Source organism: Chelonoidis abingdonii, chromosome 1 (genome assembly GCF_003597395.2).
Source record: "Chelonoidis abingdonii isolate Lonesome George chromosome 1, CheloAbing_2.0, whole genome shotgun sequence".
In the NCBI taxonomy this organism is placed as follows: Eukaryota; Metazoa; Chordata; order Testudines; family Testudinidae; genus Chelonoidis; species Chelonoidis abingdonii.
Window position 1 is genome coordinate 89,368,284 of NC_133769.1, and position 103,861 is coordinate 89,472,144.

Consider the following 103,861-nt stretch of genomic DNA (forward strand, 5'->3'; position numbering starts at 1 on the left):
AGAGTGAATAAATGCAGACTCAGCACAGCACTTCTGACAGATTGCCGATCCCTGATCTATACCTATCAATAACTGCTACAGGGAGCACTTTTCTACCGATAGCAACTTCACATATATCAAAGTGCAAGAAAGTGCTACCTGTAGGCACTTGCTACATCCGGTATAAGTTTACTAGCATAGCAGTTTCTTACAATCTATACGTATCAGTAACTGCTACAGGTAGCACACTACCACGCGGAGCAGTTTGCTACACTGCATCCCGCCAGGCGCCGCCCCGCTGCCGGAGCGCTCAGGGGAGGCGAACGCACTCTACTCCTTTTGCCCTCTCTGGGCCGCCGTACACGGAATCGGCGGGGGGGGAGGAGCCTCGCGGTGGCTGTTGGGACGGGCTGTTAAGTTGCAAGAGGCGCGGAAACTCCGCTGTCGCCGTTCCGCACCTGGGGAAAAGGGGTGGCTGGGTGGCCGCCTGCAAGTAAGTGTCTCGCGGGGCCCGGTGCCGCTAGCAACGCTCATTGGCTGGAACCATTGGTCGGACCCTGTAGAGGACTCCGAGTTGGGGTGCCCCAGCCAATCGGAGAGGGCCGCGGGGCGGGATCTGAGCGCTGTCGGGCCAGGTGCCTGTTACCTGGGCAGCGGCTCCCTCCCCTCTGCGGTCCGCAGCGGCCATCGGTTCGCCGGCAGGTGAAAGCCCCAGGGGGCGGGGGAGCACGAACGAAGTTCCCGGTAGCCCGGGGGCCGCCCCATGTGGAGCCGGGGGGAGCAGCTGGGGCGAGGGGGCTGCAGTCTTGTTTAACCCTGACCCCCCTTCCCCCCCGGTCGCAGAGCGGCGTGGTCCGGGTGACCTCACCCGGGGCGTGCTAGAAACCAGCCCCAGGCCCGGCGAAGGGGCGAGAGTTGCACGCAGGGGGCGTCGCTGAAATGTCACCGGGGGGGCGGAGTTTGCAGCGTTTGAAGACCGGCACCGTTCAGCATTAACTCGGCTTAACATTGTGTAAAGCTGGTGAAAGGCCACAGCCAACTGGGTTGAGATTTAGGCCTGATCTACAGCTAAAATTTATGTCAACCTACTTACATCACTGAGGCTGTGAAAAATGTCAGACCTAATTTCTGATGTAGATAGACTCAGCTAGGTTAATGGAAGAATTCTTCCATGGACCTAGCGACTGCTGCGCTGAGGGAGAAATCTTCCCCGGGATGTAGGAAGGATCTACGCCACTATGGTCCTACAGCTGCTGTGGTGCTTTAGCATTGACCTACCCTTAGATTGTGAGAGTTTGGTTCTGGTGTTCCAGGTGGGCGCATCGCTAGTAAACATTAGAAGAGGAACTTGATCTAATCGGTAACACTCGAGGGAATATTGCCGTGGCAGGGATAACTGAAGGAAAGCGCATACTGGTTATCAAATTGTGGAAGTATTGTTCCATTTACAACAAAAAGCGTTGAGATCTCCGTTGACTGACAGGAATAATAAGTTGCTTTTATAGCATCTTCCATCTAGAAAGACCAAATGGCAGTTTGCACACTTAACAGATATACACAATTTCAAGTATTAAAAAGACCACCACTCTCCCTCTCTTATGATGAAGCGCAGCCCCCTATTGGGTGAAATCCAGCAGCTGTTAAACAATACACAGCAACACTCCATTACACATATACAAGTTTAGGCTAATCGGGGAAAGGATATGAAACTCAGTTAAAACTAAAGGGAAAATTTTAAGTTGGCAGAGTACGTCTGTTGCCAGTTTCTTGTGCCATAGACTCGTAAATGAATACAAGTGTCATAGGCCTTGAGTCTTATGTCTAACTTTTTTATTTTTCCCTTATTTTGCACGTGTGAATTTTCTTACTTTAACTTGATTCAAATTATTTTATCAGTTTGTTTAGGCACAACAGCCAAAGATCATATGGAAATATTTCTATAAAAAATCACAAAAGGAAATGCTATTGCATAAGTTGCTGAAAAGGAAACTGATTATAAACAAAAGTGAAACCAAGTAGTCTGTTTTTATTGGGGAAGTTGAATGTAGTACAAACCAAACAGCATTGGTAGTGACAGTAAATTAGAAACTTCAAATTCTTTTGAATGATCTGTGTCATTAAAACCACAGATTAAGATTTTCCCCCGTATCTTTATATGATCTGGGATGGGGAAGGCACTGGAGTGCTTACAGTTCAAACTTCTAATCCTTGCTGGAACAATTAATTTATTTTAGCCTGAATAGCTCCATCTGCTGTTTCTCAAAACAGGTTTCTGAATAATCATGGTTCAGAATGAAGCTGTTATGAACTCAAAGAATTAAGCATTTAAAAGAGGATGGGTGGGTGGCAATGGGGGGTGGTAGTGGTGGCAACTCTTTGACTGTTTGTGTAATGTCAGCTTGATCCTTTAATTTGTCATTTTATCAAGGAAATCTTGTAAGTAACAGTGGATGGAATTCTTCCCTTTAATTTACAAGGTGAACTGGAGCTGACTTTTTTTCCCCTCCCCATGCGTTTTTTAGGCCTATAGGTGCAGCCATGCAGGAAAGCATCCGTTTTGCTTCTTCAGGAGATGATATTAAAATATGGGACTCCTCATCTATAACAGTGGTGGAACAGTTCAACCCACATACTTCGCATTCAGTTAACTCACTATGTTGGGGCAATAATAATATCCTTTACTGTGTCTGTGTCTGCATTTCTGCAAAACTCGATTGAACTTCTGGATTAAAGTACATGTAAATATCCGTTTTAATTTAGTCTTGATTTGAAGAACTGTTTTTTTAGTTTTAGGCAAAGGTTTTGTACACTGATGCAGAAAATATTTAGAGTTGAGTAATAAAATATGAGATTACATGGGAGACTAAGCTGTTTAAATCAATGATACTCAGACTGAGGTTTGTGAGCCACAAATGGCTCTTCAATGTGTGTCCTGTGGCTCTTTGCAGCACATGATATTAAAACACAGTGTGATTTTAATTATTAACCAATCAGGATGCTTTTATTATGTTAACTAATTGTAGTTGATAAAATAATGGTCAGTTATTTTGCTGTGAGAATAATATATACGCATATTTAATAAAAAAATATTTCCCGTCATACTGTTTAAATATGAATATACAGTACTATAGTAAATGAAACAATGAATTCACACTACTGTGGTTCCTTTGGGTCCTGAACCTCTGAGATTTGAACTGTGCGTAAGAGAGAGATGAGGCAAAGGTTACAGTAACAAAGATGTGGATGAGGATTTTAGTAGTGGAGATTGAGGAAAAGACTGACTAAAATAGTCTAAAATAGTGCAAATACTAACTCAGAGCTCTGAAGGGATAGAGTCAACTTGAATTCTAGACAGTTTAAAACAAAACTAAAGTATTCTAAAAGCAGCAGAGTCCTGTGGCACCTTATAGACTAACAAATGTATTGGAGCATGAGCTTTCATGGGTGAATACCTGCTTCATCGGCTCCAATACGTTTGTTAGTCTATAAGGTGCCACAGAACTCTTAGTCGGGATCTGTAAAAGCAGCAAACACAGCTACCCTTTTGATACTAAAGTATTTAGTTACTACACTTGCCTCTGAATCCCTCTTCCAATCTTTGTGGGATTTTACAACCAGGTTTTCTTAATTTTTTTAAAATAATATTTTTGTCCTTTGTTTCTGTGTGAAAAGTAGATATAAGCAAAAAGGGAAATTGTGGGAAATCATGGAACTGCCTGTGTGCAACTGCTATCAAATACATAGTGCAAACTGGAAAAAATATTTAAGTTGTCTCTTAATCAAAAGTGGTGTTTGTAACAATAATACATGGCAAAAATCATACTTCTGTGTGCAAGTTTAAGCTGAGTTAACTTGATGTCAGAACTAGAGAATTACTTGTCCTCCTTCTTCCCCCACCTCCAATGCCATATATGTGTGCTTTTTCAGATGGCAGAGGACTGCTGCACTATTTTAAGAGGAGAGGTTTAATTTTCTTGGGTTACAAATCCAGCTAACTAGATTTGTATTTGTTTACTTCAGTTACTAATCCTCATATCCACTGCCCTGGAGATGGCTATAAGAGGGACATGTGTCTCAGAAGGGATAGTTACTCTGGTTATTTCAAGTTTGGGGGGTGGGGCACTCTGCACTCCTTGGGCTGGGGCGGAGGGGAAAAGATGCTATACTTCTCCCATTTACACTCACCTTGATCCTGTGTATTTTATCCCTCTATTATCTTCTCTGCAAATGCTCTATGAGAGAAGAGCATAGTTGTGAATGCCATCTTATATATCTGTTTTATGTCACAGGCTGTTCTTACTAGTTTGTGTGCCTGAGCTATTAAAAAGAGTTGTGTTATGCTGCAGCTAGTGAAGATAATCTTTTCATCTTTATTATTTGCTCCAGACTATATTTTGTCCTTAAGCTACTTTGGGTGACAAAACACTTCTTGGCAATGTGGTCATGATAACTGCAACAGTTGCTAATGTACTCTGGTGTTAGTTAAGCCCCTCAAAGGGCTCTATTCTGAGTTTTTTTCTTTTCGTTCAAAAGGTTTAGGTAAAGCTTATTTCATATTATAATTAACTGTGGCATAATGATAAATCTCCCTTTCACAGTACTTGTACTGTAATCTGATTCTGGTTATTATGAATGCAACAGATACCTAAAATACTCGTTTTCATAATTCTAAACACAAAATAACTTTTTATTACAAGTATTGCATGGTTTCCCTATCCAGAAGGAGACCACTGGAAACTAAACCATGGTAACCAGTGTGCTGTTCCTAGAATATAGCACAGAATTGGATTAATGATTGTCATGAATAGGAGTTTTCTCTAGGTTTCTAGGCTTACTAACAGTAACAAACATTGTTTGGAATTTTGTTTAATGGTAACTAGAGTTGTGATAAAGGCTAAAAGAAGTGAGGGGGAAAATGTTGTAGAGATAGATGGGAGAGAACTATGGACGGATAGGCAGCCTAGCAGGGTGGAGCTTTAACCAACAAAAATAATCCAAATACCCTTCTCTCCCTCCCCCCCCAAATTTGCCTTGTTTTTTTTGTTAGGGTTGGGGGGCAGTGGCATCACATAGGAAAATCTACTTCAGGAAAAGGCAAACTGTTTACATAACAGCTGCTTAATGAAATTCCATAAAAGAGAATCCTCACTCCATAACTTATTAATTTCCTCCCCTCAAAGAGCAGTGTTTCAAAGCAGCTATGTCACTTCAAGATATAGTACTTTAAGCCAATCTATTGAACAGGTACAATAATGGGTAATACCTACACTTGCTTGCCAGCAGCTGTACAAAGTTTCATGATCTATATTCTATGATCCTTAACTCCCAATTCAGATAATTTTCTGGTCACTGCATCTACCATCGGTGATAAAATAGTTGTTTCAAGCTGTAAGGGTAAACCTGTTCCACTTTTTGAACTAGCTGAAGGGGTAAGTATAACTTGTGGCTTTGTTTTTTCTCTCTCGTATTTGCATTTTGTCTGCTCTGCTCACTTCTTTTACAACTTTATTTAGATACCACTTATAATTAAGCACTGTTAAGGTTATTACACACAATGCCAAGTATCAGAAAAATGAGCAACATATATAGTGTTTAGCTTGTTACCACTTTATTAACTTGAGTTCAGTGGAACAAGACAATGTATCGTTGGGTTACATTAGGTCAGTAACTGCTACCTAGTTGCAGGAGCAGAAAATGAGGCTTAAACTTTGTTCTTAAATTTTTGCTGGGTTGTCATGACTATAGGCTCTTGTAAGTAAGTAAGTGTGTGTGTGTGTGTGAAATCACTCAATTTTTGTAACAAGGGTTAGATCCCATCCCATATACATTATAAAACTTACTATGCCGGAGACCGGGACCCACTTATAGAGTAATACTCTGACATGGCTGCTTGAGTAGACTGTGTTGGAGTGCTAACTTGTTATAATTGGGTTCCACACTACTGTAGCTCTTGTAATCATAGGACTGAAAGGGACCTCGAGAGGTCCCTGACCGGTGCTCTTAAAAACCTCCGATGATGAAGATTCCACAATTACCCTAGGAAATTTATTCCAGTGTTTAACTACCTGGATGGGAAGTTTTTCCTAATGTCTAACTTAAACCGCCCTTGCTGCAATTGAAGCCAGTTACTATCCTCACAGGTTAAAAAGAACAATTTTTTCCTGTTGTCCTTGTAACAAGCTTTTATGTACTTGAAAACTGTTGTTATATTCCCCCTCCTCCCCCAGTTTTCTCTTCTCCAGACTAAACAAATCCAAGTTTTTCAATCTTTCCTCATTGGTCATGTTTTCTAGACCTTTAATAATTTTTGTTGATCTCCTCTGGACTTTCTCCAGTTCGTCCACATCTTTCCTGAAACGTTGCACCCAGAATTGGACACAGTATTCCAGTTGAGGCCTTATCAGTATGGAGTAGAGTGGAAGAATTCTGGTATCTTGATTACAACACTCCTGCTAGTACATCCCAGAATGATTTTGCTTTTTTTGCAACAGGTGTTATACTGTTGACTCATTTTTAGCTTGTGATCCACTATGACCCCCACATCCCTTTCTGCAGTACTCCTTCCTAGGAAGTCACTTCCCATTTTGTATGCGTGCAACTGATTGTTCCTTCCTAAGTGGAGTACTTTGCATTTGTCCTTACTGAATTTCATCCTGTTTACTTCAGACTATTTCTCCAGTTTGTTCAGATCATTTGGAATTTTAATCCTATCCTCCAAAGCTCTTGCAACCCCTCCCAGCTTGGTATTGTCCACAAACTTTGTAAGTGTCCTCTCTAGGCTATTATCTAAATCATTGATGAATCACTGATCACTGCGGGACCCCACTCAATATGCCCTTCTTTTGGAATGGTTTTTCACCCACCTTATAGTAGCTCCATCTAGATCAGAGGCAACCAAGGCCCATGGGCCACATCTGACCCGCACGACTGTCCTGTCCAGCCCCTGAGCTACTGACCGACCCCTATCTAGCCCCCGGCCCCTCCCCCGCAGCCTCAGCACGCCCCACCGCCGGCGCAATGCTCTTGGCAGCGGAGTAGCGAGCTCCTGGGGCGGCACCCTGCAGAGCTGGGGCCTGACCCAGTGCTGTGTGCTGCACGGCGCAGCTGCCTGTCCTGGTGCAGCCATGCTACTAGCCACCGGCGCTCTAGGCAGCGCGGTATGGGGGCGGGGAAGGGGATTGAATAGAGGGCAGGGGAGTTCAGGGGATGATCAGGGGCCAGGGGTGTAGATAGGAGTCGGGGCGGTCAGAGGGTGGGGAACAGGTTGAATGGGGGCAGGGGTCCTGGGAGAGCAGTCAGAAAGGAGAGGGGTTGGATGGGATGGCAGGGGGCAGTTAGGGGTGGGGTGTCTGGGGGCAGTCAGAGAGAAAGGGTGATTGGATGGGGCAGGAGTCTCAGGGAGGCAGTCAGGAAGGAGAGGAGGGGTTGGATGGGTTCGCGGGGGGCAGTTAGGGGCAGGGTGTCCAGGGGTGGTCAGGGAGAAGGGGTAATTGGATGGGGCAGGGTGTCTGGGGATGGGAAGACAGAGCAGGGGGGACTGTCAAGGAATGGAGGGGTTGGATGGGGTAGGAGTCCCGGGGGGGCTGTCAGGAGGCAACAGGTGGGGGGGCGGGGTGTGCAGATGAGGCGGAAGCCGGGCCGTGCTTGGCTGTTTGGGGACGTACAGCCTCCCCTAACCAGCCCTCCATACAATTTCAGAAACCCGATGTGGCCCTCAGGCCAAAAAGTTTGCCCGCCCCGATCTAGATTGTATTTTCCTAGTTTGTTTATGAGATGGTCATATGAGCCAGCATCAAAAGCCTTACTGAATCCTGATGGAAACTAAAATAATGGTACAGAAGTGTATAAAGGCTGGGCTCTTACTTGTTTGGGGGACTACTGGTGAAATAACTGAAAATGTCTGTTTTTTAGACATCCAAATACAGTATAGCTATTTTTAGCTCCTTGATGCCAATGATTAGAATAAGTCTGATGGAAAATAAATGGACTCTTCTTAGTGTTCCCAGACCCAAGAACTTCACAGTGAATCTTTAATAATAATAATAATAATAATAATAACAATAATACATTTCTGTCTTCAGTGTAGGTGTGTCATTAAGAGTGCCCCCCCATTCAGTGCTGTAGTGATTATTTTAAAAAAGAAGCACTTTGTGAAATTGGAAGGCTTGCTACTATAATATTCTCTGTAGTGTTTAAAGAATATGAACTTGGAGACCTAGACAGCTTTGAGGTGTCTTTTAAAGGCACTTGTTTTTGAAAGTCTTACCACATTTGTGCACAGTAGCTATTGTGTGAGATGAGAGGTGTATGGCATCATTTCTGGGAGCTATACTGCACAGGAAAAATGCATATTGAAATAAAGGAAACCGAGGTGGAGACAACATAAATGGGAAGGGGGGAAAGGTGGAGTGAGAGGTTTGAGTCCATATGATAGGTTTAATATTTGTTAATTAACATACATAAATGTAAGTAATCACGTACAATTAATCATTAGGTGCAGCAATAGTTTCATTGAAGTCAGTGGGACTGCTTGTATTGGTAAAGATTAAGCTCTTGAGTATTTGTATGATATATAGTCTGCAATAATAAACATTTCTTATGCCTGTTTTCTTTACCAGGCAAAACAGACATGTGTGAGCCTAAATTCCAGTTCTGTGCATATTGTCAGTGGAGGCCTTGATAACACTGTTAAAATCTGGGATTTAAAGTCTAGAAGACTTCATCGATGCCTTAAGGTAACTGTTTTTTCTGTTGGCTCTGAAAGTTAACAGGGAAAAAAAGTAGATCCATATTTTCTAGCTTTTGTTGACCATCTTGAATGTATATTTTCTAGCTAACAAACAAGGTACAATTTACCACTGTGATCCTGCAAAGACTCTCACATGCTTAATTTCATGCTCTATAAGCAGCTCTGTTGAAATCAGGGACGCTACTCATAGGGCCTAAAGTTAAGCACATGTGTAAGTCTCTGTAAGATCAAAATGTGGGATTTTCATATTGGAAGAAACTGGCAAGTAGCCAAGTCCTAAAACAAATCATTTCAAGAACTGCACTTTCTATTATTCCTGCCTTATTACAGCCTTGACCCTACAAATAAAAAAGGACATACATAATTTCCGATATGTGCTTAACTTTAAGCATGTATGGAAGTGTTGTCAGGTTTGGCATCTTAATGAGAAAAGGTGAGTGTTTAAAGCGAGGTCATTTTTTTTTTCGTTACCAGTCCATTTGGATTCTCTATCCTACAGTGAAGCCATAAGCAAAAAACCCTATGATAGTCTCATTTTTTCAATGACCTCTAATGAGCTGCAGTAGTACAAACTCCATAATTAATGGATGTAACCTGCTTGTTTGTTTACAAACTTTCCTTCCCTTTTCCTACCCTCTCCAGGTCCAAAAAAAAGTCAAGTTAATCAACTAAGATGTTTGTCATTGTGGCCTGGTCTACACTACGCGTTTAAACCGAATTTAGCAGCGTTAAATCAATTTAACCCTGCACCCGTCCACACAACGAGGCCCTTTATATCGATATAAAGGGCTCTTCAAACCGGTTTCTGTACTCCTCCTCGATGAGAGGAGTAGCGCTCAAATTGGTATTGCCATGTTGGATTAGGGTTAGTGTGGCTGCAAATCGATGGTATTGGCCTCTGGGTGGTATCCCACAATGCACCACTGTGACTGTTCTGGACAGCAATCCGAACTCGGATGCACTGGCCAGGTAGAGAGGAAAGCCCTGCGAACGTTTGAATTTCATTTCCTGTTTGCCCCAGCGTGGAGTTTTGATCAGCATGGGTGGCAATGCAGTCCCAAATCCAAAAGAGCTCCAGCATGGACCGTACGGGAGATACTGGATCTGATCGCTGTATGAGGAGACAAATCTGTTCTATCAGAGCTCCGTTACAGAAGACGAAATGCCAAAGCATTTGAAAAAATCTCCAGGCTATGACAGACAGAGTCCACAGCACAGTGTTGTGTGACAAGCTTAACGGAAAGCAAAGAATCAAATGGACGCTCATGGAGGGAGGGAGGGAGGGCTACTGAGGACTCCAGCTATCCCGCAGTCTCCAAAAAGTATTTGCATTCTTGGCTGAGCCCAATGCCCAAAGGGTCAAAAACTTTTTCCCGGGTGTTTCAGGGTATATGTCGTCAATTTACACCCTTCCCCCCACCGTCCCCGAAAGAAACGGGGAAAAAAACGTTTCTCACCTTTTTTCAGTGTCACACTATGTCTACTGCATGCTGCTGGTAGACGGGGTCAGCAGCGCTGAACACCAGCATCCCCTTTCCAGTGGCAGACGGGACAATGTGTACTGCTATCCATCGTCGTCATCAGCCTGTGAGTGCTCCTGGCTGGCCTCGGTGAGGTCCACCGGGGCGCCTGAGTAAAAATGGGAATGACTCCCGGTCATTCCCGGCAGATGGTGCAGAATGGCTGGTAACCGTCCTCATCATAGCAACTGGAGGCTGAGCTCCATCAGCCCCCCGCCCCCCCCCCCGCCATGTCTAAAGAAAAGATTCAGTACTGCCTGGACTATCATAGCAGCTGGAGGCTTCCTCCCCCTCATTTTATCTCACTGAAAAGTCAGTATTTCTTATTCCTGCATTCTTTATTACTTTGTCACACAAATGGGGGGACACTGCCACAGTAGCCCATGAGGGTTGAGGAGAGGGAAGCAACGGGTGGAGTTGTTGCGGGGCACCCCTAGAAGGTATGCAGCTCATCATTTCTGTGGGATTTCTGGGGCTCTGACACGGAGCGGCTGTGCTCTCTGGTTCTCTATACACTTGCCCATATTCTAGCAGGGCTGACCCTATTTTAGACAAAACATAAAGAAGGGAATGACCCGGGGAGTCATTCCCATTTTGTCCATGTGCCCCCGGCCGACCTCAGCGAGGCCAGCCAGGAGCCACCCATGACAGCAGCAGACGGTACAGAACGACTGATAACCATCATCTCATTGCCAATTTACAATGTCATGGCCGACGGTGCAATAGGGATGGTAACATCTCTGCACCTTGCAAGGCAAACGAATGCTGCTGTGTAGCACTGCAGTACCGCGTCTGTCAGTGGCATCCAGTACACGTACGGTGACAGTGACAAAAGGCAAAACGGGCTCCATGGTTGCCATGCTATGGGCGTCTGCTAGGGCAATCCAGGGAAAAAGGGCGAGTCATGATTGTTTGCCATTGCTTTCACGGAGGAAGGATTGAGTGACGACATTTACCCAGAATCACTCGTTTCGTAAACAGGTAATTAAGGGTTAATGTCTCTTTACCTGTCAAGGTTAAGAAGCTCAGTAAACCTGGCTGACACCTGACCAGAGACCAATAGGGAGACAAGATACTTTCAGATCTTGGTGGAGGGAAGTCTTTGTTTTGTGCTTTTTATTTTGTTCGCTCTCGGGACTAGAGAGACGGGACATCAATCCAGGCTCTCCAAATCTTTCTGAATCAGTCTCTCATGTTCAGACTTGTAAGTTATTAGCCAGGCAAGGCATGTTAGTTTATGTTTGTTTTCTCAACTTGTAAATGTTCCTTTTTGCTGGAAGGATTTTACCTCTGGTTGCTGTAACTTTGAACCTAAGGTTGGCGGGGGAACCCTCTGGTCTATAGGAATCTGATGACCCTGTAAAGCATTTTTCCATCCTGATTTACAGAGATAATTTTTACCTTTTTCTTTCTTTAATTAAAAGCTTTCTTTTTAAGAACCTGATTGATTTTTCTTTGTTTTAAGATCCAGGGGGATTGGATCTGGACTCACCAGGGATTGGTGGGGGGGAAGGAGTGAGATGGTTAATTTCTCCTTGTTTTAAGATCCAGGGGGTTTGGATCTGTGTTCACCAGGGAATTGGTGAAGTCCCTCAAGGCAACCCAGGGAGGGGAAGTTTTGGGGGGACAGAAAGTGCCCCAGACACTGAAATTCTGGGTGATGGCAGTGTTACCAGATCTAAGCTAGTAATTCAGCTTAGAAGTGTTCATGCAGGTCCCCACATTTGTATTCTAAAGTTCAAAGTGGGGGAAAGAAACTTTGACAACCCATGACACTGTTTTTGCATTGGGATCTCAACCCAGAATTCCAAGGGGCAGGGGAGATTGCGGGAACTATGGGATAGCTACCCACAGTGCAACGCTCCGGAAATCGACGCTAGCCTCGGTACATGGACGCACACCACCGAATTAATGTGGCCGCGTGCACTCGACTTTATACAGTCTGTTTTACAAAACCAGTTTATGTAAAATTGGAATAATCCCGTAGTGTAGACATATCCTGTGAATGTTTGAAAATGAGTTTGTATTTTGTGGAATTGAAGAAAAGCCACTGCTCAAAAAAACCTCATTCTACCAACTTCAGATTTGTTTAATTTAGCTGTACTTTTGTTTGCAACTGGAGTCTTGGTGCAGTGGAGGTTGACAAGGAAAAAGGCTGTATGGCTGACTGCTGAAGTCACTTGCTAAGGGCTTTATAATATCTGTAGAGTCTAAAGTCCACACTTTTTTCTTGAAAACCTTTGAGTCTTCAGGCTAGTCCGCATGCATCATAAAGTCTGTCCAGGCAGACATATCTTAAATCTGTGAACATAATTTTTGAAGTAACTTTGGCTTGGATCTTGCAAATGGGAAGTCAAGATAAAATAAAAGACACAATCTATGTTGTAATCTTAAATTCTGGAAGGGATGGGGGAGGTTCCCCATAGTAGGAATATTAATAGCTTTTTATTATCAGCTATAAAATTAAATTCAGACACCTGGTATTAAGATTGTTATGGTTTTTCTTAGTTAAAATCAGGGAAAATTTTGCCAGATTTTCAAATCATAGTTAAGGTTCTGCTGCATCCTTAACTCTAATCCCATATCAGTGCCAATCATCCATCCACTAAGCCCTTGAAAATGTACTGCTATAGCTGTGAACCTCAACTATGATTTTTTTCCTGACGTTCAGACTTTTATATCTGCTGTATTGTGAAAAGTTTTTCTTTCCAGGTAATGGATACATGTTTCAAACTTTTATGCTTTTCAGGCTGGGAATATGTTACCTGGACATTTTAGTTTAATGTACAAAGATAGGATGATGCCTTCACTACCGAAGAGAGAGCTGTTGAGCAAATATGTTCAATGACAGAAAAGCTACTGAAGGGGGAAATCTGGCAAAAGTAGACTGCTCCTAATATAACTCTGCTGAACTGGCAGTTGTCACTGAAAGATTTTACTTTGATATTTGTGTCCTAGAGATCTTTACATTATATAATTAACATACTATTGATATTCTAATGAAGAACGTGTTGGGTTTTATAAAAGAACCTTCTGAAAAATCTAATCAGGTTTCGGGTAAATCAATGTCCAAGTTAAACCTGAAATAATTTTGCAAAAAGTCACCTTTGTTACAGAAGAGGCAAAACAAAAACCTGAAGCTGAAGTATTTCTATAATAGCATGGAAAAAACGTTTTGTCTTCTGCTAGAACATTCATCAGCACTCTGTTTTAGTTTGTTTCTTTCTCTTTCAGGATCATAAAGATGAAGTAACTTGTGTAACATTTAATTGGAATGATTGCTACATTGCTTCTGGATCTATGAGTGGTGAAATTATTCTACATAATGTTACTACCAATTTATCCAGCACTCCTTTTGGTCATGGTAGCAGTCAGGTACAGTATATGTGTAGTGAAGTAGTAACTGTCTTTGGTTTGGTGTTAATCTTAGATTTATTGAATACTTTACACTATTGTAAAATGGTGAACTTTTGTTATGTAAAGTTTTAGGTTTGTAAGTCATAAATGTGAATTTAAAAATATATTAAGAACTCTTGTTGCTTATTATCAACATAGTCTCTAGTAGTGGTGGGTTTTAAAATAAAACCTACTATTTCCTTTCTGGAAATTTATAAATGTATTGACAGAGATGAGAATCGAGGCTTTTAGCTCTATTGCAGTTCACAATAGAAGGCAGTAGAATATGAAGTGTCAAAACTGGACAAGTTTGAAGTACATTTCTACTTAATGATTGGGGTTTTTTTTTGGTTTTCTTTTAAACCCAAAATTGTTATGGGTTTCTGTATTGGCTTCAGTACCTCCAGATTAAATTTGCTCAATTTGTAAGACATGTAGAAAAAACATCAGCCAGATGGGGCAGAATATAACTCTGTATTTTGAATTTAGCTAACATTCTGATACTCAAGTCCGAATAGAATTTCATTCAATCTACATAGCTCTTCAAAAGGAGCAAAAATAAAATCTGTTTCTATTGAGTGTAGGTAGGACTGGATACACACGGGGTGAAGTTCATCCCTGTGCGAAGATCCAGTGCAAAGCCTATGCACCACTTAAAGGACCCAGCTGTAGACTCTCCTTTCTGCAGGCTTACAGAAATTGGGAAAACTGGGAGATTTCCTTGGGGAAATTCCCCTCTTGTAAGTTTCTCCTGTGAAAAATAACCAGCAGAATGACCCTTCACCACCCACAGTGTAGCCTTTGGTATAGTGATGAATTAGGCACATAGCCAGGAATTGGAAGGAGCAAAGGTGGAGAGGAAGGAGTCGTAGCTGGAGCACATCCTGAGATTACACTAAATAAGATAGAGCCTACTTAGGGCAGGAGTTTTCAAACTGCGGGTTGTGACCCAGTACTGAGTTGCGGATTGGAAGGCAGGCTAGTTCCTACCGTTTTTTGACACCATGCTGTGCCCCGGAAGTGGCCAGCAGCAGGTCCAGCTCCTAGGCGAGGGGCGGGACTCTGCACGGTGCTCCCACCCTGAGCACTGACTCCGCACTCCCATTGGCCAGGAACCAGCCAATGGGAGCTGGGGGGGGGCTGTACCTGCGAGTGAGAGCCACGCAGAGCTGCTTGCACACCTCCACCTAGGTGCTGGACCTGCTGCTGGCCGCTTCCGGGCACAGCGTGCTCCATGGTGCTAGGACAGGCAGGAAGTCTGGCTTAGCACCCCTGCAGTACCACTGAGCAGGAGTTACCCAAGGTAACCCATGCCCCAATCCCCTGCCCCAGCCCTGAGCCCCCTCCCAAACTTGGAGCCACTTCCTGCTCCCCAAAATCCCTGATTCCACCCCAGAGCCTGCACCCCCAGCCCAGATCTCTGACCCCCAACCACACCCTAGACCACTCATTTCCTGCCCCACCCCGCAGCCCTCACCCCTGTATTCGAACCCTCTGCCTCAGCGCTGAGCCTCTCCCACACCCCAAACCCCTCATCTCCAGCTCTGTTGGGTCACAGGCATTAACAATTTTCTTTAATTGGGTTGCCAGAAAAAAGGTTTGAAAACCACTGGCCTGGGAGATGGACAAAGTTGGAACTTCTGCCAAGCTGCCCTGTTCATGACCATTTGCTGACTCTCAGTGTGTCCACAGCACCAGTGAAGTGGTGGCTTGGCTGCTTTCAGCTGTTGTTGCCTGCCTTTCACCTCCCTTTTGTGCTGGCATAGAGCTGGAAGTGGTCCTCTTGTCTAACACTGAACTTGTATCACTTAATGAAGATCTAATAAGATTTTTCATGGGGAAAAAAGATAGTGTTTTATAAACATTGGGGTGAAGGAAACTACATAAAATCATTAAAAAAAAAGTTCAGTTTCTAGTGTTGTTGTGTTTCAATGCATCATTATCATCTACCATTTATATATACGCAGAATGGTCCTTAATACTTAGTTTGCTTTATAGATGGATTGCTTTTTTAAAAAGCTAGTAAATTTGTCATATTTGCTCTATCTAGATGGCTCATCTTAAGAATTATCTTTGGCGGTTATTTATGGACTGTGTGGTCATTAAGACCATAACGGTGAAAACAACAGGAAATCTGGATTTGAGAACCAGGGACAAGGAGCTGGAAAACTTTCATCTGGGTTACACTGTTCAAGTGTTGTTTTCAATAGGTGCCAAATTGATAAGCCTTTATTGTAGCTGCTATTTATTCAGGTATATTTTAACTTTTCACTGAAGAGAGATCAGATTGCTTTTCCGGTGCTTGGGAATGATTAGCAATAATACAGTAAATAGCCATTTTCTTTATAGAGATGAAATCAAGAGGTCAGACAACTAGACTGGAAGATGGCTAAAGATATTGTAGGAGTTACATGAAGGTAATTGCATACGTATAGCTAGTACTCTTTCTCATTAAGGGGCCTATAATATTTTCTAATGAGATACTGTGATGGGTACTTGATTGCTGTGTTTTTGTGTCAAAATGGAATTGTTTGGGAATTATGTAACATGGTAGCTATGTAGATTTCCAGTTTATCTGCATATAGGGCATCTTTTAAAATTGTTTTGCTCCTATATACCAATATAGTTTTATTTTTGGTTTGGATTTTAATTAGAATTTGTAGAGAATTGCAGGATTATACAGTTATATTAGTATCTAAACATGCATGTAGTGCTCTTACAGAGCTTAAAAAAGACTGTGCCTACTCCAAGAGTTTGAAGTCTAAAGGTCTAATTCTGTAAGGGTGAAGTTCCAGGGCAAACAATGTATTGTACCTCTTGATTCTGGCACAGGTTCTTTGGTTTAGCTAAGGAGGGGTGACCCTTATTAAGGGGGAAAAACTGCAGAAAGTTAAGCATTTTTGTTGTGAAGCTGAGGCTGGACTAACTTTATAAAAGTGGCTTGTCTTCACTTGATTCAGCAAAATGGAATGTAATCTCTTGACCAGTTAATATCTGAAACTGTATAGACGCTACGTTTAATACTGTAGCCCATGGTCATAGTGCTTTCAGTGATATGAAAAAATTGCATTTCACCCAAGAAGAATTGTCCTGTTAATTGTGACCATAAATTCACATCTATGTGCATTATTAGAATTAAGTTCTTGGTCTGAGCTGTATGTAGACCATCTAATCCTAGAGTCTTCAACTGCTTTTTTTAGATTTTATTAACACTACTAGATTTTATCTGTTTGCCGTTTGAGAATGTATTGAAGTCTGTTTCAAAAGAAAACATTTGTTCAAATCTTGAATGCCTAGCACTGTTCTCCCAGCAACAGGGTTAGTTTAGCTGTTTGAGCAGCTGGTGATCTGTGAAGATATGTGATGGCTTCTGTTCTTTTCATACAGTGAAACGATCATCATGAGCTTCACAGCCACTAACTTTATCTACCTTATTTGTCCACTTTATGAGGCTGTCATTGGGATATGGAAGAGATTAGTTTATTCAGTGACATTGTGTAACTGCATAAGGCTCATCAATGAGGCTAGAATGGTTTTGGCTTTGGGATATTTTTTCTCCCCTATTTAATTCTGTAATTATTGTTTGCATTTTTTATTTTATTTTTTGCCTTTGGTATGTTTTCTTCCAAGATTGACTAATTCTACCAAGAGGTGAGGTTTTTGTTTTATTTTTAATCTGAATACTAAACACTTGCATTATGGTTAAGGTGGGTTGCTGGTTTTTGGCAGTGGATTATGAGCCAACATTTTTCTAACATACACATTCCCCATTGGCTGTCTTGGCAAAGAGTCCAGAGATAAAATGGGTTTGTGCTTGAATGACCCTCTGTTCCAGTCAGAGCTGGGGCATAATCGTGTGGGGAAGCTTATGCTGTGACAACTCGTATTGCATTGTTTTTTGTGACTCCATAGAGGAGTTCATTTTCCATTTCTACCAATCTAGTGCCTTGCGCTAGTAATACATTTCTGCAAGCCCTCCATGTGCAGAGCTCCCTAAAGTCATTGGGAATTGCGTCCACCCAGATACTAAAATCTACTTCATACTTCAATTTTTTTTTTAAGTGTTCAGTTTTGTTGCTTGGCCCTCTTCTATGCATACTAACTGTATACATGTTTTTTCCAAGAGGGAGCTACAGGGTGCTCAGGACTCTTGAAATCATTACACTTCTGAATTAGAGGCTAAACTGGGCACTCTGGCCCCAGTTCAGCAAGTTACTTAAACGCTTGCCTAACTTGACTTAATGTTAGGCACATGGTTATTATTTATAAGTGTCGTCATAGATTTTAAGGCTAGATGGAACCATTAAGGCTAGTGTCACTTCCTGTATAAAAAAAGTCCACAGAATTTCACCAGGTGATTTCTGCATGGAAGCCCATAACTAATTGTTGAGCTCAAGTATTTACCCACAAAAGCTCATGCTCCAAAACGTCTGTTAGTCTATAAGGTGCCACAGGATTCTTTGCTGCTTTTACAGATCCAGACTAACACGGCTACCCCTCAAATACTTAAAGTCTTCAACTGATGGAGAATCTACTACATCCTTAGCTGAACTCTAATTACCCTACTCTAATTTTGTGCCTTGTTTCTAGACTGAATTTGTCTATCTTCAACCTCCAGCCATTGGATCTTATGTTTTTGTCTGCTAAATTAAAGAAATTTTACTATCAGGGCTGAATTGGGTCAGTAGTTTTAAGTCTTGGCAGTAGAACTTTATACTTGCCAAGCCCTAAGGTAGATGATGGCATGTGAAGTTCATTGCTGATAAGTACAAAGTAATGCACATTGGAGAGAAAAATGAAACTATTCACATAACTTACAAGAGTCTATATTAATTGTATCAACTGAGGAAGGGGACTTGAACATCACTGTAGACAGCTTACTGAAGGACCGCAGCTCAGTGTACATCTGCACCCTCCAAAAAAATAACAATAATAATAATAATAGTTAAGCAAGATGCTAGTATATATAAGGAATAGGATGGAGAATGTTGTTTTATATAAATAAGTGGTGCAGCCTCACCTGGAATACTATGTGCAGTATTGGGCACCCTATCTTAAAAACAAGATTGTAGAGTTAGTAAGGGTTCTGACAAGGGGTTACAAATAATCACGGGTATGGAAAATCTCTTGTAAAGAGAGACTGAAAGGATTGAAATTCTGTATCTTAGAAAAAAAATGAATAAGATGGGATATGATAAAGGCATATAAAATAACTAGTATAGAGAAAGGTAGGTTGGGAGTATTGATTCTTCCTTGTCTCATAACATGAAAACAAGGGATATTCAATGTAATAAATTTAAAACCAATAAAATAAATTAATGTTTTTTTTCCATACAATACATAACTAAAATTAATGTGAAACTCATTGCCACAGAAATGTTGCAGCTAAAAACCTTGCAAGATTCTAAAAAAGATCGAATGTTTTATATGGATAGCAAAAATATCAAAAGTTACAATAATTAATGATAAATGAAGAGTATTAGGGAGAGAAGATCTAGTGCTTCAGAGGGTTTAGGCCAGTGGTTTTCAACCCACAAGCCATTTGCAGCCCAGTCAGCACACAGCTGTAGCCCATGTGCCATCCTCAGAGCCATACGGGTAGTACATCTGTTGTGTGAATGCAGCCCATGTAATACAGAGAGAGCTGCATATATGGCCCACAATGGAAAACAGATTGAGAACCACTGGTTTAGGCTAATTTCAGTTATTGGAGATTAGGAGGTGAGCTAAAAAGGGGGTCAGGTTATTCCACATCTTTTCTGCTGTGGGGTGTCTTGAACCTTCCTCAGAAGAATTTGGTGCTGAGCACTGTTGGAGACAGGACACCAGACTAGATGATCTGCAGCTCTGATTCAGTATGGCAATTCCCGTGTTCTGATACACTAAGTATAATTGCCTGTATAGCTTCCGATTCATTTAAATCAAAAAACAAGCGCCATTCTTTCTGCAGACTTGCCTGTTTTGATAAGGTTCTTAAATTCTAATTGTATGTTGTCACTGCAGAGAGTCCTGGACAACAGCTCTGCAAACTGTTCAGTATCTGAAAGACTTCTCTTGTAATAAAGCTATAATGGCATGCCAAAACTTAAAAGTAATACTAGAAACCCATTACATTTCATTGGCCCTTTCTCATTCCAAGGTACAGTGTTGAATTTAATCTTTGTCGTGTTAGGAATTATAAGTAAAGTGTTGATAGCTAGGATGCATCATATGTGGTGCAGGCTGTACCACCTTAATTAAGATTATGTCATGATTAAGACCTCTCTTCAGTTGCTTATAACTTTGCCAGACTGTAACTGTTAGGGTGAAATTTTCCATGTCGGGTGTCTGCCACGGGCTGAATACTTTTGGAAAGTTTCAGATAAAATTGTTCAGCTGTTTCAGAGAATGATTAGGAGAAAATACACTGCTTTGCCCATGCTTGAAACTAAAAATCTCCTGAGCAGGAGTGTGCACAGGAATAAAAATTTGCCTGCTTTTGGAGGGTTACTTTCTGTGTCCCCCAGGACCAGAGGAGCTGGCTCTGCTCCCTTCCCCTATGGTCTCAGGGCTGGTTGGTGGAGATCGCTCTTTCCTGGCAGGTGGAGAGCTGGATCTCCCTGCCTTGGAGGATTTCTGTGCCCCTGCTGATTTGGGCGGGGGGCATGCCCCTGCTTGCCCACTCTTGCACTGCTCCTGCTCCTGTGACTTCGTACTGTCTCATTGAAAAGCTCTTGTACCTCTGTGCTTTGGAGCAGGAACTTGAACTTTGACTTGGGGGGGGAGGTCACACTAGTGTCAGGGATGTGTCTTTTGCTGTTTGAAGGAAAACTTGTCCAGATTAGAGCTTCTAAAAAATATGAGTTCACACATGCTTAGAGACTTGTTGGTATCTTTGGCCAATTTAACTGCCTAACTATGCCTGCATTAAATATGCTTGAGCCCAAGGCTGTAGGGGCTAAGCAGAACTTCCCTGTAATTGCTCCTCTTGGCTGCTGTGAGGCCAGGAGACAGGCCTGTCTATGCTTTCCCTGCTAGTGCCTAAGCAGGAAGCTGCCTAACTCAGGCCTAGTCTACACTACGCATTTAAACTGAATTTAGCAGCGTTAAACTGATTTAACCCTGCACCCGTCCACACAACGAGGCCTTTAATATCGATATAAAGGGCTTTTTAAACCGGTTTCTGTACTCCTCCCCGATGAGAGGAGTAGCACTGAAATCGTAGTTGCCTGTCAGATTAGGGTAGAGTGGCCGCAATCGACAGTATGTTGGCCTCTGGGCGTCAATCCCCGTGACCACCGTGACGCTCTGGGAAAGCAATCTGAAATCGATGCACTGGCCAGGTAGACAGGAAAGCCCCACGACTTTGAATTTCATTTCCTGTTGCCACCCAGCGTGGAGCTCTGATCAGCACGGGTGGCGATGCGTCCAAAGCAAAAGAGCTCCAGCATCGGACCGTCGGGAGATACTGGCTCTGATCTGGCTGTACGGGGAGACAAAGCTGTTCATCAGAGCTCCCGTCCAGATAGACAAATGCAAGCATTGGAAAATCTCCAGGCTATGAACAGAGTCCACAGCACAGTGCTGTGGACAAGCATAAGGAAAGCCAAGAATCAATGGAACGCTCAGGAGGAAGGAAGGGGAGACCGAGGACGCAGCCTATCCCACATACCAGCATCTCCAAAAAGTATTTGATTCTTGGCTGAGCTCCCAATGCCTTGTAGGGGAACACATTGGTGCCGGGAAGTGGTCGGGTATATTCTTGTCAATTGACCCCCCCTTCGCCCCGTGAAAGAAAAAGAAATGGGGAAAAAAAATAGTTTCTTGACTTTTTCAGTGTCAGCCTATTCTAACTGCCATGCTGCTGGTAATGGGGTGCTGCGGCAACTGAGAGCCGCATTCCTCCTCCCTTCCTGCTCCCCTCCCCGGTGGCAGAGAACGGTAAACAGTAACAAAAGGACTGATAGCGTCCTGGTCGTCAAATCCCGTGAGTGCTCCTGGCCCGCCTCAGGTGAGGTCGGCCAGGTCGCCTGGGTCAAAATAGGAGTGAGCTCCCGTTTATTCCCTGGCAGATGTGGTACAGAAACGGCCTGGTAACCGTACCTCATGAGACGCAACTAAGGGCTGAGCTTCACAATCAGCGCCCCGCCCCCCTTCATGTCTAAAGAAAAGATTCTGTACTGGCTGGACTATCATAAGCAGCTGAGGCTGCTCCTCCTCAGTTTATCTCACTAAAGAGTCAGTGTTTTCTTATTCCTGCATTCTTTATAACTCATCACACAAAAATGGGGACACTGGCCACGGTATGACCCATGAGGGTTGAGGGAAGCAACGGAATGGGGTTGTTACAGCGGCACCCCCTAGATATGGCATCAGCTTCATCATTTTCTGCTGATCTCTGGGCGTGACTACGAGAGCGGCTGGGCTCTCTGTCTGTGATTGCACTGCTCTCTAGTACATTGCCCCATATTCTACAGGACTGACTCTATTTTAGATAAAACATAAAGGAGGGAATGACCCGGGAGTCATTCCCATTTTTGTCTTTGCGCCCCGGCCGACTCAGCGAGGCCAGCAGGAGCACCCATAACAGCAGCAGAGGTACAGAACGACTGATTAACCGCATCTCGTTGCTAACTTACAAGTCATGGCAGACGGCTGCAATAGGGATGGTAACTGTCTCTGCTACCTTGCAAAGGCAAATGAATGCTGCTGTGTAGGACTGCAGTACCGCATCTGTCAGCGGCATCCAGTACACATAAGGACAGTGACAAAAGGCAAACGGGCTCCATGGTTGCCATGCTATGGCGTCTGCCAGGGCAATCACGGAAAAGGGTGTGAAATATTGTCTGCTGTGGCTTTCTCAGAGGAAGGAATGAATGACTACATTTACCCAGAATCACCCACGACACTGTTTTTGCACCATCATGCATTGGGATCTCAACCCAGAATTCCAATGGGCGGGGGAGACTGCGGGAACTATGGGATAGCTACGGGATAGCTACCCACAGTGCAATGCTCTAGAAATCGACACTTGCCTCAGTACATGGACACACACCGCCGAATTATTGTGCTTTGTGTGGCCATGTGCACTCGACTTTATACAATCTGTTTTACAAAACCGGTTTATGTAAAATCGGAATAATCCTGTAGTGTAGACATACCCTTAATAGCAAATGGGTGAGGAACAAAAGGAGGGGGAAGAGTTGTACTGAGGAGGGAGGGTGGAAGGATAGGAGCAGGAGGGGAGAGGGACAGGAGCAGAATGAAACAGAAGATGAGGGGAGATGAATTGTGCAAAGGTAGAGGATAGAAATGGGGGAAGGATGAACATGGGCAGGAGCATAGGGGTGTGGGGGCAGGCGCTGGAGAGGGAGGGATAAGAGCAGAAGGGGCTGGAGGGATGGGGCAGAATGGTCTAATCACTAGAACACCCTTCCCTACAGAACCTAGAATGGATCATAGTATGTTTGAGTCCCACATTCCTTTGTTGTCTAGCAAATAGCTGTGAATCCCACTGGCAAAGTGTCTCACCCCATCCCTGTGTTGTGGCCGGTCAACACAGATGATAACCCAAGGCTCTGTGTGGCCCTGCTACCACTAGAGGGGCACAGAGCACCACATGAGTCACTGTGAATTATACACTTCTCCCCAGAGCACTCGAATCCCAAGCTTTGTTTCCATAAGAAAGACACACTCTGAATGTGACTTCTGCATCTGAACACAAAATGGCAACTGTTTTGCAGCAGTGAAGTGAGTTCTCTTGATTTTAAAGAGAGAGTACTCAGAAAGCTGATGGAAGTCACATTCATTACTCACTTCAGAGCAAAGACTTAAAATCATGCAGTAACTCATCTATCTATGAGGTCACTGGGTGTGTGCGCGGGGGAACTTAGCATGCAAAATTAAAAGACAAAGAGGATATGCCTTGGTCAACTTAATTTCCTCAGTTACTGTATTTACACTAATGTATAGTGCCCACATTGTGTCCTTGGACATCAATAGTAAAAATATGCAGCCAAGTCTTCTCCTCCTAGGTTACAAATGCTGTATCACTTGCTAGTTATAACTTCCTCCTCCTTCATGTTTTACCAAATTACGTTCACATCACTGTGGTGTATTTAAAAAAGTTCTGCACTCTTGGTAAGTTAGCAATTAGTAAAATTATAATATTGCTTTTCACTTGTCTAGACACGGGCTCCATAGACCAACTGATGCCTTATAGTTAACTTTATGATACAGGCATTTTTTAAAGTTTCCTTTAGTTATAAGAGATATTGGCATAAAATCAGGAAATTTTTCTCAGGAATTTCTGTTGCTGCTTCCTTAACCCTCGCTTTTTGACTGTGGTGTAAGCTGAGCGGCATAGGGGTCAGGAAGGAATTTTCACTTCACAAATACTGCATTAAGATACCGGCCAAATGCATAATGAGTGTTTTTTTTTGTTTGGTTTTGTTTTTTTTAAGCCACCTTCCTCTGAAGCATGATTTCTAAGAAACATGATGTCAATCTATTGACTTATGGCCTGTTGAATTATGTCAGCTTTTGCGATTCTAATTCAGATTACTTTTTTTGGTCTGAATGTTTTAGACTCGTTTAACCTTAACTTTATATACAGATATATTGTATGCATTTAATTTTGTAATAATTTTTAAGTTAATAGTGCATTATGCATGTTTGGTTTATTTTACAGCCTATTCGACACTTGAAATATTCTTCCTTTAAGAAGTCTCTATTGGGCAGTGTGTCTGACAGTGGAACTGTAACGCTGTGGGATGTAAATAGTCAAAATCCATACCATAATTTTGAAAATGCTCACAAAGCTCCAGCCTCAGAAATCTGCTTTTCTCCTGTCAATGAGTTGCTACTTGTCACCATAGGTTTGGATAAAAGGATCATTCTCTATGACACGTCAAGTAAAAAGTAAGGATTATGTAACTTTTGGTAAGCATTATCTATCAGTGGATTGTATGGGAATTTGACTCAATTCTTGTAACTCCAAGAAGTACATTTATCTGTGATTAGAGGTTGTTAGTGTTTGTTTTAAAGTCAGACCACATTAAGAATGATAACTTCTAGATTGAATTCTCTAGAAAATAGTGGTTGTGCTCCAGTTAAATCCCTTTTTAGGGTGTGTTTATAATATTTTGTTAATGTGTAAGTGTACAAGCTTCACTAAAGGCTTGATCCAGTGCCCACTGAAGTCAGTGGGAGCCTTTCCACTGACTTAAGTAGGTATTTATCAGTCCTTAGAAGAATAAATATATTGCAAATCTGTAGCTGAATTACAAAAATCTGTATTATATAGTTTGCTGTAATTCTTCAGTGCTGTTGGGAAAGTCTAATTAAAAGTACTTTATTTTTATTTTTAATTATAACACCTTCCTATATTTCTCCTGTCTGAAGACTACTGAGAACTCTGGTAGCTGAATCTCCTCTGACAGCAGTAGATTTTATGCCCGATGGCACTACCCTGGCTATTGGCTCTTCCCGTGGAAAAATTTACCATTATGATCTAAGAAAGCTGACATCACCAGTAAAAACAGTCAGTGCTCACAAAACCTCTGTGAAGTGTATACGTCTTCAGTACAGTAGCACTTGTTCAAAGGTAAAACATTTTCCTTCTTTATTACTCACTTAGGTTAATAGAAGGAAAACATTAACTTTAAGTCTTCTAAAGAAATGTGTATGCTGAACTGTCAGTGTATCACAGGTGTCAACATAAAGGAGAATCAGATTTGTCAACACACCAAGAGAAATTGTATAGAAAACAAACATTAATTGTAGACATTTATCCATTTAATTTTCTTCTCATGAGCAAAGTTTAGTCTTAAACTCTTTGTGTGTGTGGCTATAGTGCTGTTCTGGGCCTCCACTTCACCCAAGGGGGAGTCTTGTGACACATCAATGTCTCTCTTAGTATGTCTACACTTGGAATGGGATGTGTGATTTCCATCTTGCATAGACATAGCATGTTAGCTCTCACTGAGGTGGCATACTGAAAATAAAAGTGTAGTTGTGATAGCATGGTTAGTGGTTGCACGGGTTAGCCATCTTGAGTTCAGACCCCACTGAATCCCATGGGTACATACATGGCATGCTTAGCCCATGCCACCAATCACTGCTGCCCATGTTACCATGGCTACACGACTACTTTTAGTGCTCTAGGATGATGAGAGCTAGCGCAAGTATGTCTACATGACATGGGAATCACTCCCCCAGCTCCTAGTGTAAACATACCCTTAGACTGAGTCTCCACGCTTCAGCATCCCAGTTTCTCACTGTGACTCTTCTAGCAGGGCCTGTTCAGTTTGCTCCCTGCAGAAGTTTTCTCTCCAGGGAGCTTTATAATCAGAAAATGTTTGCAGCAACGCAAGTCAACCTTTACCAAACAAAGTGGTGTTTATTAGTCAACGGGAACAGTGTATTGGGGAAATAAGGTAAATTAACAGAGAATGCCTAGTCTCATGAATCTAACCTAAACCTTATTCTCTCCTTGGAAGTTTTGGTTAAGTTCCACACAGGCCAGATTTCTCTGTTCCTGGCCTGGCAGAGACAGTCAGCCCCTGCAACATTTTTCTCTTTTGTACCTCAGTCTGAGACTTACTTCCAGCTGCTCCTGCCCACTTACCCCAGCCCGCTCTCTCTGCTGGGGTCTTTAATGGTTTTGTGTTCTTTTGAGTCTAGTCTTAGGCCTTGGAAAAATAAACTCACTACTCTGACTGGAGCTAGGCTGTGGGCATTTCCCTATTTAAATGGCTTCTCCCTTTCCTTAAGGACCCTCAGTATTCTCTCTGGAGGTATTTTATCTCTACTACTGTTCTATTTCGTTAGTGGGAAACGAACAAACAGTCTCCTTTGATTTAACTCCATGCAGTCAAGCAGAGTAATAGCAAGCAGGTAAAATAAGGCACACACGATATTAATAGAAATAGTACAAAATCTCTCACATTTGCTTGAAGACATCTGATTCCATACTTGTAATCAGAAACTGAGAGGTTGTATTTGTTTAGACCAATTTCTTGCAATTTAAACATTTTGTGAAACTTGTCCATGTTTTGAACAGGAAAAAAGAATTTGCGTATTTTTTTTTCCTTTAAGTTGGAGCACCAATAACTTCTTAAATTTGCTATTTCTCTTCAGTCCAGCTTTAATAAATGTTCTTCAAATAAACCAGCATCCAAAAGAACAGATGTTAAAGCGAGTAGTAATGTTGGAGGAATTCAGAATACTGGCATAATCAAAAATCTTACCTCTAACACACCAATTACAGTTTCACCCCAGCCCATGTCAACAATTGAGAGTAAAGGAGCAGATGTTGTTCAGGACAAAACAGGTAAGGAATCTGGTTTTTAGGATAGGAAATTATCTGAGTTTGTGAGAAAAGATTTGGGAGCTATACTTCACATGCTTTGGCCAGCCTTGCAGAATATCATTATGTCACCGTGAAATATTTGTATATGTTTGTGTATATAATTGGATTCAGCTGCCTTAACCATGAGACTATCCTTTCTCTTCCCACAGTTCCCTACCTCATTCACCACAGGCCTTCAAACTGCTGCAACAAATCAGGAAGGTATTGACCAACAATAGCCCCATTGCTAGATAACCTTAATTCAATCCCAGACTGGGTCCGTCCTGTGCACTGAATGGGGCAGGCGTCCTGTGGGGAAAAAAAACAGTATGAGATCGTGTAATTAAAGGCTGTACCTTATTGCATACACACAAGGGGGCCGAATTAAAGCCACAGGCAACATTAATTCTAACATTTTGTAAGTTTTTGACTTCACAACCTTAATTTTCTTCTTAATGTAGGGTTTTTTTATTTTATTTATAGCTTAGTACAGGAAGTGGCCGTTTTGCTCATTTACATTGTTAGTGATACAGGCAGTGTCAAACCTCAAAACAAAAGAATGTAAAAGTTTCTAGCCTACTTAGGGCTTGTCTAGACTAACAGTTAGTCCATGGCAATCTGGGTTGTAAATCTACCTCTCACTGTCTATGTAAACCCTGCTGCTGCTCACTAAAAGTTCCCTTGTGCACTTTGATGTATATCTCCTTGAAATGAGAATAGATCAAAGCAAGCTAGGGAATTTTTAATGTACAGCAGAAGGGTCCCTGTGGACAATTAGCACTAACAGCTATCTAGATAAACCTGCAGTGTAGTAGGTATGGCGCTATTTGTTTTTTCCATAAAATTGGGAGCAGTCACAATTTAATCACCATTGTGTCAATCTTGCACCCTAAAACTGCATGTGCTTATGATAGAATAGCTATGTATGAGCTGAAGGAACTGAGAAAGTCACTGGGTCCATGTGACATTACCCAAGATACAATCTGGACAGTTGAACAGCTGTGTCCCCTTAATTCTCTAGCCAGGGCTGCCTTTTACACTGCTTTGCTGTTAGAACATCCACTCCTTCCCCGTTCTCACAGTTTTTAGCATGCAAATTCACTCCCAGCTAAAATACATGAGCACTCTGACCAGTCACTCATGAATTACATACAGTGCAACATCCGCAAATTCTTAGTCCTAGCTTTGTCACCCCAGAAATGTGTGTCTTGTATTATCCAGGACACTACTGAACAATGCAAGCTCATAAAAAGTCCCCATCATTTCATCAAAGGAAAATGCTATATGTACTAGTTTTATCCCAAATCCAAACACACTGGTTAAGATAAAACAATAATATAAGTTTATTAACTACAAGATTTTAAGTGATTGCAAGTGATGATGCATGAAAGTCTGGAGTGATTACAAAATAAAAAAGTATTACGCAAGCTAATACCTAACTTAGCTTGTTAAGTGAACTTAAGATCAAAGATTTTTTTTGTCTCACTATATACTTCTATAAATTTCACAGGCTGGGTCTCCTTTCAGCCTGAGACCACTCCCCCTTAGCTGAGCTCTTCGAGAGTGGTTGATGTCAAGGCAGAGAGCTGGGAGGAGGAGAGGTGCAATCAAGTGTTTTCCTTCCTCTTCAGAATTCAGTTTCTTCAGCTAGAAACCTCCTTGCTGAGTCATGGTGACATGCAGTTCTCTGTGAATGTGAGGTTGAAATCATCCCTGGGGTGAAATGTAAACTTCTTGTTTACACCTTCCCCCCCCTGCTGGAGGATGGCCGCTAAAGTAGGTGATGGCCCTTTAACACCTGTCTAGGGTGATAGTGTGTCTTTTTGTCTCTGAAAAACTGATTTGTGATGTTACCCCAAATTACAACATATTTCAGTAACAATCATACAGTAGAATCTTATAACTTTGCATTTAGGGTCGCTACACATATTTTATCAGGGTAATGATATTCAGCAGATTATGACTTTTCAAATGATACCTCACAAGACATACTTTGTGCAAAATTTATAATTAGTCTTATAAAAGTGGTGACCATAATAGTAACCTGTCACAGTCCATTTTATATAATTAATCTTGTTGAGTTTAATTGGGGTAGAGTGATATAAAAGATTTAGATTACCTGTAGACTGTTTTGGTTCTGCATGAAATTATAAAATCATAAGAATGGCCATACCGGATCAGACTAATGGTTCATCTAGCCCAGTATCCTGTTTTCCAACAGTGGCTTGTGCCAGATGCTTTGGAAGAAACGAACAGAACAGAGCAGTTATCAAATGGTCCAATCCCTGTTGTCCAGTCCCAGCTTCTGGCAGTGAGCTATTTAGGGACACCCAGAGCATGGAGTTGAGTCCCTGACTATCTTGGCAAATAGACATTGATGAATTTATCCTCCATTAACTTATCTAATTCTTTTTTGAACACAGTTATGCTTTTGGCCTTCACAACATCCCCTGGCAATGAGTTCCACGGGTTGACTGTGTTTTTGTGAAGAAGTACTTCCTTATGTTTGTCTATTGTGTATTAATTTCATTGAGTGACCCCTAGTTCTTGTGTTATGTGAAGGAATAAAATAACATTTCTTTATTCTCTTTCTCCAGTCCATTCATGATTTTATACACCTTTATCATATCTATCTGTCCCTTGTCCATCCCTCCATCACCATTAGCCATCTCTTCTCTAAGCCTAGCTTAGAGGGCTCCGTGGAAAGACATTCCTCTGAGCTTTTTATTGTTAGCAGGGTTTTGTTCTAGGTGCAGTTTTTGTCCAAGCGGCTTAAAACATGGAATGCTTTGCAGGTTAGTTTTTGGGTTTTTTTTGTCCCCTGACCCCCCTTTCTAGCTCTCACTAGAAAGATAGCTGGGGACTATAGGATGAGAGTTAGGTTAGTTAAATCTACCAGGGAAGAAAATTATGGTGCAGCATATTTTGTGACATTTGTTTTAAAGGTATGCTCCAGTTTTTTTGGTTTTTTTGTTTTGTTTTTTAACTTTTGCATGAATACTGTTAAGCAGTTCCAAGTCTATCTTGCTTTTCATGCCACAGTATTTGTAGTGAAGAGAAGACTGAATTGGTTTTCTCATTCCTCTGGAGTTTATGCATCATACTTTGGCTGTGAGAAGTACTTACAGCTAGCGCTAAAGGTGCAGGAAGTTCTCTACATTTTTTTTCTTTTAAAATAAAGCTCACCACAAAGGCAGTTAATTCATGTGCCCTTATTGCATTTTTTTTTTAACGTTGTGCATTGATTTGACAGAGGAGATGACGCTAACTAAACACAGCACTTTTAATTAGCAGCTGTTTTGTAGGAGTTCTGGCCCTTACTCTGCAAGGAGGTAAATGCCATTGCCGTCTGAGGTATAACTTATTGAAATTTAACTTGAGCAAATTCAGTTCTGAAAAAATATTCTCAAGTCTGTTGAGCAAGTCTTTGAGGGGTTTCAAGATTCAGAAGAAATTTTTAATGATTTTTTTTTATGCTGCTAAACTTTCCCTCTTTTTAAATTAGAAGTATGTTTAATAACATTTATTAAGCAATAAGCCACTGCAGTCTATAGGAACACTGATTAATTAACCCTCTTGGGCATGCAGTGCAGTATGAGGTGAAGTAGAATTCTTCCTGTGTACCCAAGAAATGTCACTAACATTACTGCACCATCTGGAGAGTCTTCCTTCAGTTACAGCATGCACTTATTAAAGCATTTATCTTTCCTATTTAAAAACAATTACTTTTTTTTATGATTGAGTCCTAGCATACAAACAAGACCAGTTAAAAATTTAAAGAGTGCATGCTTGAAATTGGCATCTGGGTAATGCTATAAAATAACATATTTTCTTGTATATGAGCCCAAAACCCTGTGCTTAAGTTTTATGGAGTCTCCTTTGGGTGTTGGTGAGAGTAAACCTAGTAGGTGAAATAGTACACTGTTATCGCAGTATTAGATACAGGATAGAGCGGAAAGGAACCTAAGCGCAGAGAGAACACTGTATGTCAAAATATATCAAACTGACATTCAGAATGTAATCCAAATTACAAGTTTATGGATCTGATTATGCAAATATACAAGCGTATGAGTAACTTCACACACATGCATAGTTACACTGAGTTTAGTTGGACCACTTGCATGATTAAAGTTACTAGTGCGTAAATGTTTGCAGGACTAGGCCCTGTGAATGGATTTCACCCTGATCTGTGATAGATTCATAGGCATATGCATTGTTGTAGTCATGTTGGTCCCAGGATATTAGAGACACAATGTGGGTGAGTTGCCTTATTTCAACTGTGATACTCAGACCTGAAGAAGAGCGCTATGTGAGCTCAAAAGCTTATTTCTAACCAAGAAAAGTTGGTCCAATAAAAGATACTACATCATTCACCTTGTCTCATAGACTTTAAGGCCAGAAAGAACCATCATGATCATGTAGTCTGACCTCCTGCACATTGCAGAACCTCACCCACCTGCTTAACCTCTGGCTGAGTTACTGAATTCAAACCATTAAGTGACCTGTGCCCTATGCTGCAGAGGGGCACAACCACCACCACTCCCAGCATCTCTGTCAATCTGCCACGTTTAGGGTTGAGAAGGAATTTCCCCTCAGGTCCATCAGTTAGATGCTAAGCATCTTGGTGAGATCCACCAGCTAGACAGCTGGAAAAGAATTCTCTGTAGTACCTTAGAGTCCTTCTCATCTAGTGTCCAGTCTCTGGCCATTGGAAATATTTGCTACTAGCAGTCGCAGATGGGTCACCATGCCATTGTATCAAGTATCAGAGGGGTAGCCATGTTAGTCTGGATCTGTAAAAGCAGCAAAGAGTCACCCAAGAAAGCTCATGCTCCAATATGTCTGTTAGTCTGTAACATGCCATTGTAGGCAGTCTCATCATACCATCCCCTCCATAAATTTATCAAGGTCAATCTTGAAACTAGTTAGATTTTTTTGCCCCCACTGCTCCACTTGGAACACTGTTCCAGAACCTTATTCCTCTGACAGTTAGAAACAGTCATCTAATTTCAAGCCTAACCTTGTTGGTGACCAGTTTATATCTACTTGTCCTTAATTTAAATAACTCCTCTGCTTCCTTGACATTTGTCCCTGTCCTCTGTTCTTTCTCAATTCCTCTTGACCTGAGATGGATTATCTAGTGTGTCTGCATCTTGCTTAGTCTCTAGTTTTGCATTACTGTTTTTGTTTTAACCCGTTAGTTTTAGTATATTTCAGTTTTTTTGGTATGGTAGTTATTACACAGAACTCCTCTGTAAAATATTTCCTCCCTCACCAGCGGAGCCTCGGTGGCGGGGTGAGATTTGTTTTTTTGTTGTTGTTTTTTTTGTTGGGGTGTTCTGGGATCCTCATGATTAAAATGTTGGCTCTTCTGTGGAAATCCATCCTGGTTAGTGACAGACACTGTTGGTGAATCCACTCTTTAGGAGATACTCACATAATCGGCTGAGTGCAAGATCTGCACCTCTTCTAACACTAGATTAAATCAAGTTTCAGCTCCTAATGATGGAAATAGGCTTTGTGACCACCCTCAGGCCCAGGGAATCTCTCTGTACATTGGCATCTGAGTACTCTTGACTGGCCTGTTGACCTCCATTTCTTGGTCAATCCTTGACAGAAAAGACTGCAGAAGGTATCCCCCAGGCTCCTAAGAAAAGAAGTTCTTGTTCTCCTAGTAGAGAGCCTTCATCGAAAGGAGTCCGGTCGTCTCAGAGACTGTTTGCCCCAGAGACCTCCGGTTCCAAAAGGTGTTCCATGAAGGCTCCAAACTACTCCTGTATTGGAAATTCTTTGAAGACTTCCAGTTCTTCAAAACACCATGGTACCAGTCATACCTTGGTACTGAAACCAACTCAGGTACTATTAAAGCATGATAGATTTGGCAGAGGCTCCAAGCACTCTACTTCACAGAAGCCTGTGCCATCTTCAGACTCTTCAGTGCTGGTATCTGAGTATCTCAGATGTTGATACCCGTAGAAGAGAGGCTATCTTCATCCTTGATACCAGTCTCATCTAACAGGAATGTGTCTCAAATGTCAATGCCGTCAGTATCTGCCCCATCTTCCAAGCTGGGATCACAGAAGCAGGTAATTCTCTTGGTACCAACACCAATTTCTGCAGAGCCTTTATCTATTTTGGCTCATTTACACTTGGTACTGCAAGAATTTAGATATTCTAGAGCCTTGGTCATATAAGACGAGCCATAATCCTTCTTGTTAATGGGTTCCAAGTGTTTGTCTGCACCAAGATCCACTTGATCTCCAAGACAATATCTTTCACCGGTATCTCATAAATCTCCAGTACTGATTGCAACAGACAGGCAGTTGCATTTGCTTCAGGGGTCCTCTCCACCTTTGGACTAAATCAAGGATGATTCCTCAGACTCCCCAGTCTCTGTATAGGGGATCCCCAGTCTCTGTATAGGGGATCCCCAGTCTCTGTATAGGGGATCCTCTGACTGTTCTACAAGAGACATTCCTCCATCTTTCTATCCTGCAGGGAAATCTCAGAGGACAAATAATCTTATGCCCCTCTTTACCTGCACCACCAACATGTATCCTCCCTCCTTTGCCTTATGATCAACCTCAGTGGCCATACTGGAACCTCCGGGCTGTCTGCTATCACCAGTTCTTGAAGCCTCCCAGCTTCTCCCATGGAGATGGTTTAGGGACACTCTGCCCTATCCTCACTCCCTCCTTAAAAGCCTCGGGAGAAGTTTTTTGAAGACCATGAAGCTAGAGCAGACAAGGAGATGACATCACAAACTAATATTTCATCAACCTCATCAAACAAGGCCATAGTGCCACTTCCACCATCTCTTGCTGAATACTTTAAGCAGTTTTAGGAATTGATTAAATGTATTTCTCAATCATTATAGATTCTGCCAGAAGAGGTTCAGGAGTCCCAACATAAGTTTTTTGACTTTTTATGTACATCAACTTCTGGCAGAGAGGCTCTACCAGTGAATGAAACAAAACTGGACCCTAACAAAACCATCTGGCAAACTCCCGCCACTGCATACCTGCTTGCAAATGGGAGGACAAAAAATATTGCATACTGGTGAAAAATTCAGAATTCGTATTCATTCACCTAGTCAGTGAGCATAACACACAACATCAGATGAAGTCAACACACTGTGTCAAGGAACAAAAGCATCTTGACCTATCTGGACTTGAGCTACTTGTCAGTGACTCTACAATTACCAAGCCCTGATGGCAAAATACAACTACATCAATTATGATAAATTCAACAATTGTATTGATCACATCCCAGTAGAACACACTCACTCCATCTCTACTGCAGTCGTTATGCATAGAACACTGGGCTACAACTGTTTTAGCTTTTCTAGGGAGGTCCAAAATACTGTAGTGGATCTTCCTTTCTGTGAGCTTAAGCTCTTTTCTCAAATGAACCTCTTCTCACTTGAAAAGATTCCAGGGCCATGCTCAGTAAGTAAGAGAAATTTAGTAAGTTGTACTCGGCATAGAGAGCTTATTTGGTTTAATACTCTTTCTCCCATAGATCCACTGAGCCACCTAAAAGAAACCTAGCTATCAAAAGAAAACTATCCACTGTGACTATTGTAACCTTCACTGCCTAGCAGTCCTTGTCCTCCAAACGTCAATGTTGATGATTTGGTTAAGGGTACAGAACATCCCCCCACAATAGAATGGTGCAGCTGAAAATTCCGATCTGCCTCCCTCCCTTTGAAAACTGGTCTCCCATTTCCAACCAAATCATATCCAGCAAGTGGGTTTTGGAAGCCATAACACAGAGTTATTTCATTCAGTTCACCTCCATCTTCACCTTCCCCATCCCTTTTCAGGGACCCTTCTCACAAGCACCTGTTGAGACAGGAAGTCAACTCTCTCCTACGTATAGGGGCCATAGAAACAGTTTCAGCTAAACACAGAGGGAAAAGTTTGAATTCCAAGTTTGTATTCTGGTCCCATAAAAGAACAGAGGATGGAGACCAATATTAGCTTTTTGGATCCTAAACACCTTCATGAAATCACATACATTCAGGCTGCATACCCTCAGCTATAATTCCATTGTTAGATTCTGGGAATTGATTCTTAGCCCTCAATCTTCAGGATGTGTACTTCCATGTTTCAATTCACCCCTCTGATAGGAGGCTTCTTTGCTTTCTAGTCAGCGAGTCTCTTTCAGTATGAAGTATTCCCTTTTGATCTTTCCTCTGTTCCAAAAGTGTCCTCAAACATCATAGCAGTGGTAGCTGGTTGTTTGTGTTATCTGGGAATAATAGTCTTCCTTTACTTTGGTTGGTTGGTGAAGGGAGAGTCGTACAACAAAACTCAATGTCTCTGCCATCCATCTGATAATGTCTGTCTTCCATAGATTAGGATTTCAACTCAGGCTATGTCTTCACTACCCGCTGTATCAGCAGGTAGTAATTGATTTCTCAGGGATCGATATATCATGTCTCATCTAGACACAATATATCGATCCTCGAACGAGCTCCTATCGATCCTGGAACTCCACCAACCCGAACGGCAGTAGCGGAGTCGACATGGGGAGCCGCGGACATCGATCCCGCGCCGTGAGGGTGGTAGGTAATTCGATCTAAGATACTTCGACTTCAGCTACGTTATTCACGTAGCTGAAGTTGCGTATCGTAGATCGATTTCCCCCCCATAGTGTAGACCAGCCCATAGTATTGACAAGTCCACCTTGACTCTGGTTTAGCAAATAGATTTCATAGGGGCTTCTTTGAATTACATAACAGCCAGAGCTTATCTTATGAGGGACAGATTTATAACTCTAACAAACCTAATTTCCAAGCTACAAGTAGGTTCCCCAGACTTCAGCAAGAAATTGTCTTCCTGTGTTAGTTCTTATGGCTGCATGTATTTTTTGTAATAGACTACACCAGATTATGCCTTCGCTCCTTTCAAGGATGGCTCAAACAGTCTATATTCTGAACATACAGTCTAGACAAGCTCCTATGATTCCCTCACAATGAATTGGACTGACTCAGTGGATGGAAGGACTCCTCTAAAATCTGTGCAGGAGTCCCATTCTTCCCATTTCCTCCCACTGTCAGTATAACATCAGATGCATCCCTTCTGGGTTGTGTAGTGCACCTAGGGGATCTTACTAAGTGAGGGCAAGTGGTCTGCCCAAGAATCTTTTCTACACATTAACATTCTGGAACTGAGAGTAGTCAGGAATGCCTATATCTGCTTCCTTCCTTTAATCAGGCACAAGTCTATCAAAATCATAACTATATGCCCTGCTTGTTTTACATGAGTGGGGAAGTGAGATCTCCTTTTCTTTGGGCTGAAGCCATAAAGCTATGGAACTGGCACACAGGCAGTCACATCCTGATGTCAACATCTTACCTACTAGGCATACTGAACACCAGAGCTGACAGTCTCAGCAGGCATTTCTCCCAAGATTACAAGATGGAACTGGACTTGAGAACTTTCTAACATGCCATGTCCGAGAAGTGGATCTCTTTTCTACCACTCTCAACAACAAGGGCAGGAACTTTTGTTTGAAAGGAAGTCTGGGTCCCCTTTTTTTAAATGATGTCATCCTTATTCTGTGAACGACTGCACAGATCCTTCAATACCATTGCTTCTGAGAGTGCTCATAGAGCAAGAAAAAGCCAGAGTCATTTTAGTTGTACCAACTTGGCCCAGACAGGTCTGGTACCCTTACCTGATTTGCCTCTCTTCTTGTTCACCTGTTCCCTATGTGCTGTGCCAGGACCCTGGCTGCTCTCTTCAGCCCAGTTCCTCAGTGATTCTTAGGGATAGAGACTTCTACAGAAGTACAGCAGAAAGACATCTATGAAAAATGCTTACCTTCCGAAGTGGAAGAGATTTCACCATTCCTGTGTCTGATGACAGACTTTTTCTGTTTACTCTTCCCTTTCTGTTGTCCTTGACTATCTGTTGGAATAAAATAAATCAGATCTTGTCATGGTTCCGTCACGGTTCACTTGGTGGCTATGACAGCCTTTCATTTGTACATGGAGGTTTTTCAGTTTTTGCTCACTTCACGATGACAACATTTCTCGAAGGACTGATGATTTTTTTTTATGCAGATTAAGGAACCCACCCCAGTATGGGATGGGAATTTGGTCCTTAACTGTCTAATGAAGCCCTCTTTTGCACTTCTTCTGGCTACCTGTGCACTACTCCACCTGTCTATGAAGTCAGCCTTCCTGGTAGCCATCACTTTTGCCTGAAGGGTTGAATAAATGGGTGTTCGAAAGGCAGACCCCCACTTACTCACCATGTTCAGTCTCCTTCTAGGGTGATAGCCCATTCCACAAGGTCCCAGTCTACTTCTGTGGCTTTCATTTAACGACATTCTGGTCATTGACGTTTCAGAGCCATAACTTGGACCTCAGTACCTACCTTTTTCCAAACATTATGCTCTGATTCATTCTTCTAAAGCAAATGCTGTGGTTGGCAATGCAGTCTTCAGCGTTACATTCATCTCCATCATGGGATACTGCTTGGGAGTTACCTGAAGTGGAGCACACATAGGCCTGGTCTACGCTGCTGGTAGGGGGACTGAGTTAAGATACGTCAACGTCAGCTATGCTATTCTTGTAGGTGAAGTTGTGTATCTTAGATCGACTTAATCACTTTTTTTTACATCCTTGCGGCACAGGATCGACGGCCACCGCTCCCCCTGTCGACCCCGCTTCCGCCTATCGCCGTAGTGAAGTTCCTGAGTCGACGGCAGAGCGATTGGGGATTGATTTCTCTGCGTCTACACTAGACGTGATAAATCGATCCCCAATAGATCAATCACTATCCGCCGATCAGGCGGGTAGAGTAGATGTACTCTTAGGGACACTACTTGTAGAAGAAGTTTCCTTGTGCAGTAACTGGAATTTTTAAGATGTGTATCCCTGTGGGTGCTCCTCAGTGAGCTAGAGATCAACAAACATCTGTTCTCAAGCCATTATGGACAGACAACCTTTATACTACTGCAAGTGATCTAAAGTTATATTTAGCTTTGTTTTTCTATGCTGCTTTTCTAGGTTTAAAAGAGATGTAGAGGCTGACAGGCTTAGCCCATCCGTAACTATAAAGTCTGAGTTGGATCGATCTTGGAATATCCACCTTTTTGCTTCCAGTGAAAAATGACCACCTTTGGAATAGAGGAAACTTCAAGAATAGTTATCCTTTCTTTTATGTCTGTATCTTTCATTTCTTCTTCATTCTTGTAGAATTTTCAATTGAGACTCTTTTTTGGTTAAACTTTAAGATGACATAAGAATGGCTATACTGGGTCAGACCAGTGGTCTATCTAGCCCTGTATCCTGTCTTCCAACAGTGATCAATGCCAGGTGCCCCAGAGGGAATGAACAGAACAGGTAATCATCAAGTGATCCGTCCCCTGTGCCCATTCCCAGCTTCTGGCAAACAAAGGCTAGGGACACCTAGCTAACTGCTTATTTTCTAAACACTAGTTTTAGAGCTGGGGGTGGGGAGCAGCTTGAAGATGCACACGCATATATTTGTATATAATTTTAAATTGAACATTTAACAACTGTATATTTAAGCAGAGACTGCTTTTATTGCTGGATAATGTTGATAGGTGACTTTTCTCCTCCAAGCTTATAAAAGTACTTTACTTTTTGGGGAGTGAGGTGGGTTTTTTTGTTCTTTTTTTTTGTTTTTTGTTTTACTAATTTCCATTAATCCTGACTGCATCCATCAAGTAAACAATACATTTTGTGGTATTACCTGTAAAACTTAGTTTGAGCATTTGTCTCCATTAACAAGACTCCTTGTATAAATGGAAAAAGTCAACGTATATTTTTCTTTCACGTGTATGACTGGAGGCTGTTAATGAGGTAACTCTCTCACATGGAGGAATGTACAGACAAAGCTATCAGAGTTGGTTTTCTAATTTAGAATTGCTATAAGATAGCACAATAAAAGTACAGCAAACTTTGTTTTGCCTTTTGTTAGGGAAACTGCTTGGATTGATGTTCAGTTAGAGATTTTGTAAAGCAAGCAGAGTCTTATTTGATGTAATGAAACAGTAAGTCCCTAATAGAATGTTGTTGTTATCTTAAGGTTTTCCTCGTTGCGGCAGCATGAATGTAATTCTATCTAAAGAAACAGATCATGGGAAGAGTGTCAGTATGACTAACTTTGATGATCTGGGACGAGATAGTTTGGGTGACATGTTCTCTCCAGTCAGAGATGGTAAGTTGTTAATATTGAAACTTGTAAGATTAGTTACAATGCAGATGGGGAAAAACAAAACAAAACAAAACAAAAAAAACGAGGAGTCGTTGGGGCACCTTAGAGACTAACAAATGTGTTTGGGCATAAGCTTTCGTGGGCTAGAACCCACGTAATCAGATATATGAAGTAAGAAGCACAGGAGCAGGTATAAATACATGAAAGGATGGGAGTTGCTTTACCAAGTCTTGGGTCAGTCTAACAAGATAAATCAATTAACAGCAGGATACCAAGGGAGGAAAAATAACTTTTGAAGTGGTAGGAGAGTGGCTCATTACAGTTGACAAGAAGGTACCTGCTCCTGTATTTTTTATTTCATACATCTGATGAAGTGAGTTCTAGCCCACGAAAACTTATGCCCAAATAAATTTGTTAGTCTCTAAGGCCAGGTCTACACTGCGACTTTAAATCGGTTTAATGGCCGATATACCGATTTAACGCTGTATCCGTTCACACGACGTCGTCATTAATATCGAGTTAAACGGCTCCTTAAATCGATTTCGGAACTCCTCCCAAACGAGAGGAGTAGCGCTAAATTCGATAGTGATAACTCGGATTAGGGTTCATGTGGACGGAAATCGACGTTATTGGCCTCCGGGCGGCATCCCAGAGTGCAGCACTGACCGCTCTGGACAGCAATCTGAACTCGGATGCAGCGGGCAGGTAAACAGGAAAAGCCCCGCGAACTTTTGAATTACATTTCCTGCTTGTCCAGCGTGGAGCTCTGATCAGCACGGCTGGCGATGCAGTTTGAAATCGAAAAAGAGCTCCAGCATAGACCGTACGGGAGATACTAGGTCTGATCGCTGTATGGGGAGACAAATCTGTTGTATCCAGCTCCGTTACAGAACACGAAATGCCAAAGCGTTTGAATAAAAAACTCCAGGATACACAGCGCTGCGTGACAAGCGTAACGGGAAGCCAGAGACTCAAATGGACGCTCATGAAGGGAGGGAGGGGGTACTGAGGACTCCAGCTATCCCACAGTCCACAGCAGTCTCTGAAAATTATTTGCATTCTTGGCTGAGCTCCCAATGTCTGTAGGTTCAAACACAGTGTCTGGCGTGGTTCAGGGAACAGCTCCTCAGTTTATTTCCCCCCACCACCACGTGAAAAAAAAAAAGGGAAAGATTGCTGTGCTATGGCGTTTGCTCAATGCACTCCGCGAAAAAGGCGCCAAAGGGTTGTCTGCTGCCTTCACAAAGGGAGGGGTGAGGCTGTACCCAGCACCACCCGGGGCAGTGTTTTCTGCCCCATCAGGCACTGTGCTCTCAACACGGAAGTGGGAACTATGGGATAGCTGAGGAACAGCTACCCACAGTGCACCGCTCCTGAAATCGATGGTAGCTTTGGACCATGGACGCAAACAATCGATTTCGGGATCCCACTGTGGACGCGCTAAACCGATTTTATTAGATCTGTTTTGTCATATCGGTTTAAGCTAATTCGAAATAATCGTGCAGTGTAGACGTACCCTAAGATGCCACAAGGGCTTCTCGTTTTTTTTTGCTGACACAGACTAACACGGCTGCCGCTGAAACCTGTCACAGTGCAGATGAATTCTTGCTTGTGTGCTCTGTCTGGCATCATATTGTGCAATACTTCTCCATACAACAAGGCTCAGAGAGCTTAATGCTTTTAGTCTTGCACATATTGCACAGGATCCTATCTTTTTGCAGGCTTTGGAAAACTAGGATTTTTTTTTTTTTTTGAGTAGGCGGACAACAAACTTTTTTTCATAAGAGCATTTGTAAAAATGCAAGAGTTGGCTGTAAGAAAACATCAGTGTCGCGTATCAATAAAAATACTGCCACTGTGGTTATTTGAATACTTATTGTCCGAGATGGGCCTATGGTGCACAGTCCAGATCCAAAGTTATGGGATCCTAGTTGCATCTCAGACTCTTTCTCTGTGATGTATTTTGTAAAACTTATTAGAAACAAAAGTATGAAATAGACTAACATGGTGCTCAAATACCCAGAAGGCAAATTAATAAGAAAACAATCAGAGGCATTATTTTTATTGATTTCTAGGAGCTTATGTTGATGGAGAAGTTAGTGTAGTGCGTCTGCTTTCACCTTTGGGCTCTGATCCTGAAAGCAGATGCACTAGTGTGGATCTCTGCACCTGTATGCAATCCTATTGGAAGTCATGAATCTGTATAAATAGAGCCCTACAAATCTGCGGACCACTTTTGGATCGCAGATCAGATGCGGATACAAATTTTGTATATAGAGCACTGCAAGTCTGCGGATATCTGCTTTTATCTGTGGACCATTTCTGCGGATCGGATGCAGATACAAACTCTATATCCATACAGTGCTCTATCTATGAGTGCAAGAGTTCAGAATATAGAAGCTGTTCCTGTTTCATCATTCAGTTAAGTGCTTATTATTAAAATACTGTGTTGATGTAGAATACTGACACAGATTCAGTCTATGCAAGTTTTAAATTAACCTTTATTTTTGTCAATATTTTGTAGATGTTGCAGTTTACAAAACAAATGAAGATCTTCCAGGAAAAGGAGATGGTAAGTGTTTTTGCAGTGCATTTCTGTTTACTGTCAAGGCTAAAAACAAAACAAGCCTGGTTAGCCAAGGCATTACACCAGTTTTGTGCAGATATGATTCCATTGAAACCAAACCATCCATGCAGTCAAACATCAGTGGAACTGCACTGGTATAAAATGGACATAATAATGTCAGGGCCCATTATGTATAGTATTTGGTGTGCAGTGTAACAGCAAATCATAACTGTTTTAAGAAAAGCATTCCTGTAGGTAATCAGTAGTGCAGGATATGGGTTTTCTCTCCATGTTTGTGTGTTAATGAATACTTCAATGTAAGCCAGAAAAACCTTTTGTTTTCTCTCTCCCTTTCAGGTTTGGATTTTCAGCCCTACTTTCCTGGTTTGGATTTCCTCCCCCAGTTCAACACTGTGTTTCCCATAAAAAGAAACACAGTAGGTGCTTGCATGCAAGGGACACATTCTAGCCCATTACATGCATTTGTGAGCTCTCCTATTAAAGAAGAAGACGAGCATCCAAATCAAGATGCTGAAGCTACAAAAATAAATATTGGAAAACAGGAATCTAGAGAACCCTTGAAACAGGTACTCTATGCTAATTCCTCTCATAAGTGATTGTTTTTTGTTTTGTTAAGTGTCTGCCTGTTGCCTTTTACCTGCAATAAATACTTCTTTGGGAATTTGCCAAAAAAATGTTCCAGGTAAAGTGTACTAAACTGGCTGCAAAATAACCGTTAGATGTCACAATAACCTTGCAGTATCTCTCTTACTCCAGTTTAGACTATTCAGACATTTAAAGAGATCAAGAATCAGACTTAAAATGAATCACTTTTGAGGAGTCTCTTGTGATCTTGAGCAACATGATATGAGTTTACATCATTTTTAAAAAAGTCCTTGACATTATAATACTTCGAATCCAATGAAGACAAGCTATACTACCATGCAGAATATTCTTAATTTCTGGATATTAGGGAGCTATTATTTCTTGACTTAGAAAGCATTTTCCACAAAACTCATAGGACTTAGAAAGGGGAAAGGTGTCCTTTCTTTTGAGGTGGTCTCTGCTTACTCCTCTTTATGAAATACGCTTCCACTTCTGTTGCTGTTGAGATTCAGGAACTCTCTCTAGAAAGCAATGCTTGCAGCACTGAACCTTTACGGATGAATTTACAAAAGGCCCATGTCACTCCAGTTCTTTTCTTTCTGTAGGTAACTCTGAGTATGAGTTGGTTATGAGGCTGATTTTTGAGTCTCAAAAAACTGTTGTTGTTATGGGTCCTCTGTTAGTGCCAGAATCTACCCAGATAATAGAGATGTGGTACTAAGCCAGCACCTGCCAATCATCATCTTCCATTGGCACAAGCCATAGCAAGTTTTCCCTCAATGTCAGGGTTTTCCTTAGCTTTGGAAAAGTCTGTTGCAGCACAAGACTTTTGGGCACAGTCTCCTGAGTTTCAAGCAGGTTCTCTATCTGAGGATATTTCAGGCAAGTCCTCATGAACAAAGGTAAGAAAAACTGAGAGGTCTTCAGTGCCAGAGGTCTTGGCACTATCCCGGAAAGGGAATAAACACATGAGCCCAAGAACTGTGTGACCAAACTACCTCCAAGGGCACTGTTGAGTCTGAAGGTTCTTTTGGCTTTTCTTATATTGCTGACTCCCTGTTTTTCTGCAATTGTGGCTCATGTGGGTCCTGTAGCACTATTACCAGAACATATGGCTTTGCTCCTGGCAAGAGGAGATAGTTCTACTTTCTTAAAAAGAGAAGAGAACTAATTAATCTGCCATATTTTTTCTGCTGAAAAGAAAATACTGCATTAGTCATGAACGGTGTCTATTTCCTTCTACAATGGTAAGTAGATATTGGGTTTTACCATTCTAATGCTAATGCAAAGCCAAGTTTTTGAGGTCAGCTTCAAGAATATGCTGTAAATATTTGTATTTAAATTTTAGTTTGCATTAGTCACTAAAGTTGGTTGGAAATTCTTTGTCTAAACACTTTTTTGTTAAAAAATGCCAACTCAGCAAACCAATCTTTCTCCCCAGAAACTTTGTTAGGAACGTTTCAGAGAGGAGTATCTGCGTAATCTGATGTTTAGGGCACTCCTGATCTGGAGCTGGTCTCCTACATCCCAGGGGAATTCCCTAGCTGTTAGGCTAATGATATTCTGGGATTGGTGCTCTCATTTCTGTGAAAAATGTCAAAAGGTCTCAGTTTTGTTCTGATGTGGAACAAAAGCAAATTCCAAAATCTCAAAATTTTGGGTGAAATGGAATCATTGTTTTCTAGCAGACTTATTTGTTCCAGCTTTCCAAACACAAAAATACATAAAAGAGGCAATGTAGATCTTAAAATGTAAACAGTCATTAAGTACAACAGAAGTGTTAAAATTATTCCTGTTTTTATTTTGACTTACAAGCTTTCAAAATTGAGCTCATCGAATGCTGAATCTGGAAATTCAAATACTCCACCTTTGCCCACTGTAATCAAGACTCCGGAAGCAAATGAGAGACTAGGGAAGAATATTCAAGCACTCTTGATGTCCGATTCACCAGTAAATGGTACTACCTCAGCAAGTAAGTGTGTGGAAGTTGTCTGGTTTGACAAGTGGTTATTGTGTGTTATAATGCTTAATGTGAAAACTGTCACAGAAGTGACTTTAGCATTAAAACTGAATTAAAGGGCAAGTAACTGTGAGTAATTTTTTTTATAGTGTACTAAGTATAACTTGAGCTGCTTATATGTAGGATAAAATAATCAAAAGCATCTAAGGGCTTGTCTACACGAACACTTGGTTTGTGGCAAGCTTAGGTGTAAATATAACCCCCTGAACATTAAGTATCTCTCTGTGGACCCTGCTGCCGTGCACTTAAAGTTCCCTCATGCATTTTGATCTACTCCCTTTGCAAAGTCGGGTACCTGAAAGTGCACTAGGGAACTTTTAGTGTGCGACAGACTTACACTTCAGCTTGCAGCAAACTAAGTGTCTGTGTAAACACTCCCAAATGACTTGGGAGCCTAACGGCCAGATCTACAAAGGTATTTAGCTGGTTAAAGATGCAGGTAGGTACCTAGTAGAATTTTCCAAAGCGCCTGAATTAGACACATATCTCAAGTGGTTTTTTAAATCCCACTAAGCACCTAGCCACATCATTAGTACTTCTGTAATCTAGCCCTTAGGCTCTCAAGTCACTTAATCTTGTCGGTAAAATATTCAAAAATATAGACTCATAGAAATATAGAGCTGGAAGGACCCCCATAGATAATCTAATCCAGTACCCTGCACAGAGGCAGGACTAAGTATTATCTGTTGTTGTCGGTTGGTTGTTTTGTCTAACCTGTTCTTAAAAACCTTCAGTGATGGAGTTTTCACAGCCTTCCTGGGTAATTTGTTCCAATACTTAACTACCCTGACAGTTTTTCTAATGTGTAACCTAAATCTCCCTTCTTGTAATTTAAGACCATTGCTTCCTTTCCTGTCCTCCGTGGATAAGGAGAACAATTTATCACTCTCCTGTATATGACAACCTTATACGTACTTGAAGACTGTTATCATGTCCCTCCTCAGTCTTCTCCAGATTAAACAAACCCAGGGTCTTTCCCCAAAGGTCATGTTTTCTAGACCTTAACTCATTTTTGTTTGCCCCCCTCTGGACTTTTTCCTGTTTATTCACATCTTTCCTGAAGTGTGATGCCCAGCACTGGACACAGTACTCCAGTTGAGACCTTTTCAGTGCTGAGTAAAGTAAAACACCTACTTGTTATGTCTTGCTTACAATACTCCTGCTAATATCTCCCAGAATGATGTTTGCTCTCCCCCACCCCCCAACAGTATTACACTGTTGACTCATTTTAGTTTGTGATCCATCTCTCAAGACAGATGCCTTGTGGAGTAACAGAAGTTTTCTCTTAGTCTCCTCCATATTCACTCTAATACTCTTCATTTTTCTTCTGTAGCTCCAAAGATAACTTCCTCTGTCACTGCAGGAGTTGCCAGTTCATTATCTGAAAAAATAGTGGACACCATTGGAAGTAATAGACCAAATGCACCATTGACATCAGTTCAAATTCATTTCATTCAAAATATGATACAGGAAACACTGGATGATTTCAGGTAAAGTATGTTCAAGCAATGTTCGGAATATTTCATTGACTTGAATTTTTTTCAATTGACTTTTGTAACTTCATATGAAGCATTTAATACAAACTCTGGATGGCAAAACAAATCATTCAGTTTTGTATAATCAGAATTCAGCTTCAACTAAAGTACAGTAAACATGCTGTAGATTTTTTTCATTGGTCATCAACCTGTCTAACTAATATTAGAGTTTCTGTTAGGACTGTCAAGCAATTAAAAAAATTAATTGTGATTAATGGCACTGTTAAACAATAATAGAATACCATTTATTTCAATATTTTTGAATGTTTTCTACATTTTCAAATAGATTGATTTCAATTACAACACAGAATACAACTGCTCACTTTATGTTTATTTTTTATTACAAATATTTGCACTGTAAAAAACCAAAAGAAATAGTATTTTTCAGTTCACCTAATACAAGTACTGTAGTGCAATCTCTTCATCATGAAAATTGAACTTACAAATGCAAAATTATGTACAAAAAACTGCATTCAAAAATAAAACAATGTAAAATTTTAGAGCCTGCAAGTCCATTCAGTCCTCCTCGTTGTTCAGCCAAGTTTGTTTACATTTGCAGGAGATAAGGCTGCCAGCTTCTTGTATACAATGTCATGTGAAAGTAAGCATTCTCGTGGCACTGTTATAGCTGGCGTCACAAGATATTTGCATGCCAGATGGGCTAAAGATTTATATGTTCCTTCATGCTTCAACCACCACTCCAGGGGACATGCACCTAGGGTTGCCAGCTTTCTAATCATGCAAAATCGAACACCCTAGCCCTGCCCCTTCCCTGAGGCCCACCTCTCTGACTACATTCCCCCTCCCTTGGTGGCTCGGTCTCTCCCTCACTCACTTTCACTGGGCAAGGGGGTTGGAGTGCGGGAGGTGGGCCCAGGCTGGGAGGTAGGGTGAGGGATTCAGAGGATGGGAGGGGGCTGTGGTTTGAGCAGGGTGTTGGGGTGCAGGAGGGGGCGAGGGCTCCAGCTGGGGGTGCTGGCTCTGGGATGGGGCTGTGGATCAGGAGTTTGGGGTGCAAGAGGGGGCTCCAGGTTTGGGGGACTTCAGGGCTGGGGCTCGGGCTCGGGCTCGGAGTTGGGATGCGGGCTTACCTCAGGTTGCTCCTGGTCAGTGGCATAGCAAGGCTAAGGCCACTCCCTGCCTGTCCTGGCTCTGCGCTACTCTCTGAAAGCAGCCAGCAGATCCGACTCCTAGGTGGGGGGGTCAGGAGGTGCCGCGTGCTGCTTTTGCCCACAAGCATCACCTCCACAGCTCCCATAGGCTGTGGTTTCTGGCCAGTGAGAGTGCAGAGCTGGTGCTCGGGGCGGGGGCAGCACGCTGAGCCCTCTGGCCCCCCCACCTAGGAGCTGGACCTGCTGGCCGCTTTCAGGGTGCAGCACAGAGCCAGGACAGGTAGAAATTAGCTTGCTTTAGCACCGCCAACCGGACTTTTAATGGCCCAGTTGGCAGTGCTAACTGGAGCTGCTGAGGTCCCTTTTTGACAGAGCGTTCCAGTCGAAAACAAGATGCCCGACAACCCTACAGGCATCCATGTTGATGATGGGTTCTGCTCTATAACAATCCAAAGCAGTATGGACCAATGCAAGTTCATTTTTATTATCTGTGTCAGATGCCGCCAGCAGAAGGTTGATTTTCATTTTTGGTGGTTTGGGTTCTGTAGTTTCCACATCGGAGTGTTGCTCTTTAAGACTTCTGAAAGCATGCTCCACACCCAATCCCTCTCAGATTTTGGAAGGCACTTCTGATTCTTAAACCTTGGGTCGAGTGCTATGGCTATATTTAGAAATCTCACATTGGTGTCTTCTTTGTGTTTTGTGAATTCTGCAGTGAAAATGTTCTTAAAATGAACATGTGCTGGGTCATCATCCAAGACTGCTATAACATGAAATGTATGGCAAAATGCAGGTAACACAGAGCAGGGGACATACAATTCTCCCCCAAGGAGTTAAGTCACAAATTTAATTAACACATTATTTTTTTAACAAGCGTCGTCAGCATGGAAGCATGTCCTTTGAAATGATGGCTAAAGCATGAAAGGACATACAAATGTTTAGCATATATGGCATGTAAATACCTTGCAGTGCTGGCTACAAAAGTGCCATTCAAATACCAGTTCTCACTTTTTGGTGACGTAAATAAGAAGAGGGCAGCATTATCTCTTGTAAATATGAACAAGTTTGTTTGTCTTAGCAATTGGCTGAACAAGAAGTAGGACTGAGTGGACTTTCAGGTTTTGAAGTTTGACATTGTTTTTATATTGTTTTGTTTCTGAGTGCAGTTATGTAACAAAAATCTGTTTTGTAAGTTGCACTTTCATGAGAAAGAGATTGCACTACAGCACTTGTATGAGGTGAATTGAAAAATACTATTTCTTTTGTTTATCATTTTTGCTGTGCAAATATTTTTCTACATTTTCATCTTAATATATGAAAATGTAGGAAAACATCCAAAATATTTAATAAATTTGAAGTGGTATTCTATTGTTTAACAGTGTGATTAAAACTGCTATTAATCACGATATAATTTTTTGAGTTAATTGTGTGAGTTAACTGTGATTAATTGACAGTCCTAGTTTCTGTATCTCCTATCACTGAAGTATCAAGGGTCCCAATACTGCAAGCTTGTAAGCTTGTGCATAACTTTATTCATGTGAGTAGTCCTATTGATTTCAATAGGTTGATGCCTGTGACGTTATTGATATAAACTGGAACCATATAGAACATGGGTTGCAACCAAGGTTCTGTAGTGGCACCAAATCCTATGTAAAGGGGGTCATATAAGGTGTCTAAGACCAGGTTACGGGTTACTGGTTATGATTATGCTATCTGTATGTCTTACATTTGTTTAGTGAGTTATATAAGTATGGCGTACTGCTGTCTGTATTCAAATTGTGCGCCAGTTCTGGAGAACCACCCCAGACAAGCTGGTGTCAGCTCAGCTGTAGCCTGCTTGATGCCCATTCAGGACCATCACCTACACACTGACCAATGAGAGAGCGAATACGCTTGTACTCAGCGGAGTATGCAGAAACGGCCCATCGTGACTGCAAACTCCATTTTGCTGTAACTTTCCACAGTAAGGAAACAAGGAGGTGTTTCTTACACCGAAAAAGTTCATATAAAGGCGAAGGCCTCATCTCCATTTGTCTTCAGTCCTGCTTCTTACTCTGGAGGGACTGCTAAAATCTAATCTCTGCACAAAGGACTGATTATGACCCATCCCAGGGGATGTTCTCCAGAGACTGGATTTAACTGGCAGTTTACTATCATCCACCGCTACATACTGAACTAAGACTTTGCCATACTGATGTAATTGAGATTCGTTAACCAATTCATTGCTTTATCTCTATCTTTTTTCTTTATGAAACCTTAGATTTTAGATTCTAAAGGATGGCAACAGCGGTGGGTAGATCTGAGTGTTATAGCAGGATGTAGCCACTTTTCCTGAGCGGGCTCCCTGGACGTGAATCGGCCGAGAACGGTGGGACATCGCCTCGCTGTGGTCCCGCGCTGACCGCCACGCGCCGGCTAGGGAAGCGTCTGGGCTGCCGCTGGGTATGGAGGCGAGGAGCGGCAGGAGCTGGAGTTCTGGTGCCGCATCGAGACGGAGGGCAGCATCACCACGCCCGGAGCAGAGGCGTGCTAGAGAAGTCCCTGAAGGCTGCCGTCCACGCGCTTTACGTGGACACCTGCGGAAAAACCCGACCAGGGCAAGGCGCTTTGAGGTGACCAGCAAGTGGGACTCCAGCAACCACTTCCTCCCGCGGGCAGCTTCACCCGCTTCGCTGACTGGCGGTTCATACACCGCGCCCCGACTAAACTGCGTCCCGCTCTATGGAGCCATCCGTCAACGGGAACCGGACATTGCAGCAAGGAAGTGCGGGTACACCTGGACACCCTGCCCCACGTCCTGTGCAGCTGCAAGCCCCATGCCAGAGCCTGCAAGCTGCGCGCCACAACGCCGTCCAGGAACCGCCTAGGAAGGCCATCGCCCCACCTCTGTGAGATTTCGCCATCACCAGCACCATCCTGGCACCGACAGCCTGCTGCGCCCAGACATCGTCGTCACGGACACAGAGCGGAAAGATCATCCTCGTCGACGTGGACGATCCATCCTCGAAACAGACCCTGGCTACCGCGAAGCCCGACTGTAAACTCAAAAATATGCCCCTGACTGACACCCTGCGGGCAAAGGGCTACGAGGTTTACACCAACGCCCTGATCGTCGGGCACTAGGCGCCTGGGACCGTGTAACGAATACGTGTACTTAGGGCCTGTGGGTGGGCCTCGCTCATGCCGTGACTCAATGAGACGTTTCGATGTCTCGGAACACTATCCGGTGGTCCAGAACACTACACGTACACATCACCGCCAGCTGCATCTGAGAGGACTGGTGCTCCACGCACGGGGAGGGGAAGGGAAAACCCTTACAACCTCCCTACTAACCTAATCCCTCTAGTCCTGAACCACCGATCTGGATTCCACCTCGAGGGTCACCCACTGTCCCCTACTCGCCTGCTGCTCTATCTGACTATGTGTAACCCATTAGTGATGCGATGTACCCACTGCTACCCCTACTATACTTTGACCCCACCCACCGTACCACCGCATTGGGACATTAACAGAACTGTAAGTACCATATGCTACCTAACAAATACGCCAGCGCCCCATACTCTGTGTGTTGCCTCCGATGACTAATGACTGACATGCCAAACTCTGTGTATACGTCCTTATTTAAATATTCTCTCATAAAAACATATTTGATTGACTGGGTCTGGGCTTGGTCCTTTGATCGAGAGAACCTTGTTCTTAATACTGGGGTTGGTTTATAACCATTCATTCCCAGAACGCGTGGGCAACTGGTGGGTGATACTGAGGAGACTGGAGTGTCTAAGGAAATTGCTTGTGTGACTTACAGTTAGCCAGTGGGGTGAAACTGACGTCTTTTGTCTGGCTGGTTTGGTTTGCCTTAGAGGTGGAAAAACCCCAGCCTTGGGCTGTGACTGCCCTGTTTGAGCAATTGATCCTGATTCGGCACTCTCAGCTGGGTCCCGCCAGAACCACATCGTCACAATGCCATAATGGAGACTACTCATATGAATAAATTTTACATATATTTGCAGGATTGGTAAGCTACATGCTTTTTGGGTAAGTTTAGATCTGCATGATGAGTTCCTTAGTAGATTTTGTGGCGTCTTCTGTTGCTTCTCCCTTCTCTACAAATAGGAGTTTCTGCTTTGGGTACTAACTGTTTTGGGAATTTTTTTTTTCCCCTCCTGGGGCCCAGTCCAACTCATACTCAAATCAATGGAAAGGCTGCTACGGACTTCAGTTGCAGTTAAATCAGGTTTGATATGGCTCAAGTTAGAGTGGAAAAGATTGTTACCATCTTAACATTTTTGAAACAATGCACTCAAATAGAGATCACTAGAGCATTAATTTTAATATAATAGGTCAAGTGTTACAAAAAACTGTTAAATAGGTCTCAGTATCTTATACTTTGCCTTCGCTTCTGCTTTTATCTTTTGGTGGAAATGTATTGAGCCTCTCTCTCTCTCTTTCTCAAATGTTCAAAGCAATGCTTTGGACTTTTCTCAGGATCTAGATAACTGCAAAGCTATTAAATCAATTATGCATTGCAGTATTAAGTGCAGCTCTACGCAAAATGAAGCCCGTATTGTAAATGAAAAACGTTGGTTGGTATCGATTTGGTGTGTGTGTGTGGAGCTGTTACTAAAAGTTTCTCTCACTTTTTGAAAACAAAATGCCTCACTAAAAGCTGAAGGAATGACTTTTTAAACATCTTATCTCAAAATATAGGAACATTCGCCATAAAACTCCTAACTCATTGTATTGTGGATCCATTTGTTGGAATTCTAGATTTTGGAAATGGAGAGGAAAAGAAACTAGATGACATAATGGATTTCCCTGCTGGTAGAAAATTGTTCCCTGCAATTTGTTTTTTAGTGCTGTTTCCAGCTTTGTTTGTATCTGAAGAGGTCGGTCTTCTGTTGGGAAACTGCAGAGTTTTTTTTCTGGTGTGACATTCAGCCTGACCTTTTACTCTTTCTTGCTTTAGGCTTTAACTCAACCAGTTTAGCCCTTGTTAAAGGCAGTTTGCCTTGTCGATACTAGGTTTAAAACCAGTTAGTTAGAATTTGTTAGCTAGCGACACACCTTCAAGTCCTAGCCTAGACAAGGCCAAAATGTGTCTGGTCTGGACAAGTCTAGTCCTAGCCTAGACAAAGCCGACTGTGACTAAGGCAGCAATGTTTGCAAAGAGCCTGTTACAGCTCTGAGGTGCAAACTGCCTGATTCATTTTAGTGGTTGGTAACGCAGATAACAATTGTGATACTTCAAATGTGAGCATTGTTAGGTATTTCACTGCTCATCAAAGCATGTAAGAAAGGAGAAGAAATGCTAGTCTACACTTCAAAGGCTTTGCTGGTACAGCTGTGCCAGGGTAACTATACCAGCAAGGCCTCGTAGATGTAGACTCAACATATGGCAGCAAAAGGAGTTATTTTGTCAGTATACTGAAACCACCTCCTCGAATGACAGAAGCTGTATTGGGTGCCAAAGGACTCTTGGCAGTATAAGCTGTGTAGGGACAGGGTTTTTTGCTGGCATAGCTATGTCAGGAAGGGGTGTGGTTTTTCAAACCCCTAACTCAAATACCTATGCTGGCAAAACTTTGTCGTGTAGACTTGCTCCAGTAACTTTATGAAGTTGTGCAGTTGTGTAGGGTTTTAGCAACACCTCTCTGGGTTAAAAGGGAGAGAAAGTGGTTTTAGATGCCTAAAGGGTCTCAAATTAGCTCTGACAGATAGTTTAGCTAAGGATTTAGCCACACCTGGAAATATTCCAAAATATCTATTCCTGAATAATTATTATAGATTGGTCCTTCAATACTCCAGGTCCGGTTCAACTGTACCTACAGCGTTTGATCACTCATTGCCTGGAGTTCTCAGAGTTCTGGAGGGATTAATTTAGGGCTTGTCTACACCTGAGAATTTACTGAAATAGCTATTTTGGAATAATTATTCAGAAATAGTTATTTTGGTATAAGCTCCCATGGGACTACTTATTCTAGACTGTGAAAGTGCCTATGTAAATTGGAAGACGGCACTTTTATTCCAGAATAAGAGTATCCACATTGGGACTTATCCCAAAATAACTCTTCAATGATTATTCTGAAATAGCTATTTTGGTAAATTCTCAGTGTAGACAAGACCTAATTTAATCCCTCCAGATCTCCAATGGGTTTTTTGTTTTTCTGAGTATCAATGAGTGATCAATGGTAGAGCTGAACCAGACATGTGCAAAGAAGGACTATTGAGGGACCAAACTATGATGTGATGGGTTTTTTTTGTTTTTTTCGGTTTTTAATTTGCATCTCAAAATTTTTGGATTGTTGTTGTGTGTAGTCTCTGTATCCCCCACTTTTTTCTCCCATTTTCTTTTACAAACTTGGTCTAACTTGTGCAGGTATCAAGGTATGAACCCCCACTCTGAACCTTAGCGTCCAAAAGATGGGGTACCTGCATGAACTCCCCTAAGCTTAATTACTAGCTTAGAAATGTTAAAGCTGCCACCACCCAAAAATATAGTGTTTTGGGGCACTTTCTGGCCCCCAAACCCTTCCCTGGGGACCCCAAGACCCAAAGCCCCTTGGGTCTCAAAACAAAGGGAAATAAACCATTCCCCTCCTTTCTTCCTCCCAGTCCTCCCTTCCTGGGTTACACTAGGAGATGTGTATTCCCTCCTTCGAATCTTAAACAGAGAGGAATCCACATGCTCCCACTTCTTCACTCCCCCTCCCAGACCTCTCCTGAGAGAGAGACGTGATACTAACCAGAGAAAAATCAGTTTTTTCCTCCCCCTTCTCTCCTTTCTCCCACAATCCTGTGATACAGAACCTCCCCTGAGTTACACAAGATAACAAAAATCAATCAGGTTCTTAAAACAGGAAAACTTTAATAAAAAAAGAAAAAAGTAAATTGTCTCTGTAAATCAAGATGGAAAATGTTACAGTTTTCAGCTTATAGACACTAGAGAGATCCTCCCCAGCACACAATACAGATTGCAGCAACAGAGATTCAATACTTCACAAAATACACATTGCAATAAAGAAACAAACAAAAAGACTCAAACGCCTTCTAACTGGTACTTACTAAATGAACAGAAGTGCTTTTTCAGAAAGATTGAAGAAATCTGCCTTACATGTCTGGCCCCTCTCAGAACCCAGACGAGAACAGAGCAAAACCCAAAAAACACAAACAAAGGCTTCCCTCCACCGAGATTTGAAAGTATCTTGTCTCCTGATTGGTCCTCTTGTCAGGTGTTCCAGGTTCACTGTTTGTTAACCCTTTACAGGTAGAAGAGACATTAACCCTTAACTATCTGTTTATGACAGCAGGATCACCTCAGGTCTTCTTTATTCTTTTCAGCCAGCACCAGCATTCTTATGTTTGTGTTGGCTTTGGTTTTCTCTCCTCCAGTCCCACTCCTTGGACTGAGTGCCACTTCTTTCCAGCCACCCATCTCTGAAAACGAGCCCTGTCTGGTGTTGTTTTTTATTTTTTTAAACAGATCGTTTCTGTTCAAAATTATTTTTTTTTCCATCGCACTCCCTAACGTCTAAGGTAGGTGTGTGTGTGTGAAATATATATATCTCTCTTCTTCTTCGAGTGATTGCTCATATCCATTCCAGTTAGGTGTATGTGCCGCACGTGCACGTTCGTCGGAAGATTTTTACCCTAACAACTCCGGCGGGCCGGCAGGTCGCCGCCTAGAGTGGCGCCACCATGGCGCCTGATATATATGCCTGCTGGCCCGTCCGCTCCTCAGTTCCTTCTTTTCGCCGTGTTGGTCATTGGAACTGTGGAGCGCGGCATAGCTGTCCTCCACTTCCCTAGCTTCTCCTTGTTCGTTGTTCTACTAGTTGTATATAGTTATAGTTAGAGTATAGAATGTTAGTTTTATAGTTGTTGTTTACTTGTTGTACATAGCGGGCTTGGGCTCTAGTCCTCCCCCGCACCTGGCGCTGGGCTCATGCCCAGTTCGCCAGGGTTCAAACCGTGCTCGGCCTGCAAAAAGCTGATGCCCACGAGCGATCCCCATGACTCCTGCCTGAAGTGCCTCGGGGAATCGCACATTTCCGACAAGTGCCGCATTTGCACTTTAAGCCGCGGACCAAGAAAGAGAGAGACCAGCGCTTAAAGACTCTCCTCATGGAGGTGGCACTTCACCCTTCGTCCTCGGCACCGAGTGCCGACTCCGCTTTGGCACCGGACCACGCCGGCCCCATGAAAACGCCTCGGCACCGGCCTTCCCCGGCACCGGGCCCCGACAGAAGACCTTCGGCGTCTTCCACTCCAGCCAAGCAGACTCGAACGGAGCGCCCGGCACTGACTTCTGCCGCGGCACCGATACAGGTGATTCCGTCGACTCCGGGGCCAAGAGGTCTGTTGAGTCCGGTCTCTAACAGCTCCCCAGTAAGATCCGGGGTCGAGCTGACGGTCCCATCTATGCCAGAGACATTCTCCTCGGCTAGGGACCTCATCGCACTGACCGAGTCTGCGTTGCCTCAACCCCTGGTGCCTCCGGTGCGGGTTCTGCAGTCTAAGGGCAAGCCTGTAGCCATGAGAGCACAGTCTCTGGATTCACCGAGCCAACACCGATCTCCATTGCGGTCCCGACACCATTCCCGGTCCCGTGGGAGGTCTTGATCCAGGCGCCGCTCACGGTCCTGGCACCGCTCACCGTGGCGGTATCGGTCGTACTCACGGCGCAGGTCCTCCTCACGCTGGTCCCGATACTCCCGGCACCGCTCCGGCTCGAGCCATCGCTACCGGCACTGGGACTTGAGAAGCCGTTCCCGCCGTCGGCGTTCCAGATCCTGGTCAACCTCCCGGCACCGAGCTGGTGGCAGGTCCCGGTCTTGATCGCGGCGCCGTTATGACTCCTGGCTCCGATCTTCGGCACCAAGGAGGTCTCCACCATCAGGAGCGAGGGACCCATATCAGTCCCGTTTGGCCCCTCCTTGGCCATCCCGCCAGCCATCTGTCTCCTCGCAGGCGGACAGCGCATACGCCCTGGACACCGATGGGCCTGCTGCTCTTTTCCATGAACCCCAACCTCAGGAACATGTACCGCAGCAGTGGGGATTCTGGACACCTTGGTCGTACCATCAAACCCAAGGCCCTCAGCAGGTTCCCCAGCGTTCCACTGCCTCTGAACACAGGGCTCCGGAGGCCACGGTTTCCCGTCCTCCTCCTCCTCCTCCTCCCTCTACGGAGGAGAGGTTGTCTCAGCCTCAGGAACCTGAACTCCCTCCCGAGTCGGACGCAGTGCTCCAGGCAGAGCCTCCTGCAGATCCACTCCTGCCGGGTCTCTCTTCATCATCCTTCCCGGATGAAGCAGTGGCTGGAACAACATCCACCAGCCCCCCTCTGCTTGATCTCAGGGCGCATCAGGACCTCCTCAGGTACATGGCGCAAAACATGAACCTACAGGCTGAGGAGGTGTCAGAAATTGAGGATCCTGTAGTGAGCATACTGTCTGCAGACACACCCACTCGAGTCGCCCTTCCTTTTATCCGGACCATTCAGGCCAATGCCACTACCATCTGGCAGTCTCCGGCATCCGCTCCCCCCGCTGCACGCGGAGTGGAGCGCAAGTACATGGTACCCTCGAAGGGGTATGAATATCTATATGTTCATCCTCCCCCGTGTTCCCTCGTCGTCCAATCCGTAAACGAGAGGGAGCGCCATGGTCAGCAGGCCCCAGCCCCAAAGTCAAAGGAAGCGAGGCGCATGGACCTGCTCGGCCGAAAGGTCTACTCTGCAGGCGCCCTCCAGCTTCGGGCGTCCAATCAGCAGGCTCTCCTTAGCCGCTACAGTTACAACACCTGGGTGGCAGCAGACAAATTTAGGGAGTTGTTTCCACAAGATGCGCGTCAGGAATTCTCTGCAATCCTTGATGAGGGCACGAAGGTCGCGAGAACTTCCCTGCAGGCCTCTCTGGACGCCGCAGATTCGGCTGCCCGGACTCTAGCTTCTGGCGTTACCATGCGGCACATTTCCTGGCTACAGGTCTCTGGCCTTCCTCCAGAGCTCCAATATACAATCCAGGATCTCCTATTTGAAGGGCAGGGCCTATTCTCTGACAAGACTGACCCTAGGCTGCAAAGCCTAAAAGACAATAGGGTCATTATGCGCGCATTGGGGATGCATACGCCCGTCACCCAGCACAGGCCCTTCCGGCCTCAGCAACAGCACCGGCCCTACCCCCAACCCCGGCAGAGGCAAGACTTCGCCAGATGGCGAAACACAACTGGCCGCCGTAGACAATCAGGCAACCATGGAGGACAGAACCAGAGCTCCTCCAAGCCTTCCTCCGGCCCGAAACCTTCATTTTGAAGGTGCGCCCAAGGGCGATGTACCAGTTTCTCTCGCAGATCAGTCCCTTCCTTTTTCCAACGGTCTTTCGTTTTTCCTCCCTGCGTGGTCCCGGCTAACATCGGACCGCTGGGTCTTACGCACATTGGAACTTGGATACCATCTGAAATTTGTTTCACCCCCTCCCTCGTCCCTCTTCAGGGACCCCTCTCTCGAGCAACTCCTCCTGCAGGAGGTACAAGCGCTCCTCGTCAAAGGAGCCATAGAGGAGGTTCCCGAGAGCGAGCGGGGCAAGGGGTTTTATTCCCGCTATTTCCTGATCTTCAAAGCCAAGGGAGGCCTCAGGCCTATCCTCGACTTGCGGGAACTCAACAGATACCTGGTAAAGTTGAAGTTCCATATGGTATCCTTGGGAACCATTATCCCATTCCTGGATCCTGGAGACTGGTACGCTGCCCTCGACATGCAAGATGCCTACATCCATATAGCCATCTTCCCGCCCCACAGGAGGTTCCTTCGGTTCGTGGTCAACCGCCGACACTTTCAATTTGCGGTCCTCCCGTTTGGCCTCTCCGCGGCCCCGAGAGTGTTCACCAAGTGTATGGCTGTGGTCGTCGCCTACTTTCGCCGCAGTCGCATACACGTATTTCCATACCTCGACGACTGGCTGATCCGGGGATCCTCAGAGACACAAGTCCTCAACCACGTCCGCATGGTCAAAAGCCTTTTCATGAGCCTAGGCCTAATGCTCAATGTGGAAAAGTCAACGCTAATCCCCACTCAGAGGATAGAGTTTATCGGCGCCATCCTGGACTCCACTCTGGCCAGAGCCGTTCTTCCCCTATCGAGGTTCCAAACCATGACGGCCATCATACGAAGGCTGCAGGCAGCGCCCTTGACCTCAGTACGCACTTTCCTGACTCTCTTGGGCCACATGTCGGCCTGCACGTTAGTCACGGGCTATGCACGGCTCCGCCTAAGGCCCCTCCAGTCCTTGCTTATTGCACAGTACCGTCCGGCCACACATCCTTTGGACATGATTGTCACCGTTCCCCAAGACGTCTTGGGCTCCCTACAGTGCTGGCTGGATCAATCCGTGGTGTGTGCGGGGCTCCCGTTCCATCCGCCCCAGCCCTCGGTGTCCCTGACAACGGATGCCTCGGACCTGGGCCGGGGGGCCCATCTCGGGGCCCTGCGGACCCAAGGCTGGTGGTCCCCTCACGAGCTAGCCCTCCACATCAACGTCCAGGAGTTGAGGGCGGTCCGCCTTGCTTGTCAAACGTTCCGTCAACACCTTCAAGGCCGCTGTGTTTCGGTATTCACCGACAGCACAACGACCATGTATTATATAAACAAGCAGGGCGGCACAAGGTCTTCTCCCCTGTGTCAGGAGACCTTGAGACTCTGGGACTTCTGCATAGCCCACTCCATTCACCTCATTGCATCCTTTCTCCTGGGGGCTCGGAACACGCTGGCAGATCATCTGAGCAGATCCTTCCTTTCCCACGAGTGGTCCCTTCGCCCGGACGTCGCTCTTTCGCTCTTCCGGAGGTGAGGATGTCCCCGGTTGGACCTCTTCGCGTCCCGCGGGAACAGGAAATGCCAGATGTTCTGTTCCTTTCAATGTCTCGAACCGGGTTCGGTAGCGGACGCCTTCCTTATCCCGTGGACGATGCAACTGTTCTACGCCTTCCCATCGTTTCTGTGTATCCACAAGGTCCTTCTGAAGGTGTGCAGGGACAGGGCACGCTTGATCATGATAGCTCCAGCGTGGCCCCGACAACATTGGTACTCCATGTTGCTGGGCTTGTCCTTGGCCGACCCTGTCCCCCTGCCTCTTCACCTGGAGCTGATCACTCTGGACCACGGCAGGCTCCGTCACCCAGACCTTCAGTCGCTGCACCTCACGGTGTGGCTCCTGAGTGGCTGACCCGGTCTGAAATGCGTTGCTCTACCCCAGTGTGGCAGGTACTCCTGGGGAGCAGGAAGCCTTCAACTAGAGCGACGTATTCGGCCAAATGGAAGCGTTTTATGTGCTGGTGCGCGGAACGGAACTTCCTTCCCCCTTAGGTCTCCATCTCTAATATCCTTGACTACCTCTGGTCCCTCAAGCAACAGGGCCTGGCAGTGTCATCTCTAAGGGTTCATTTGGCAGCCATCTCCACCCTTCCACCCAGGAGGCGATGGCCGCTCGGTGTTTTCTCATCCAATGGTGACTAGGTTCCTTAAGGGTCTGGAGTGTCTTTACCCCCAGATTCGCTGCCCCGCCCCCACCTGGGACCTGAACCTGGTTCTGGATCGACTCATGTCCCCTCCATTCGAACCGTTGGCAACTTGCTCCCTTCTCTGTCTCTCCTGGAAGACCGCTTTCCTGGTGGCCATCACCTCCGTTAGACGGGTGTCAGAGCTCCGGGCCCTCACGGTGGATCCCCCATATACGGTGTTCCACAGGGACAAAGTACAGCCGAGACCTCACTCAGCCTTTCTCCCCAAGGTGGTCTCGGCCTTCCACATCAACCAGGAGATCTTTCTACCTGTCTTCTTCCCGAAACCCCATTCGTCTCGCAGGGAGCAACAGCTACACTCATTGGACGTCCGTAGGGCGCTCGCCTTTTATATAGAGCGAACCAAGCCATTCCGCAAAACCCCCCAACTCTTTGTTGTGGTAGCTGAACGTGTTAAGGGGTTGCCCATCTCATCTCAGAGAATCTCCTCGTGGGTGACGTCCTGCATCTGGGCCTGTTATGACTTGGCTCAGGCCCCTCCAGGCCACGTGACTGTGCACTCTATCAGGGCTCCAGCCTCATCGGCGGCTTTCCTTGCCCACGTGCCCATCCAGGAAATCTGTCGGGCAGCGACCTGGTCCTCCGTCCATACCTTCGCTTCCCACTATGCCCTGGTCCAGCAGTCCAGAGATGATGCAGCCTTCGGCTCTGCTGTGCTACAAGCTGCAACCTCTCACTCCGACCCCACCGCCTAGGTAAGGCTTGGGAATCACCTACTGGAATGGATATGAGCAATCACTCGAAGAAGAAAAGACGGTTACTCACCTTTGAAACTGTTGTTCTTCGAGATGTGTTGCTCATATCCATTCCACACCCGCCCTCCTTCCCCACTGTCGGAGTAGCCGGCAAGAAGGAACTGAGGAGCGGACAGGCCAGCAGGGGTATATATCAGGCGCCATGGTGGCGCCACTCTAGGGGGCGACCTGCCGGCCCACTGGAGTTGCTAGGGTAAAAATCTTCCGATGAACGTGCACGCGCGGCGCGTACACCTAACTGGAATGGATATGAGCAACACGTCTTGAAGAACAACAGTTAAAAAGGTGAGTAACCATCTTTTCCTACTGTATTTTCCACTGCATGCATCTGATGAAGTGGGTTTCAGCCCATGAAAGCTTATGCCCAAATAAATTTGTTAGTCTCTAAGGTGCCACAAGTACTCTTCGTTCTTTTTGGTGATGCAGACTAACACGGCTACAGCTCTGAAACAGGTTATTTTGTATCTCTTTCAAAAGTCATTGTATATTATTTCTATAGGCTGTTTATACAAACAGAGATGTGGCACTGGTTTCTATTTTCCGTCGCAAAAATTGCAGACCAATTATATAGATGGAAGTTAATAATTTCACACAATTTTACTCTAACTAGAAATGTTGTAAATTGTTTTGGTTCTTGTGATAGTCTTTTTGTCTTTCTCATATGTATACAACATTATATAATAGTTCTCTTTTTTTGTTGTTCAAAACGTGTTCTGGTGTCTCACAATAGCTTTGCTATGATGTGACAGAACTATTGGTATGCTACTAGCAAAAACTATTTATACTATGACACTGATTACTTCTTTGTGTCGTAGTATCATTCCACCTACTCCAGAAGTGCGCCCCTCTCTCTTTTTTTTATAAGTATTTCAAGATAAAATACCATAGCTGCTTATGTTTATAACCTCCAGGATTAAATCAAGAAATATAATAAAAATGTGTATTTTTTTCCCCTCTTGGGAGTCTTCTTGTCTGTCCCTTTCTTGTCTTTCTAAGAACCCCCAGTTCTTAAGAAAAAGATTCAGCTTCCTCTTCTGTGACACTAGGGAAGTCATCCCTAGAATGAAGAAAACCAAAGCACAACCTTTTAGTTCCTTATCAAATAAACCAGTGAGCATGGAAGGAAATTGAGGCCAGGCGGTTAATGGTGGAAGCTCATTGTGTGACAGGAGGAATATGTTTGAGTGAGGAGAGAAAAAGGGGTAGATAGGTATTCCTTGGTGGAGGGAAGGGATGTGGTGTCCCAAAGTGGGGGAAAGAGAGCGTGTCACTGTTTGGGTGGGGAGTACCTGCCACTCTTGTTACAGCCACTAAGTTTTAGCAACAGCACAACCTAATGGTATATATTACCTCCTATGTATCTGAAAGATTTTTATTTCTGCATCTTTTAAAAGGCTCTGAAAGTAGGATCTGTGGAGGGCACTTAGTTTGTGGAAGCCAAGGGTTTGAATCTCCTGCAACTAGCTTTTAATACAATTTTGTTTGAACATTTCATTGCCAAAGGGAAAAAAAATAAAGAAACGGGGGAAAATCAAAGAGAAATAGCAGACCTATAATTGTCTGTGACACAAGTCTAATACATTTGCATGTATATTGCGACTTAGCTCCCACTGAGTTAGTTTTAGATTATTGATATTTGTAGTGGGAGAGAAGCAGTCTTAGGCTATGACCCAAAAGTTTTGTCCCTTTCATTGTACATGTATTCATCGACCTCTTAGAAAGGGTACAGAACTCTTTGTTCAGTTCCTGAGATTGGCATGTGTGCAGTTGTGATCCAAATCTTTGGATCTTTAGAGGACTCTCTGCCTCTAGAGAACACCAGTTAAAACAAAATTCTCTCTTACCATTCATCGAGCCTACACCACTGTATCCTCCTAATGTATTTATAATTGTAATTGAATAAAATATAAGGGCCATATTCTTTTGCACTTTCAGACTTTGAAATGAAATGTGATTAGTTGTTTGTGTAACAGGAAAAAAAACCACCCACAGTAACATCAATTGGAATAGCAGAAGCACATTGTGATGTTGCTTTCCAGGCTCAGGTTTGGAAATGATTTTAGGGATAGCACTCCTCAAACAGGTAGAGATTAGTCAGAATCCCTTTGTACCTTCGTTGGTGATGCTCAAGTCTTGTTGAGTTTATAGAGTTTTTTTGTGTGGAAATATTTGTTGCATACTTATGGCTGTGGAATGTTTTGCACTTAATGTCTTTATTTATGAAAAATACGTAATATCCTTTCCAAAATTACAGCACGTACTGGGTACATGTTTTTTTGAGAATTTATAGATAAAAGATCCATTTAAGTTAAAATTAACTCAAACTAATAGATTTAAGACATTTAGCATTTGATGTCAGACTCTTTTGTCTTTAATGATTTTAATAACTAATGCAGAATCAAGCTTCCTATATAGTTGATTCCTATATGCAGCATTAGAAGACTTTAAAAAAAAAAAAAAAGAATAATGGCCATTTTTGCTGGTTTTCTTTTTTTTATGATTAAGGTTTATTTCAGCAAAGGTTGAGAATTGTTTTACTACAGAGGATCTCACAAATTACTGCTCTCTTTGGAAATGGCTACCATCTCCAATTGTTTTCAATGGAACTAAGGCTGCAGGCTGCCCTTAATAACAATGGCCATTGACTCTATTTACTCGCTTACAGTGCAGATCTTTGCTTTCTGACAGCACAGAGGGTTCTGTGTTGCCAGAGAGCTGCTCGGCATCAGTTCTATTGTGAATAAGAGGAGGTGGCCATTTTAAAAGAGGACAGTTCTTTGAATGATTTCTCCTAACAAGAGGATCATTATTCCTCTGCTCCTGTAATGTGCATTCATGAAAATAGTGGTAAAAATTACAATAATCGTAACTGCCTTTCAGAAGCTACCCATTGATTCATATCCCTTCAACAGAGGGAATACTTGTGTGCATGCAGGGGAATTTTGGGGGATCAGAAGGTGAAATTGGGGGGTGGCGGCATGTGTGCAGGGGACTATGGAGGATGAGGGGTTGGGGAAAATGGGGTGTACATGCTGGCTGTGTGTGCTGCTCTGACAATGCAAAGCATCTGCAAAGTATGTTTAATTGGCCAGTGTGTTCTCGCGGCTTTGAATCTGACTCTAAAAGATACTGCGTATTTTCAAAGCATTAGCAATATTACATGTAACATCCTCTGAGTTGTTTGTTTTGTGTTTTTTTTAATCTATGAATTTTTTAATTAAAGAAAAGAGTTTCTCTGGAAATTTTAAGATGAAGCTCATCAGTTCACTATGAATGGCAGATCCCTTTAAAGAGCCAACATTTAAGGAGTGCCCATTTGTAAAATACATTTTCTTGCATCAAACCTAAGGTTCATCAGCTGGGGCCTTGACTGGGAGACTCTGCTCTGATCCATACTTTATGGAGTAGGCTAAGAGTTTTTAGGACAAATTCTAAGTCAGAATAAATTGTGAGCCCTTACTCAAAATCCCAGACTCTGGATGCCTCAAAGTTTGGTGCCAAGAGATCCTGACTGTTGAGGTGGGTTGAATGATGTGGAAGGCTGTTGCCTCGGACTCTCTTTTGAGTATTCTTCAAGGACTAGAAATTCAGAGAGGAAAGATGATGGAATTACACCAGTCCTCCCCAGAATCCATTTCACCTCCAAGTAAACTAAAAATAGTGGATTCATTATGGTCCCAGTACTGAGATTCTCAGGTTGCCAAGTGCAAAATTCTCATTTGAGGGACTTCTCTGTGCTGGGAGATATTGCCCAATGCCAAAGATTAAGAACCTTTCCAGTTAAAGATCTGTACTGACACTACTCAGAAGGGTTGGGGGGGGCGGGGTTACTTGCCAGTAAAAGACCTTCAAATACGTCATCGGTACAGATTCATATTCCCCACTCTCTTGGACTTTACTGTAGATTCTTAGGAAATGAGAACAAAGAGGTCATGCCTTCTTGCATCACTTGACCTGAAACGTGTTGTGGCAAAGTCTGCATGGCCCATACTAATCACTGTTCCAGACCATAATGCATTGTGGAGGTACCTTCCAAAAGTGTGGACCTGTACTGAAAATCTTCTTCTTTAATCCCAATTATAGGCGAATGACTTTCATTTATTGAGCATCATCATTGTGCGTCATATTGTGTGACTGAAGGAGGCTTTTCTCCTCCAACAAGGTTAACATTCAAATTGAACACTAAAAATACAATACAGATCTAAGATAAACCTATGATAGATGAATCAGATGAAAAAGGTCAATCTTTTTGGATCACTGATTAAAAGTAAAAATGTATTTCTATTGGCATTCCTGGTCCTGTTAGCAAAAAGGGGACAAGCTCTTAATGTTCTGCATTGTTCTGCTCTTAAAATCCTTTTTCAAGGATTCATATAATCACTGGATGAACTGTTCTTGCAGAAACTTGGGAGTAGTAAGAGACATGGGCCATCCTGAATGATTTATTACAATTCTACTTGTCTTTCTGCACCAGTTAGGAGTGGGGATAGTCATTGTCCTTACTCCTGTGTCCAGGATATCCCATAGTGTTAAGAAAGTTGGTTTTGTGTGGGTTTTTTTGTGTGTGTGTTTGTTGGGGGTAGAGGAAAACTAAAGTCTTTATGGAATTGACAAGAAAGGTATCATTTGGGACTTTTTATACTTTATTTCCCCAGAGAAGCATGCCATCGAGACATTGTGAATTTGCAAGTGGAGATGATTAAACAATTTCATATGCAGTTGGTATGTACAAAGAACAGTATGAAAATGTGTATAAGTAATGCTGAAGTGTGCCTGCTGCTTTACAGATAAAACTGAAAGCTAGATGCATGCCTTACAACCTAAACAGAAAACCTACAGAGAAGGGATAGGAAACACCTACATATTAAAATATGTGTTAATCTGTTTCAAGCTGAACAAATGAATTGTTGAAATCTAGTAGACTACCAAGAGGCAAATTAAATTAACCAATATTTTTTTGATAAATGTGATACCAACAAGAGAAATTGACTAGCTTTGGTTTCTCTTCTTTCTCTTTCCTTCCCTTTTATAGGCTCTGCTGAATGCTAGGAGAAGCAGACCTACTTTTATGTTCTCAGCTAGTGCTAACTATACAGTATAACACAGAACATTGCTCCATACGGTGATGGTCTTCCTACTTAATATCCTAAAACATAAAAATCAAGTAATTTGATTTTGTTCTTAAACTATTTATTTCTTACCTTGTCCATATTCATATGGAGAGAGAGCACTGGACTGGGATTCATGAGATTACCATTGACTCTGAACTACTATAGTGCAAACACTAAAAAGAATTCACATTAACTATATTTTTATTGAGTTTACATGGGCTCAACTTGAAATGACTCTCAGACCTCTAGTCTGACTGTCTTGGTTTTGCTGTGAGCAGAGGGGGGAAACAAGTGTTTCCATTAATGAGGGAGGAAGGTAAATCTGAGAGGGAATGTATCTCTGCCTTCACCTCTTATCCAGTGTTTCTTCTCCAATTTGGAGTTTGAAGGAAACTCATCTGTTTAATGGCTCCCTTTTACAGAGGATAGGATGGTCAATCAGACTTTGAGGCCGCCTTTCATGTGGGAGAAGGGAGGATTGAACTTGGAGAAGTCAACGTCTCTCCCCCTTATCTTTTGAAGAAGAAGAAAGAGATTGTTTTTTTTGCCAACACCAGCAATGTTTTGTCTGGTGTTTGGAGTCATGGACAAAAAGAAACTCCCTAGCCATGGGGGAGAGACTCCACTTGTGATCATGTGAGAATGGGTGTCATACAGGAAAACTGTGTGTAGGGGGAACATCTTTATACTGGAGCAGGATGGGAAGACAGAAAGAGCAACTTGGAGTGTGGAGCACATGATGATTATTTTATTTTAAATGCTCAAGGGAGTATTTGTTTGAGGTGTCAGCATAGCCCTGATGATCTTACTCTGTTAGGCTAGATCCAGCTAACGGATTCATGTGAGCAAATATCTGGGCACGTGTGAAGCCCCAGTGACTGCCATGGATCTCGGCACAGGCACAGTAAATTGCAAGATTGGGGCCTTAACACAGATATGACTCCAATAAATGAAAATAAAAAAACCAGACTAGAGGGAGAAGGAGAGAGGAAGGACAAGGGTAAAACTAAATAAATATTGTTAGTTACCTTGGAAACAGAATTTACTTTTAACAACCATTACAGTAGGACACTGTATCTGCATTAGTTGTTGCTGTGATAATTATAGCATCTGAGTGCTGATGAAGATCCTGGAACTTGTAGAACATACTCATTAGAACAAAACTATGATGCAAAATATAATTTGAAATCCAACATTACAAATCTTGGGTTTTATAACAAAAATGAGAAGAAAATTCACTCAGCATCTTTGGGTTTTTTCCTTGTGGTTTGGTAGTTTTAAGCAGAAGAATCAGCTAGCAATTGAATGGGTTGTTTACTTGCTGAAATGGAGTAAGGAAATACCTTACGAAATTGAAAGTCTTTAATCTGTCGTTCTTTTTCAAGTTAAGCTAATCTATAAATTTATTTTAAGATTTTTCTGCTATTTGGCCTACATAAAAGAAATTTTTAGTATCCAGCATTGGTCATTCTTCTTTTAGTGGAAATTGAAAAATATATTCCCCTTCTTAAAACTGGGACAAAAGCGTACTTTGATAAAATATTTATTAAAGAATAAGGAATTAATGACGGAAGTGCTGTATACCAACAAAAAAACCTCATATTAGTAACTTATCAAAAGTTTTTGTTTTTTTTTAAATTTCTTTGTGAAAAAGATACAGTATCTTCTCAGTTTGTTGTCATTTATATTAATTTTCATCTATTCAAACGAGGAAACTGTAGAGAACAAAATTTGAAAAGTAAACTTTAGCTGTTAAGAGGGTTTTTCTCTTTTCTCTAGAATGAAATGCACGCCTTGCTTGGAAGATACTCTGTAAATGAAAGCTTAGTAGCTGAAATTGAGAGACTACGAGAGGAAAACAAAAGACTAAGGACCCACTTCTGAAAGGTCCACACCGAGCTTATTTTCTTGACGTGAACATAATGAATTTTGTACTTTAACTTTCAAGATGTCATCTACCAAACACTGAAGTCGTGTATGAAGAGCAGTATTGTTTTCTTGAACTCGGAAAACCTCTTCTTTTAAATAAATGTTATAAGACACAATACTTAACTGTAAAATTTTTAACAGAGGTATATCTGCACTAATAACCGCTGTAAAGAATGTGTTCATATCTTTATGGTAAACTGACTTGAAATACATGTGTTGTCTAACAGGAAAGCTAACAGGATAAGTATTTTATCAGAGCTTTAACTGTCCATGAAGTGCCTTTTATAAATCAAAAGGAAACAGAACAAATGTATTTTCCATAAGAATTTTTTATATATACCTACTGTCAGAACTATGTAGACTGACGCATTATTTTACACTTTTGTCAGCAGCAGTTTTTTTAGCTTCATTATTTCGACTTTTTGTGGAAAAACTATATTGTTTTCAGTATGACATTTGGAGTTTTGTTTCTGCATAGCTGGGAAAAACAGGGAATCTACTAGTAATTATTTGATTAACGTGCAGTTATAGATAACTCAAAACTTTTCCTATATGGAGCAAAACTTGGGTTCAGTCTTGGAAATATTAATGAATGTGATATCATCCTCTTGCTTGTGGGGTTTTTTTAAATGTTTTTTATGAGAAATGTGTGCTCTTCTGCCACTGATTCTTCCTCTCCCATTGCTCCTCCCCCCCCCCGCCGCTTATAAATGTTAAATTATAGGATGAGTTTTTGTTAAAATTTAGTTGTGTAAACTAGAATCCTTTCACTTACATAAGTATGGATATTTACATAATTTAATGGCATATTGAGTAACTTACCCAGTTTCATTGAATATAACTTATAGCCTTTGAAATGTTCTGTGTGAATACACTTAACCAGTAGTACTATTTACCACTACTGTAAATTTCTTTTGGCCATGCTGAATACCAAATTAATTCATTTGTCTTAACCATAAGCTAACATGGCTGCATGTGTCATGCCAGTACTGACTGTTAGTCCAGCAGTATAACACTGCCAGGCCTATTCGTGCAGTCCTTAGTGAGGCAAAATATCTGAAGTGAAATCCTGGCCCCGTTGAAGTCAATGGGAGTTTTGTCACTGACTTCATTGGGGCCAGGGTTTTGCCCAGAATCACACCAGTGAAAGTGTTGCCTCAGCAAGGGCTGAATTGGCTCTGCTACAAGTGCCTTTTGCAGATGATGATCTGAAGATCTTAAGATACCCACAACCATTACATGATGTTCCAATTGAAAAGAAGGTTTCAAAAAGGAAAATACTGAGAACACAGAGTTCATTAGCTACAACATGTAACATTTATCTCCAGCATGACATTCTTCCAATAAATGAAAAAGCCATAACAAAACATTGTCTGTCACTTACTTAAAATAATACATTGCAAAGTACGAAACATGCAAGAAAACTATTTGAATCTTGTCACCATCTTTAACATGATTTTTTTTAAAAAGGAAGTATAAGGGAGTGGCTCGTATTTTTTTACAAGCTAATTCATTATTTTTTTCATGTAAAAAAATTGAATAATATTGGTGTAACCTTCAACATTATGATCAGGACTTGAATATCAGTTTGTAGTTTATTGCTACCATGTTCAAAAGAGCTTTTAAAAAGTGTTTCTATATTGAGTTGAATTTAAGGAAGCAGAATAAATTAAACTTATTTTTAGTAATTTAATGCAAATGTACAGATAACAGTATTTTGTAAAGCTTTTGTAAGTTTGTAGAATGAGTAAGCAATTTCTGACACTCAAATTACAAGCCACAAACTTGTGGAAAAAGATGGTGGTTAAAAGTATGGCAAATCTTTCACAGTTCTACAGCATGCATTGTTAAGCTGATGTAGCACCCAAACATATCCAGACTCTGTTCTCAAGGCTTTAATACCAGAATGGCCATAAAATAGCAGGGAGTTGAAAGAGCATCCTAAGTATTTGTCTGCAGATGTCACCAAGACTTCTACTTTTTGATTCAGAGCCTTAGGTAAACTTCTGAGCTTCTGAACAAAGGACATCGCAACAACAGTGATCGAAGGAAGAAAAGGTTTTGACCTTTGTCCTGGGGCTTGTTTCCTTACCTCAGGATTAATGTGGCACTGGTGACTGGTAGAGACACTCCAGCAATCCTGATAGCCCTTAGGGGGATAATTAGCATGTTTTACTTGTACACAGATCTGAACTGTATTTTAAAATAAAATTGTTTATTTTAACTCTTAAAACAAATCACGTGTGGAAACCCTTTTTTTGAATAATGATGCAGAAGTGTGTCTGAGTCAGGAAGAAGACTGCAAACTAGGGATGGACTATGTCTTATGGAAGATTCTCACCTTCAGAGGTCTCATTGAATCCCACCTTTGGAATCCCTTGTTGAGTCTAGCTTTGCAGTATCTCCTTCTACTTTTGAATGTGGCAGCCATCTAAAGGAAGTGGTGTTATGGAAATGTTCCATTTGTACCATGTGATTCTGGAGTAATAGATATATCTGACTTAGAAATGGGTACGATTATGACAGGATCAATGGCCGTTACTGAAGAACACTTTCAAATAAATGTTTCTGGGAAAGGCAGAGTGCATGTTCTCTACCCCTCTTCTCACGTACTGGTGAGTCTGGGATCCTGGACTCTCCTCCCTCCTGTGAAGTCATTTCCTGGACTCATATATGCTTCCTCTTCCCTCCCTCTTCGAAAAATAAACAGTTTAATTTTTTCCCCCTTGGTTTATAGCAAGATAGATTTTAGGATGAGTATTTCATATCTGAGAACCTGAATTCTGGAATTTAATCAGATGTGTATATAATATATATGCATTTTTAAAATGGGCTTGGTGTCAGGCTGATTTTTTTTTTTTTTTTGGCAGTGCTTAGAAATGTGATAGTCTTTTAAAAAGATTTTACTTAAAGGCAGGATCATTGATTAAATATATTTGACTCCTGTTAAGATGCAAACCAGTACTATTTTTCCAAGAGGCTGTCCACTATATTTTAAAGTTAATATTTCTCAGAATATTTGAACGGTAGCATGTGCTTCATGATCATTTGTTCGATTTTTGGGGAAAAAAGGGTGAACATTCAGTTTGAGGCCAAACGTATACTACATTATTCTAAAATATTTTTGTTTCAATAATAGCATGAAGTAGAATTTCATCTCAAGAATAAAAATTATTAGATGATGATGACATTTTGTAATTAAGAATAATCAGTACTAAGCAGCTATCGATGGTAGACCTAAATTTACGCTAGGGAAAAGGAAACCTGTTAAGATGTTAAAACAATTGTAAATGTAAAATTAGCCTTTTTATATTCTCCATGAAATGTATTCTATATAGTGTCAAATATAATAAACTCTCAGAAAAGGCACTGTGGGCAATCTCAAACGTAGGAAGTTATTTCAACAGCAGTGTAAAAATACATATTCAGCCTTATGAACCTATAAAACTGTGGTAGTGGTGGATTCATGTAAAAATGCATGCATCTTTCACTTATAAAAGCAAAATCATCATGATTTGGTGACCATCACAGCCATTAATGATGAAATAGCTTTCTGAGGAGGCATGCTAGAAAACAAGAGGACAATTTGAATGCATTTTGTCCCAGTTATTAACTATATGAAATATGACTACTCTGACCAGAACATAGAGCCACAAATTGTATCTTACTAGAAAAAATGTGCATTGGATCAGTAGGACTAGCAAGCTGTACAGTTGCACAGAAGATATCTTTAGCATAATGAAAGACCACCCATCTAATCTTAGATCATGACTCTACCATTCAAATTACAACTGTTTTTATAGCTAAAAAAAGTTACAATACTAATAAGCTAAACATTGTGAACAGTCTGAAATCTAAGTTGAAATAATTACTGTTTTAAAAAAATATATTTTAGGTCCTCTGACTGACCAGTTCTAGCTGCATTGACTTCACTGGAGTAAGTGAAATCAGAACTGGGGCCTGTGACAGATGACTGTGATCTCAATAAGGATGATTAATCTATGTCCCAAAATATGATTTATGTTCAGTGTGTTAAAACAGCAGTTCTCAAACTGTGGGTCGGGACCCTAAAGTGGGTTGCAGCCCCATTTTAATGAGGTTGCCAGGGCCAGCGTTAGATTCCATGGGACCCAGGGCTGAAGTCGAATCCTGAGTGCTTTTGTCTGGAGCAGCAGAGTTCAAGCTTGTCCCCACACATGCTCCTGCTCACATAGTAATTTTTGTTGTCAGAAGGGGATCGCAGTGCAATGAAGTTTGAAGAGCCCTGGAAGCAGAGATCAGACCGTATTCACCCACCGGTGAGATAGTCACAAGCCCAGTGATTTCAAGGCATTAAGCCTGAATGAGTTGTTAAGAGACAATGTCAAAGTCTAATGGCTGTCCGAGGGGAGTCTCAAAAGCAATTTAAATAGAGTGAGTCAGACCTGGGAGAAGCTCTTTGAGAGACCATGAGACTCACCAGGGGTTTTGGAGCTGGCGCTGAGAAGTGGAAGTCTGTTCTTCCTGTAACTTAAGAAGAAACCCTATCTAACTGCGATCCAAAGAGGAAGCTCAAGAATTGATGTCCCAGCTTCTTCTAATCCTCTCCCTTAGGAGTGAGCATCAATATCAAAAAATCAACTTTGCAACCTACTTGGTTTCTGAAATGCATAAGAGTTTGCATTGGTGCAACCTCCCTACGAGCTCATCTGGCACAGGACAGATTCCAGACCCTACTGGACCAAATAGCCCTGATAACCTCCAATAATTTGGCCTTGGTCAGGAACCTGTCTCTCCATCCTAGGGCAAATGGTGGCATGCACATATGTCATGCACTTCACCCGCATGCACCTTTGCTATCTAAGCTATGGCTGCAAAGAGTCTATTCTCCTATGCACCAAACCATGGACACCATACTCAATGTTCCACTGGAGGTCATCTCTTTGGTGGTGGACAGCCTGCTACAAATCTGCTTCGGAATGCCATTCCTCCCATCCTCACTGACCATGACGGTCATAACTCTCAGGTTGGGAAGTTTACATAGAAGAGCACATGACACAAGCACATGACACAAAGCACCTGGACCACAGGAGAGACCAGGATACACATAAACACACACACACTTTGTGTAGTATGCAAAGCATGCCACGTGTTCTTACCAGCTATCTGCTACTGCTGTAGTATACTACATAAACAAATAAGGGGGCACAAGGTTCCCAGTGCTGTATATGGAGGCAATTCACCTCTGGGAATGGTGCATTGCACATCATATCCTTTTGGCAGCAACCTATCTGCCTGGCACAGAATGTGATCATAGATTTTCTCAGCAAGTACTTTGCAATTGATCACAGATAGGAGTTGCACAACATGATAATTGCTGACATCTTGGGGTACACCAGTCAGATACCTCTTTGCATCACACCCCAACACCAAGTGCACCCAATATTGCTCCAGGGAAGGATGTGGTGCCCACTCACTGGGCGAGGCTCTGGTCATCGATTGGTTAGACTGGGTGAACTACCCCTGCCCCTTCTCCCCCACACTCCTACCTCGTGTCCTCCACAGACTCCAGCAGGAGAGAATGATGGCCATTCTGATCACTCCATATTGGCCATGTGGAGTCTGGTTCTGTCTTCTCCACATGTCAAAACTGCCTCCACTCTCACTCCAGACACTTCCGGAACTGCTGACACAACACAATGGCATCCAGATCCATGGACAGCATGTTTTTTTGGATAGACACCACTATTAACATGAGAATGTTCATTGGCAGGTCCTCTATAGTAGCCAAAAGGACTCCAGAAGGCAATTCTATTAGGCCAAACGGGCATGCTTCACCTCCTGGGCCCAAAAGCAAGGCCTTGCCCCCAAATTGTGGGCATTTCCATGTCCTTAGACTACTTCCTCCACCTGAAAACCTCAGGACTTGGTCTCAGCTCAATCAGAGTGCATGCAGCCACCATTAGGTTCCATCCTGTGATGGAGGGACATTTGATTTTTACCCAACCTTTGACCACCTGACTCTGGGAAAGCCTTTTACACAAATATCCACCAATTCAGCGTATTGCTCCCCAATGTGCCCTCCACCTAGTCCTTACTTCTTTAATTAACTCTTCATTTGAATTGCTGGCCTCCTGCCCCCCACCCCCACCCCCTCTCCAGGAAGGTTGCTTTCCTTGTTGCCATTACCTCAATGAGGAGAGTTGGTGAGCTGGGAGATATGGCAACCCCTCTTTCAACGGATTCCATAAGGACAAGGTCTCACTGCAACTACATCCTAAGTTTCTGCCAAAGGCAGTTTCCCATTTCCACCTCAACCAACCCATATATCTGCCTACCTTCTTTGCAAAACCACATGCCTCAAATAAGGAATGGTGGCTTCATTCCCTCAATGTGCATAGAGCCCTGGCATATCACCTATAAAGGACAAAGCTGTTGCGGAAGTCTTCCGGGCTCTTTGTCGCCATAGTGGAGAGAATTAAAGGACAGGCCATTTCTACCTAGAGAAATCTCTAAGTTGGTCTCAGGGTGCTTACACGCTATCACTTATCAGGATGCTCCCCACCAGATGGGATACAAGCCCATTCCACTAGAGTGCAAGCATCAAGCATAGCTGTGCTCTGCAACATGCTCCTTGAAGACACATGTAAGGCAGCCATGTAGAGTTTGGTACACACCTTTTCTTCTCACTATTCTCTGATACGATTCTGCAACTGATGCCTCATTCAGTGCTACAATCCTCTGTTCTACAGTTCTGCCATCTTCCTTGCACCCTTCTCCTATCTAGGTGCTGTTTGTCAATCGCCTTCAGTGGAATACAATAGAGACCATCACTCAAAGAAGAAGAGAAGGTTACTTACTTGTCACTGGAGGTTCTTCAAGCTGTGTGGTCCCTAGCTGTATCACACTTCCCACCCTACTTCCCCTCTGCTGCGGCTCTGTATGTCTGCAGTGGAGAAGGAACTGGCAATGCAGTTGGTCTGCCCCGCTCTTTATAGCCTCTGGCAAAACCGCAAGGCAATACAAGGGTATGTGCACAGACCAATAAGCAATACTTTGAAAAGTTCCCACTGCAGGCACATAGCTCATTGTGGGGAAGAGATAGCTCAGTGGTTTGAGCATTAGTCTGCTTAAACCAGGGTTGTAAGTTCAATCCTTGAGGGGGGCCACTTAGGGATCTGGGGCAAAAATCAGTAGTTGGTCCTGCTAATGAAGGTAGGGGGCTGGATTCAATGACCTTTCAGGGTCCCTTCCAGTTCTATAAGCCATAGGCATCTCTCTCTCTCTCTCTCTCTATATATATATATGCATAACCCTCAGTGGAATACAGATAAAGAACACACATCTCAAAGAACCTCCAGTTAAGGTAAGTAATCTTCTCTTGCAAGTTATACATCTGGACAACACACATTAGTTCCCTGTCTACAGACCCATTCTTAATTGACCAGCTGCTGGAAAGGATTCATACCAGTTTTTCAAAATCAAGAACTTTTGAACCCAAACAGAGTTTTACCACCGTAGTACAGACTTGCAAAAATCCCTAACTTCACTGCATCAACAATTTCCCAGTATTTGCCATCCATAGCCACTCATCTCCAGCAGCTTGGATTACTGGGGCATTGGGTCAGCCCTCAAGTGCAGTTTTCAAAATGTGCCAGCAGAAATTCCTTCTGAGATATAGAACTAATGGGAATGCAAAACTATGTCATTCCCTACACACATCCAAATACCTCTTTGTGGGAGGTATGTATAAACAACAGGTGACAGCCAAGCCAACTTTCACTCCTAGACCCTCGCATACTCACTGTGGAAACAAGCATTGCTGGGAGCATACCAAAAACACTGAGTACACATCCTTTAGATCACTTTGACAACCCTATCAGTCATGTGTCTAAACAAAAACAAAGATGTAGATATCAAATCCAGTATCAACTGGTACTGACTAAAGTCACAGATATATTTCAGAAGAAGGTGCAAAAACCCATCTAGTGGGCAGTTACGGTACTCACAGGGAGGTCTCCTACCTCCCATTGGAGGTTGGTTTATGATTGAGGGATAAGTGTTTATGTCCCTTCCAAAACCATGGAGTAACCAGAGATCAAAGCTTTTCCAGGGCCACTGAAATAATGTTCAAGGCAGAGAAGAATCTGTTGCTTTTCAGGAAGGTTCACATGAAGCATACAGAAAAGAGAGAAAGGAACCTCTATTACACCTTCAGAAAATATCTGACCTCTAGAAGCAGAGACTCCTTCCATCTGAAGCTGGGTAACCTACAGTTTACAGAGTGGGCATCAGAAGTGCAGTGTAATTCAAAAGTTTCTCCATTAGTCTATCAATACTTTTTAGTGTCCAGACAGAAGTCAAACAGGAAATCTCATTCATTCTGGTTCTGGTCATATTATAGTGTGAGGGAAACTAATATCTTCAGGGCAGGGACTGTCTCTTTGTTGGTACGGTGCCCAGCACAACAAGGTCCTGGCCTCTAGACACCTACCATTATAAAAGTAATAATAATCACAAAGTTCTGGTGATCTCAGCTACATTAGAATTTCTCCAGGATCATTGATTGGAGTCGTTTGACCATGCACCATAGAAAAACAGGTACTAGCCCTTGCGGCATTCTTTAGGCAGGCACAGTGGGCTCTCTGACAGAATCTCATCAGCTGTCAAGACTAATTGGAATGGTAGATTAGACAAGCCAGCACCTCCAAAAGACAGGGTTTGGAATTAGTTCTTCTAGCCCCAAGAAAAGAGTTTTTTTATAGCTCCAGAAACCTTCCTACAGCTTTTTGGGAAATAATTTTCCTATCCTTTTGTTCTAGTCCAAGGCACCCTTTCAAGGGGATGTGGCATAGAAGAGCATTCCTACAGCTATAAAGATAAATCTCAAGCGTATGGAGTACACATGCCAATTGTATTCTATTCACCTCATATTGTCCAAAATGCAGTGTCTCTGGGTCTGTAGGCAATCTGTTAAAATCCTGTACCAGTTAGCATGGTAGGTATCTGGGAAAGTATTAACAGGAGGAGTCAAGGCTCCTGCTGCAAAACTCCCAATTGACTTTGTGGAAAAAAAGGTTTAGAGGAAGACTTGGAAGGTAGGTTTCCATTCTGCTGCAGAGGCATCCTATGATAGGATGATGCTACTGGACTGGTTCCCAAATAATTCCTTAAATAACAAAGCTTTTGCTTTACATGATAGTTTTGGGGAGGACTTCCTTTCCTACCTATTATTTTACTACAATAATAATTAAAGTTTGCCATTCTCCTTTCCCTTCCAGTTTCTGAGGTTCACTTCTTGCTACTTTCCATTCATGATGAAAGAGGAGAGAAGCTGTGCAGCAGAATGAGAAATTTCTTACCTGATAGTTTTCTTTCTGTTAGCAGCTTCTCTCCTCATTAAAACTACTTTAATCCACTGGTGAAGACAAATTGAATTTGTAACAATTGCAGTTCTTCTCCAAAGGGAGACTTGGACATATTGCCTTAAGGTTATATATATATTCCATCAAGCTTTTGTATTAATATTAACAATTGGTTGCTGGAATATTTTTACAGCTCTAGAAGAACTCTTCTAATGGCCTTCTACCTAGTTATTAATATCTTGTTACCATATCTCCTGTGAAGACCCACTGTACTAATTAAGGCCAACATTTTCAAAAGTGACTAGTGATTTTGACTTTTGTGGTGGGGTTTGTTTGTTTTTGAGCATCTAACTTCTGGGGAGTTTTAAATATGTTTGATCATCAGAGGGTGAATGCTCCATACTTTCTAAAAATCAGGTATCTTTAGGGTGACTCAAGTTCTGCACCCAAAAATTAAGGTACTGACTGTCATTTAAAGAGCCTTCAAATTCTTTGTCTAAATGTATCAACCTAGCGCTGCTATTTCTGACAGCAACTTTTATGGGTGTCGTCGTAAGTTTAGTGGCCCTCATGAACTCTGGGACACCGAATGTACCTATCCTATTGCTATTACTGGAAGCAAAAAATATATGGGTAAATTTTTTAGGGTAAATTTCAGGTGGAAAAGAGGGGTGATTGAGAGGGGAGAGAACTGTTACAGGTCAGTGTACTTGTACCAGTATTCCATCTCCGAGGTACAGTCAGAGCACCAGCTCCCCAGGCTTCTAGCTCAGCCCCTACCCCGTCACCTCTCTTGGGTGGAGACACATGTCTCTCTTCCTCCTTACTGGAGTATTTCCAGGCTGCACAGCTCCCTCCATACACTGTGAAATTCCCAGCAAATCAGACTAAGCAGGCCTGCTTTAGTTTTCTCCTCAGAGATAGTACACAGTAGCACATTGTCACAGTTAAGTTACCACACAGCTCTTTCTAAGCAAGGGCATTAATTCTTAAGGTAAGAGCCTTAGAGAGTAAAAGTATTACATATAGAAGCACTAAAATAACTTCCAAGCATGCTCATAAGCTTACCACAGATCACCCCAACTCCGACATGGGCCCTGGCCAGTGAACAGCCCTTTAAACCCCACCAAGGGCTTTTCCTGTGGTTACAAGTTCATAACCACTTGTGCTCAGAACAAGAAAATGTATTTCAGCTGTGAGTTACTCCTCATGCTCTTTGGGCCTCTTGATCCTGGGAATAGATAATTCATAGACAAAAGTCCCTGCCCCACAAAAGATCAAGTCCACAGATCAGTATTTGCATGCCCCTCCTCCCATTTATTTCCTAGGAAATCAGCTCAACTAACAGTATGTTTTTGTCTTAGTTCATTGTTTTGTCTTAGCTCATTGTTTTATATTTTTAATAAAATATGCTCCTTAGATGCTTCAACTTAATTCAATAAGCTTTGTCCAGGAAATTCCCATCTGTATCACAGAAACTATCTGATTTGTTCCAAGGACTTAACCTATATAGCTTCCCTTATGTGCTGGGAAGAAAGTGTTATAGATTGTTCCGTTTCTTACTTCAAATTCTTCTGTTTGTTATCAGTCCAAATGCTCAGACAATTTATTAACCAGGTCTCCTTGAACAAATAAGATGGACAGAGACGTATCAAATGTTTTAATAAAATTCAAGTGTATTACATCTGCCATTTACTATCATGAACAAATTTTGTAATTATTAAATATGTCAACAGGAATGTTTAAAATAAATAGCTTGGAAAATGGGTTTCAAACTTACCAAAACAAATATGTGAAGGATGGGCCCCCGAATAATTGTCTATAAGACTATCTTCACAACAAAAAATGCTAGAGATTTTTAAAAAATAAACACCACAAACTTAGATTAGAGGCAATAGACTTTGCAACAGCTACTCAACCTCTCAAGGATGTTATGACGTATACAAAATTCTTCACATGCGTCCCTGGTATTAAAAAAATCATCCTCTAATAACTAAAAACCTTTATATTCCAGGATGGCAAAAATACTCCAATGTAATATTTTTATAAGGGTTAATATATAAAACAAGTTTTCATTTTACATTGCTCTCTGAGTTAAAAGTGGTCAAAAAGTGAAAAGTCATCATGTTAGCCAGAATCCCATAATTCTAAATTGGCTTCTCCAATTAACTTCACATTTTCTTTAAACAAACAACACAGCTGGCTTGTGGACAAAGACCACTGACAAATTTTAGGCAAAATAGAGGCTTTTTTGGCCCCAAAAAATGTTGGTGAGGGTTCCGAAATCAGGTTTAGAATGGAAGACATCTTCCAACTTTAACTTTGTCATCACTGCCATGATTTCATAACATCTCAATGGTTACGCACACTCCATCTGTGAGGCTGCAAATCCTAAATCCGGTATTTCCCCACATCATGAGGGAAATCTTCCAGTTTGTGACAAATCTGACTAAACAAAGTTAGTGCAAGGGTGTCCTATGGGTATGGAAACAGAACTCAACCCGTCAGTATCAGCCCAGTATCAGCAACCTTGGAATCACTCAACAGGTACTTGCAGAATCTGTTCCCAATAGGGAGTTGGCCACACTCCCAAGTCCCCTTTCTGGTGCACTACAAACCCTCATCCTGCATACCCTAGCTGCAAGGGCTCCCTTCATCCTGCCCTATTGGTTCCACTGCACCCAGGGACATATTCATAAACCCCCATAATATAAATTTCAAACTATTCTCTAAATTGTTTTCATATTTGTGAGGGGGATGGACTAGATCTGGAGGCCCCTACTGGTGGCCTCATGGCCCTGCCACCCCCTGCCCAGAAAAGGACAGTAGAGAGGTCCTCCAAGCTACCTAGAGTGGCTGTGTGGAGAGCAGCCAATCCTGGCCCAGTAGGCTAGTATAAGAAGAGCTGCAGGGCTAGCCTAAAATCAGTTCTTTATTAGACCTGGAGGTTAGTAGATGGTGTGTCTGACTGGCTGAGGGTGCTACAGGACCTTGGACAGAGAAGTGCTGGTAGAGGCTGAGGGGAACATGAAGGAGCTCCGGGCTGGCTGCTTGGACTCCGCCAGGATGAGGCCCTTGGGTAAAGGTGAAGAATGTGCTGGAGCCACAGGGAAGTGGCCTAGGGAATTAGAGCAGTAGTGTGGGTTAGATAAAGGGACATGGCATGGCTGCTATCTATAGGGTCCCTGGGCTAGGACCTGGGATAGAGGGCTGGCCTCGGTCCCACTCACCAGCCACTGAGAAAGTGGCCTGGGCTTTGATATATCCCAGAAGAGGAGCTGAAGTCTTTTTTAGTGGCCCAGCTGAAGAGCTGAGGTCAGAAAGGCCCTAAGAGGGCAAAAACACTACCTCCAGTGAAGGAGCCCTGGGGCAACACTGTATTCCAGAGCAGGGACAACTTGAGAGAGAAATTAGAGGGCACTGAGAGAGGCCCCTGTTAGACTAGTATCCTGGAAGGAGTTTGCTTTGCTTTTACCTCAGATAGTATATGACTTGGCCAGAGGGCTGAGTCAGTGAAGACCCACCACAAACAGAGAGAGAGAGTTCATGAGCAAGCACATGAACCGAGAAAGGCGGTGCTTGTGACAGGTGAGTGTACCCCATCACAGTAGTGCATTTACGGGCTGAGTTTACTAATTTCCACATCAATGACATCCTTTGTCATAGTAACTAAAGCAATTCAAAAGGGAAAAAGCAGACTTATTTTGTTCACAAGAGGAGATGCTGTGTCCTGTAAATGACTCAATGAGACACATTTGGATTGGCCACATTATCCAAAAATGCCAGAATTCCAAGTGAAATAGGGAAATGTTCCAAAACAAAAGACGTTAATCTTTATAGCAGCCTATGCCGTCAGTTGTTTTTGCTGCTTGCTCTAGTTCATTTTAGGTCCTTTTACTTCTCTTTTCTGAAGTACATTTGTTACCATGGAAATAATTGGGGTGGCTATCCCTAAACTCTTCATGTGAGGTTGTTTAATTTCATGGTTGGAAAGCTATACCATGATTGTAGGTGGAGACCAGAGTTCCCTCTAATTCTGTTATGTCCATGTGCAGAATGAATGTAGTTATGCACACCAATTTGGAACTGATGCGTGTGTGAAGACATCACCTTCATATGGGTGCACATAATAATTCATGTGGTGGGTTCTCAGGGCTGGAGCAGAGGGTTGGCTGTAAGGGGTGAGGGCTCCGGCTAGGGGTGAAGGCTCTGGGGTAGGGCCGGGAATGAGGAGTTTGGGGTGCAGGCTGCCTGGGGGCTGCAGTGAGAGAGAGGACTCCCTCTCTCTCACTGCAGCAGCTTGGGGCTGGGGGAGAGGTGTCCTGACCATGGCAGGTCCATGCTGGGGCAGGCGGATGGAGGGATGCCTTTCCCTGCTGCAGTCCTGAGCCCCTGCATGGGGCTTAATAGGCAGCTGCATAGCCATGCAGCTCAGAGGAAACTTAGGCAGGGACACAGGAGTCTGATTAACCACAACAAATGTGTGAGCATTAAAAAGTTGAGCAATGTTCTATCTGTATCTTGCAAGATTTTCTTTCCTCTACTATAAAGCTGAGGTGTACATAAGAGTGGAATCAATTGAAAAGTAATCTCCTTGATAGATTATTTGTCAGTGAAATCTTTTTAAAAACCAACTTACCACTCTTAAATCCATTTCAATTCTCACCACCTAAAGGCAAGTTCACCTAAAGCTTGTCATTTGGGAGTTAATGCTGATTCTTACACTTTCAGCTACAAGTGGGTGTGTGTTGTGAAATATTTCAAGCTACAGTAAGTATATACACTTGATTAGGGCTCATCACTGTTTTAGAATAGTGATAGCATTGCATGGCATACTTCAGAGGAAGACTTATCTTATTCTGAGTCAGAGCACTGGTCCAAATGATCAGTATCCTTCTTCCAGCAATGATCAATACTGGTGCTTTACACTTGTCTAAGGGTCTTGGTGCAAGATTCTGAGTCAGAAATCTCAGTTCTAATCCTAAATCTGCACTGATAAATTTGCCTTATCTATGAATTTCTAATTATTTCATCACTGTAGTCTATAGGCATCAAATATCAGAATTAGATGCGAAACTAATGTGTAACATTAGTAGATCTGTAACAGGACCTCTCATTACCAAGCCTATTTTGCCTTTCTGAAGAGTTATGTTTAGATGTTGATAAGGAAGGTGGTGTCAGTCTGTTTAGTAGCTTCCTATATTGATGAAAGGCTCTTACAACAAGGAGATTCTAGTATCATACTTTGACCATGAGAAAACTTGATCTCTGCATGAGCTACAATGCCAAGAAACTTGTGTGTAGCTCATGCCCTAATCTCCCATGCATCTAAGGATAGTGTGTCAGACACTGGATCCCTGTTGATCATAGCATTCTTAGAATGAAACAGGAGGAGAATTCTATAGAGAGCTAACTTAACATGCTAACCCATATTAAAGATGATGACTTCAAATCTGGTCTGGAGATGGAGGGAGGGAGAGTCTGGAGTATCAATGGAATATGCTTTTGTCAATTTGTATACTTAGGCATTATAAATTCTGATTTGTTTATTTTTATCACAATAGTTTCTCCTTTTCTTTTAAGATTGTCTGCTTCATGTTCTGAACAGAAGTTACTTTGGGCCTTTGCTCCCATTGTTAAGAAGAATTCTTTGTTAGCTTTGCCGAGAGGTAACAAAAGCTTGGGTAGATGTGGAACAACACACAGCTAAGAAGAAGGGGAACAGTCTTCAGGCTAGCCCAGGGGTCGGCAACCTTTCAGAAGTGATGTGCCAAGTCTTCATTTATTCACTCCTGATTTAAGGTTTTGCGTGCCGGTCATACATTTTAATGTTTTTAGAAGGTCTCTTTGTATAAGTCTATTATATATAACTAAACTATTGTAAAGTAAATATGTTTTAAAAGTTAAGACACTTTTAAAATTAAATAAAAATGCAGAGCCCCCCTGGACTGGTGGCCAGGACCTGGGCAGTGTGAGTGCCACTGAAAATCAGCTCACGTGCCACCTTCAGCACGCGTGCCATAGGTTGCCTACCCCTGGGCTAGCCAAATGTGTATATCTTTCTGTGTATATCTAAGGCGATAACTCTCTAGTAGGACACAGGTTTTGCCTCACTTCAACAACCATAGGGCAAATACTGTCAACAGAGGGTTCAGTAATAGATTCTTCCAATTCCTCAAAACACTCCTTCCAGTAAGCATCCCTTTCCAAGTTTAAGCACAAGACAACCATTCTTCATCTATAAGCTTATTTCATTCAGACATGGGTTCTTCTGACTAATGCCATTGCCTTGCTCTGCTAAGAAAGAAGTAGAGATGGCTGTTATCTGCATCTTACAATATTCCTTACTGAAATGATATTAAGGCATGGTTAACACTTTCCCATTCAAACTTTGACAGAAAATTGGTGGGGGAGGCAGAGAAAACAAAGTTTTTTGTGGAAAGCGTCCAGACACTTTTGATGAAAACAGTACTTGTTTCACTTTCTTCAGCATTTTCTGTGTGAATTATTTCCTGACCAGTTCAACCTAACATTAGTGCCGGACAGAGGAGATAGAAGGGATGGGTTCTGCAAATAAGAACTCTGACAAGAGGGGCACCTTCTTATTGCTATTTTTGGGATCTAGCAGACATGTTATGAGCAAAACTAGCTTGTGTCTGTATCAAGCTCAGCCAGAACTTGTAGGTAGGTTAGCAGTACTTTATGCTTGAGACTGTTAAAGGCTGCTGCTGGATCTAGAAGTATTAAAACAGATGTTTCTTAATTTACTCCTGAGGGTGTTCTGTACCAAAAAACCTCAAATTCTGTGCACAATATTCTGCAAATTTTATTTTGTCAAAGGTGGAGGCTCCAGCATGGTATTGGGGAGCACAGGCCACTGGGTGTACAGAGGTGGGAGATCACTGAGCAGCTCTTCTTGTCCCCCACCCCAGCCCCCTCAGACGTGGACTCAGTGGTGAGGCTGCACTCCACCCTGATACAATGCAAGGACCAGGCTTGCTCCAGACACACCCCAGAGCATTGCCCTGCCATGCCAGGTGCACCAGTTTTGGGAGGCAGGCTCAGCAAGGCAGGATCCAAATGTGGAGCGGCTTAGTGTAGGGGGGATCCAGGTATGAGTTGAGAGAGTTCTGTGTGGGCAGTCTGGGTGTGGATGGCTCAGTAGGGTATCTGGGTGCACAGCTGTGTGTGTCGGAGGTGGGTTCTGGGAGCAATGGTAATGGGATGCTGCAGGGGTGTCCAGGTGAAAATGTTTGGGGCTCAGCAGGGGGTCTGTGTGTGTGTGTGTGTGTGTGTGTGTGTGTGGTGGGGCATAGAGATCAGCAGGGGGGGTCTGGGTGTGAGGGGCTCATCTGGGTGCTACAGGTGCAGGGAAAGTGTGGCTCATTTGGGGGAGGGAGGTTTCTGAGTGCAGGAGGGGGTAAAGCTTGGTGGGAGGTCTGGGTATGAGGGGGTCTGGATGCATGGGGGTTGGGTGGATAAGAACAGTCATACTAAGTCAGACCATAGATCCATCTAGCCCAGTATACTGTCTTCTGACAGTGGCCAATGCCAGGGGCCCCAGAGGGAACTGGTAATCATCAAGTGATCCATCCCTTGTCTCCCATGGATCCCTGTACAGGGATCCCTTCCCCTGCAGCTGAGGAGTGATGGGTGCAGGAAATGGTGGTGGGGAAGGGGGAGTTTGCAGCCAGTGGAGAAATCTGGAGGTGGGTCTGACTGAGCCCCAGATGCCATGCAGGGGACTAGGAAGTCCTGTCCTCCTCAGCCCAGACTAGCAGTCATTTTTCTGTGGGGAAGCAAAGAAATCTGTGGGTGATATAAATTCTGCACATGTGCAGTGATGCAGAATCCCCCCCTTGGAGTATTAATTGTGGCTATCAAATTGTCTATATGTGCAACTAACACATGGCCCATGCCCTGTACTAGATTAAAGACAGTGATGGGATGGTCTAGTACAGGGGTCTTCCTCCATTCATAGCATGGTACGCATCTTCATACAGTATGTGTCCTGACCATTTCCCTTTTCAACTTCACAACAACTCCCTTGGCCTTGGCAACTCCAACATGTGCTTAGGTGGACAACCAGTCATAGAAAAGAGGAGACACTTTAAAACATATTAAATTGTGTTTAACAGGCCTATGCCCTCCTATTTGCACTATGTTCTTCCTTTGCTTTGAAGTATTTTTGAAGAGTATTTTGAACTGTTTTTTCACACAGTCAACCTGTGGAACTCCTTACCAGAGGAGGTTGTGATGGCCAAGACTATAACAGGATTCAAAAAAGAACTAGATAAAATCATGCAGGACAGGTCCATCAATGGCTATTAGCCAGGATGGGCAGGGAGGGCATCCCTAGCCTGTTTGCCAGAAGCTGGGAATGGGTGACAGAAGATGGAGCATGTGGTTATTACCTGCTCTGTTCATTCCCTCTGGGGCACCTGGCAGAGGCTGCTGCTGGAAGACAGGATACTGGGCTAGAGTGACCTTTGGGGTGACCCAGTATGGTCGTTCTTATGTCTCCTTAATAGCTGGAGGAGGGAGCTTCAAGCACTTCCCCTGGAAGATGATTATGGCCCAATTAGAGTGCCTTGTCCGCACTAGTTCCCTGAGAACGAGTTTACATGGGCTGTGCCATAGCTATCGCCTTCCTGCCCCCCACGGGCTGAGCGCTGCAGCACCGGGTCGGCCGGGCTCTCCCCTGAAGGAAGTGACACGTCAGAGGTTTGGTTAAGCCCGGTTGGGTTTTACACACTGACCTGTCCTGTCACCTGCAGCCCCGTCTCGCCCGCGGGACCGCTCCCCTCCCGGGGAACAAGCCTGAGGCCAAAGCTGCCACGCGGCGCCTCAGGGCCCAGGCCGAGCGGCGGCAGAAGGCGGCTCAGGAGGGGCCAGAGCGGGGGCTGCCTGCCATGTGCTTCCTGCGCCGCCCGAAGGAGGAGCGGGGTGAGGGCGGGGGAGAGGCACCTGTGTCAGGGTGGCCCGCGGGGTGGGGCTGAGAGCGGCTCCGCTGCTAGTAATGCGGCTGGGGATTGTCAGTGCCCGCCAGCGTGGGGCGCTGCTGGGGAACGAGCAGGTGAGCCACGAGCCCCCAGCCCTGCCCGAAGCGGGACCTTTCCCGAGTCCCGCCCCGCCCCCAGGGCTCAGAAGAGTCACCTGGGTGGGGCTTGTAGTGCGGGCGGCGGGAGAGCCCGCGGGCAGGTCTAGGCTTTGGGCTGAGCTGGGGGAGCCTGGCGCGTACTGGCACCACCTGGAGCCCCGAGGCCATGGCAAGGCGTGTGCAATCCTGAGATGTTTCCGTTTGGACCCGCCAGTACCTTTGCAGGCAATTCTGGCATGAATTTTGTTGGAGGAAACTTCGCAAATATTTGGCTGGTGCATGGGGCGGGGGTTCACGCCCAGTGGGGGAGCTGTTCCCTCTAGTGCGGTGGGTTTTGACCTGTGGTCCGCAGACCCCTGGCGGTCTGCAGACTACAGGCGAGTCTCATCTTACACTGGGGTTACGTTCCGCTGTAAGTGTGTAAACCACAAAGTACCTACAGTCAAAATTACATTGAGCGTGCTGGTGGGCGGAGTCTCCTGCACTACAGCTACAGTGTTTAAATTGTTTTTCTCTTTGGGTTTTTTTGCCGACTGCTCAAAGCTGAATTAGCGCATGTTAACTGTGCATAAGATGAGACTCGCCTGTATGTCTAAGATTTCCAAAAGGGTCTGCCTCTCAAATCAAAACTGGGGGGGATCTGCAAAAGGAAAAAAGGTTTAAAAACTTCTCCTAGTGCAATCACTGGGGCAAGGAGAAATCATTTCTTGCTTGTGCGCTACGCTCATGAGAGGGACACAAAGGGGGTGTATGTGATCTCCCGCTGTGACACTTCCCCATCCCACCCCACCTCAGTCTGGGGCCCCTGTGCTCTCCCCGTCCCCGCCCCATGATCCACATTCATCCCACGTTAGCTGGCGGGGGGCTCTCACACCGGAGGATGACTTCTGCTGTACAGACCACAGGCAGGAGGACTCAGGAGATGTAGCTGCATGGAAGGGCAGAGGACCAGGCTGGGGGCATTACAGCCGTGCTGGAGGGGCTTTCTGGAACCGCAGCAGGGAAAGGAGCAGAAGAAGATGGGGCTACCCCCGTCCTGCCTCTAGCCCTTCCATGCAGCTGTGTCTTCGGAGTCCTCCTGCCTGGGGTCTATACAGCAGTTGTGCTGGGGAACAGGGCTAGGGGTGGTACAGCCAAGCTAGGGGTGGTGCCAGTGTTCTGTTCCTTTCACTGCTCCATTTCCAGGGAGAACGCTGCGGCGAAAGGAGCAGAACATGCAGCTCCTCCAGCAGGTTTGCTGTACCGCCCCCAGCCCTCCCACACAGCTGAGCCCTCCTGACTGGTGTCTGTACAGCAGCCCCACAGAGGACAGGGCTGAGGGCGGGGCTGGAGGGGGGCGTACAGCAGTGGTGCTGGAGGAGCTGCCAGCATGTGGCTGCCCGGTGGCTCTAGGTTCTGCTCCTTTCCCTGTTGTAGTTCCCGGGAGAGCTCTGCAGTTCAGAAATTGGTATCTGGCACAGCGGGAGGACAACCCCACCCTCCCAGTAATGTGGGGTTGGGGGAGGCAGCAGGGGCCAGGGGCAATGGAGGTGTAGGAGGAGTCAGTGGGGGGCTGGAGTCTGAAGCCCTGTGGCCAGAGACTGCTGCCCCGCCACTCCAGGCCCGAAGCCTGAGCCCCACCGCCCCAGGAAGGTAGGGAACTCACTGGCTGCTTGCAGGGCTGTCCTTAGGATTTATGGTGCCCTAGGCGAGATTATTAAACTGGTGCCCCTGTGCCTGATCTGCTCTTAGCAACACAAATATAAGCATACAGTACTGGAAAATTTGCCACATTCACGTTATTAAAAACCAGTTTAACTTACTGAAGCACACTGTAATGCTGATGGACTAGCACTAAAGAAGTAGATTATAGAGAAAATTCTGATTTGACAGAATGATGCAAATAATATAATTTTTTTAATTTGTCAAAATTTATTGGATAATTTATTGAAGAGGTATTGAAACAAGGATTTGTTGTTAATTAGAAGCAATGCTTTCTGGCTTTTTTTTGGCTGCAAAATCAGTAATATATCATCTACGACAAAGTTCAAAGTCGTTGTCTTATTCGATTCAAGAATAGCAAGACCAGTTAAGCGTTCTGACTCATTGGTAGAGCGCGAGATAGTTTTTTAATGAGGCTTTGTTTTGAGATTCCATTCTCCTGATGTTACTGTTACAGGAATGTCAGTAGATACAGTGGCATGTACACTCAGTAGAATGTAGAATTAGAAGTAGAACTAGAATGCGTACACTCAGTAGAATACGGAGTGGCAAAAGTGCTGGCCACTGGTCTGCTCAGGCAACTGCACTGAAAGTAAATTGAAACCAAGACCGGGCAGCAGGTGACGTGGTTCAGCTGGCGCTGCTAGCCCGCTGCCAGCCGTTGGCGTTTTTTTGGGGGTCCCAGGCAGCAGGCAGGTGTGAGTGGGGCGGATAATGCCCAGCTGGCAATAGGGCGCAGTCTGGAACCCCTAGGCAGTGATGGGGCTGGCCGCTCAGCCTGCCGCAGACATACCATCAAAATCAGCTCACCTGCGCCTTTGACACGGTGCCGTAGGTTGCCGACCTCTGCTTTATATACACTTTAAGGAGATTGCAGCATATTACAGTTGTGGAAGCTCTTATAGGAGAACAGCTATAGGAAAGTCAGTCAAACATTTTTTGTTTCTCTTGGATGAAAAACTGCCCATCCCTCCTCAAACCAAACCTGTCACTAATAATTGTTACAACTAAATTTTTCTGTTTTTGGTAAGATACTTGATTTTTGAAAAAAAAAAAATATTGAAATGGATCAGGATTGTTAGTAAGAATTTTGGCAAAACCAAAGTTGTTAAATGACAATCTACAATGGCACACAGTCCGCTTTTCATTGTCTTGGCTCACCCGCCCAGCTGCTGGTCCAACAGCTGCAGGAGAGGAGGAGACAGGTGGAAAACTGCAGGCACCCCCAAAGTCCACCTCTTGGGGTGCAGAGTGGCACAGCAGCAGCAAACCTCAGGTCCATCCAACACCAGATGGGCACCACACATAGGCCTTTATAGACCATGGTGAAGTTAGCACCAGCATCTGATCTTAGGACGGGGCAAACCCGGTGGAGCCACAGCAGCTCATCCTGCCCTGTGCAGCTCCCCACGTGGATGAGATGGATCGTTGGCAGGTCCAGCAGTGAGAGGCACTCCCCATCTAGGTGGCCAGATCCAGTGTCCGGATTTTATAGGGCCAGTCCCGAATATTTGGGGCTTTGTACTTATATAGGCACCATTACCCCCACTAGAGTACCATGAGAGTGTGAAAAAGCAGGACAGGGATGGGGGGTGTAAAAGGAGCCTATATAAGAAAAATACCCCAAAATTGGGACTGGCCCTATAAAATAGGGATATCTGATCACTGTACCCCAATCCCCTATCCTGATTTTTCACACATCTGGCTAACCCCAGCCCAGCCCTGTGTGACATTCCAATCCTGGCTCGCTGCCGAGGAAGTGAGTTACTTTCACTTTCATTCCTCAGCAGGCAGCCAGCCAGCCTCTTCCCCCCACCTACCCTCCAGCACCTCACTCAACTCAGCCCTGACAGAGGGGAAGGAGGAGAGAGAAAGAAATGCTCCTGGGGAGGAGGGAGAAAGGTGGGGTGCTCAGTGGGGCAGCGGGGGAGAAGAATGGATGTTATGGGGGACAACAAAGGATACTGGTTCCAGAGCTACAGAGCCTGCCTCGCCTCACCTCAGGTGGGGGGAAAGAGTCACACTCACAGATGAGCTCCTTCCCCAACCCCTACACCCTCCCCTTCCCAGAGACCCCAGCAGCGATTCCCCTCCCTCAGACTGTGCAACATTCTGCTCTCTTTAGGACCCAGCAGCCCTGCTCTTACATGCTCCACTGCTTTCCATCTGTCTGGGCTGCCTGCAGAGTGGTGCCCCCAGGCAGAGTGAGGCCCTACGCATCTGCCTATTTTGCCTATGCCTAAGGATGGCCCTGGCTGCTTGGTTCTCTGACATTGTGCCCCAGGTGTCTCCACGGGGGGGGGGCAGGGCCCAGCTTGTGCTGACACCCCAGCAATCAACACCAAGGCGGTGCATCCAGGAGCAACAGGAATGGGAAGGAGCTACTACTTTCTTTCCTCCCCCCCGGCCGCCCGTAACAGCCCAGGAGGTTGTGGCTGCAAGAAAAGGCATGTGGCCATATTTCAGAAACACTGTCTAGACTTTCATATCCAGTCTTAACGGGGCTATCTTAGGCCCCCAATTCTGTACCTCCCTCTGTCTTGGTTCAGGGGGCAGTCATGTGGAGTCAGTTACAGGACTGGGACCCTAAAAGGTATATTTTTGCATTCAAGCTCACCATGAAGACAGACACTATAAGTATTTGATTTTTGAACTGCAGTTGACTTAAAAAAATTAATATCCAACTGTTATCCCTACATAGTAGTTACTCAGTAGAAGCTTTTAGTTGCTGCTGCCAAATATTCTGAAAGCTTTTGAACATCTATGCACTGAATCATTGCATTAGTAATGGTTTAATAGTTTCCATAAAGAATATATCATGAAGACTTTTCTAAACCTTTGTTTCTAAAGTGTTCATGCAATGCTTCCATAAGTACTGTATTGGTTTTTTATACAGAAGGTTTAATTAATACCTCTATACCCCCTGCAGAGGGCAGAACTATCCTACATCTTTTGTCTTCATTCAGCATCACACTGTACTAGCTTTCAACTAACTGTATACGCTTTGAACTCCTAGAATAATTTTATTTGTAATAAATATTTTCTTAAAATTCTTATTTTTCTCATACCTTAATGTTGTTAAGCTGGCTGGTACATAAGTCCAAGTCTCTTGCAAGTCATTTTCAGAAAATATTAAACCCAATGTCAAAAGTTTTAACACATGAGAACATTGTATTGCAATTGTTTAGACTAGGCAGAGTGAGTTTTGTGTTCACAAACCATAAAAAAAAAAAAAAAAAAAAAAAAAAATCCCCTCTCACTCCTGATGGGTGGTATGGTTTTCCTCAACCTCACGTTCCCTACCAGAGGCCTGGGAGCTTTGAGGGTTCTGCGCAATATCTTAGCTGTTTCTAGCACTGTCACTCTTCTGGACAGAGAGCTCTGATGTTGTTCCTGGGATCTGTTGAGCCACTTCACCCAGCTGGGAGTCAACAGCCCTGAGTGCTCTACACACTGGGACCACTGCCTTCACTTCCACATCCTCTCTGTTCCTCTTTCAGGCCTGTACTTCTCCAGCTTCTCATATTCTCTTTTCCTTGATGTTGCTGTCACTTGCACTGCTATATCTCATCACCACCGCTGTCTTCTGGGCCTTGTTATTTACCACGATGTCTGGGTTGATTGGCCAGTACCTTCCTGTCTGTCTGGATCTTGGAAAAGTCCCACAGAAATCTAGCCCTGCTATTCTCCCAACCTTCTGGGAATCTCCCATTCTGGTCTTCGGAGGGCTGCCCATACGCTGTGCAGATGTTCCTGTACAAAATGCCAGCCACTTGGTATTGTGCCATCGTGATGCTGTTCCTCCGATCCTTACATCTGCCACTATTGTGGACGCTGAGGAAGGCCTCTCACACTGCGGTCTCTCATGTGTGGAACCCTCTCAGGATCGTGCTTCAGTGCCCCTGCTACGATCATGCTTCAGGACTTGTTCAGCCCTTTCGCACTGCGTGATTCGCTACAGCCATCAGCTCATCTGTCGATGTACATCCATAGAGGTCTTGTCTTGCATGCACTTCTTCTAGGCTTGGTCTTCCCCCATGTCTGCTGCTGCCTCAGGATTCTTCAGCAGCTCTCTTTGGGGGCCATCTTACTGATGTAATCCTGGTATGTTCCGTGTTTGGTCCAGGGACAGTGGCTTTGACGCTCACCAAGCCCCGCGCCGCCTTTCTTATTCGGTGGTGATACAGTCTTGGGTGTTGGATTGGGTGGAAACCTCCATGCATTTGTTGAGGAAGCTTCTGGGTTTTCACATCGCAGCGTCCACGTCCTCCTTTTGGCCAGCTCACATATACTGGCAGGTACTTGTGACCGGCAGGGCGTTCCGGTGATGGCGTGGATACTTGTTCTCTCCACTGGCTGGCTCTTCAGACCTGTCTTATCCTTGGTATACGGATGTTTTGTTCTTCCTTCCTCCTCAATCGTGGTTTCCATGTGGTGTGGACGCCAGTACTGTAGTGCGTCTGTATTGTCTTGCATATGTGGCGCTGTAGTTCCACGCCCATCAATTCAGTCTTGACTACCTTTCCCTTCTTCACTACCATCTGGCCACACTTCTCCAGTCCGAATGACATCCAGTTCCTCCACTGTAGATACGCGTCAGGTGGATAGCGAGTCGATGTCTCGTTCAGTCGTTAGCATACCAAGCTTGATGTCATCCAACATGTAGAGGAGTGGCTAATGGTAGTTCCATCCTGAACCTTGTATTCTGTATCCAGTCCTTGTGATTTATGTCTGGCTGAGGGGGTTTAAGCTATGCAGAAGCAGCGGGGACAGTGCATCACCTTGGTGATATGCCACACTTGATGGGTTCACTGTGCAGCTGCCTTGAGTTGACTCTCTGTTGTTGTCTTCCATAGTCCCAATGAGTTCTGAGGAAGTCCTTAAGTGTCCTTTGACTTTGTATAGCTCCAGACATTTCACAGATCCACTGTGTGCGCATTGAGTCGTAGGTTCCTGTAGTCAATCCAGGCTGTGCTCAGATTGGTCTGTCTAGACCTTGAGTCTTGGGCGACGACTGCTTCTATCATAGCAATGGTGTTTTGAGCCTCTGGTGTTGTTCCAATGCCTTCTGAGCTGTGCTCATGTACTGGCCCATGTGGTCCTGTAGCTTGGGCAGCATATTGATGCGTCTGAATGACTTCATGTTGTGGGAGGCAGGTTGTTGCGGTTCTGTTCCTTGCAGAGGGGGTCTTTCATGATTAGCCATGTCCTGTTCCTTGGTTAGCCAGTTTGGGTGGGAGCCTGCTGCTATGCAGCCTGGTTCATCTGTGCTGCTAAGTGTTTCATTGCACTGCTGTTAATTTCTTTAGCAGTAGTGTGGATTCATGTCTGGTCCAGGTGCTGTCCAAGCTCTTCATGTTCTTGACCTGCTGTCTGGATGTTTCTACTGTGATGGTTGACTGGTTTCGTTCTTGGGAGATTGCTGTGCTTTTCTCATGTTCCTGCAGCACTTGTGCCCACTAGTGTTTTGAGCTTCTTTTTCTATATATTCTTCCAAGTACTGTTGCAGTTTCTGTCGTGGTGGCTCTGCTTATGTTGTTTTGCAGTTGCAGTTGGAGTTACACCTTGGATGGTCTTTGGAGACAGGGCATTACTTTTTGTCCTCTGCTTTCATCTTGAGTGTATCTCCTTAGCCTTGGTTAGCTAGTGTTGTGGAGCCTTTTGTTTAGCAGGTCTCTAGGGCTTCAGAATGAGTCATGGTCTTGTATTTTTCAATAGCTCCGAGTTTATGCCTTAATCTCTACACCCTTCTGTAGTCTCGCCAGGCTCGGACTAACTTCTCTCGAGTCGCCCTTGCATCTTATCCTCCAACCTTCATTTTCCAGGGTGGGTACATACTGTTGTTCTTCTTGATCGTGTAGCAAGCATCTTCCAGCATTACAGAGCTTTGTAGCGTTATATTCACTTCATTGTTTGTGTTATGGTGGTAGTGAGGATTGTCATGAGGCTCTATTGGCATCTTCTAACATACTATCTGATTGGTACTTCTCCCACTGAGCCTGTAAATCGCGTCTTCGAGTCATTGACTGTAGCTAGTTTCCTCATGAATCTATGCCTTCATATCAGTCTGCTGTGCTCTGCAATGGAGGGGGGTGGAGTGAGTAGTTTCAGACTCTCTATGTGTGGGCTGCATCTCACTTGTTCTTCCAGGTCTTCTTGAGTCTTGGATTGTAATGTGGACAGTTGGTCTATCTCAAGCTGAGAGGCAGCTTCCTCTACTATTGTTAAGCAATGGGTAAACTAGTGTTTCTCAGTAAGTGTGGATGTAGGTCTTTTGTCCATCCATGTCCCTTGTACGTTTCATATATCCCCTCTCATTAGGTCTACTGTTGTAGTAGCATTCCATCAATTCCAGGTTCTCTTGTCTAGTCCATGAATGGTTTGTTCCAGTAGCCCACTTATCGTCAGATTGTCCTGATTCCTCAACATCTGGCGCGGACCTTGTTAATCCAGGCGACGTCCGAGCCAGCATGACTCTCTTAGTTCGTGTCACTCTCATATTTGAGGTAGGCAGGTGAAGCGTTAGGGGGTCTTTTGCCCAGGGACTCCTACTGGAAAGTTGGGTACCAACCAGGATTTGAACCCCGGTCTCTCATATAAAAGGGCAGTCTCCCGTATCATAGGGCAGCAGTCTTAACCACTACACTATCCAGTCGCTATATATATAATACACACACACAACCCCTCACTTTGCCTAGTCTAAACACCCAAAGATGATATTGTAGTTTGTTTAGCAGCATCTTATTTATATATAATATGTAGTTTGAGATATAACCAAAAAGGCTTGTCTAAACAGAGATACTAGACTAGGCAGAGCAAGTTTGTGTGTGTGTGTATACTTTTTTGAGATGTAATCAAAACAATATCTTTAGTCTTCATAAACAGGTGATTCACAACTATGGCTTTCTATAATTTTGTAAGTGGCATTGTACAAAAATGTTTCTCTGGCTTTAGTTTTCAAGTATAGAAAATTGATATTTGTAGAAATTGTTCTACAAACACTTTTTTATGCACCTCCTTAAACTGGGGATGCCAAACACAGAATTCACATTGGAGTTACATCATAGCATTATTCTGGTGTAGAATACATTTCAAATAGCTTTATTAGTCAGTTTCCTTCTCTACTGGTAGTTGTGGTTGGATTTTCAGTGGGGAGAGTATTTACTTGGGGGGGGGGGAGGGACTAAACCATATGATCTTATTACCTAAGCATTTGTCTCTGTTTTGATTTCCATTAAAACAAAGGAGCAGGGGGGAAATTGGAAGTAGTTTACACCACTATACCATGTGGGTCTCTTTAAAACTATATTTACTGATAAGTCTACAACTTAATTTTCTCCTAGCTAATACAAAATTATAATATTTGGAATAATTTATTAGCTTACATACAAAAGCAATCCAAAATGCTAGGAGGATAAATACAAAAAACAAATAACACTTACTGGTCACATCAGACTAAGTGAACTCAATCCTAAAATGAATTCAGTTCACCATAAGCATCCTTCAGACCAAAGCTCCTGGCCTAAATGTTCAGAAATGATCAATAAGTTTGGGTGCTTTGTGTGGGTTTTTTTGGGGAGTGCCCATCTTGACAAGTCTTTTTAAGGAGCCTTATTTTTAGAGGGCCAATTCACGAAATGTTCTGAAAATCAGGGTCCCTTAAAATGTCTCAGCTTGAGCACTGGAAATCACTAGTCACTTTTGAAATGGCGGGAAAAGCGACAGTGGGGGGGAAAGCGACAGAGTCCTTTAGCACCTTATAGACTAACAGATGTATTGGAGCATAAGCTTTCGTGGGTGAATACTCCATCAGACGCATGGGAAGTGATTTCTGGAGCTGAGGGCCCTCCACCAAGAACATCCTTCTTGTTACTAAAGCATAGTCATATTCAAGTGTAAGGACAGTGAGCAAAAGTAGCCCACCATTCAGATATCCCAGACCTTTCCTACTCAGGCTCCAGATATATAGGGACAGGGCTCCTGATTACTTTGGTAGACAGACTTTTGAGTTCTGGGATTGTAGCTCTATAATACTAACTTTTGAGGGTACATATTCCAACAAAATGACTTAATCTTTCCAACATTATTTAGAAAGGTGAACTAGTATACAGCATTTGTTGATGGGTTTTACTTGTGAAAAATGTCAGATCAGTTGCTATCAGAAAAAAAAATCTTCAGAATATAGTCTCCAAAAATTGCTTTGGACAGTATTCAATCCTAATTATATTATGTTAGCAATTATTGCTATCTGACTAATCATAGTTGGTCATGAGTCACAAAAATCAGTACAGCTACATGCGTCAGAGCTACTTCTAATCATCTAATTGTAACTTCATAACATTAATAAAATCTAGCACGGGGAGAAACAAATAGGAGTGGAGGGGCTACATTTAGCTTCTGAATCCTTTTTAATATTTTCTATTTATATAGGTTCTTATAGTACCTGTCAGTCGAATCTGAGCATCTCCCAAGAATTAAAAAGAAATTCTCTTTTCCTTTCTAGCAGATAGTTCTATCTTGGTTAGGTTTTTTTCAGAATCGTGTTTGTGTGTGAGACTTATTGCAGGAAAGGTAAGATGGAGATGAGCATTTTATGTGGTTCTGAATGGGGTGAGTTCTGTAGAGGTCATTCATATTTCTGAGGGCATTCATATTTCTTGCAGACATGAGTCTCTTGGTTGTGGTATAACTCCAGAAAAAGTTATATCCTATGTTATGCCATTTCCTATTTCCAGTGGAATATACTGTCAAGAGAGAACATGGTCATGAAGAGAGGGGTGAGCTCTCCAACAGCTGGGGTAAATCACATAAAGGACTTTAAATATCAAGACACAGACTTACGGTAATTCCTTACTCAGTCATAATCCAGAGCAGAGAACTAGGATGACATATTCGTGGTGACCTGTTCCACTAAGCAGATGGGCTGCTATCCCATAATAATGCTCTTGGCTCACAGTGAGAGGAAAGACGAGAGCCATTTCAGGACATTTCTGTTTACCGCATCTTTTGGGTCAGGAGGATATTAGTTGATCGGTGGTATCAAATGCCATAGAGGGGTCCAGAAGGATGTGCATAGAATAGATATATTTCCTTTGCCTGTGAACAAGAGAATATAATTTTTCAAAGCAACAAGCTGCTGCTCTGGACTTTCTGCTGTGCCCTGGCATGGAGCCTGACTGGAAGAGATCTAGGATACTGGCAACTGAGTGGCAATGGAGACTCCCCCCTCCCCACCCGCCCCCTGAAGCTTATTGATTAGCTTGCTGAGAAAAAGCAAGAGTGGTAATTTGTGAGGTCTTAAGCCTCAGTGCTGGTTTCTTTAATACTGGTTAGACTATTTTGTCTTTCAGAGTAGGTCAATAGCTACCAAAGGAGATGTTGACAATATTTGTAAGTGGGGGGGGGGTCCCAGATGTGCCTGTGCGTACATTCTCTCTTTCATATAAAACCAGCCAGGAGATATTCATAATGTAGGGTTGGAGGGAGTGGGGAGAGGAAGTAAGCAGCTGCAATTATAAAGGAGAAATATTCAGTTGATTTCAAAGAATAGTTCCTAACTCTGTGTGTGTTTAAAAGCACTTTCCTTCTTTCCCAGACTTTTTCCTCCTCTCATTAGGCTGGCTTCAGCTTTCAATTGTTTATCAACTTTGCCCTATCACTTCTGTAACCTCTCTGCCTGTCTGAGTTGGCAGCAACAAGGGCTGGATTCAGTATCTAGCCCTTGACTCAATAACACAATGCAAAACCGGCTCGAGCCCCTACCCAGTGACCTGGAACAATTACGTACATGCCTCTAAGAGGCAGTACTTCCCCCTCTTGCAAGCATGGAGTCTGAGTGTAGCAAAATCTTTTATTAAAGAAGGGAAACAATGTGGCATGATGTTGGGGAAACACCACAAACAGGATTCATAACACATGAACAAAAGGTCCACCCCCAAGTAAGTTTGGTAGTATCCTTTTCCCCTCAGGGTCTTAAATCCAGCAACCCCCCCCCCACCACAAAAATCACCCAAAGTCCCAAAAGTCCAACACCCCAAAAGTCTCTGTCTCTGGTCAGTGCAGCCCCACAGCTCAAAAGTTTATCTGCAGAGTTTTGCCTCCCAGCCTGGGGGAGGGTGCAATAGTGTTAAGGGGCACCTTACATGATCCGAGGCCGGCTGCCCCATCACTTCATGGGGTTCTGCTGCAGCCTTCACTGCGAGCCACTCCACCAGCTGTCCCGTGAGCTGCTTCAGTCATCCCACAAACTGCTCTGCTCCACCAGCTGCTCAACAATATATCTTCAGCACCCCCACTCCTACCCAGTGCTCAGTGATTTCACCTTTTATTAATTTTAGCTCTTTAGTGATTTCAGCTTGTAGCAGGGGAACCTCAGTACTGGCATACCATTGGCCCAAAGCAAAGTCTGTAACTAGACTCCTAATGGAATTAAAATTAGCTCTGATATTCCACAGCAGAGAGAGGAGATGGTCCAGTTGGTATTTCAGGCCCTCAAAAGGAGCCTATACTATCAGGTACAAATACCTATCCCTAGCTACTCTCAATTCACTGGGGTTGGAACCCATGTCCCTTGTCTAGCAAGTGCTACTTAGTTGATGGTGAGTTTCTCTGTCATAAAACAGTTCCACTGGCCTTGATTCACATAATCAGGGTAACAACACTTTATTCTTCCTGCCCCAATAAAAGAGAAACTGGGGATCCCACAGTAGCCATAGTGACCATTTGGGCTGCTGTGGGCTCATGCTAGGCAAGGTGGGTGTGCCTATGCAAACAAGATCAGCCCCTGAAGTTCTTTTCTACAACTCACCACAATTCACCACCAGATGTCAGGGTAGAGCTCATCCTGACTCTGCTTACACTTCTTAATATTCACTTCTTATTAAAGTAAAGCAGAAGGTAATGGTTCCAGTTGAGTACAAGAAAAGTAGTACTTTAAAAGCAGTGCACATGCATGTTTTTGCCACAGTAAAAGTTTAATTTTAAAACCATTTTTGTTCACTCTATTTGGTTTTCACTTTAATATGGCTTTCATTTAGTCTTCATCTAGCATTGTGCTGGCTTTTAACTGTCACTTTTATTTCTTTAAAAACTAAGCAGAGTGCTGCCTTGCTATTCTGTTTATTGGAAGAAAAGCAGAATATTTCTATTAAGTAGGTTGAATAAAAGTAAAGTAATAGATAATAACTGACAAACTGGGGGAAAGAGTAACTACTTTTTTCCCACTTCCTATTAATAGTTCAGGAATATTGGATTAATCACATGGGATCAGAGTTGCAGTCCATCTAGATCAGTATGCTGTCTCTGACAGTGTCTAGAACCAGATGCCTCAGGAAGGTGCAAGCAATTTCAGAGTGGATAACTGTATGATAACCAGTCCAGAAAGAACTTTCTTTCTAACTCCTGTTACGTGGAGGTTGGTTTACCCTATCAAAAACAAGAGGGTTTATACCTTTTTATTACATTTTTTTTAAAATGTGAATGTTTTAATTAAAAGAAATAGTAATTTATAGAGTTATGAATCCTGTTAAGCAGTAGGCCACAATGGAATAGTGGCTTGTGACAAGTTAATTATGTAGTATGTAAAATCTTTTTGGCCTGTTTTTAAATTTACTGCAGTTGTATTTTGGCATAGAAATAAAAACATCTGATTTACATTCTCTGTACCATTTATTATTTTTATATCTCTAGCATGACCCCTCTTACATCTTCTTTCACTTTGGTCTTTTTCTTACCAGATGACTGGGATCAAGGACATAAATGTCAAACTTGATTTTAAAATAGTCTTGGAGAGACCATCTTTTAATCTAAAATGTAATATCTTAGAGATTGTCAGAAGTAACTAGCAGTTGAGACATGCATCATCTTGATGCTCATACTGTTGATGCTCATAGCATCAATTTGCAGAGTTAGGGAAGATCAACACTGTATATTTGGTGCTATGCAGCTCTGGGTTTGGAGAAGCACAAGAGCTGCCATGAGTAGGCAAAACCCAGGAGGAAGTTGCAAGTAAAAAATATGCTAGTAGGCATGGAAAGTAAGAGAATTAAATTGAGTAATGTGAGGAGGGAGAGGAAAACAAAAGTTATATGCTATAGTGAAGTAGATGTGAAGGTTGACAATTATTAGTCTTGAAAGATTACAGATAGAGACAAATCTGTGGGGGGAAAAGGACCCAAAAGAGAGACAACTTAAAAATAGGGTGGAGGCAGGGTCTCAGACCTACAATTTCCTTAAATGTACCTATGTTTTAGGTATTACATATAAATGATGCCTCGTAAACATATTTAAAAACGAGTTAAAGGATAAAAAGCACCATCCTCCATTAAGGAACACTAGCTTTTAAAAATGAAAATGCTTTTATTCACTGTCTGCTGTGTTAACTGATGCTGCATTCGATAGAAGAGTGTGGCTGGATGTTAGCTGTCTGAGCTCTTCAAGGCTGTGTCATGTGAAGAACAGATTTCTTTGAAACAGGAAAAAAGTACAATCTCTCCACCACCTCAAAACTAATGGACCGGATTATGGTCAGGGGCATATCTAGGAGTAGAACCCAATAATGTTGGTACCTGGTCTTCTGCTCTAACTGCTAGACAACAATTTCCTGTTTAAATTGTAGTGACATGATTTTTAAAACTTGGTAGATTTATGGTGATCCACATAAAGCTTCACAAAATTATTTCAAAACACCTTTGCATTTTACATGCATTTCACCAAAATTATTTAGAAACCTTAAACAAATTAAAGGTCACATTCTTTGCTAACAGAGCTCCATTGAAGTAAATGGAATTACAACAAAAGAGATTTTTTTGGCCTTAACATTTCTTATTTTGTATTCATTAGAAAGATTGGAATATCATTATTTCCACAGTATAATGCATAACTTGATGTTGGAGGATGCATTTTCAAATGGCATACCAATTACTGCTGAAATACTGCTGTGTATATTGCATCCCCTGTGACATGTTCTTGATCAGATTTATTACTGGGTTCAGCAATAAAATCTTTGCATATTTTTAGTAATCTTTCTGTATTGGTAGGGTGATTTTCATGCATGCATGTTTTCAGTAATTGAGTTAACAAGGAGGTCGTTATACAGCATATAAACTTGCCGGACAACCATGGCCTACTCTTTGACTGGCTGGTGCAGTAAAGTTTGACTACTTGTACTCTTTGGTGACCTTCCATTAGGGTTTTCAGTAAGCTAAGACTGAACTGGTAAAATAGATTACATTTCATGTATTCTGTTGCAAATTGGACCTAAATTCTGCAGGAAAGCCTTTGGAATCTATGGCATTCTGGTGTAGCAGACTAGAAATTCTTTGGCAGCTTGTTTTAAAATGTAAAAATGAGGTTTATAATCAGTTGCATATGAAAATGAATAATATACCATATATATTTGTTCGTAAGCTGAATTTTATTAGTAAAAGGGAAGCATCAGAGAATGGGATTGGCTTATGAATGGGAAGGAGATGGAGAGGTGGGACACAGCCCCTTTGAGCTAACCGGTTAAGATGAGCTGGGCAGTTCATACCTTTCCGACTGTCTCCAGAATTGGGAAGACAATATGGCATTGCTTTGAACTTTGTTGATGTTTAGTATCTTTACAATTATGAGGGCAAGGAGCATGTATTGATGTTAAATGAAAGCTTGGATTCTGGAGCAGTTCAGTAACGAAGTGAATTCCATGAACAATCCCACAGCCACCAGATAAACAGTGCCCTAGTATGTGCACGCTAAACTTGCCATGAAACTAATTTACACTTTCCATCACAGAAGTGTACTAGTGCTTTTCTAGAGGACTTTAGCTACACATTCAAATATCTCCAAGTTCGCATTTTGGGTGTTTCTCATGCTAGAATCAGTGCATGGACAGCTAATCAAGTAATCTAACTGGATTATATCAGTTATAACTACAAATGATGAACAGATGTGAGTGAATCATATAGTGTCAGGAGCTTGCAGCCCTGTACTTCACAGACACTTGATCTATTTTTAATGGTATGGAGAATGTGTGAGACTTCTGTACTTAATATTATGTGCATCATTTTACTTACTGTTAATCTGCTTAATTGTGCATGGAGTTAAATCAAAGGAGGCTGAGGGAGGGGAAACAAACTGGAAATGAAACAATGGCAGAGATAAGATGCCTTCAGAGAGAATACCAGGGTTCCTTAGGGGAACACTTGGGGGAGCCATTAGTTGTGACATGTCAACCCACCTGGTTCCAGCGAGGGTAGCAGGTTTATTTTCCCTAGGCCCAAGTTATTGGGATCAAAGTGACACCAAACCATTAAAGACTCCCTCCTAGAGACGAAGGAGGAGGGTGAGCAGGCACTCTGGGCAGCCGTGGCTGGAGGTGCGTCTCTGACAGAGGGCAGCAGAGAGAATGGTGCAAGGTCTGTCTTTCTATGGCCAGGAGTAAAGGTGTATAGGTAAGTTCCACTCAGCCTAAACTTTATTTTCCGTTCCCTTGCAAGATTTAGGTAAGTTTCAGGTGTGTTGGCCTTCTTTTGTTTTAACCACTTTCTCTGAGTACTATCACAGTGTTTCTGTTGATTAATAAATAAGACTTTGTTTTGAGAAGGCAGGTTTGTCACTGCAAACATTTTCTGGTTACAAAGTTCCCTGCAGGGAGAATTCCCTGCATGGAGCAAAGACAAAGTGGCTCTGCTAGAAGAGTGAGAAATGGGTGCTGAAGCCTAGGTGGACCCAGTTAAGAGTGGTAAAGTCAGGGGACTCCTCCTTGAGTGAAGTGAAGGCCTAGAACCTAATGCTAGAAAGGTGTGCTTGCAAGAGATTGCAAAGGGGATACAAGGCATGGCAAACTCTGTGCTCCATGACAGATGATAGAATCCATCTAATCTAGGATAGTTGTATGCCTGCTACAAGAAACCTGCAGTTCACATGTTTGTGGCAAGTTTAAATAAAGATTAATGATAATATGCAGTTGAGAATCATTCACTTGTAGAAATCTTTGAAATAGCCCAAAATCTCTTCAAATCTAACAGCAATTTTTATGAAGGTCACCTAGTATGAAGACTGTTTTAATGAAATTTAATTAAACTGGTTTTGTTTAATGATTTTCAGATTATGAAGTTGACTTGCAGTGCTTCACTGTTTTTGATTTTTGTTTTTTGCCTCTTCTGTAGACCATCATATTTTAAAAAAAGACTGGATCACTTAATACATAAGTCTCCGTTTAAATAATTACTATCCTCACCAATAACTGAAGTAACTTCTAAGCCTTAGATATCAGAAAAAGGTGCGGAGAACAAGTTTGAGTACTATAAACTAAAACTTGTGACTTTTGTGTGTCACAAGTAAATTTTGTATGTTTTTGTTTTTTAAATATCAAAACTTGAATTATTAAACTAAAAGCAGGCTTTTTGATAAATTAAGGCCACAGACTCATGAACATGCAGAATTATGGTTTTTGCTGTACTCTGTACAGGGAACTTGTTATGGTCCATTGGATTGGTGATGCAAAATATAGAAGGGATTTGCACAACTGGTGAAGTTGGTTAGGTAAAAGGAAAATCCACTTTCAAAAGCCTGCTTTAGCTTTATTCAGATGTAGATGTCTGGATTTCATTACAGCATTTGATACCAATCTCATGTAATACTATTTGTAAAAATAATTCACATTGGTTTGAATACGAAGATTGTTACATGGATTGAAAACTATGAAGGAGTGTAAACTGTTGGTAATGCTGAGATTTTTTTGATGTAATTGCGTCCACGGATTGGTTTGACTGTTCAAATGTATAACTATTAAAAATAACTAATTGTAATATATCCAGTATATGCTGCAGGGATGCTGTGTGTTAATGAACATATTTATTGTGATCAGGAAAAAGAGGTAAACAGCCTGTTAAATTGGAGATGATACTAAATTAGGAGGTGGTGTAAATACTAGATACGAATAAGGAGAGAAGAACAATACATAGAAACTAGGTTAGTTGAGAAATAAGTTATTTCAAGCTCAGGGGATACAGCAAATAACATATTTAGTGCAAATAAAGGTAAAAAGTAATAAGTTTTTTAACACCACCCCCACTTTGGGTAAAATTCCTTCTTATTTTTTTAGTCTTCTCTGCTAGCATTAAGCCATTCAGGGATTTTTGTTTTGTTTTTATGTGGGGTGTCTGCAATCTCCCCTCCTGCCCCACTACACATCTGAAACTATCTCCATGTATCCTTGTTTGCTTGTTTCCTCACTTTACCCATTGCCAGAGTGTCCATGTTAGAATCTGTAGCAATGGGATTGTTGACTTTGCCAACTCCATTTCATTTCTGGTCAGTATATGTGGGGTGAGGATTTCTTCCCTCCCTCCCC

At 43.1% G+C, this 103,861-nt stretch overlaps 1 protein-coding gene across 3 annotated transcripts; it reads left to right on the forward strand.

Annotated features, from left to right (window-relative positions):
- Nucleotides 1-392: 392 nt before the first annotated feature.
- On the forward strand, nt 393-69,071 carry NEDD1 (NEDD1 gamma-tubulin ring complex targeting factor). 3 transcript variants are annotated; one of them, XM_032788543.2, is made up of 15 exons: nt 393-472; nt 2,502-2,650; nt 5,314-5,408; nt 8,598-8,714; nt 13,483-13,623; nt 24,314-24,543; nt 25,027-25,228; nt 26,764-26,956; nt 39,043-39,174; nt 41,696-41,743; nt 42,095-42,324; nt 44,159-44,315; nt 45,697-45,853; nt 64,996-65,062; nt 67,231-69,071. In XM_032788543.2, the coding sequence occupies exons 2-15, from the start codon at nt 2,518-2,520 to the stop codon at nt 67,333-67,335; spliced, it is 2,007 nt and encodes a 668-aa protein (XP_032644434.1). In that variant the 5' UTR covers nt 393-472; nt 2,502-2,517; the 3' UTR covers nt 67,336-69,071. The 3 variants fall into 3 exon arrangements, with proteins under 3 accessions (XP_032644434.1, XP_032644435.1, XP_074923270.1); XM_032788544.2 differs by lacking the exon at nt 393-472 and adding an exon at nt 612-681; XM_075067169.1 differs by lacking the exon at nt 393-472 and adding an exon at nt 703-723.
- The last annotated feature ends 34,790 nt before the right edge of the window (nt 69,072-103,861 follow it).

What these genes read in the sequence shown, in the direction of transcription:
- NEDD1 (XM_032788543.2), top strand. Translation starts at nt 2,518, where the DNA reads ATGCAGGAAAGCATCCGTTTTGCTTCTTCAGGAGATGATATTAAAATA. An exon ending in TGTTGTTCAGGACAAAACAG is followed by an intron (nt 26,957 to 39,042) that starts GTAAGGAATCTG and finishes TGTTATCTTAAG; the next exon opens with GTTTTCCTCGTTGCGGCAGC. An exon ending in AACAATTTCATATGCAGTTG is followed by an intron (nt 65,063 to 67,230) that starts GTATGTACAAAG and finishes TCTTTTCTCTAG; the next exon opens with AATGAAATGCACGCCTTGCT.